The sequence below is a fragment of the Perca fluviatilis genome, chromosome 1 (genome assembly GCF_010015445.1).
Source record: "Perca fluviatilis chromosome 1, GENO_Pfluv_1.0, whole genome shotgun sequence".
In the NCBI taxonomy this organism is placed as follows: Eukaryota; Metazoa; Chordata; class Actinopteri; order Perciformes; family Percidae; genus Perca; species Perca fluviatilis.
In genome coordinates this window covers 34607320-34724053 of record NC_053112.1, presented here as the reverse complement: position 1 = coordinate 34724053, position 116734 = coordinate 34607320, and the positions used below count along the sequence as shown (strand labels likewise).

Here is a 116734-nt window from a genome sequence, read left to right as displayed (position 1 = left end):
GTGCCTCTCATGTGTTACCATTACATTTGAGTCATGGAGTTAAGAAATCAGTTCATCTTTAAAAAGTAGTTCTTTGTATGAAAATATAAAACAACACAATGTAGGCTAACAGCTATATGGACATATAAAACAGTTTTCATTTTGTTTCACATTGTACAAATCATTTTCGGCTACCATATTTCGATTAGGGGAAACATTAGCACAAATTGAGAAATTAAAGCAACACCAAAGCACTTTTCCTCTTCGGTCCCCCTACAGGTTGGAAGGGGAATTGTCCATTACGGCTGTCGTAACGTCTTATTACCGTAGGTCTCATTATGTCTCATTCGAACTATAGATCCGCTACCCCATCTGGCAAACTTGCATAGTGCGGTTATAGCCGGTAGAGGGCCGTAAAGCGAATGCAGAAGTGCCGTTCACCCTTTTACGAGTTTACGATTTTGGAAACATTATTTTAAAGGTACATTATTTTGGTGTAAGTTTGCCAGATCGGGTAGCAGATCTGTAGTTCGAATGAGACATAAGAATAATGGTAATGGTAACCGTAATGGACAATTCCGCTTCCAACCTGTAGGGGGACTGAAGAGGAAAGGTGCTTTAGTGTTGCTTTAAACACTGCATAATTGTTCAGCGGAGTATTTCTTTCTAAGAAACAAATATGGCAGCCGCAAATGACATATGTTCATGCTCATTTTGTATGACGTGAAACAAAATCTATAACCTTTGTCAGTTATTTTACGTCCATATTGATGTTACATTGTATTATTTCCATAAAATCAATTCTTGTGACATACAAATGAGCAATGACATGTCATTTCCGGCTACCTGCATTTGAAATATAGTTCCAACTTGGGACACTGGCTAATATTTCTTTCTTTCTTTCTTTCTTTCTTGTCTCTGTCTGTTTGTCAGCAGGACTTAAGAAAAACTACTGGCCTGATTTTCATGAAACTTGGTGGAAGGGTGTAGCATGGGCCAAAAAAGAAAGCATTACATGTTGGAAAGGAGGGGAAACACGAATGATATTTACTTACGTTAACATTACGAGATAAGGTGTGGCCTTGGCGGAAGCTGTGTTCTCCAAGTGCCCTTCTAGTTATACGAGTCTTTACAAATTCTGAAAGTGCCTTCAAAACAGCAGTAAGTGTTACCAGTGTTGAACAGCTGCTTAGCTCTGTAACGCAAATGTAACAGGAGGCACAAACTGGGGCTAGGCTGAAATATGACCAGTTATTGTTGCAATTTAACATTGTCAAGAGAGGTGCAGGCCTAGAGAACATAGGAGATGACTACATTCACAGTAGAAACATTAGACCAGGCTGTCAAAACAATCATGTGACTGATGATTATGTCAGTGTTGTTTCAGACGCGTTCAGTGCTTTTCTTTCAAAGCATTAGCGTTGATCGTGTATTAGCCTACAGTATACAGGAAACAATTCCTACGTGCACGTCTACTCCATGACACTATGGAGGAGTTCTAACACATTTACTTACTACAGACACACATACATACACAAAGTACAACAGGTACCACAGTTGGTATACACTGTATTATAATCTGTGACTTTATATATTGTAGTAATATGATTTATACCAGGGATTTGTAAAAAAAAAAAAAAAAAAAAAAAAGAAAGTGACATTGCAGTTTAAACCAATTTATCAGATCTACATCATGCAGAGCCAATTGAACATATTGTACTTTTTTTTCTGCCGGTACAAGGCCACTGCGATCTTTCTGAGGTATCAAGCAAAGAAATCAAAACGGTGCGATGCTCTACAGGAGGACGCACCAAAAAAATAAAAGACACCATAACAGCAGCAAGTGTAGGTACAACAAATCTTGTAACCCTGAATGAAACGGACACTGAAACTCAGTCTCAAACTGTCGGAGCTAATTAGCAGCATCATATAGTCAGTAGTGTTCGACATCAACATCATCACAGACACAAGCATATACAGTAAACAGACAGCTAAGCGGGCAAAGAGGCTCCTGTGTAAAAACACCTATTTGCCATTTGTCAGTTTAGTTAATGCCCCCCTCCCCTAAAATAAAAAGGGAATTGTTAAAACAACAGCAACAAAGAAAAAACAGCTCTTTGCGATTCATAAACCTGATACAGATCCAGCTACTAGAGGAACCTTAGGGTGAGATAGCCTAAAACATCTTTCAGATTCCTGTCTGTTGCATGATATGAGAGGATAAGACTGCGCAGTAGAAGGGAAAGAAGTGCGAATATCAATTTACATCAAAGTCTCTCTTTCTTTAAATCCTTCTGCAGTCAGTTTCCACTAGGTTTTGCTTTATTTCCAGCTTGGTTTAGCACCTCTGCTGGCCGTCACCAAATCTCTAGACAGGACGGACTTTTCAGAAAAGCTACTAGTCTTGCGAACATCTTCGCGTGTAGGAGGCGGTGGGGGAGTCTCGCTGCGGTAGGCGCTGCGGCTGGTCGCTTTCACACTTTGCACCCGTCGCAGGTTTGTCCCTTGGGGCGGCTCCTCGTTAGCGTGAACTGTGGGCGACGGCCTGTTCTGCTTCACCGGGGTTTGTCGACCTAGAAGCGAGGGGCTGCGAGACGGGGTGGAGGGGACAGACGGGGGGCCCAGATCCTTCCTGGACCTAGAAGTAAAAGCTACCGTGTTGCGGGCAAAGCTGGGGACATCGGAGGCGTTTTTGAGTGCGTTACAGCTGCTGTGCTCAGAGGAGGCTCCACCCTGAGCCTGAGCCTGAGCCTGAGCCAGGGCTCTCATGGTGGAGCGGCACATCTTCTCCTCAGGTGCAGGCTTGGGGATGTTCCTCAGGGGTTTGGCGTTCGGCTTGTTGATGGAAGCCTTTCTCGGGGCTAATTCGCGTGCCCACCTGGAAGCGCCGCCTGTGAGGCTACTCCCCCTCTGAGCTTTGGACTCATCCGGAGGCAGACTGGAGTGTCGAGGAGGTCTTGCGGTCTTCTCGCTCCTTCCTCTCGCTGGGGTGCTCTGGTCACGGCGTGGCTCTCCACCGTCGTGCTCCAAAGGTCTCTCTCCTCTCCTGCTACCGATCCTTGTAAGCTTGCTGATGGGCACAACCTTCCGCATGCCCTGGCTCTCGCTGCTGGTCAGCGTTCGCACACCGCGACCTCCGCTGCCCTTTGTCGCTTTGTTAGCTTTGCCCTTTGCATGCGCTGGCTTTCTGTTGCTCCTCTGCGCGTCTTTCTCCACGCCTTGTTTCCCCTCAGCGGTGTCACAGCTCTCCGTGTCCCACTCGTCCGTGGCAGCAGATGGGGTGATGGATGCTGCGTCCACAGATTTTGGCGCTGAAAGCTCATTGGTGGAAACGGACTGGTCCATGGGAGACAGGGACTCCAAATTAGAGGACGGGGAGCTCGAATCTAGGTGGCTCTCCTGATCGGATCGCTTGCAGTCAGTCGTTCTGAAATGAAGCCCCGAGCTTTCCACCTCTGAGTAATCCGAGGTGACCGAGCAGTCCGTTTCTGTGCAGTCTAGTATATAAAACAATGGTTTCTTATTGGATACAGAGGTATCCAGTGGGAGGGGTGTATCACAGGTTGTTGATGAAACCGTGCTGTTGTCCTCTTCTTCTTTCTCTGTCTCAGGAGAGAGCCCAGCATGTGTGAGAGGATCTATTTCCCCTCCCCAGGCTGCACTGGGATCTGCTCCTCTTTCTAAAATGTCATGATGCAGGAGGATGTCCAGATTTGTGGGAGGTGACCGTCTCTCCTTTTCCAAATCAGTCACCACAACATCCCCCTGGTTGACAAAGTGCAGAGGATTACTGTTATTGTTTGGACTAGGTAGCTCAAAAGCTTGAGGACCTCGAACTAAAGTGTGCTTCTCCACACTAACATTCAAGTGGCTGGTAATGGTTGGGTTGGGAAGATTGGCGGGCCTCGGAAAGACGCACAAGGGACGAGGCAGAGCGCTGCCTTCGGACACAGATGAGTAATGATTGTTGTTGTATGGGTCGTTATCGTTTAGCCCGGAGGACGAAAACCTGGCCAGTGGGCTGATGGGCTCCGTTTCTGCACGTGGGGACTCCACCGGTCTGTCGCCGTCCAGCTCGCGGTTGTCGTCCTGGGCTGAGATCCAGGGGGTGGACCTGCGCTGCACGGTGCGGCCCGGCCGAGGTAGGCTGTTAAACTTGGAGTAGTCGGCGGGGTTCCCAGTGCCTCCAAATAGCTCCAGGTATCCTTGGAGTTCTCGGTCTGCTACGGAGGTCATGGTGTGACGGTGGCGGCGGGCGCTGGCGGAGCGTCCCATCTGGCTTTGAGGACTCTGAGACCTCTGCTGGAAGAAGTCGAGCAGGCCTTCCTTAGTGAGCATCCCCACGTCGCTCTCGCTGCTGCTGCGGCCAAATCCGCTGCTGCTCGGATCGGCACCCGACCAAGCAAAGCGCTTTTCCTCCAGCTCTCGCAGACGACGCAGTCTGGCTGCTTCCTTCAACTCGCGGTCGGCGTTGTCCTGAGAACAAGAGGAAAAGTTAGAAGTGTTTAGAGGCAGGCAGGAAGACTAATAAATGATGGTAATATCAAATTGAACTGGGAAGAAATTAACATTTCAAGCATCTTTTTACATTGAAAATCACTCCTCTTTATGGATATGGTTATTTTAACATGGGTCATACTTTCGTAGTTTTAGCTATGATGTATCACGCACAAGTACTCTCCTATTTTAGCGGACCGTTTTTGTTGATGCAATCCACGCCCCTAGGACAACACAGCACAGTGCTTTGGTTTAGGTGGCTCGGTTAAGGGAAGTTCAGGGTCCCCCCGCAACCCGACACCGAATAAGCAGATGACGATGGATGGATGGATGGATGGATAACATGTTTTTTTTAAAACCTGTGTAATTTGTCTCCTTGTGTTTCCTACCAGTCTGACTTCCTTTTGAGCGATGTTGATGCTTTCCCAGATCTCAGCAATCAACTTCGTGGGTTATTATTACCCAAGGGAATGAGGCCCAGTTGTTAAACTACAATTATTCTTTCACGAAAAACTGACCTTCACAGCTTTCTTGAACTTGTTGCAGAAGTCTTGAAAGATGCGGAAGCACTCGTCCAGCTTAAAGGTGTCCTTGTCTTCACACAAGAAGTCGATGAGAGCGTTCCCCTCTTTGCGCAGATCCAGCCTGCGTCTCTTCAGGTCCTGAAGTGTCTGTGCTGAACTCTGAGACATCGGGCACATACATTTTTTATTATTACACTTTAAAGGGTGTCATTATCTATAGCACTTGAGTCAGCAGCGCCAGGAATGGACAGTGGCCTGGATCCAATGTTCTGTGTGTGTCTGTGTGTGTCTGTGTATATAACGTATTATACAACTGCTGCTGCTGCTGCTTCACCTGCAGAAAGGGCTCCAGCTGCTGCACTAGCTCCCGGTCTCCTTGAACTTTCTCCTCCAGGGATTTAATCCGAACATACAAGGAGGAAAACTCCACCTCGATGTTTTCCACTGAGATTCTACATGAAAACATTACGGCAGACAGATTCAGATCAGGAAAATGTGCTTAGAAACCATTTTGGCGACAGCATACACAATAATCATTTCGTCCTCATAATACTGCTGAGCACGACAAGACCTGACAGCATTTTGTTGAATGCGCTGTCAGACTGTCATCTGTTAAAGGTGGACGATAGGATCGCTGTGAGAAATGCTTTCAAATATCCTGAGAGAGGGAGGGAGGGAGGGAGGGAGGGGTAATCTTGGCTCTCTGGTGCAGGAGCTGCACTGTCTCCACACAGAGATGACCTTGTGAAGCTGACAGAGCCTGACAGCCAGCAGCATCACACTGCGCTCTGAACAGGACTCTCAAACATGACTCTCAAAGTACTGCACTTAAGTCAGATGTCAGCCTGAGTAATGAGGCTGAATGTTGTTGTCCATTCAGCAATACGGTTGTCAATTCAGCAATAAAAATGTATATAAAATATTAAAACCTCAGTTTGATGAAATGGTTCTTTACACTTTTGGTCATTTACAGAACACGGAAATTAAACATGGAAGTACTATATATTTAAAATTAATTTATGACTTGTTTTTCAGAGGCCACCCCCGTTTTCAGTGGTGGAAGCTCTGGAAACCAAATTAGTTTTGGTGAAAAAAAGATTCCTTCCAGCCTGCTTGATACCATCATTCCCAACTTCACAGTCAAGATACAAGTGCGTTGACAAATTAACGCCACGTTTTTTAGGGCAGTAAATGCTGAAACGTTTACCTGGATGCACTCTGGACATCCTGAAGTTTCTCAGGAAACTTGAGCAGCTTCTCGTCTTTTTTCTTTGCCTCCTGTGTGGAGAGACACATCATACAATTTATATCCAATTTGTTTGTTGCTGTACAGTGATGAAGTGGCATCACTGCAGTGTGAAGGACCACTATCTGTTGTTTGATTATGTAAGTGCTTGGCCAGCCTCTCTTGGCTCTTTTCTGCTTCCTGTCACCATCTGCTCTCCAACCGCCCTCCTGTAGTCCGTTTACTCAAGCACCACTGCTGTGAACGATTCATACAAAACTAATTCATTTTGGCTGACAAGAGACTGCCTCTTATTGGACTGAAACATGTGCCTGACAATATCTTTTATTATTATTATTTCACGTATTTGAAGTTTTGCATGATTTACCTGCAGTAATCAGGATAGACCACAGACTTGATGAAATCGGTGTCTAGTTATCCTAGAGATACCTGAGCAATGTCTCCAAAAGAGTTCCTATGGTACAGTACCAATTCATAGTATTTCAGATAAAATACGCATTCACTACATTAATTCTTCACATGTGGAAAGAGTTCCAAATATAAGACAAGTTTATGTTATTCGTGTATATGTATGTATGTATGTATGTATGTATGTATGTATGTATGTGTATGTATGTATGTATGTATGTATGTATATATATATATATATATATATATATATATATATATATATATATATATGTAGAGGTTTGACTTAATGCAACCCAATAAGGTACCCAGCATCAAACGGTAGCCATGTGAAGCTTTCGATTTTCAATTTTATGCTAACGTTGTGTCAGAGAAGTGTTGACATGGTCACTTTTCTGATGCCCACTTTGCTGTGTTGATTACATACGATAGTACAGCTCCTAATGGTAATGTGTGCATCATATTGTAACTGAAGCCTTCACTAACCATGGCAACAAAGTGCAGGAGGTTCATCCCGGGTTTGTTGGCCTTGGTGTCGGCCAATGAGAGGAGGGAAGACAGCTTGAAGCCCACAGCGTTGCCTGCGTAGCCGCCCTGTGAACCACAGAGGGACAGAAACCTATCAAGATGTTGAAGGATAAGGCTGGGGATATTCTATGTGTGCCTAATTAACAAATCCCATGAAAAGAACAAAACCAACAATGAATTGATCTGCAAGTATAGCCTAAGCCTGGAATTATAAAAAGGAATCGGTCGACATTTTCGGACATATCACTCTTTTTGTCTGTACACCAATTATAAAGCTAGAGCAAGCGTAGCTTAGCATGGAGACTAGAGACAGGAGGAAACGGCTAGCCTGGCTCTGTCTAAAGTTAGAAAAATCACCCTACCAGCACCTCAACAAAATAAAACAAACTAGAGCACAACATGTTTTTAAGCTAACTGTCTCCTAGATCTAGCTTTATGATTGATGTACAGATATGAAAGTTTCATCAATATTCTTATGTAACTGGGGGGTGGCAGTAGTTCAGTCTGTAGGGACTTGGGTTGGGAACCGGAGGGTCGCTGGTTCAAGTCCCAGTACGGACCAAAGTACAGAGTGTGGATTGGTAGCTGGAGAGATGCCCGTTCACCTCCTGGGCACTGTCAGGTGCTCTTAAGCAAGGCACTGGCAGCCCACTCACTCTGACATCTCTCCATTTGTGCATGAACAGGTCCTGAGCATGTGTGTGTGTATATTTCAGGCCTGACAAACAGAGTGTAAATTGTAATTTCCCCACTGGGGATCAATAAACAGTATAAATTATTATAATTAACTTCCGGCAAAGAAAGAGAAAGAGAATAAGCGTGTTCCCCAAAATGTCGAGCTATGTCTTTAAATCTGAAGCTTCAGCCAGGATAACGGTAAGCTTAGCACAAAGGTCGGTTAAGAAATATTCCAGCGAGCTTCCGTGAAGCAACAAATTGTTGATTTTAGGCTTCAGTTTTTGTGTCAAACAAACAAAATACAAGGTGTTCATTAATGAACTTTAGAGCTGCTGGCTGAACCATGCTAGCTGTTTCCCCCTGTTTCCTGTCTTCTTCATAAGCTGAGCTAAAGATGCACCATTTACTCCCGTTTCAGTAACAATTGTCAAAAACTACATTGCCCAGCTCGTTAAGGAAATTACTTAGTCTTTTGTCTTTTAAATTAACCAATATATTGGTTTAATTTAAGATGTATGTCCTCAGTAGGAATGAAAAGGCTTGGGGCGCAGTGTCACCAAAATAACATTAGTAGTTTTTGTCATTGGAAATGGAAATGTATAAAATAATGCCAGCCAGATATGAGAGTGATGTTAATGTATTAAGTGAACATAACAGATGCACTCACAGCGTTCATGATGTTTCCGGCCTGCAGCACCAGATGCAGAATAGCATGAAGCTCCTCGCAGCTCATCAGCTCTATAGGATGAGATCAATATAAACTCAGTTAAGAGAATCCAGAGCAGATCACAGGAGCCCATTACACACTACTTCACTTTCATTTACCAGCACCACCACACAGAACAACTGTCAGCAGTAAGAATGACATCCTACGTTATAGAAAGTTACCGGAAATGTATTTTTGCGTTTTAGACCAGCTGCCCTTTTAGTCTCACAGTAAGGGTCAACGTTACATACTGTTGAAAGTTTCAATTAAATGGTGTCACAAAAGTTCAACTTCATTTGTCCCATGCGGTGTTTAACTGATGGCTCTGCAATGCAGTGAAAAGGTCAGGGTACTGTATAAGAGGGTTTTTGAAAAATCCAATAAACCACAGAGTGGCAAGACGGTGTGACTCAGCTAAAATGACACAGGCTCAAATGATGGTTGCAAAAAAGGCAACTTTTCATCAAACCCTATCACCGGGTATACATTGCTTTGCCAAATGAAGCTTAGCGAAAGTTCCATCAGACTAGATGATCAAGACTCTTTTTATACACTTATTCATTCCCAAATCTCTCTCTCTCTCTCTCTCTCTCTCTCTCTCTCTCTCTCTCTCTCTCTCTCTCTCTCTCTCTCTCTCTCTCTCTCTCTCTCTCTCTCTCTCTCTCTCTCTCTCTCTCTCTCTCTCTCTCTCTCTCTCTCTCTCTCTCTCCCCTACTCTATGGGCATTCAAGTAGTCCAACAAGATTTTGCCGGGATCTCTCTTAGCCAATTGTATTGTTGCTGTCAAAATGTTCTCCTCTCCGCTGCTGTCGATTATTTATGTCATTTCAGTACGAACTGATGCGACCCTCCTCCACCCCTTCACCGCCATTCTTCATCATATAGGCACTCAGTCCCGGGCGAACATCCTGAACTAATCACAGCATCACTACCCCCCTAAATATACTAGGACAGGATGGTCTAAGCGCCAAAGACTCTTCTCAAAACTCTATTTATAATGCAAAAAATATTGTTTACTCTAAATGAAGTCTCTCCTTAATGAAATACCTGCTAAATGAATGGCACTCCTACCAATTTGTTAGCATGCTAACACAGTAAACATTATCCGCATATGTTGTCTGCCATGTTGCCATGCTAATGTTAGCAATTAGCCAAAGCACCACAGTGCCTAAGTACAGCCTCACAGAGCCGCTAGCATTACTGTAGACTGCCTTAGTCGTGTCAAGGTCATGTTTAATGTGAATTTGACAGGAAACCATTAAAAACGGCACAACTGTCTGTTGCTGTCATTCCATAGCAAGACTGATAAAGGCTGACTATCAACTTTTGCAAACTTTCATGGTAAATTTCCTAATTTAAATAAAGTATTATTTATATATTTAGAAAATCAACAGAATATGATGACACAGCCTTGTCTTTCCATTCTGTCCCCAAATCACCATATCTCAGGTGACACATTTCTACTTCTTGTGCAGCACCCCTGACTGCTCAAATATCTGGGTCACCTGTCTGAGTATGTGCAACTGTGTGTGTGTGTGTGTGTGTGTGTGTGTGTGTGTGTGTGTGTGTGTGTGTGTGTGTGTGTGTGTGTGTGTGTGTGTGTGTGTGTGTGCAGGCAGCAGAGCCCGTGTGTTATTACCTTTAGTGGCGACGCGGACGACATCGATCTCGCGGCTCATTACAGCGCAGGAAGGAAAGAACTCTTCACGGAGGACTATGGCCTCGATCCGAACCTCAAACCTGTCGGGAGACGGAGCAGAGAGCGGTTAAATCTGTGATCTGAGGGGGATCTCATTCTATGGATTGTGATGAGATAGAAAATGGGAGTTGACAGACCTCTTTTCAAGGAGGTTCTGCAGAGAAGCTTAAACATTATTTTCACTGTGAAATGTTTCAGGATGGTGGATGAGGAACAGTGTTGAGCAAGTTACTTCCAAAATGGAATACATTATAGATTACTAGTTACTGTCATTTGAGAGTAATTAGTTATATTACAATATTACTGTCTCTGAATTGTAATGCGTTACACTACTTTTGCATTACTTTTGAGTTACTTTCACCAAAATAACAGCGGAAGTTTGACTTGGCAGCTAGCTTGTGAATTTCACCACTGGATCAATAAAGTCTCATCTTTATCCACTTTAATACATCACAGATTATTCATAATATTTTGTATAATTAATATGAATATGCAAATTAACTAAAGCTATAAAAAATAGATAAGTAAAACGTACAATAGGCAAGTAGGAGAAAATGAAAATACTCAATTAAAAGTACCTTACAGTTGTATTGAAGTAGCCTACGGCATTGTTGTAAAATGTTTGTTTAAAGCACTTGAATAAGAAATTCATGTTGTTTTAGTTTAAAACAGTCTAAAGGAAATTGTCAATTATAGTGTGATTAAAACTCACTATTTACATTATTTACAGTACTTGATTTACAGCTGATATGTGAAAAGGTACACAACTTTATTTGTTTAACAGTAATTTAGTTTTACTGGGAACAGTCACAGGAAGTGCTTTTATTTTGAAGAACCCTACACGGAAGTTGTCGGTTGTGTACCTGTGTACTCTTGCTAGCTTACTGAGATGCAACTGTTATGCATTGTTGATGCAACAAATACTGTCTATGGATGCAACATGTCCGTCAAGCTAAGTTGCTCACTTTCTTGTTTGTAAAACTGCAACTGTAATAATTATTACCGTTCATGACAGAAATATATTGAACAGTAAATGGTCACAGTAAAAGACAAGCGTTTTTGGTCGTCAAGCCATTCCACTACAGGCTCTCCACGGCTGATAAACTGCAATGATTTACGTGTAAGCAAGCCTAAACATTCATTCCCGACATGTTTAAATCTGTCAGCGGCTCGGACACACTGCTGTCCGAGCTGACGTACCGTCACCTGTTGGGACACAGATGTTATGAAATAATACTCATGGCTTTTTTTCCTGTGAACAAATGCTTCGCGGTGTTGGGAAATTCTTAAAAAATGTTGCGTTACAATGCGTTGTAACTCGCGTTACTGAGATTGTAACGGGTAATAATATTACCGAAATGTAATTAGTAATTCGTTATATTACTGCGTTACAGCAAAAAGGAATACATTACGCGTTACTCCCAACACTGATGGGGAAACAGGAGGGATAAGTTGGTGGGAAATAACTTTATTTTAGGCTGAGTGGCAGTGGGAGCTGATGGATGCACCTCCAGATAGTCATGAGTCAGTAAAGTTACTTCATTTAATAGCAGCGTAAGTATTTTGTTTTATACAGTCATTGCATTACTTCTCCATCGTACCCCCAATAGTGATTGCATCATCTCCATTACACTAATCCTACTTTAATGTGTAATCACTCAGTGTTGTTGCAGAAAAGAAAGTTTGGTAAAAAGACCAAAAGAAATTTCATGAATGTGAAAACGTTTAGCTGAATTAACTATACATAATATGTGAGACTCAAATCTTTGCAGGGTGGGTAATTTGAAAACTTTGGGAAGAGAATGTAGATGTCAATTACCCAATCTTTGCCAACGCTGGTGCATTACAGTTTAAATGGTCAGTTAATGTGCATTTGTCCTAGAATAATGAATAGATACAAACACAACACTTTTATAGGAACACATGTGAATGAGGAGAGCGGCGCACTGGAAATCCCCACCAAATGCGAATCCATCCTCACAAAATGATACAGGACAAACCCTTTCTTCTTTCACGGACTTGTCAAATTAGTGACTTCACATTTCCCTTTGACTGAAACTACTCTATGTACACAGCATTGAAATGAACTTACCGAGGCACCTGGATCAAGAGGAACATAAAGGAATCAACCAGTGTCAGCTTGTCTGGGTCTCCTTTAAACGCCTGAAGTTTCTTGATCTGTTGGGGAAGAGGGAATAGAGAGAGGAAGTTCAGCAGGCTCTATTGTTTTCTATCTACATTCACTGTCTTTTATTATCAGTTTTAGTCTTTGATTCAAAAACTAAAAGCCACATAGACATTCATAAACACAGACCTCCTCTACGTCAGGCAGGAGCTTCAGCAGGTCTCTGAGCAGCTCTGCTCCATAAGGCTTTCCTTCTCCTTGTCGTATGTCTTCAACAATGGAGCGGTTGGACCTGAAACACAAACCATTCATTTCAATGTAACTTAATGATAAATAGCACAGGTGCTCTATTTTAAAGCCACCCCCCGGTGTTTTTAAAAAGGCACTGAATCCAACTGTTACCCACAGAGTCAGTCAGGAAAAACAAACCCAGAATACTGACAGTGACAATATTCAACTGTATTTCGTTGATTTCTTCACGACATTCCCAGTTTAACACGTATTCTTGATCATGTCTTCTTACACTCAAGTCTGTAGTACTGCAACACGAATTACCAATTACATCACCGCTATAAAAGAAGACTATTATAAAGCCTTCATGGACAATATCCAGTAAGCTGACACCTTACAATATGATGTAATAAATATCCCCTTATGGAGGCTTTTAATACTCCAATATAATCAAATACATGTTTATTTAACTTTTAAGGCCACAGTTAGAGTTGTAAACTGGAACAGAATGAAAACTTGTTTGTTACTATATAAGAGATTCATGTTGTGTGTGTGTGTGTTTTAGCTTAAATGTATGGATTTCTGCATAATTAAATTTGCTCTTTGAAATGGTGTTATGAAAACTGACATAACGCATTTGTAAAGAGAGGGAGGTAGAGGATAAGTTATTATGGTTCAAGCCAAATAAAACCGACAGTTTCATGCCCATCACAGCCTTAAAAGAGCTTGGATAGACATTAAACTATCTTGATTGAATGATAGAGTTCAAAGAAGCTGAGCAACAGTGCCAGAAAAATGAGAGGAGTCAACTACAAGTTGTGCTGTGTGTGTGCTGCTGGTTAACTGAAGCTAAACCTATCACTCTGCAGAAAGCTATTGTTTTTATATATTTTACATTGGTATTATTTTCTCTTTCTGTAACTGTCTTCCTTTTTTTAAGTATAGTAAGAAAACTGGGATTTTACACTCAAAATAAACTTACTTACTGAATTTATTAATTACATTTTGAAATATGGGTACATAAGACATGTATTTATTGAGTATGGTGTGGTGTTGTGATATCTTCTCCATAGCAATAGCAGCCAAGGCTCATGAGTATTGTACTGTATATTTAGAGCCATTCAACACAGCAGATGGATAGTGATGACAAGTGATTTCTCAGAAACAAGGTTAAAACAATTTAAACTGACGGCCACAACACAAACCTATAGTATCAGTAAATGATCCAGGAGACACGTGTTTGAGGATATCGTTCAAAGATTAAATGGAAATGGGAATTTAAAGTGGTAAAAATAAATCTATGAAATCAGCAGCTTCTCCCACTTTGCAAATCTATTTCAGTATAGCATATTGTTTTAACTTTTGGTTTTCTGTTACTATAGAAGAGTATCATGCTGTATTTGAGCCTAAATGTATTGAATGCTGGATGATGAAAATGATGACTTTATATTGTAAAAACTGGCTCAAAGCATTTACAAACCCAAGTAAATTTAGAAGAGCATGGAGGATCATATATAGGACGGAGGATAAATACATATTAGTTTAAAAGACACACACATAAACAAACACTATCTGTGATGAGGTCACTGCTCATACTGAGTGCAGTATGACTGACAGTCAAATGTCATTAAAATACAGTGGGGAGCCATGCAAATACACAGACATGCAAAAAGATAGGCCTACCTAGAACACTATTTATACTCTGCTCCAGACGACTTAAGTAACACAATGCTGAGTCCGGGTCAAACACATCTTGAGATTTCCTCAACCAATGAATGTTAAACAATGGAGAACTAAGAAAGCCAATTAAAATAACTGACACATATTTTGACCCTAATCTCTCTCAGTTACAAAGGATTTTCATGTATTTGTTTTCCCCCAGTCAAGCACTAAAACACAAAATGAAAGTGAGAATGTTTGTCAGTGTTGGGTCCCATATCTCCAAGACAACTGTGGAACCAGCTAAAACACACTGTAGTCAAATGTGGTACATGAAGTAGGATAACAACAGTTAAGTGTTCGGTCTAATTCCCTTTCTCCCGAGTCTCAAATTACATTGGGATCAATCGTGTTTTCCTAAGTGTTTTTCAGCCACAGAGAAAACTGAGATGTTATGGACAGAGGGTGTCGTATGTTGTACATATTGGAATTTGTGATATTGGGCTATATAAATAAAATTGACTTGACTCAAAGTTACAATCTCAAAGAAGTCTGCTTAGGTTATCTTTGGCGGCACGGATGGTGAAAAGCGGTAATTGCAGGTTTAGTTTTAAACAGTGTGACGTCAGTCAGTTGGCAGTCGAAGAGCGAGTCTGTTGCGTTAGCTCTACCTACCCTCTCTGGCGAAGCAACCATTGCTGAGTGATGTAAAACACGTCATTACTTTTTTACTTTTTCACTGGGAATGTCACCACAGACATCCAGTTCATAATCCTGCAAATGCATAGGCTCAATCACCCTTGTGTTACCTTATTCGGAGATAGAGTGATTTAACAGACATTTATTTCAATGAAAATCTTCAAGATTATTACTTTAAGTGGGAAGCAGAACAGTGGTACATACCGATAAATTGATAACGTGCACTCACTTTTACAATGACATTTCGGTGCTCAGACCGTCACCAGGTATATATTGATGAACTAGAAGGGCACTCGGAGAGTGCAGACCTCCGCCAAGGTATGCCCTATCTCACAACGTTAATGCAGTGGGAATTTTCCTAGGAACTAATTTGTCTGATGATTCAGACACCACACGAATGCAGCACAAATGCCCAATCTCGCAATGTTAACGAAAAATAATCTGTGTTTCATCCCGGTGATTCTGATCTGCTCTCAAATGTATTGGGTTCTTCCTTAGCCCATGCTACACCCTTCCACTACGTTTCATGAACATTGGGGCCAGTAGTTTTTCCTGTAATCCTGCTGACAAACAAAACACACAAACAAACAAATGCTGAAGTGAACAAATGCAAACTGAGCTGAAGTCATTACCTGCTTGGCGGAGGTAACAAAGTGAGGACAAGTGATCGACAGAGTTCACAGTCACAGTTTAACCCTAACCCAATCAGTGCTATTTCCCATTATCGCGGTGTCAACTCTCCATAAAAGCAATAGTAATTTCATACCATTTGCTCCTCAGAACAGCACAACCCAGCAACTGTATCTTGACGACTTTATCTGTCTGTATGATGCATCTATTGTTTGCTATGGTCATCAACTGACACGCAGGAAATGACACAAAGCTACACGGGCGGTCTTTAAAATGCAATCTCCACCATCATCATAACACCACCAAATGAGGGAATAACAAGTTTAGACTCCAGAGACTTAGATAATCTATAACAAGGAGCATCAAAGCTGGAGGCTTTGGAGGCTTACTAAGACATTTCCTCTTTCATGTTTTTGCATTAATTTGTCACATACTCCACTGAGCTTCATGGAAGCAGCTCTTCCCTCAGGTAGTGAAGCAGGTGGAAGACTTACTTCTTGAACTGCTTCAGGAAAATGCCCACATTCATCCCTCTCTTGGAGTCAAGGATGCTGATCTGAAAACAGATAAAAGCAGCGATACATGAATGTCCTGTAGTTTGAGTTATGTACTCACAGCCCCCTCTTCTTCTAACAACTCCTGGTTGTTGTTGCTTCTGTTACCTACAGAACAGGCCCCCACCACCACCCATAGTCGCCCTCTGGGACACTGAAATTCCACCGGGCCACACGTGGCCCACGTCTCCTTCATTAACAATGGCTTGTACTGCCTTCCTTTAACAGGGACTGTACAATATGTACATTTAAAAAAAAAAAAAAGACTCCCTCACAAGACCTAATTAGAGCTTTTAAATAGCAATTAGAAACGTCTGTGGTTTGAATGAAAGACTTTGAGTACAGGTGAGGTGGGGGAAAGCCAAGTAAAGCAATTACATTTAAATGTAATCAACTTCTACATACCCAAATATATAATGTATGTAGTATGGTGCTAAAATAATTAGTTGATTGACAGAACATTAATCGGCAAAGCCATATCGATTATCAACTGATTCCAACTTCTCCGGTGTGAAGATTTGCTGCCTTTTTGTTTGATATCATTAGAAATGGAATAACTTTGGGTTTTGGACTGTTGGTCTTTGAGGACATCATCTCGGGCGGTGAGAACTTGTGATCAGCATTTGTCACATGTTTATAGACTACACAATGAATTAATAATTGATTAATTGAAAGTGAAAGCTGTTTGCAGCCCTAATATAATTATATATTGTGCCCTTGTCACCACGATAATAACGTACGGTTTGGGACAATATATTTCATAAATATGTAATACACAAAGATTAGCAACTAGAGATACATCATGCTTCTGTGTGCACAAAATGGTGGCATTCTCTCAAACTCCCAAAGGAGTGTTAAGTAACTTTAAGGTTTGACCAGCTGCAGTCAGCTTATCGTGGGGACACAGAGGTGAGTTCATCTGGAACATGAGTCTCCCTACGCCTCACGCAGGTTTTGCTTTACAGTTCACATGTTACGTAATTTACAGGAGTCCATAATGACACAAGCGTGCTTTTGTTCGGTTTATGAACACAACTCATTTCCTAAACTCAAAGAAAAGTTGTAACTGAGCACTGTAACCTAACTCGTCCCTGCAGTGATATCCTAATACAGTGGGAGCGGGGTAGAGTTATGCACTCCAGCATTGTATGGTTATGAATCTGGGACTTTCTGATCCGGTCAGTGGTGTGTTCAGGACGTGACGTAACCAGCACGTCTTGCACAGGGTTCCAAAAACAATGGCAGTGGATGTAGGAGTTCGGTATCAGGACTCCGTATTTCTAAGCTTGTGTATTTTCTGAATCTGAGATTTGTAATGACAGCATCAGAGAATAAAACAAGAATACAGTCACAACAATCTAATTTTTTTCATTTAAAAATCTTAGGTCATTTCAGTTGGCAGAACTTTATACGGTAAGATTCGGGCCTGAATCTTGACTGTGACCGACAGTGTGCAAGATTTCTGGTTTATTCTCACTTTACCGAGCTTTTAAGAGTCATTAAGACTTAATGGTGAGCAAAACCTTTTTTGAATGTCTTATTTACTTTTCTAAATAAGATAAAAAATATAAACCCCAAATCTGTAAAACACGTTCCTCGGATTGAGCAAGTTAAAAGTTGGGGGAATCAGCACACAACACAAATTAGCGCACTTTGGAATCCCATAATACTCTCTTTGGTCTAAATTAAATCCAGGAAATTAGTTCCCACTTTAACTTTAAGAGGATTGATATATAATCACTTTGTCAGCACTCTAAACTCCACCATCACCTGTCTTCTTTGTTAAAAGAAACTTTTTTTTCCCAGTGTTGCAAGTGTCAGTCAGTATGTCAACCGCTCACCTCATCCTTGCTGCTCTCCTTGAAGGAGCGAGACCTGGTGACACGAGTTGAGGTTCCGGCGGCCGGTGGCGCCCCATGTACGCCCGTCACTGCCTCCTCCTGCTGCCCGAACAGCTCCTCCACGGAGCGGACATCGATCTGGTACTGCTGCTGCCGCACCACCAGCGTCCAGATGTTGGGCTTCCCGCGCACCTTCTCCTCCGGTATCGGCTTCCAGAAGAAGCTGCGGACGCGGCGCTTCTTCCTGGCGTTGTGGCTGGTGGACGTATTCTCCGGGGGCGGGAGGGGCGGGGGTGCCCCCGGTGGTGGGGGCGGCAGCGGGGGAGGTGGGGGAGCTTCGTGCTTAGAGGTGCCGGGGGCATCACCGAGGGAAGGCAGGGTGGCGTGAGTGTGTCCAGACATAGAGGATGGGTCAGAGGTGGTGATGGAGGAAGTGGTGCCGCTGCTGCACTCGCTGCTGCAGCTCTCTGGCTCATTGGTTGAGGAAGGACAACTCATAACAAGCATTACAGGGATAATCAGTCGGCATATGGGCTCTATGCTGAGAGAGTGCACACACTGAATATATCTGATCAGTATTTCCACTTTTTCAAAATGATTTCCAAATGAAGAACATCAAAATGCTGCAGCGTACGTCCCTTCACTGCTGGAAGAAGGTAGGCGTCCCTTCATCTGGCCACAATGAAGGGAGCACGTCCTTTGAATCCGTCCATCTCCATCACTCAGCTGGTCGCCCATCGTGCTGAGCTGGGCCTTTGAAGGTTACCTCCCAGAGGGAGAGGGCAGGCAGCGGCGATGGCCATGGACCTTCGAGAGCAACAAAAACAACATGGGACAGGATTATACAGAGGTAGTCATGCGTCGCGTGTTGTCACGGACAATCTGACATTAAGGGAAATTAAGAGGTGCGACAGATCAAAAGAGAAGGGGTTCCCAGTCAAAGGGGCTCACAATGAGGGAAATGGCAAATCCGATTTTTTTTCTGTTTTTGAAGGGCTTTGAAGTCAGCCTCTGGGGTGTGTAATGGTCAGAGACATTACACCCACAGCTTAGCTTCTGTTACGCAGTTTGGTATCATTTTCATTCTTAAGCAGTTCTCATGTAGCGGGACACTAAGGAAGATAACAAGTGGTTGCAGGTTAGAACAAATAGTCTCATTTAACACTGTCATGTGTTATATAGTGGTGGAGGTTCTCTACGGCTCTCGCATCAGGCGAACATTCATTTGGTCTCATGAGAAAAGTGAATTTGTCAAATAAATAAATAAATGGGTTATGTGTCTGATGGTCTCTTTAATTACTTCTGGCTGCCAACTCTTCATTGTTAATCCAATTAAGTCTATTCATTTAATTTTCTTGAGACAATAGGCCTATATGATGACCTCCAGTTAAAATCGACCATTACCAAAACTCAATCAGGCAGACTTCCTGATTTTAATCAGAGGAACAGACTGCAGTTTTATGGAAAACAACCAGCGGTCTCTGATGTATTCAGATCACCGTCACCTGTTGCCATAGGGGAGAGCCTGTCGCGTAACGCCATTAACAAAACAACACAATGCACCAGAAAAAAAAAAGGTTGAGATTGGGCAAAGTTTGTCAGATTGCTTTGCAAGGTCACCCTGGAAAAGAATGTAACAGCAAATCCAACAAAGTAACCGAAGAAGACACAAACGGCACATTTTGCTGGATAACAAAGCTTAAGTTAATATTTAAACTGGCTTATGCCTGGCTGGGAGGACCTTAAATTCACTCAAATACAGTACTTTTAAAAGGAAAAGTGGGGCACGAGTTGAGGAGCCAGACCTAACAGAAGCCTCATACAGTGATAATCTACAACGAGTAATACCACAATACATCATATAAAGCTGCAAGTCGAATCATTAATTACTCGATAGACAGAAAAATAAATATCAAAATAACTATTTTGATAATTCATTAAGTTAATAAGAAAGTTATTTTTCAAGCAAGAAATGCTCCCAGATTCCAGCTTCTCATTTGTGAGGATTGGCTGCTTTTCTTAGTCTTACATGAGAGTACATGAAATATCTTTGGATTTTGGAGGATTGATAGACAAAGTAAGACATGTGATGACATCATCGTAGGCTTTAGGAAATTGTGTTGGGCATTTTTCAGTTTTTTTACCGACATTTTGTAGACCAAACAATTAAATATTTATTTATTCAAGGATTATTAAATAATCATTAGTCTTTATTAATGTTTATTATTATTAAAATAATAATAAAATGAATCTAACATTGGCACCACAAATCTAACTGAAATTATACTGTATTAAATTACACATAAAAGAAAAAAACTAGTGAAAATACCCCTTAAAATGAAATTGAGTTTTGCTCTCTGGTTAATATACATAAAGCAATATAAAATAGTGGCTACTGGGAAACATAATAGTATTTGATTTACTTTAAATGTAAGAAAATTATCACATTTGAGAATCAGTTAAAAAATAATAACTGATAACTTAAACAAACTGACAAATCGGCCTATTGCATACCTGTTGAGAAACACAGCTGTGTAGATCCCAAACTACTGGGCATATCTAGTGCTTTTACTAGTCTAACACTTTTAGAAGATTAAACCTCTAAAATGCGAGTCATTGGACAATATTTTTCTTAGACTACTTTAGTTTTGAAACAACAATCTTTCAAAAAAAAACAGAGGATAGCTTATTTAACACGTAAGTCTCTCTCTCTCTCTCTCTCTCTCTCTCTCTCTCTCTCTCTCTCTCTCTCTCTCTCTCTCTCTCTCTCTCTCTCTCTCTCTCTCTCTCTCTCTCTCTCTCTCTCTCTCTCTCTCTCTCTCTCTCTCTCTCTCTCTCTCTCTCTCTCTCTCTCTCTCTCTCCCTCCCTCTCCACTGTGCCTCTCAGTTGGAGGGAAACTGGTTCTGTTTCAGACAACACATCACTCACTGCCACAGTTGACATGGCTACGGTGATCTGATACTCTTCATGGCCTAAACAAAGAAATGAATGGTGCTTCTGACAAAAAATAGGAGATAGATCAAAGCCATGCTGGTGGATGGGGGCAATAATTGCCTTCAGCACCTTAAGGAACAATTCATTTGGCCGTTTTTTTCTCCCTTTGGGATGCATTCACATAAAAATAATAATATATGCTTGGAATCAAACACTGTATCAGTGGCCACTTTCTGGTGATTTATAGAATCAACTATCTGCCTCTTATACAACTTAGTAACATTTTAGTGGTAATCCCATTAGTTAGCAGCCCTTTCCACCTGATACCCAGAGATTATGATTATTTTATAAAGAACACGTCACAAATGGCCTCATGTTGCCATCAGCCTGCGCTCTTAGCTGTCCGGTTCTCATAGCTGGACCACACCGTCACTCATGTCTAATTCATAAGATTGTGAGAACATCTGACCTCACACAGAGTCATCTCCTTTTGTGGTGCTAAAAACATGGCTACAATAGCAGATGGAGAAAACTCAGGGGCAAAAGAGTTAAACTGTCTGCCGCCTTTTGTTGCCGTTATCTCTCTTTATTCTGTTTACAGCCATCTCAGCTAACATTTTGAGAAATACATTTATTTGCTTTTTCCAGAGTTAGATGAAAAGATCTATAACACTCTAATGTCGGTAATGTTACAGCAATATGAAGCAACAGATGGACGCGGTTAGCTTCGATTAGCATACTGGAAACCCCTAAAGTTAACTAATTACACGTTAAGAAAATAAAGTCTGTTGGCAAAAGAAAGAGCAAAGCTAGCTCTGTCTTAAAGGCTTCATGATAAGCAAAGCTAACCGTCTGCTAGCTCTAGCTTCATATTTGATGTACAGAGTGGTATCAATCTTGTCATCCAACTCTCGGCAAAGAAAGCAAATAAGCTTTATATTTTATTATTTATTATTTATATTTCCAAAATGTCCAACTATTTCTTTAAATACGAAGCTACAGCCAGGAGAAGGTTAGCTAGCTTAGTATAAAGGGGGAAACAGTTAAAAAATAGTCCAGAGAGCTCCCGTAAAAAAAAAAGTTTGATTTTATGCTTCAGTTTTTGTATGAATGAAACAAACTAAATATAACTCTCACCAAGAAAGCGAATGAGTGTCTTGTCATGGAATGTCAAACTAAACACACACACTTAAAGACAGCCTGCAGTTATCCTGTCAGTTGTCACATTTGACCACTGTGCTAATGTGCTTAAGCTCCAGGTACATTAATCCTGCCTCTCTAAAGAAATTAGCTCTCTGACAGTGATTGGTTTGTGGAGTTTCACATTAATTTAATTATATTTCAACCAACCAACAACGCTGTAACTGACATCCTTTGTCTCAGATGATTTACAGAGGAAACACAGCTGTCAGTAACTATATATAGAGATCACTGAAGCAGAGAAGAGCAGTCTCCACCATCTCTCACATCCACCTGCTGCCATGAATCAACACAGACAGATTGTGGGGCTTCACCTAAAGGTACACCTGTTGTCGACCCCGAGGCATTCCCTATCAGTCTTCCCTGGTGACAAGGAATAACCCACCCACTGTCATTAGTCTTTGACAGGTAACACAGCCCAGATCAACAGGTCAAAGTTAACAGTCTATAGCCACGACGTTCCACTTCCGGGATTGCTCCGGTGCTGCCGAAAATTCCGCCAGATGTCCCTCTTTTTGGCCGGATGTCCGTTACCTTCCGCTTTCTTTGTGTTGGAATTCTAAACTCCGACTGATTTCTGAGGACTATGGTTAACTGCTCCTCAGATCTCTGCAGGGTAAATCCAGACAGCTAGCTAGACTATCTGTCCAATCTGAGTTTCCTGTTGCACGACTAAAACAACTTTTGAACGTACACACGTTCCACCAAAACAAGTTCCTTCCCGACGCTATTTTGCAGCTGCACTGTGGCTCTGCCTGGCGCTTAGCACCGCCCAGGACGATTGTGATTGGTTTAAAGAAATGCCAATAAACCAGAGCACGTTTTTCTCCCATCCCGGAATGCTGTGTGGACTAGCCAGACCCTTCTCTGCAGCACTGTGGAGGAAGGTCTGGCAATGCGAGACTAAAGTTAACATGAATGTATATGGTCTATTACAGCAGTGGTCTCCCAAGGAATCGCATGACCAATCTGAGGTAGAGGTTCTGGTGGTGGGTTCACTTGAGTCCTGGTAACTGAAACCCCACTCACCCAGGACCCGAGCTGGGCCAGATGAAAAATAATAGTCATACTAATTGTGTCTGTGTAGGGTCCCTTTCTATTGATGTGGGTCTCGTGTCTGTGTGTCAGTTAGGACTGCAACTAACCATTATTTTCATTATTGACTAATCGTTTCTTGAATAATCAATCATGTGATCTATAAAGTCTCAACAAATTACAATGGTGGCGTTTTGTGTCCCACCAACAGTCCAAAACCCAAGGATATCTAGTTTATAATAGAGTAAGAAAAACAATCACATTTAAGAAGTTGAAACCAATACATTTTTGCAATTTTTGCTTATATAACAAATTGTTCAGCCAATGGTGAGAAATTGTGTGAATTATATGCTATGGCTTTTACTGTCACCAAATCTTGATCCAATGGAACACTTATGTGACATCTTGGACTGACGAGTCCAAAAGCACCAAATGAGGGAATATCTTGAATGGTGTTCATCCCTCCAGTAGAGGTGTAGAGACTTGGATAACCAAGTCAAATACACCTAATGTGGTCTTTCACTTTAATTTGTCACCTGTCTTTTGTTTCATAATAAGCAAAACGTGACGCAGAGACCTCTGACTGCCTGCTGGACTAGTTTCCTTTCTTGTTCTATTAAAAAGTCATTCTGCAAAACTGAAAAAGAATTTCAAACCGGAGGTAACTGTCAACGAGCAACCAGGGGGCCACCGAGTCCAAAACAAATAAATCCGCTCTCAATCACAAATGTGTAATGCTGAAGGTCAAGGCGCCTCCGGCTGCTATAATAATCCCCTGTTGCTAACTTCCAGTTCAATTTCCTAACGGTCAGTGAACACCCCGCAGAGCCGAGGTCTTTCACTGACACCGTAGGGGCAAAGAGGTGCGTTCATAAGGAATTTGGCCAGTCCTGCTCCACCATCATTACCAAGGGAACGCTCGTTAGCAGAGAGACGTTTTGCGTAGGGCTCAGTGGGATGTCGCTGTCACGCCTTTTTGTTTTTGATCCCTTTTGACCACCTTGATCTCGACTTGTCCAAATAGTGGTGAGGGGGCAGCCATGACAGGATTTTATTGGCACTAATGGCGTTTTTCCATTACATGGTACCTGCTCGACTCGCCTCTACTCTACTCGCCTTTTTTGGTTTTCCATTATGAAAAAAGTCCCTGGTACCTGCTAACAGGTTCGTTTTTTTTACTATCACGTCCGCTGAGGTTCCAAGCAAACTGAGGCGATACCAAAAGGTGACGTGAAAAACCTGCAGACTACTGACTAATCACTGCGTCATCATTGCTAGCGACAGACGGGGTTGTCCTGAACAAACCCGCCATTTTTAATATAGTTTAGCCAGCTGTGTTTTTTTTTTTTTGCTGCCTCCAGCTTCTTTTGAAACTAAATTTGTCTCGCGGCCGAGTCGAGTCCAGCCGAGCCGAGTAGAGTAGAGCTGGTACTAGCAGTGGGTAAGCGCCAGGAGATTTTTTTTTAACGTATCATCACAAAGCTGCTACGGCTTAGGTTGTAGACCAGTTGATCTCAACCTTTTTTGGGCCAGCGCCCCCTATCCATTATCCAGGTCCCTTACCCCCCCCAATCAAATGAGATGTAGGCTAATTGCCCTGAATATTATGATTGATTGATGATTAGGCCCTAACTTTTGTTGAATGTTTAATGAAGACTTTAAATTTCATGACCGATTTGTAATGTTGCAGTACGGAGTTCATTTAAGATGATGCTCTGACGTCCCGTTACCTGTGAAGGCAGCACCGAGCAGAAAACTGGCAGGTTTAATGTTGCAGACCACTGTTTTTTGCAAGTAATTTAAACTGTAAACTCGTATTGTTGTGAATCGTAATCACCTTAACACAAAACGCCTCCCCAAAGGGCACCTCAACGCCCCCCTTATCAAAATATTGCTTCCAGGGCCCCCCCGTCATCCTCTGAACGCCCCGCTGTACCACCCCCGTTGAGAAACGTTGCTGTAGACTATTAGTTTTGTTTCTCGATAAATTAATTGAACAGTTATCGGAATTGTGGTTGATTAATTTTCTGTCGATTGATTAAAGACAGATGACAATCATTTTGATTTTGTCATCAAACTGGGGATTTCTTTGGCTTTCCTGTCAACCAATGATAATCTTAGCTGTCTCTCTGCGGTCATTGGAGTCCATATCACTACACCCCTTTCACCACCACGAATGTCCTGGCCCTGTTTATAGCTCCCAAAGACAATCTCTGCATGGCTGCTTTTTAAAAAGGGTTTTACATAGATATATAGCTTGAATTGAGTAGTATAACGGCACCTAACTGTAGAAGCATTATAAACAAATATGCACACACCGTTTGTGTTTTACCACTTGGATTGTGTTTCTGTATCATGCAGCAGCTCAGTATGCTTTCCGGGACTCCCTGGATGAAAAGGACTTCATGTCCACTTGGGATCGCTTTTCACAGCGCTGGCTTATCTCTCTGATTTCCATGTCCTGTTTACAATAGAGAGGACACACAATAAACGGAGTTGAGCATATTCTCTCAGCAACAAAACACACACACAGTCACACGCTGCCCCAGCTACAGCTACCCAGATACCAAAGACAACGGGATCGTGTTGCCAAAAAATGTCTTTTCACGCACGGAGGATGTGAAATGACACCTTTTAGGTGCGTCTAGCAAACAGAGCCAAACATTTACAGTACAGCGGTTCTTGGCAACAGCAGAGGGAGGGACTGCAGTCCATCATTCAGATGTAGCAGAAGGTGACGGACTGCAGCGGCATCGCTAATGTACATCAAGCCATATAAATCTGGTCTGTTGCATAAGTCACATTAAGCTTGCAGCCTCTTCCTCGGACAAAATGTGCCTTAGACAAATACAACACATCACTTCTATGTAAAATCTTTAACACCTCTATATAAATTGCTCTTCTAACAGCGTGTTGTTTGGACAAAATGTGCTTAAGTAACAAACTAAATATCAAATGTCTGGTAAACTGCAGGCCATTTATCACCTCGTGCCACTGGTTGTGTAAGGCACCACAATACCTTAACAAAACAGCAGAAAAAAAGTAGTCTAATTGGGAAACACTGTAGACAAGGAGCCTATTATTCAGTAAATCCTGGATTTATCAAAGATTTTCAAAGATTGAGCACTTGGTACCGTTATGTCTATGTATTTTCTGAGTGAACCCTGGCAGAACCTGACAAAGTAAATTATTCATGTCCCCATAAATAAAGTAACCCCTCTTCTAACCCAACTGCTGCTGTCCTGAGCAGATAGCGACTCAACGGTGCTGACCCAGAGGCAAGTCACCTGTGTACACTTATGGCTTAGTGAAATATTTATAATGCAGGAAGCAACATGTTGTTGAAGAGCAAAAGAAATATGACTTCTGGGTCTAGAAAATAGATAGGCTTTCTGCAGGGTTCAGCACATTAAATAAAGACTGTTTATCACAAAGAACACAATTTAATACCTGGTTCATGGTCATACCGGCCAAAATATGGCCTAAAATGATTTACTAAGTGCATGAATGACATTCATAGACGTTAATATAACAGCAACATAATTCATAATAACATTATTCATTAACCATTGAACAATCTGGACCTGCAACAGAAAATGGAAGGCTAAATGGATGGTTGGATGGATTAACCAAAATAATAACTGAAATTAATTTAAGGTCCACATATTTTACAGAAAGTCAAATGTTTGGAACAACAGCACGGAGGATTTTTTTGCATAAATCCCATACAAAAACGTTTTATAACCAACATTACTGCCCACAACAGGCTATAAAGAATATGTAAGACCTTTAAGAGTGAAATTTAAGACTTTTGAGTCATTGAGTAAATTCAAATCAATGCTGTTTAAGACTTGTCACAGCCTGCAGACTGACCGTGTAGGTGGATACAGTATATTTGACACATAACTAAATGAGCTCTTTCATCTTTGAGGGATAGATGAGTTAAAACACTCAAGCTTCCAGCCCTACTCCCTTGACACAAAGCGATAAAGATTTAGACTCCAGTCTCCAGATGAGAGAATACATTAATGAACATGTTCAGTCCTCTGTCTACAGGCTGTCAGGTCAGACAATCCTCATCATTTCCTCTAGTCACTCCAACCAGTCTGCTTAGCATTCAACTTTAGTTCCAAAGGTTGTCAGAGAGGCACTGCTCCTCCCAGGCTCCCCGCCCCCCCTTTCTCTTAACCATCCCTTATTTAATCCACGATAAAAGCCATTTTTTAGGGCCAAGGAGGTAATACTTCAAAATAACGTTGCAGAATGAGTTAGGTTACATCCAGAATTTAGGCTGACCAGTCCGCTGCACGTTCAGGCCAAGAACCTCCAAAAACAATGATACAGCAGGATCTGCATGGAGGATTAACGTGACTCCAACGAAACAGTTTCTCCACTCTGCAAAATTGGTGTTAAGGAGATTATTACATGGTGTTATTTGTCTGAGAAAGACATTGCTAATGAGGCCAAGGTGCAGTACTTAGCACCTCATGCCATGTGAAACTAAACCTGCAATACTGACAAACATGGAACTTTCCATCACAGGTTTATCTGCTAAATGTCAGCAGAGGATGCAGTCTGTCTTACTTGTCACTGCTTTTACAGAATCTAGTTACAGAGGCTAAATAGGAAAACGGCTCCTTAAAAAGTGAGATGTCTGGACACTGCTGACCTATTCCATATGTTCCATATGCTGCCCGAAACTGACTCCATTTTGGGAATCCATCTTTGACGCTTTGAACCACTGTGTTGCACTGCTCGCTTACACCTTCGCCTTTGATTGCTATTTTTGGGGTCGTTCCAGCTGGTGCGCACTTGAAGGCCACCCAGGCAAACCTAGTGGCCTACTCCACTCTGCTAGCCAGAAGACGAATATTGTTAAAGTGGCAAGAGGGGAAGCCTTCCTTCCTTTGCGCACTGGGTTCGGGAGGTTTTGCAGTGACTGAGAGTAGAAAAGATCCGTTACACCATGAGAGGATCTACTTCAAAATTTGACTTGACTTGGAGGCCCTTTTTAGACTTTATAGATGGGTCAGATGCTCGGTTACTAACTATCAACATACAATCCGACTTCAGTTGACCTTCCTACATCCTCCTTTGCTTGCATTTGCATTCTTGCTGCATTTTACTCTTTTTTCCCTATCCACTATCTTTATACGCAATATATATATATTTGTATTCTTTTTATTTATTCTTTTATTTACTTTTTCTATTCTTATTCTTTCTCTTTTTGTTGTTGATGTGTGTAACCCTCGGTAATGCATATTACTCTTAACTGCCTGCTACCTGGGGGTGGGACAGGTGGGAAGGTGGGAGGGTTTTTGTTCAAATCTACGTGACCGGTGATTGCTGCATCAACTGTGTTGTTCATAACTGAAAATGAAAAAAGAAACCTTGATTTAAAAAAAAGTGTCTCCTGCAAACAGCATCTTTTTTTTTTTTTTTTTTAAGTCTGCAGTGCGCTGTCCTCTTGGTTAAAAAACAACAACAATTGAGGTCCTGCTCAATCTTCAGCTTGGCAATTAAATCCACCTGAAAACTGTCCCTGATGTTCCTCTGCAAAATTAGCCCACTATTCACAAACGGTACTATAAATAGGCCGCAATCTCCCTTCCATCTCTCTCTGCATCAAATTCTGTGTGAGAGGAAAGCTGTCATTTGGAGGCATAGGCGTAATTTACAATCCCTCCACCCAGTAATCAAAACTGGCCAGTGTAACCCCCCAAAAAAAACCTAATCTAATTTCCCTCTTATAAATAAAGACATTTGCACCATAAATTGGTGCAGATAAATTCACCAAAATGCAGGAAATGAAGTGTTTGATGCCTAGAATTTCAATTGTGCTTAAGAGTGGAGATCCCGGGGTGCCCCGGGAGCTCACCTGGTTGAGCGTGCGCCCCATGTACTTAGGCTCAGTCCTTACCGCAGCGGCCCAAGTTTCGATTCTGACCTTTGCTGCATATCATCCCCCTCTCTCTCCCACTTCCCTGTCTTAAGCTGTCCTATCCAATGAAGGTAAAAAAGGGGAGAGATCTCAACCCCCTCCCCCTCCCCCCCCAATGTCGAATGCAAGGTTACGCCTTGGTTCGAGGTGACAGTACTGACTTTTTAATTCATAAAGTTTCACAAAAGGCTTGATTATTAACCTCCCAACCTCATCTTTTAAAGTTGTTTTTCTGTTATTGGGTGAGGAATACTGGAGGATTCATGTGTCACATTTTCACTCCATGAAGTGATTAAAATAAGTTACACAGTGGGTATTTTTATATTGTTAAGAATGATTGGACAAGAAGGAATATTTTCTAATGAAGCTCAGCGTAAATTCTTAAAGGAAGACTTCATATACCTTTTCCATCACTCGTAATGATCAGCTGTTCCATGGTACGTCACTTGTCAGTAGTAATCAGATCAAGCTGTGTCGTTGTTAGTTAAACCAATCAGGGTCGGCCATTTGTCACCAGCCTATCACTGCTTTAAATCTGCTCTCTCTTCCGCGGTTGGCAGTTGTCGTTTCAGGAAATAGAGTGCGTCCCGCCTCCTCCCCTTCTGCCACCGGTGGTCAAGCCCTCGGACTTGGGTTTCGTCTGCGCTTGGCTGTCGATGGTTCCTCTCCTCTTTCACCACCACCAGTGTCTGGACTCCATTGGGGCATATGTTTGGGTTTCCTTAACCCTTTAGGACGTTTGGTTTCGATGGAGTCCAATCTCCAGAGACTTGTACATTTACATGTTTGTCTGTACAATAAATATGTTCATAATTGCAAGGAAGTCTCTCCTGATTGAAATTGAGTAGGTAGAAACTGTAACAACTTCTCTCTTAACGCCATCAGCGTGACTGAACCTGAGATTTTGTCACGAGTTCTCATGACAGCAAAGTGGGTTTCTGGGTTATGTAGTGCAGTCGGGAAAAGTACAAAACACATGGTAGGCTATTTGGGGCTTAAAGATCTGATTAACGATCACGTCAAATAATTATGGCATTGTGTTCTGCTGCGACTATCATGAAAATGAGTTGCATTTAACTGTATCATCTACTGACAGCTGCTTTTCCTAGGAGTGATGGTGTTCTCAATAAAAAAAAAAAGAAGTATATTACCAATAATATGTATGGTGTTTCACAATTTTTCAAGTCTGTCTTAAAACCAACGTCAGGTGCTCATATGAAGATTGGAACTGCTTTGTCTTGCTGTGATCATTTCTCCTGTTCATAATGGCCATCAAAAGATCCCTTATAATGTGATTTCAATGTAAGTGATGAGGGACAAAATCCACAGTCCTTGTGTGCAAAAATGTATTCCAAAGTTTATCTGACCTTGATTTTGAGACTTTGGCCATCAGAGTTAGACAAATCAAGTTGATATCCTTCAAAGTAACTGTCTTTTTAGTACAAAGATCACTCTTTATTTACTCTATAATTGACACATTGATCTCAAACAGATCTATCATGGAAATCTATATGAAAAAGAAAAAAAAAAAAAAAAAAAAAAAAAAAAATCGCAGCACATTAAACCCCTCATTTTCCATGATTTTTATTGCAGTGTGCAATAGCCGGGAGGCTGCTGAGGCAGATGTTATGTCTAACTAGGAATTTGTTATCAGAAGCCTGTACAAGTGCAGCATTACTTCCTGCTGATACTATGAAGACAGTATTAATGACATGGGATGTATTGGAATTAGAAGCTGAATATCACCCAAACAAGTATTGCCAACACTGTCACAAATCATATTACAGCTTACATCAGCTCTGTATAGCGCCGTATAATAAATACTAAGTTGCATATGTACACAAAAATCTAACCTTTACTGCCACGCCCCCCGCCCCCCCCCAAACGGTCTTGTAACTGCAGTCCCTTCACTGTGCCTCCTACTGCAAAACAAACACCTGCAGAGTCAGAGAAGGAAGGATTTTCTAAAGACCCCCAACACAACATATCCCCCAAGCTTAGCATAAATCTGCTAATAACAGCCTGTGTCTGTAACACGGTTTTCAGATTTGAAAGATTAAAGCTGCCAGTTTGCAGCGCATGCGTTGCTGCTCTGTCAATGACTGTTTAAACAGGCTTCAGACGGGTTCAGCTAAGACTAATATGAATGACTATCTCACCTGTAACACCGGTTATATCGCGCCTGTCAGCTAACCCGTAACTGAGGAGGGAATTCATCTAATTATATAACTAACAGCAAAACCTTTCTAAATCTCAGTCAAACAAACCAGGAGTATGTGTTTATCCTCTTAACAACTCACTCATTAAGGTTTTGTTGGTAAGCAGCTGATCATTCAGAACCATAGATGTGTATGTGAGATAGGAATAGATAGATAGATGCATCAACCTCACCAACACTGCTGAAATGATATGTATATCATTTATTTCATTGATATATATCCTCAAATGTGAGGATTTTCATTGTTTTACATTGTTGGAAATTCGAAGACGTCACCTTCAGCTCTGTTACCTTGTAAGATCACTTTCGACTATTTTTTTTTACATTTTATAGACTGACAACTTTAAAGAAAAGTTAAGAAAAAACTTTTTGAAAAAAATTTGCTTCCTGGTAAATTTATGTATGATTTTTCAGTCTAAACGACCTTCATCAGACTGAAAAAGAGATTTTTAACTTATTTGATAGACTAAACAATCAATCCATTAATCAAAACAATAATATGCAGGTTAAAGGACAATTCTGGCGCAAAATGAACTTAGGGGTTAATAACACATGTACTGAGTCGACCGTTGTCTGGGATATGTTTTCATGCTAATCGAATGCGACCAGTTTTAGCGCAAACCGCTAATTACCTTATAACGCTAGTTGTCGGGGCACGGGTAAAGTAAAAAGAAATCGCTATTTCTATACCACTAACAAGGCTCAAAATAGCACCACACTCAAACGACGAACGCCGTGCAACCAGTAACATAGCTCAAGCACGGCGTTCGTCGTTCGACTGGACTGGTACTGTCTTTCTAAACTATATTTTTAATAAACTGTCTGTACAAGTTCTCAATGCTTCGGTTTACATGTAGGGGCCCTCGTTATGCTACCGTGGAAGTGTGGTGCTATTTTGAGCCTTGTTAGTGGTATAGAAATAGCGATTTCTTTTTACTTTACCCGTGTCCTGACAACTAGCGTTATAAGGTAATTAGCGGTTTGAGCTAACACTGGTCACATCCCAGAGAACGGTCGACTCTGTAATCATGTGTTATTAACCCCTAGGTTCATTTTGCGCCGGAATTGTCCTTTAACTCAACTGATGATGAAATAATCATTAGGACTGGGCATGATGATATATATCCTGAGATGGCATAAATGTGTCAACGGTCAGATATTTCACTCCACCATGGTGTCTAAACTCCGCCACCAGTGTAATACTGAGAGGTGTTTCGAATATACAGTATTCTCCACCCTATTTATATCAATGAGGGTAGACTACATATGAAACACCTGTCAGTATAATGCAATACAAACTAACAGTGCTGATCATAACGTTAAAACAACACCTCCCAACAAAACAACAGTTTTGACAAAGAGTTAACATTACAACCTTCACGAGGCCAGGATCTATCGCAGGACTGTTCTATGAGACTGCATTTTATTTTGGCTAGGTGTGCCTCATAAACTGGCAACACAATGCTTATCTCTAAAATGTGTTCTGAGGGCGCCTGGGTAGCTCACCTGCTAGAGTACACACCCACATACAGAGGCTCAGTACTCGACGCAGCGGCCGCGGGTTCGGTTCCGACCTGCGACCCTTTGCTGCATGTCATTCCCCCTTTTCTCTCCCCTTTAACGTCTAAGCTGTCTTGTCAATAATAAAAGGCCTAAAAATGCCACACAAACATATTCTTCTTAAAAAGTTCCCATGACATGGTGCTCTGTAGATGCTTTTATATAGACCTGGTGCAGTCCCACAATGAGCTTTCCTTAGTATGTGCCATTTCTGTGTCTGTAGCTATTGAGGAGGAGAGAGGGGGGGGGGGGCAAGGTGAATGGTGGGGGTGTGGTCTTGACCAACTGCCACTTTGCTCGTTTGAAAGCCATGATGTCTCTCTCTCATGGGTGGGCCAAATTCTCTGGGCGGGCAAAGCAGAGAAAGGGGAGGTAACCTTGCTCCTTATGACCTCATAAGGAGCAAGATTCCAGATCGGCCCATCTGAGCTTTCATTTTCTCAAAAGGCAGAGCAGGATACCCAGGGCTCGGTTTACACCTATCGCCATTTCTAGCCACTGTGGGACCATAGGCAGGCTGAGAGAACGCATGTTAATGTTAATGTGAAATTTTCATGCCATGGGACCTTTAAAATATGTTCTGACAAACCACACTATCTGCCCGGCACCAAACGACGGACAGGCAAAATTTGCAACTACATGTAGCTGGTGACCACAGTGAAGCATTTAGCTTCGATTTATAGATTCTATATAGATAAAAGGACATATACCATCGTATCATATGGCCCTCTTCTAATAGCAACAATACTATCCCACACAATGACACGGCAGCTTCAAACGAGCATTTTCCAGACAGGCAGTATATGACCCTTAAGATCACAAAACAAAACCACCTAATAAAAGATACAAAAGGCATTGCTCACCCAGAGAAAAAAACGTAAGCCAGGTGAAACTAAACCCACTAAGGGGAAGTAATGACAGGAAGGAGGGATGAGATGGGACAGAGTACACTATCTGTGAGGTTATGCATTAAAAACAGAGCTTTGACTTTGCTTCTGTTTGTTCCTTTGTTCACCGGGTGATCAGTGTCTGGCCTGCAGCAGACCACTGCGTCTGCATCACCTCTGCCTCTGCACTCCAATTGTTGCTTCAGCAACCTGAGCCTGGTGCCAAGATCAGCGTTGGGCAAATCTCGCTGTACCTCTGGGCTTTCACGGTCTTGTACAGCGGAAGCTTACAGATTAATCACAGCATTTTGAGAAAGAAGAACACACGCGCTCTTCGATTAAAAAAAACAAACAAAAACGACTCGACGTGGCTTAAACCAACAGACCCCGAGTAAGGTTATTATGATATGCTGTACAAAAGGTGACGAATAAAGCAGGTGTTCCGGTCACCATAGAGATAACAGCAGGGAAACATGGCGGGGATGCAAACATGTTTACATAGTGGTGGGGAAAAGGGTTTGCCCAAGAGCCCAGAGAGTCAGCAGGCTTCATTAGAATACACTTTAATACCACGAAACACTACTTACATGCAGCGCATGTACACGGATCATATTACAGACTCTTACAATACACAACACAGGAGCCACTGAGCAATGTTCATTAATCCCCTAAACAATATTTATTGAGACAAGTATTGTAACATTTGTGTTTTTATTTTAGCCCTGAATCCTTCTTTTTCTTTTTTTGGCAGAAAAGATGTGTCAGTTGCTGTCCCTGTCGCTGTATTTTCTTTATTAAATCGCTTTTAGCTGAGAGATTCGGGTGGTAACAGGGGAGGGAGTTTGTGGCTTGACATAAGAGAAAGGAATGCAACCAAACCAAGGATGCTTTAATGGTCTTCCTTTTTTCTTTTTCTTCTTTTGTTATGGTTTTTCGTTTTTGACCGTTTTTTTTCATTGAAAACTAAAACTGAATTTATAAGACAAGGACAGATTATCAGGCAATAAAGACCACTTGAGTTGACCCAAGTTGGCAACAACTATTCAGCCCCTCTCCTGCTCCCACAGAAATAAATCAAGCCCCCCCCCCACCAACATCTTCCTCCTCTGAGATGACGTCAGAGAATTGAGTTTTCCATGTTACTCTCGGCTTCCACAGCAACCAGGAGTGACACCGCCCTCTCCCTTGACTTGACCTGGGGAGAAACCCTTCTTTTCCACGGGGGTATTGTTCCCAACGCTTGAATGGATTGCCCTCTAATTCATCTCAGCATGTATAGTATTGTACAAAAGCCAAGGAAGCTGGGGTCTGAGGTGCAGAACAAAACCAACAGGGGCAGAGTTATAAAGCCATGAACTGGTGAACTAAAAGGGTAGCCTAAGTTCTGTATGTGAATCCACAACAACCACCGTAACACCAAAACACTGCTTCTTCCCTCCAGGAATCACATCAACATCAAATAAAAAGCTCCATCAAATACATGGGGCTGCGTTCTAACAGTTTGTGGTAGCAACCAAGTCCATTTAAAAACCGTACCGAGTACTGAGAATTAGCATCAAATGTCTCATCAGAGCCGTGGTTTTGTTTACTTATTATTTGGACAGAGAGTTCCTGAATTAAATCAAAGTCATTGCCAATTTTAAAACTGCATTATTTAGGAAAAGTCTTATAAGACTGGCTGTGAAAATACATGTTTTAATATGAGGACTTTGGCTACTTTTGTTAAATAAAACAAGGATTTTGTAGGAAAACATGTTTATATTTAAGTATTAGGAAAATGATTACATTGTTATCAAATACTAAAACATATAGCACTACTACTGGAACATTACAAACTAGATCCAGCCCAAATACTATATTTATGGATCATGCAAGTAGGTAAACTACCAATTAAGCAAAACCTATAAGCTTCAGTCCTCTGCAAATAGACTCTTAACTGAAAGTGACAACTAGTAATTGTTACTACAACATAAAAAAACTATAACTCTCTCTACTACTAGGCTATAGAACTACAGCGCCTATGAAAAGTATTCTGATATTGACATATTGTCTTTCTGTTAATCAGTGTCAAAAAAGCCCCATTAAATGTTTGATTCAGTAACACAATAACACCTCCAAATGGGATTGACACTGTTTTTGTCTATTACTCTTTTTACATTACAATGTATATGCTTGACAGAGATTTACACCTTTAGGTACACAATTCTTAATTTATTGTGTAATAATTTACATTTTAGGGTCTCAGGTAGCAGTATTAACTTGATATAATCAAGTTGTTGAATCAAAACTTTTAAAATACCGAAAACAAGCTAATGTTTCCTTGGTGTTTACATTGCCAGCATACAGTGGAGCAACAGATTCAGGCCTCAGACTTCACACAATCATCATTGGGATGTCATTTTGGACTTTAGCTGCATTGCAAGACACCTTCCATTGTTTAAAGAAAACAGTAGCAGGAAGGTTAAATGCAATCTGCTTTGCTAACATGCACACTCACTCTTACAATCACTTTTCGCAGCAGTTGCAGCGCGCGCGCGCACGCACACACACACACACACACACACACACACACACACACACACACACACACACACACACACACACACACACACACACACACACACACACACACACACACACACACACACAATGATGCGACGGTACCGTCCTGCTTGACTTACCGAGGGGGATGAGAGGGTTCGCCGGGACACGTAGCGCGCTCCGACACCGTTAGAGTTAGTGGTCGATACTTTTCAGAGGAGAAAATCTGTGTTTTATCTCAGGTTATCAGTGGACCGGTGGAGGTGTCCTGGTCCTGGCCGAGCTGCAGCACTCACACTCAGACACTCACACTCACCAGCAGCAGCAGCAGCAGAAGACGGCGGTGTAGTGAGCTTCCTCGTACGTGATTGGGCCAGGTGGAACAGGCGCGTTCACGCGGCCCCTGCGCGCGGCACACCCAGCTGGTGCAATTACAAGACTGCCACCAGTGGTATACTCAGGTGGGTTCATGCAACCAGGTACTTTTAATAAGGTTTAAGAAGTGGTGGAAAGTAACTGAGTACATTTACTCAAGTACAAAATTTATATAGATATATTTTTGCTTGGGTATTTCCATTGTATACAACTTTACACATCTACTCCACTATATTTCAGAGGGAAATATTGTACTTTTTACTCAACTAGCCTACTACTCCATTAATCTGACAGTAGTTGAAATTTGCTCCACCATGACCAACTACAGCAGTAAAATGCCATGTGTACATTAATGCTAATCTGTAATAATCTGTAATTAATCTGTAATATTAATTAAATAATATAATATACACTACCGGTCTCCGGTTTGAGGTCACTTAGAAATTTCCATTCCACTCCATTACAGACAATACCAGCTGAGATCAGTTGCATTGTTTTTTTTTAACCAAGGCAGCAGTTTTCAGATTACATTATGTGCTTACATAATTGCAAAATGGTTCTCCAATGTTTTCTCAGTTAGCCTTTTAAAATGATATCAGATTATTAAACAGAATGTGCCTTTGGAACATAGGATGAATGGTTGCTGATAATGGGTAATGTAGATATTGCATTAAAGATCAGCAACTTCTTTCTACAACAGTCGAGAACCCTTTTGCAATTATGTAAGCACATAATGTAATCTGAGAACTGCTGCCCTGATTAAAAAAACAATGCTACTGATCTCAGATGGTATTCTGTCTATAATGGAGTGGAATGGAAATTTCTAAGTGACCCCAAACTTTTGACCGGTAGTGTATATTAGTAATACACTCTGGATGGGGCCATTTTGCATAACGAATGTTTTCGACACAATACTTTCGATAATACTTCTGTATTTTTTGCTCAAGTACAAAATTGAAAACAGAACTTGTAAATGTTAGGTCTTGCAGTTTTCCTTAAGTAAAGGGTCTGAATACTTCTTGCACCAGTTTTGATATAGGCTTCTAGTATAACTTGCATTTTAAGCAAATTTAAACTTTTACGCCACCACATTTCTGAGGGAAGTACAGCACTTTTATCACAACATTTATATGGCCAACTATATTCAGATTTTACTGCCATCCCCAAACTGTCAACTTTTCAGGAATAAACAAGCCTGGTTTTAGCTTGATGTTATATTGCAAGAGCTTTAGACAATTTAGCAAAAATGTTTCTTTTAATTTTTTTTACATTATTATGTACATCATTTCTACTCTCCTGTTTTTTTAAAGATTTTTTTTTGGGCTTTTCTGCCTTTAATGGACAGGACAGGTAGAAAGGGGGGAGACATGCAGGAAATCGTCACAGGTTGGACTCGAACCCTGGGCCTCTGAGATGAGGCATAAACCTCTAAATATCTGTGTGCCTGCTCTACCCACTGAGCCAACCCGGCCACACTAATCTCCTGTTTTGATAGGAAAATCCCAATAAAACAGCAAAAAGTGACTAAATGTTAATACTTGAGTACATTTTGCTGCTAAAACTTGTTTAGTTTTGTGAATGTGGGACTTTTACATATAATTCAGTATTTTTATTACACTATTATTACAACACGGCTGCTACCTGCTACATAATAAGTGTGGAAAAATATTAAAGTTGAGTCAGGGATGTACTGAAGGGTGACATTAGTGAAAAGGAGGTACACTGTCTCGGGATAAAGTGCACATATGAGATATACAGTGTTCAGAAGAATTCAAAGACAAACTTTAATTGGATGAGATATATTTTCCTCCAGTCATATTGCCTCATTGGTTTGAAAATGTTTGTACGTCCCTGCAGTTTTTGCACAGATCACTGAGCTATAAAACAATTAGTTTTGAATTGTTACTGAATGAAATGCATTTAACAAAGCATTTGCATTTTTAAATTGCAGGTATTTTTTTGTTTGTTTTTAATTCTTATATTCATGTTTGATTGGACATCTTAGAACTGCTGTGTCCCGTGATCCCTTTCCACTGAGAAACATTCGACTGTTGCTGCAAGTCTGGTTAAAGGAAATCTATAACACATCACTGAGTCTGTGACCAACATCCTCAAGGCTTTTCTGAGGATTAACCAGATCCTGTCAAATGTCTACCCGTGGGTGTGGTGGGTCTGTGGTGAAAACCTAAAGGGGAACCTAAAAGCACCTGGACTTAAGTAAACACGAGTCGATTTGAACTGATATGTCAACAACAGCCTATAAACCGCTGATGTATTTCTGGAAAGGAACACAAAAAACAGGATGAATGCAGAAAAGATTTACTTGAATTATAATTGTAAATTCTTATAGGGCATGCCATAAGCTTTTCTTGCCCCCTCAGTGACGATGTCTGTTATCTGTCTTGCTGTAGCCCTCTGTTAGCCAAATGTACTACTGTATAAGGCTTTGCCTCGCTTCCTATTTCTTTGTTGGCCCCTGGTGGTGACTTCTCATACAAGCTGCTACTACAAACACATCTGGAGATAAAGAAAAGAAACTTTTATTTTCCCAAACATTCAGAATCCTTTTATTAACTCAACATTTGTTAATGTTTCATTATTACAAAAAGGTAGAGCTCCACTAGCACATCATTCTGTAGGTCTTCAGGAAAACTAAACTAAATCAAAGCCAAATGGCAGCATTGATCATAAACTACATATTCAAAGGCAAAATAGAGAAAATTACAAATATATATATCCATCTATTTCAGGGAAACATTAGATTGTTGTACAAGATTCACACTCTTAAACTGCTATGGCGAGCCATAGGGAAAGTACAAATTGAGGACAGCTGGTTATCAATACCGGGGTACAATATGTCCTCTTTAAAAAATATACTTTTATGCAGCCCAATGATAGAAACCGTTAGCAGCTCAGACAAAGGATGCTGGTCTTTCAAATTTACAAAAGGTTTCTCAAGTTAATCGTATTTTGGTTGTCACCTTACATATCGTACAGCACTTACAAGTTCTTATGTAATTAGTCCCAAATGCGTAAATGTGAACATGTGCAATATGGATAAATATCTTTGAGAACAGCAAGTTTTAAAATATATTTACTTTCTGAATGTTACTGGAGTATTCTGTAACATAGCCATCATGTTTGTGTTGCGTGGAGTGTGTTAACATTTACAGTTGTACAGGTTTTAACTGTACTCCAAGAGTGTGTGCATGGGTGTGTGGTCCATTCTCTTCCTTCAAGAGTTGGTCCCGAAAAAAAGAAAAAAAAAAAACTGGTAGTGAGAGCGTCGGTTTTCAACAGCAAGACCAGATATCAAAGCACGGAGGGGAAGAGAAGAACTAATTCAAGAATTCAAGGCACATTTAGTCACATAAGGCTGGTCCAACATTTTCTCTGGAATCTAAGAGAATCAACATTTTTACCCATTCAGTCAAATGCCATGAATGTAAAGAAAACAGGAATGCTAAAAAAAATCCAAAGGGTGATATTGATTACAAGTAGCATTGTGTCAACATAACAACATACCAACATACAGGATTTGTTGTGAACGGCGATCAGTATGATTTTAACGGATCAATTTAAGGGAATAGTTTGACATTTTGGGAAATACTCTAATTTGTTTTCTTGCTGAGAGTTAGATGAGAAGATTAAATGTTAAGCTACAGCCTGCAGCTGGTTAGCTTAGCATAAAGACTGGCATCAGAGTGAAATACTGAGCCTGGCTCTGTCCGAAGATTAGATTAAACCACAATTTGATTTTTTACTTTGGTTTTTGTATTAGTGAGGTTTAGAGGTGCTGGTAGGCAGAACGTTTTTTACCTTTGGACAGAGCCCGGCTAGCTGTCCCCCCCGTCCCGTTTCTAGTCATTATGCTAAGCTAAACTAACCGGCTGCTGGCTGTAGCCTTAAATTAAAGAAACTCTCAGTAAAAAAGCAAATAAGCGCATTTCCTAAAATGCCAAAACTACCACTTTAATCAGAGTTTGCTGGTTAAAATGACCAGTTTGCATTTGCATGATTCATGAATCTGAATGATGCTTTGCCCCGTTTATCACAACCGGTTTAAGATCAAATCATGAGAGAATTCGTATTCAGTCTCCTGAAGCTTCCCGATTGGTCTTTCAAAAAGCATTCATCCACATCTCAGTCAGCTGATAAGAGTAATGTCAATAATGGGTAAGACGGCAGTGTTTTGGATCCCGTAGCTGCCCTTACAGAGCCAACATGTCCGCCGTGCTGGGATACAACATTCATACGCTGGAATACAAAAAGCCATTTACAGTTTTCCAAATGTGTTTACTGCAGCAACTCCCGTTCAACAGATTTGTCAAACAGTATAAAAGTGCGTCTCCCATGATTTCAAATAACTGCAAGATGAAAAGTATGATTTAACAAGTGTCAAACAGATTATGGGAGGATTTTTTGTCCTCCTTTTTGTATTGAGTTGAAAGATTTACAGTTCTGAAAGTTTGAAAAGGCTGTGACAGTAGAGTTGAAGGGAGGGGGGGGGTCCTGTAGTTTCTGTAGAATTTGACATTTCCTGTCAAACTCAGCCGCTGTGGCTTTCGAAAGTAGTGATTAGTGCTCTTCCAGCCAAGATGGACTGTCCCCACCTGGCATTTTCAACTTGATGTGGAACTGCTTGAGTGTCTGTTCCAGCTGCTGTTGGTTTCCAGCGTAGTACGCAGCTATGGCGTTGTGGAACAGGATGAGCTGGTTATGCAATACCTTCACCTGGGTTTGGGGAGCAGGAAAAGTAAACAAAGAGATGGTGAGCACAATGAAAGCCATTAGGTTGGTGCCATCTCGAGCAGAGCGAGCCTCTAGCTGACCTTGTTCTCTTCCAGGAACTTCAGCTTGACGGAGACGTCGTTCCGCATCCTCTCGTACTTCTCGCGGTGGATCTGGAACTGCTGCTGGCAGTGCTCAATCTTGGGCATGGCGGCGGCGTCACGGGGCCCCAGATTCAACTCCTCCAAATCTGTACGGTACGCGTCATACTCAACCCTAGATGTGTGGTGTTATTTATCAGTATCACAAATATGCAATATGAGCGTATACCAGGGCTGTAGTCAAGTCCACCTTTGTAGAGTCCAAGACCAGGACTAGTCGAGACCGGGTCAAGTTCAAGTCCAATCAAGACCGAGTCCAAAAAAGTTTGAGTCCAAGTCAAGTCCGAGTCCAAATGAGGGACAGTCAAGATCGCAGAAAGGATCAAATTCGGCCATATTATTTACTTTAAGTATAAAGTATGAAATGTTCCCATTCTTGAACTTATTACTCGTCCTGAAGAATTCATGGTACAAAGTGCTCTCTGATATTGTGTCTGTGGCCAAAATGAAAATGATCGATACCCGATGATTGAGGTATATGCTGCAGCCAGGCGTATACCAGGCGACCAATCTCAATGCCTGTTCTAGATGGAGTTTGAACAAAAGCATATAGTGCTGGACTCGGTCGAGACCAACTAGAATATTTGGCGAGTCCAATGGCCGAGTCCAAATACTAACGAGTCCAAGACGAGTCCGAGACAACAGAAAAGCGTCTAGAGTCCGGGCTCAAGTACTACAGCCCTGGTGTATACGTTAGGATGTGCAACTGTTAAAAAATCAACACAAGACTGTGTGTCAAGTAATCCCTGAAATGTTTTATGAATGAGAACATTTGTTCAATGCCTTTATTAGACCTCAAGAATACGCTTAAATGCATTTTGGTGAATAACACTGAATGTTTGTTTATAGGTAAAATCCACAAGAGTCCTTTAATATGCATTCATTTATATGTATGCTTATAATATTTTTTATACAGGTTGCATTATTCAATTAACTGCCTGAATGAGAGTGTACATGTTAGCTTGTGTTAGGAGTAAGTAGACGCTCTTTTTGTGGAGAAAAAGTTCGGTAATGTGACACTGTCATGACACATGAACCCTAACCGTAACTTGTCATGACAAAAACCGAAGGACAATTAATGACAGAAGCGTTATGTCATAAACGTTTATGACTTGTTTATAATGTTTATGACACGTTCATGACTAGGTGTTGAAATTAATCAAATAATCGATGCATCGAATCGGGGACATGGACAATGCTGCATCGATAATCGGCCGGGCCATAATCGATTATTTCTGTTTACAATTTAATGTAGGCCTAACAACCTTTCTTTTTACATATTCTGGTATGTTTTGCACATTCAGGAAGTGCCATGTGCTCAGTGCTGTAGTTTTATGTATCCAATTTATTTAGTATTAGAGCTCTGCAGAATGTTTTGTTTTTGAAGCTATGAAAAGCTATTAATTAAATATCCTACATGGCTTTAATAGAAAAATGTATTTGACACATCGTGATGCATTGAGATATTGAATCGCTGACATGCTAATCGTAATCGAATCGGGAGATCAGTGAAGATTCACACCTCTATTCATGACACGCGTCATGTCTCTAATGTAGATACCTTCAAGTAAAGTGTAACCCAAAGTTCTAGTTGTGTTTTTGCATGAAGTGTGTAGTAAATGTGGCTACTAACGCTGTCTGATAACTAACAAAAGATCCAGCCAGGACTGTAACATTTTATCCAAATGGCTAAATAATCTTTTGTGGTTGCGCGGGAACAATAAACACACATGATCATGCATTACCTACCTGGCAAATTCATACTGTTTGATATTAACCATGGTGTCTTCGATTGTTTTGTCCACGAGTGTGTTCACACTGCAGATGAAAAAGTTGATGGCACCCAGCAGTGTCTCTCCATTTTTGGACAAAAGCTTTTGGGTGTCAGCGTTGTAACCAAACTCCTCCTAAAGAAAAGAGTCAAACTAATTGAAGTCATCTCACTGAATTTTGCACCGTTGTTCACAGTGACTAAAGCAACTGCAGGTGCCAGCATCATACAGTTTATTTTGGAAGTATATATACAGGGGTTATAACGATATTAAAACTATATGAGTAATACAATTAAGTCGGTTGGCACCTTGTCAATTAAACAAACATTTAACCTACGGAGAAACCCACTCATAATAGTTTCCAAAAAATAAAAATAAATGTGCAGAATAGTACAATGTTCCCAAAAGAACATCTGACACAACAACTGAGATATAACATACTGTACATACATATATTTCTATGATGTGCAGTAATTGTACAGTATATACTCACTCAAATATAAAACAGAATGCACTTGGTATTTGAAACATGGAACAATATAGATAAACTATATTGTATAATTGTAACCCAATTAGAGGACTCAGAGGAAGAGGACCTAAACTTAAATTATGCATGACTCTTTACTGCCTTTTAAGCCATTAACTTGTGATGCTAAGTAGTAATCTAAAGGCTCTGACACACCAACCCGACGGCCGACTGTCGGCAGAAAAGGCAGTCGGACTGATCATTCAGCTCCCGTGGGTCCAAAAAGTGCCTCGGAACACACCGACTTGAGCGTACGTTCTGTGCTTATGCGAGACGTAATACGTCTCCATAACAGCAGGCGCCGCTAATCTGTATTGTCGCCCAAAAAATGAAAACCGAAAATGACGAACGCGTCACAAGGGTCTGGCTGCTTCCGAATTTCAAAGCAGACCATAATGGCGGCTCGTTCGGAATACGATATACAATACTCGTATTTTACGAATATAGTTCACCGAAACGTGTTTCTGAAAACATTTTAAGCGAGAAATAGGCCATGCAGTTGCTGAATCTGTTTTTTTGATCGACAAAGGTCAGTTTGAAAGATTTTCGTCCGATTTTGAGAGGCGTTCATCACGCTCATCCCGCTCGTAAGTGTTTTAACATAAGTGCACTGATTCGCTAGTCAAGGGCTAGCAATCAACCAATCAGATTGGCCACCGAGTCCGACTGCCCACTGGCTGATTCAACAAGTCAAATTGGCCCAAATTAAAGCAGACAGCTCCTCCGACTGACGACGGCACGGAACACACCCAACAGACTTGAGTCACCGACCTCGCCAGACTGTCCCAGACCTGCCAACCTTGAAGAAATTTTATGAGTTGTTATACAATTACTGCTATCACTCCTAACATTGAATTGAAAACAAATTGTTGTACAGGAGGCGTAGCACATGGAAACTTCTTCCACCTGAAAATACATTGTTTGGCTCATCACTACCTTCTAGATTACAATAAATTATAATTACTGTGTGGAGGAGTGGATGAATGGCTGCACGCATAGTGAAACTACTATACCAATGTTTTCTTATATCCTGTCCAATATTTTGTGCCCATATATTTGTTAGTCTAACCAACAGGAGGCAGAGAGAGCTAATAAATATGCCTAAGTACTTCTGTGTTAAAGATGAGAGTCAGACCAGGTTAACACATAGCCTTTTTCTGATTACTGAAGGGAAATGAAGTAGCCTAAGTAAGGATTTACTCATAAAGCAACTTTAAATAGGCCTAAAGCAAATACTAAAAAAAGCACAAGATTGAAGCCTGACAGACACAATTATAGGCTAATAAATAACATGGGTCAGATATTTTCAGATACGCTTTTAAAAATTTGACATGGGTGACATTGCATTATGTCAGTTGCCATCACATCACATAAATAGCCTAACTGTTACCTTTATCTTACGTTAATCAGCACCTGGCCTTTCTAAAAACCTTTTAGTTTTCTAGCCATTCCACCACTTTTCTAACTGGCCCCAACTAATGGGAAGGATAGCAGGTGTGATAGGCTAGCCTATTGACACCAGTGTTGGGCAAGTTAATTCCAAAATGTAATACATTATTGATTACTAGTTACTGTCATTTGAGAGTAATTAGTTATATTACAATATTACTGTCTCTGAATTGTAATGCTCATGTTACTTTTGAGTTACTTTCACCCAAATAAAAGTATTCTTGGCAGGTAGCTTGTGAATTTCACCACGGGGTCAACAAAGTCTCATCTTTATCCACTTTAATACATCATAATTTATTCATATTATTTTGTATTATTAATCTGACGCTGCAAAGTAACTAAAGCTATAAAATAAATAGTTAAGTAAAACGTTCAATAGCCTACTTGACTCTGAATTGTGGTGGACTAGAAGTAGCCTAATAAGTAGGATTAAATAAAAAATTAATTAAAATTGAATCAAAGTAGCCGACGGTAGGCTATAGTTACTTTCCACCACTGACAAAATGTAATATTACGTGTAGCAAGACTAAATATTAATTCTCGACATGTTATCTGTCAGTTGCTCGGTCACATTGCTGTCGTCACTGACAGGACACAGATGTTGTCAGTTACAGTCTCTGGTTCTGACCAACGCAGCGTAAAAAACTCAGGAAAATAATGTCCGTGTAGCAAATGTATCCGTCTCTGCAGTCATTTCAACCACTGAATTGTAACGCATTACTCCCATCACTGAAAGTTGTTTTCTTATCATCCATTTATTTTTAATATCATTATGTTTTGGGGGGTGGGGAGTATTTGTTTATGGGACTGTGTTCCCCTTGGTGACTGATGTTGTTGTCTGTCTTGCACACGGTGCAGAACGCGTGAGGAGGTTCTATATACTGTCTATGTGAGGTAGCCTGGACATGTGGAGGAAAGGCTATCTCTCCCGTTAAGAAATTGTTCCGAACCTTTTTTTGAGGCGGTTCAGCCATGGCATGCAAGCCTACAGTTATCCGGACAGCCTGGCTTGCTGAGGCACTGAATTGAATTAAACGCGCGAAGAAATTCACTAGGAGGGGCAGGTGGGCAGAGGGTTAAAATGCAGCGCTTTGATTGGCCGAAAGCTTTTCACTTCACTGCTCAGCGGCAGAATCAAAGTCATAGATGTAGATTGCATAGAAACTGAAACCGGAGAAATGCGAGATGCAACAAAATGCGTACCTAGAGAGCAGCGAATCATACAAGCGTACTTAAGGGTCAAAATGCGTGCGGAGTATGAAAAAGGTGTACATGTTGGCAGGTCTACTGTCCGACAGCCAATAATCGGGTTGGTATGTCAGGGCCTTAAGGGATCAGAGTAGAGTCAGTAAACATTTGCCCAGCACATAAAACACACGTCAATACATATTCTGCATTATTTTATGACTCAGACTAAGTAAGGATGATAACACGCCCCTTCCCGTTTATCCTACCAAATTAAAATACCAGATTGTTTACAGTGCATCTATGTACTCACATGCAGTTCTGGTGACTTGAGGCTGAGGTCGGCGAATGCGTCGCCCAGCTGCCTCTGTGTCTGCATTATCTGGGACAGCTGACTGGCCAGCGTCTGAGCCAGCTTGATTACATTCTGGTATTTTCTCTTGTTGTCGCGGAGGACATCGATCTGAGCCTCCAGCTCCAGGTCCACGGTCCTCGAGCCTCGACCCAGCTTCTCTGACAGGATCTGCCTGGTACACTGCAGAGGACAGAGCAGCATTTTAAAATATCAGCAATGACAGCTGGGAGCTGCTACTGTGCTTAAGAGAAAAAGCAGAGAGTCTGTGAAGGAGACAATCAGAGGAACAGAGTGGAGCCAAAATACGTCTAAAACAAGAAGATATCAATCACTTGTGTCTGTCAGTTTGGGGTATAGTTCACTTTTCTGCCAACATCCTAATAAACAGAGAAGAAAAAGACTGAGCCTAAGGCTGGGAGAAGAAGCAGAGTGAGGAGGGACATAAAAAGAAGTCAAGGACAGAGAGGATTACTTTATATGTGTTGATGCTCCACTTTCTCACTAGGTCCAGTTTTTCCATGGCTGGGCTCTTCAAGTCATCTGAAAGGACCACCGCTCCACTCATTGGCTGTGCATTCATCTCGCCTGGACAATTAAAAGTCATTCACTTAGTGGGTTATTAAGTTTTTAGATTTGCAGGCTAGAGAGCTGTGGTGAAAATTAGGGAGGTGCGATTCAAGTGTTATAATCATCAACAGTGTAATGAGATTGTCATGTTAACACTAGAACTTCAACACAGACCAAATTCTAAATTTAAGGCATTAGAGGATGCTGACGACATCTAGGATTATTTAAAAAGGTGCAGTAGGTAAGACCTATAGAACTAACTTTCTGTCATATTTGCTGAAACTGTCCCTATGTTTCATTAGAACTACATGAAGCAGGTCATTAAAAAAAATAAACAAATCCAGCTCCTCTGGCACCACCTACAGCCTGTAGTGCAATTTGCAAAAATCCACAGCTCCCTGTTCAGATGCACCAATCAGGGCCAGGGGCAGGCCATTCATTCTCCCTTGTGGTGGGGGCTTAGGAGACCGTTTTGGGCTTTAGCAGAAACGGGGGAGGGACTGAGAAGTTGATGTTCAAATTTTTTGGCTACGTCCTGGATCTTCACAATCCTACCTACAGCACCTTTATTTAAATCAAAATTAACATTAAAATACAATTAGTCATGACTTACCTTTCTTTTTTTTTTAAAAACAGTCACAATAAAAGTGAGGAAAAGTGCTTTATTGTGGTTTGGGCATAGAGGGGAAATGCTGAAAGGTACTAAGCCCCAGAAACAGACAAAATATAGATATGAGACAAGTCAAAAAATATAGCAAAATACATCAATAAATACTACTCTTAGTTAAATAAATGAAGTATAAAAGAAACATTTGCTTCCCAGTTAAAATAGTTTAGATATTACAAGAGTTTACACCACATGTGTCAAACTCAAGGCCCGTGGGCCAAATCCGGCCCCTCGCAGATTTTGATCCGGCCCGCATATCAATTTAGGTTCACAATAAATTTCGGCCCACCTAGTTTTTGGCACTTTTTTCCCCCGTTTTTTAAGTTGTTTTTCTTGCTTTGTTCTGCCTTTTTTCTATGATGACTAAGGAACTTTTTTGCTGACATTTTTAGGGCTTTATGTCAGCCAAACTGTAAGGGAGAAGATTTTAAGAGACATGCAATAATACAGTCAAAGATATTTGACTTTTTCAAAATGAAAGCATGTCAATAAACTAAATGTCTGGCCCTTAACGGGATTCTTATTTTCCAATGTGGCCCATAGTGAAACGGAGTTTGACACTACTAGTTTACACAGTGACGCTACTCTGCAACATATAGATGATTAAAACTGTGCGCTCTACGGCTGTAGTTTTACGAAGAAAGTTATCTTCAGCAAGGTAGCTAACATTAGCTGAAAAATATTTATTTTTAAACTCCAGTTTAATTATTTCACACACAAAAAAAAAAAATGATGTATGCAGTTATATTTTTGACTTGTCTGACAACCTTTTATTACATTTTGTCAGTTTCGGGACTCCGTAGAGAGAAAACAGGGGATACTATGGATGCCAACTTTTGCAAGGACAAAGGTTACAAGCAGGAAAACCCACTCAGATGAATTGTGAAAGCAGTTTTTTTTCCAAGCCATAAATGACTTTAAGGGGTGTGTAAACACGTATCATTAGCCACTGCAAAGCAGAAAACTACTTCCGTTAGCCCAGACTTATGTGAAGACTAAGTTTGGAGAGTCAACAAACAAGAAAGGAGAAGAAGAAAGGTTTGATTTTGAATGGAGCACAGCCTGTGGGAACAAGCAGCAGGTAAGAAACTGATGAAAACCAAGAAGAGGTACAATAGCACTGCGGTTAATTTAGTGTGCAAACGGTGACCATTCAGTATCATCTGATTCGTACTCCATCGCTGCTGGTACCTTTCTCAGCCTGACTATCGCTGGAAGAGCGCGCCAGGCGGCTAGCAACAGCCGAGCTGGGAGCTACAGGTGTCACAGGTGACGTGGGCATGCTTGCCGACCCTGGGAGATATTCAGAGTTAGGATTCATTAGTATGTCACCATCCAGCCTGCACAAGTGTAAGGGGGGGATTTCTCACGGATGTAGATTTCCTTTGCATGTTTTTTGTTGGTTTTTGTTTTATCATGGTGGCTCACTATGTTGCAGGATCAATGTGTTAATGAACAAAAGCCTACTTCAACCAGTGTAAATAACATGGGAAATAACCATGGCAACATCATGGCAAATGGGCTACAACAGCTCACCACTCTATGCAGAGATTTTTATTTGCATTTGTAACAAGGGCATGATGATGAAAAGGAAAGGAGGGTTACAACCTGGAGATCAGAGGAAACTCATTAAATTCAATTGGATGTCCACCTTTACACATTCAAATTTCAAAACAAAAAGTGGAGCGCTGCGAATACATGGAGAGGAAGACTGTTGTGTAAACACAGAATGCTGCAAAGCAATACAAAAAAAATGTAACAAGGCATGATACATTTATGATGAGCTTCTCCGTCACATAGACTGTATATAAAAACGGACACAAGTCTCTACTTCCTACCACTGTACAAAAGTGAAGCCAAAATATCCCGGATACAGGTGCTGCCCTCCTGTAAATTTTGGTTCTAAGTCTGTGCAGTAGTAGTCTATATTGATTGACGGGATTGCTCTGGTGCCGCCGGAGGTTCCGCCGGATGTCCCACCGGATGTCCCACCGGATGTCCCTCATTTTCGGCCGGATGTCCGTCACCTTCCGCTTCCTTTGTGTTGCCATTCTAAACTCCGGTGAATTTCTGAGGACTATGGTTAACTGCTCCTCAGATCTCTGCAGGGTAAATCCAGACAGCTAGCTCGACTATCTGTCCAATCTGAGTTTTCTGTTGCACGACTAAAACAATTTTTGAACGTACACATGTTCCACCGAAACAAGTTCCTTCCAGAGGCTATTCTGCAGAGGCTCCTTTAGTGCGTTCGACGCTTAGCGCCGCCCAAGACGATTGTGATTGGTTTAAAGAAATGCCAATAAACAAGAGCACGTTTGTAGTGATAGGGCGGTGGAGCCACAGTATCAAAGTCCCGCCCATACACCCGCCCGACCAATCGCGAGTCAATCATGAAGTTTCACCCAGTTTTTATAACATCAAATAACTAATACAAAATAAACTCATCAGAAAAATAAAACACTTGAACAAACATCAGTGCGATAACAACTACCTAAAATGACAGAAACCATCTTTGGGAAAAACTTTTTGACGTGTACTTACATTTTTTTTTTGTTTGGCCCATGTCCCATCCACTAACAAGGCAGGGGTGGAATTTATGACCTATACTGCAGCCAGCCACAAGGGGGCGACAAGGGGGCAATCAAGAAGTTTTGGCTTCACTTCTACAGTCTATGCATCAACCGGCATCAACCCCTGCTCCATCACATTTAGCTTGATGAGCTGGGAATTGGTACATACACAAAACAAGGAGAGCAACGAAAAAAATCGGGGAGTGAAAATGTTTTACCTTTGTATGGTCCTGATTCAATGATGCCCTCTGTTGTTGAAGCGAAGTTGCTGGAGGTGACACAGGACTCTGAAAGATTTAGAGCCCTGGGGACACTGGGGTAGGAGTCCTGTGAAAAATATTCATTTAAACAGGTCAAATGGTTCGTAGAAGACAGGCAGCAAAGACAGGGAACTTTCTGCACTTTCTGTATGTGTGTTTAACATTTGGGGTTCACCAACAATTAAAAAAGGAAAATATATTAAAAGCACATTAAAAGATTCAGATCAACTTCACAATAAAAGCTATTATAATTGGAGTTGGGTTTTTTTGTAAATCAGGTGACAGATATGTTCACTCCTGTTAAAATTTACAAACATACTCCCCACACACCTGCTCTCACCTGTCTGGTAACTTTTTGTCATTAGTCAACAGCACTTAATTAAGTACTTCAGCTTTTTATTTTTAGATTTTTTGGGGGCATTTTAGGCCTTCATTACATACGACAGCTGAAGACAGGAAAGGGGGAGAAGGGGGAATGACATGCAGTAAAGGGCCGCAGGTCTGAAATGAACCTGCGGCCGCTGCGACAAGGACTGAGCCTCTGTACATGGGGCGCATGCTCAACCAGGTGAGCTACCCAGGCACCCCTTATTTAATCTTTAATATAATTTAAAAACTGAAGGTTGAGAGGGGCACAAAACAGAAGAGAACCATAAGTTTGGTGTGGGTGCTGCTACTGTATTGTTATGAATGGCCGATTGGGGGGAATGGTTGACTGTACAGAAGCAAACATTTCATAACATTTATGTCACACTAATGATTGAAGTCAACTCATTGCGACCCTAAAGTAGCAAACAGCAGCTATGTGGTGCACTGTATAAACCTGTGTATGCATTTACATTCAATGCCTGAGCCAACTGCTTAAAGATTTAACATTTTGAGGCTGCATATATTCTTGTGGCTGTGGCATCCACCCTGCCAGACTGTCAGTGTGACTGTGGGCTATTAGAGGAAAATACAGCAGGCCATCTGGAAGCACTGCTGGCTCACAGGCACATGAATGAGAAAGAGAGGGCACCCTGAGGTCCCCATCAAAATTACTTCACTGCAGAAGAATCTCACCTTGACTGTCTTGAGGACGTCATCGCTACATGGAATTACATTGAATTTTCATTTAAAAATCGGTCGACAAAAATTAATCTGCAACTATATTGATACATTCGTTAATTGTTTTATTGTTTATTTTCAAGCAAAAAAAGAAAAGCCAAACATTTGCTGGTTCCAGCTCCTGAAATGTAAAGATTCTATGCTTTTCTTTGTGACTGTTGGATGAAATAAAAGAAGCAATTTGACTAGGCATTTTGCACTGTTTTCTGATATTTCATAGACATAATTTAAATTAAGACGGTTAATTTATAATGACAATAATTGCTGGTTACAGCCCTATGTTTGCATACATTGCTAAAGACATAAATTTTGCACGTTTGTTTGCACCGTTACATTTCATCCAGGAGTAGAGTTATTAGTGTTTTATGTCGAGCCAACTACATCATAACAAGGGGTAATAGTGTTGTTGGAGACACAATCTTTCAACCAACGACTTTGAGGACATAGTCGTTTGGGAAGCCAGGGGGCTTCCATTGTCTGAGACAACTATACAGTTTTGAGAGATTCACTTACCCTCTGGAATACGCTCTCAGGGCTCTGATCCAGGTCTCCATTGCTGGTGACTGGGATCTCAGCGGCTGAGCCTCTATGGGACTCCTCAGTCATTATGCTTTGCTGTAATGAGGGGGGGTGACATGAAGCAAGTTATTCTATAAAGCTATTCCAAATAACTTCAAAGAGAGAGACCTCTATACAAGGGCGTGACTTTGGGTTCAACATTTTGGGGTTTTGTTTGTTATATCATCGGGGGAACAAATTCTAACCGGGGGTTCTTCCCATCAAGGAAATTTTGAGCATCAAACACTTCACTTCCGGCATTCTGGTGAATTCTGCAATAATGTGTGCCTTTTCTGCATTAAAGGAGAATTCCGGCCAATTTTTACGTTAATCTTGATCGCTGTAAATATGCGTGTACTTTCGTTTGAAAAAAACCCGACCTGAATCGGTGCAGGCAACACGGAGTAGCTGCAGCTACCTCTACGAGCTTCCACTGAGCTAAAACAGCAGTGGTCGGGGCAGGTTTTAGCACACCTTTGTGCCTGTTAACAGACACAAAATGCAACTCAAATATCTGTGCAACATGAACAGGGCCCTTACATGACAACAAGATGCATTTTCAACTCAGACATTTTTTTAATTCACCTACCCTGTCTTGATTCTGCTGGTAGCTAGCTCGCCCTGTTAGCTGCTATCTGTTAGCTGCTAGCTGCCGTCCGTGATAATGCTGCGTTCCAGACAAAGTTTTTGGCCCGTAAGTTATGACTTCAAGTCACGACTCACAGTAGTGTTCCAGGCAAAGTCACCACAAACCCTTCTAGCTACCGGCTACCTAATGTTAGCTAGTTGACGTTAGCTATCTCGGTTACTTTACGTTGCCGATTTATGTCTATTTATTTCTACTTATCACTGTTAATAAACGGCGTCTGTACAGCATCAATGGGGGTCGCCATTGTTGTTTATGTGTGTGTGACGTCAAAAACTGTAACTGGGAGTACAATGATCTGGTACGAGTTCACGAGTAGTAAGTTACGGGTTTGACTGCCTTCTAGGGCGCTTCCACGGGTAGAAGGTTGTGAAAACACGAGTTACGGGTTGCCTGGAACGCAGCATTAGTGTGTTCAGCCAACATATCAGCAGCAGTTCTGTGTGTATTTGTACCTCATCCATTTTGTGTGTAAATGATCTGGTGTTGGTGAATAGGCTTGGCTGTGTCGATTTGTGTGGTAGTTTTAGCCGCGCTAGCAGGCAACACGGAGTAGCCTACTCCGTGTTGCCTGCACCGATTGAGGTTGGTTTTTTTCCCAAACGAAAGTACTCGCATATTTATAGCGATCAAGATTAACATAAAAATTGGACGGAATTCTCCTTTAAGTTATGGTGAAAATGTCTTCATTTATGTATAAATATTATTATTGTTATTTATTAATTCACCTCCTGTATTGTTCAAAACTTTGTGCATATTCAAACGTTCATTCAATGTGTTTTGGGAAGTTTTTTAAACCATTATAATATTTTTCATTCATCATTATGATTAGATATTTGGTGTGTGTGTGTGTGTGTGTGTGGGGGGGGGTTGGCACATCACATGGCGGGCTGCCATCTTGTGGACACCGCCATGGAGGAAATGACTGGCCTGGGCCGGGATTTAATACTGATAATAATATTTGTTCTGTGGATATTACATAGAGATGGCATGGCAGTGTGATTTCAGAGTGAGTATATACATTGGTGATAAAACAAATTTGATAGTTTAAACATCAGAATATCTGCAACATATTGCAACATACACTGCTACACTGATTTCACCCAAACTGCCTCACCCCAGAAAGTGTTTACAAAACACAAGCTTGTATTCTGGTGAATCTGCCCTCTTTCAATGATTTCTTCTCTCCCTCTTCCAGGACAGGGTGGAGCGCTTAATGAACTATAAGTCATGTTGCAGTATTACAGCATTTACCAGGACAGTTCTGGTGCAACAACCGACAGCAATTTGATTTCAACACTCCCCTATTTTACAATACCTGTTCTGTTTAATTACTAAACACAGCAGGATGGAATCTGTTACAAAGAGCATTTCACCATCTCCCCCCTTTCCTTGATTTAGCGGCGTATTGAACACATCTCATATTATGTGCTGCCACCCATTAGGCTATGCAAAAAAGGGAATCAACTAGTTATCTCTAACATCACCTGTTCGCCATAGCAATGCTTTGTATACGTTATCTGGTTTCTAGTTGCCATGTTCATGTCAGAGTTTCCTAGCAAATACAAGGCTTTGTGTGTTACAGTGACATCATTTATTCCAGACTGCATTAAACCCTGTCTGTCATGTTTTCTAACTGGTCATTTTGTGGTTAAACTAAAAAAAAAATTTTAAAAAAATGCAGAAACATGCATGGAACTAAATTCTCCTTGACCTTGAATATAATTAACAAATCACGAGGAGAGACCTGTTATAATCTTTATAAAAACGACAAACCGTGGTCCCTCATGATTGTTCCTGTGGATTGTAATGACATGGCGACACGTTGGCTTGCTTTGCTGCACATTTGCATGCTGGCTTGTAGCAAGCCACAGGGTGGAGACAACAGTTTGTGCCAACATCAGTTTTGTTTAGCCTATGATAGACTGGCTGCCTGTAGTTGCAGGGTGAAGATACTGCTGTGATAGCTTTAGGAGCTACGACACTGACCTAACCGCTATAAAGCTTTACATGTAAGCTCTGTGAGTAACAGTGTAAAGGTGGATAATGTGGATTAGTGACACGCCTGGCAAAGGGGTTAACACTGAAAACATGTATTTTAAACCAATAAATCAGATTTGAATCTTTGAACAAGATCCTTCAACTATAGGTGGACCTTGACCAATGTCTAAATAATGCAAATGGCTACCGGATCACCAAGTAATGAGATCTGGGTCTCGTCTAAACTGACTAAGCGGGATACTCTGTGAGCTAAAAAGTGAGTTTAAATCAATGAAGACATTTCATGTGTGAAGCTAGCATGTTTGGTTTCAGTTTATTTTGTAAATGATGTGCTTACTCACTAACAACCAGGTTTATACTGGGTTAATATAGCGGACTCTAGTTCAGACTATGACTTTGACACAGTCCCATTGATAGAATACTAAAAAAACAATTAATCAGACGATACATATATATATAACCAGATAGCTTCTTCAAACCCTGTTTAACTAAAGTCTTAAGTCACTAAAAAGGTGGGTCATCTATTCCAAATACATGAAGACAGCATTTTGCTTTGATCAAAGTGTGTCATCTGATACTGTAAGGTGTGTTTATAAAGGGTTAAAACTGGTCTTGGAGAAGAACGCTTTATACGTGTTAGGATGTTTGGCTCTCTGGAAGTCAAACCATCTCTTTGTAAAGCCAGAACCAAATATTTCTGATTTGCTGAACCAGAATATAACAATATAACAAGACCAAAGTGAAGATTTCGTGTGGGTACGTGTGATAAAAGACTTTACTTTGAGTGTTGTGTCATGTGACACACACATAAATACTTAAAAGGCAATATGACGCCTGCATGCAGGCAGATCAGCACAGACATGCACTGACATCAAGTTTAAACAGGCTGTCTGGTAGAAGCACGTCTCGGATTACATGCGTTTCAAAAACAGATCGTAAATTAACACCGATTGTAACAACATTTGCTGACCAGCAATGTTTGTTTTCTTTTAAATTAGCTGTGGCTGTTGCAGAACTATCCACGTATCTCAATTTAAGATTCTTTTTATGTTGCGAAACCTAATGGGACTCAATCAACCATGTAATCCAAGATGATCAGGGGGTCAGAGCAAATAATGATCCAATCTAACATCTGCAAACAATCTGCAAGGAAGCTTGGTAATATCAGTCTACAGGAGCAAAGAGAGTATAAAGTGGCTGCAAATGAATGCAGCATATGAAAAGGCAAGGTATGACAAGTCATCTTGTGCCGTTGCCTACAGTTCAGTATCCTGGATACAAGCTAACATGACGTGGGAGGAAGGGATAACAACAATAAACGAATTGTCCAATTAGCTGCGTCAGCTGAAGAGGAAGGAATCATGGCTTGCCTCTCAAACTACAGAAGAACGTGACACATAACCACGTTGCACAATGCCGGAATTAAGCTGCAAAAAGGACGGGAAATGTATCTTTAAGTAAAATATAGAGATTATGGATTACAACTTTGCTGCATTTAGGGTTTACAAAAAAAAGAGAACATTTTTTATTTTAAGCAGCGAATGTGAATCGACATCCTGAGGAGTCACACATTCCAACGACACAAGAAATGTGGGACTGCCTGAGAATGTGCTGCCAGGAGTCCAAATCCGTTTCACTTAGCCAACCATGTGACTGTCTGACAGCATATAGAACTCAAAAGCTCTATGTACACCCAACTTACAAACAGGGAAACATTTAAAAGGAAGTGGCATCATAAAAACATCATGTACAATACATGTCACTTGCACACAAAGAGTCAGTGTCCAACAAAAGAAGGCAAAAACTTTATAATAATATACATATAGATTGCATAGCAATAAACAGAAAATAAATCCTTCTCAACAATCACTTTGAGATAGGCCAGCATTTATATACAAAGCAGAGAAAGTGTATGAAGCCTTGATCGTCCCCAAACACACAAGGCACATCACAGAGCAACACACAAGTAAAAGAAAGGAGGCCACCGACTGCACCATCAGCACAGCTACACCAGCTATATATTCCTAAAACCCTCCAGCAAAGCATAACGAAATCTGAAACACATCTACCAGGGAGAAACAAACAAACAAACAATCTCTTTACAGCTATAACTCAGGTTCATGTAGTTGATTATATCACGTAAAGCTTTACAACTAAATTCAATCTAATACTCAATGATCATATTGGAAAGAGACCACCACCACGACAGCAAGTGAAGATCAGAACAGCAACACGAACAAGAGCACAATGAGGAAGTGCTAGAAGAGCGTCCAAAGTGAAGGTAAATATCACCTTTGTTTCAGTGTGAGAATCTCCACTTTCCTCTGGTGTTTCAGCCGTTTCAACATGACGATTTGTCTCGTGTGCCCCATTTTCTACACTGTCAGACATGTCTGCAGCATCGCTGCCACTGCATGTCTTCGCCACACTCTCTCTCTGAATGCCCTCATCCTCCTTCTGAATAGCCGTGTTTTCTGCATTTTCTTCAGCGCTGTCAATATCAATGTCGTACAGCACATCATCTCGGTCATTTCTTCCCCTACTGTTGTCTACACTCGCCTGTTTTACATCCTCCCTCAAACTCTCTTCTGCTTTATCTGCCTCATCAAAATCCATTTGAGAGTCCTCGGCTGAGGTCTTCCCCGATTCAGCCTCAAGACTAACTTCAGACATACCTGAAAACAGACAGATAAAAGAGTATAAATAGGTCCTACCAAGCTAGTAGACTGCTTATAGTGCACTAATACAGTACAATTAAGGAGTGCAATACAAGTATACCCCCATTTTGTGCCTGTATGTGAATATACTATTATTACATTCAAGGCTGGGCTAAGGATTAATTTTTCCTTAAAGATAAATCTGACAATATTTGAAGGTTGTTCATAACACTTGCTGCTGTTTAGATGGCCTTACCAGAAATCTCACAGACTTTCTGGATAAAAGCGCTTGATAAAAATATATTTTTTACTTTTTTCTCCAATGTTGTGACAATTTTTAAGAATGTAGCTGGAATGACAAATCTCCTTGCTCATTTTGTACAACACAAGAACAATATGAATGCATTATTATTGTGAATGAATTAAAGTATGTATGCTTTGTTCCCAAATTGGACATTTGTTTGCACACTGTGTACACTATCCATGTATATTAAACCTGGATGCATCCATACAGCACATACACCCAGTCAGACACTCCCACATAAAACATCCATACACACAAATAGGAAAACTCAATTGTTTTAATTTTGGCTCATTTCCTACAAATCCGGCAAAGAGAAAGGCCACTTCCAGCTACCTTCATTGATGGGTTTTCACTTTGTAAAGCCTTTAACTGGATTTTGTGCTCTACAGATACACTTGAATTGTATACGGTTCTGTTAGCTGGTAAGGCAAGGTGCTCATTTCCAGGTTTTCAGCTCCCTGCAGGAAAATACGACCCATTTCTATCGTGATTACGGAGTTAGGTTTGGTACTTGGAAATGACGTGGATGCTACTACTTGTACAGTTGACAAGTCAAACAACACTGCTGTTGTCACAACGTTTGCTCTGTTTCTCTGTAACATTGCACACCGGAACTAGCTAGCTCTCACGTTTAGCAGAACAATTACCTGTTGCAGCCTTGCAGCACAGTCACCTGACTCGCGAGGGTGTCCAAATGATAAAATACTTATACATGCTAGTAACGACACATAACATTAATATAACTTAATGAAGGGTTATTGTTATATTGCATGGTTAATGCTATTTGGAAAGCAAGCATTCAACAAACATTTCTGTAGTTTCACCTCCCAGTCAGTTAGCTAGCTCAAAGCTGTCCACTACTTTTAATGTATCAAAACCGTTGACGTGTTTGCTGACGTTAACCACGTTAACCTAGCTAAACAGAAGATAACGAACCTATGAAAAACGTAAATAACAGCACTTTAAATGGTTAACGGTATTTTACTATTCCGCCATACATGTAACTCAATGCCACAAGGGAATGGCGATGCTCACAACTTTAGTTAACATTAACGTTACCTGTGTGCGGTCGTGGCTAACTATTTAGCTAGCTGCGAACTGTTAGCCGTTGTCGTAACGTTAGTTCACTGAACTCCTTTTTGTCGTGCCCCACTGTGCTTCTTCCTGAAAGGCAGTGGGCCTGCTGTTAATGCAAACGTTTCATATAAATATTCTACTAATTTGTCATCGATGGTCCTCGACTCTCCTGAAGCACACTAGACTTGTTGTTTGAACCCCGGAAAGACTGATCCACTGTGCGGACCGGGCCCTCGGCTGTCATCAGAGGCAGACCACATAATTTGCTGCGTGCGCTCGCCCCCTGCTGTTAAAACATGCTCTTTGCAGTTTGTGTCCAAGGTCTTTAAAAGGTGAATTTAGAGGAAAATATATTCAGACACGTTAGGTAAAAAAACAAGACAATGAGCAGACTAATATTCTGGTCAAACCTTCCTCGTTAATGTTTATCTCAGCTACAACTACAGCTTTCTCCCTGTGACGTTGGCTTACTCATATATTTAAGGGCTTACTACAACGTAGCATTACACAACAAACTCAATTTCCCATATGCCCCGGGATGTGGGACGCACAGTTGCGTTGCAACGCAAGCTGATCGAAGCTTGGTTGAGGCAGTCCAGCTAGAGGCCATATTGGAATCTATGAAGTCGGCTTGCACTTTGATGGAATAGAGTGTCTGTATTTTTGAGAGTCTCTAAATCGCTATCCCGGATTTATACCCGAGTGATTGCGCCAGGCATTCCACTTGAGACCCTGCCAAGTCTGGACGGCAAGTTGTCTCGCTTCGTTTGTGGAAAAAATGAGTCCAACCGATGCTAAACGAGGGGCTAAACGCAGGAAGAACAAGCGGGGCGGTGGCAGTAGTTGCAGTGCTGTCTGCAATACCAGCGGTGGCAAGGCCGGGGTTGCCTCGGCCCTTGGCTGTACGGGAACATCAACATCTGCTTCTGTCGTCAGCTTTTTAACACCTGGCAGCACAGGCAACGGGAATATAGGGTCCATCGCGGGCATAAACGGAGAGGTAAGAGTGTCAGGCAATGTTAACCGGTGGATGTCAAAACTGGGCGACTAGCTAGCAGCGTTATCAACGACACACATCTGATTTGGGCCCGACAGTGATGCGAGTAGGACAGCTAGCTAACTAACTTAACCTATGCGTAGCTAGAAATTAACTGGCTTAATTGCCACTAATGCTGGTTGCTGTGCTTTGTGGAATACCGTGCCAGCTAGCAAGTTGTAAGGTTATAGCTGTGTAGTAAAACTGGTCTCGTTATATGGTAATAAACTGCCGTAAACATTAGGCTAATTGTACCCTGGCCAAACGCTGTGACTACCATCGTTAGCTCAACAACTGAGACACCACGAAGCATTACTTTGAGCTAACGTTAATACAGTCCAGGTAGGTGAAGATTACAGTAGCCAAACCAAGATTTTTTTCGGGAGCATCATTAGGTTCAACAAAGTTGGACCACAGGCTGCTATTACACAGATAAACATTAATGCTAGCTAATGCTAACAGTGAAGAGTACTAAAAACTTAAGCCCCGTCGGGCCTTGATGTGTTTTTACAAGCTGACCTTCTACTTTTCTTGCTTCTAAAGAGTTTAACTTGGTTATATTTGCCTGATAAGCTAAACCAACTAACTAACTTCAGTTATCCAATGTAGCTTAGTTATACACCATTAGCGCAAACATTAGCACTAAAACAATAACTCACATTGATACCATACGATGTTAGCTAGTTTTTGTATCAACTGACCCATGTTTAATAGTTCTACTCATATATGTCTGTTCACAAGTTAGTTGGTTAGCTTTTGGGGTCACAAATACCACACTATACAACACAACAACTGTACATTTGTCATTCAAAGGTAAACATAGGCTTTCATTTTGCAAAGACAGCTAGCCTCCTAACTAGTAAATAACCTCCTTCTGTGGATGTTGTGAAATCTTGCACATCATGAGAATTGCATACTCTGTTCATCATAAAATAAAATACACTCAGAAGTGCTGCATGATATGTTTACAAATTGGATTAATTGTAGTCAGTTGATTTTCTACTTATATTGATATACAGAAGTGTGTCTAATAATAGTGGATGGTCAGCTGTTAAGTTGTATGTAAATCTTGGAGCCAAATTATCTGTTATAAATGTTAATCAGTCAAACAGGTTTATGCAAATTACAGAAAGAGCAAACATAACCTAAACTAGATTCTACTGGGTGCAAGTGGGCTAAATGTGTAAACATCAGTTATGGACACATTATGTTAATATGGTAGTCTACCTGCCTATCCTGGGCATGCCTGACTGTATGGCCTAACAATTTTCTGGCTTGAGTGTGTACCACACACGCATGGCTTGGAAACTCAAGAAAATACAGATTTTTACTTCGCCATGTATCGATTTGAAATGTGATGTTGTAATTGACCTACTCACCAAGCCAATCAGCCATAGTTCCTAAACAAAATGATCAATCTCAGCGACAGGCAATTCACTCTTACAGACATATTATATGTTCCCGGCGTGTAAGTGTGGTCAGTTCTATGTAAACACTGAGTTGTTTGTGTCCCTCAGGTCAAAGTAAACAACAGTGTTACACCACAGTTTACGGAAGGACCAGTGAATGCTGACTTCTCCGGGGTCCTTCAGGTAAATTTACATCCGGTGTTTCAGAAGTTCATTTGAGGCCGCTTCGAGATTTTCTTCCAAAGCCTTGTCCTATTTGCCAAGCACAGTTTACATCTTAATGCCAGAAGATGAAGCACACTACAAGATGGCTTCATTTTGGTTTTATTTTATTGCCTTTACTCAGAAAATGTAAAACATTCAGTGCAGCACTTTTTATTTTTTAACAACAGTTTTCTAGTGCTGATAACTCAAATTTAGCTTTATGTTAGCATTTAGCCATATTTAAAGTGACTGTCAACAAAAATGTGGCCTTAAACAAACTTTATATTGTCCTGTTGCAAAGATCTTGGGCAGCAACGTTAATATCTATAAACATAGAAAACCAGCTTAACTGGATATCAAAACATCAGGACAATTAATGATGAAGTTATATCCAAAATGAGTGTTATTTGAATGTATGCCTTCCTTCATATAATGCATAAAACATAACTGTGCCCATATCCAAGTACAATCTCTGTAGATCTTGTCAAAATGTTCTTTCCAAATGAAATCAGTCTGATTGACAGTTCTTACAAAAGTATTAACATGTGCATTACTGAACATGTTCAAATATGTTGTCCTGTTTACATGCGCCAAAGTAAGTAATCAATTGGCTGTAACATTGTGTTTTGTGTGTTTTGTTCAGAACAAGAAATGTTTTAGCACACACGGTCAAATAATTTACCCAGCGCTTGTCCAAAATATGTTAAGTGGCTGTTGACCTGCGCTACCTTGTGTTTTTGTCACCACACCTGGTTGTTGTTTTTTTATGTTGTAAATATTGTTTATGTTATAATGGCAACACATGACTCTAAATTGGTCAGGGGGAACAAGTCTCAATTTAATTCCTTTACAAAATTGACTTTTGTAACAGATTTAAAGTAGAAATGTGAGGAACATGGTTAGATGCTGCTTATTTTGACTGACTTTTGCAGTATACCAAAAATATACATGCAAACATCCGGGGAGAAATGATGGCTTTCTTTGCTCTCCTTTTTCAGTTTAGTCAGAAAATAATACTGCTGGAGAAGTGAATCAAGTTGAGTAAACCACAGCACCCTCAGATTCAGAATCTCCTGGGAACTACTAGTACACCTATAAAAATGTTGCTGAAATGGATGCAAAATGGCTTTTGGGATTTTAAAAAGGTTGCTTCTCTCTGACAAACACCGCCAATGTGGAGCTCATTAATTGAAACTCCTGGCTGCTAATTATGTGTTTGTGCCACTCTGTGGTTCAGTCACTGACAAGGCTGCACATTAAGGAAAGGTTCCAGTGTTTTAATGGAGTGCAGAGGGGGCGGTTTAGACAGCTGGTGTATTCAGAGTGCAGAGGCTTACAAAGGAATAGAGTGTGACCTGCCTTGGTATATAGCAGATATACAGTATAGCAGACTGGTCAATCTCGGAGCCAATTGTTTTCATCTTAAACCTTATTTTTAGACAAAGGCTTTTGTTTGACTGTCTATAACAGATATTCAGTTTTCCGTCAAAATAGCCTGCGTTTTCTTTAAAAAAATGCTAAAGTGGCTGTGTACCTTCTACTTCCTTCTACTATCATGCTCATCACAGACCCCATTCACATTTGGCTTAAACCAGCGGGCTCCCTACACCGCGGGCGATCGCTGCCTCTTATGCCGATGTGAGCGCAAGGACAGTGCTGTGCCTTCAGAGGCAGGGATCTTGGGCCAAAATGGTACGGCACAGCCCAACAAGACACCCAGTGCCCTCCAGCTGCCTCTGTGGGTGTGCTCTGACTGCAGGCGCACAGTGGAGAAGGAGGACCGACACACTGCTCTGGAGCAGTCGTTGGGGGTAAGTCACCTGGGTATGGAGAGTTTTAAAAGCTGCGGGGAAGGTGTTGAAGTTAAAAGGTGACGGTCAAACGTTTGTGGCTGAGAGAACTGTGGTTCCTCTGGTTCTTTTAAATGATTCCACAGTTTCCATAACATTATCTGTCTCAGCACTGAGATAATCTGCAGTTTAAGTCACACAGCTGCAGTCAGTCTTTCAGTGGATGGTGCAGCAGCTCTTGTGTTCACATCCATTTCTCTGCCAGAAAAGCTCAAACAGATGGAGCAACCAGAAGCAACATCTGTTGTAGTTAGAAAATGTTATAAAGGACATACTATCATTTATATTTTTCACTTGGCTTCACTGTAGCTAAAATAACAGTATGTAGGTCAAACGTGCAAATTGTGTGAAGTTCTTAAAACAAAATGACAATGCAGTGGATCAGCTACTTGCAATACTATATTCAATATTTGTTCATACATGATTTACATTGGTTGTTTTCAATATCTGTATTTCTAACTTTCAGATGTTCTTTATACTTTGTAGATGTTGGATTTGATTTACATATCAGAGCATGACTATACACTCTCAGGACTATGTTATATAAATGCCATGATGTCTAAGACTAATGACTCTTCATATACAGAGCTTCTTTATGTTAGACGACCTGGCTATGTGCTCAGCCCTGCGACTTTGTAACGACAACACTAATTGTTGCGGCTGTAAGCAGTCCAACAAAGTGCTGCCGCAAGGGACTAAACACCGAGACCTGCATAAACACACTGTGAAACTGTATTCCTCCACACGTAAATTACAACTAGTACTGCAGTTAATAAATGTAAAGTTACTTTTTGAGTCAAAGTAAGTGCGGCGGTCAACAGAAAGTGTTCGCTCCCAGGCTCAGCCCTGCTCTGTCAAAGCCCAAAAAACCCAGGTGCACAGGTGAAGCAGACAAATAGGTTATCACTGCGATGAAAACGCCCACCACCTACAATAGAAGTGCACAATATAATAATCAATACATAATATAAATGAGACCAATCAAAAAAATAATAATCGTTTGGGACAGCCCTAGCTCCTACACCAATGTTGAAGTGGAAACATCTTGTGATTCAACATAGCTTTTTTTTTTTTAAACTGGGAAGTCACCTTTTGTTCCTCCGAGGGTGTGATTATTCACTGTAATTAATAAGGCTCTTGGCTATTAAAGGAACACGCCGTCTTATTGGGACTTTAGCTTATTCACAGTAACCCTCAGAGTTAGATAAGCCCATACATACCCTTCTCATCTCCGTGCGTGTCTGTCTGACGCCCCCACTGCTAGCCTAGCTTAGCACAGATCCTGGAGGTAACCGGCTCCATCTAGCCTACTTCTACCAATAAGTGACAAAATAACGCCAACATGTTCCTGTTTACATGTTGTGATTTGTATAGTCCCAGCGTGTACAAATAACAAGGTCACATGAGACACAACCATCTTCTAACCATATACAAACTGGGAACTATATTCTCAGAAGCCGAAGCACTGCTACTTCTGCTACTTGGGCGGAGTGATTTGCTCGCAGCACCTGAAGCCCTGTGGTGAGGACTGGAGAGTTCGCCTGGAGTTCACGCAGAGTTGGAGTAATAATCACTCCGCCCAAGTAGCAGTGCTTCGCCTTCTGAGAATATAGTTCCCAGTATGTATATGGTTAGAAGATGGCTGTTTCTCGTGTGACCTTGTTATTTGTACACGCTGTGACTATACAAATCACAACATGTAAATAGGAAAATGTTGGCGTTATTTTATCACTTATTGGGAGCAGTAGGCTAGATGGAGCCGGCTTTTTTCTTATTGAAAAGTTTTTGTTTTCATCTGTGGTTTGATTTAGAGCAATATAATAAGCAGAACAATCAGTCATTTGTTGTATAGACTCTAAGCAATAGATTCATATTCCACCATTTTTAAGCAAATCTGATTGTAATTACGGTTTTGTATTTCCGCTGCCACTACTGTGTTTAAGCTACATTTTGGTTGTGCGACTTGAGCCTCAAGTAAACTCTTGTCAGTCAGAAGTAATGTGTAACTATAATTATTGTTTTAACGCAGAGGTAAATTCTTGATAATTTCACTGTTTGCACATTAATAACATGTCTCTGAATTATTGGAAATTCCTGAATCATTCATCATTACGCAACCATTTGATTAGGAAACTAAAGCACCAAATAGGCTATTGCATATTGTAGCAGAATTCTAAATTAACATTATCTTATCGTGCTGGGTGCAAGATTTCTGTACTACAACGAAACATGGGCTCTAAAGACACCTTACTGTCTTACTGGTTCTAACGGTTACGTTGTTGTTATGCTATTGATCAGGCTTTATATCAAGGTATGTCCAGGGGATTGGTTTTCCTTGGTGTGGGTGTGGGTGCCTTAGACATGGCTGTTTGGCTTGGGTTTGGTTTCCTCCATGAATGTATTGTTCCACTGCATCCTCACAGCAGTGGGGTACCATGCTGACTCACAATGTCATGGCCCTGTTGTAAACCGAGCCAAATAACTGGAAAGCTTTTACTGTGAAGCGGCTGAAGAAAGTTAGCCTGGATAAAAATGTAACAATGAAATACAGTATAGCTCCAATAGCTTGGCAATGATGAGATCAGAAGCCGGGGAGGCTCCTATCTTAGTGACTGACTGCTAACCTCAAAACTCCCAACATGTGATTCACTTACCCCATGCCATTCCTGTTGTATGGATTGGTTGGCATCGTATCCGTATTACAGGTTCTTAAATCGGCCTTCAGACTGGGTTGGCAGATCCCAGCTACTGTACCTGGACTTCTTCTGTGGTCGGCTCATAGCACGTCTTCTTTCTTGGCCTTGTAGCTGCCACAGTGAACAAGGAGAAAGTTATTGGTGTTAATGTCCAGACCTTTGCAACCCACAGTTCCAGCTTTATAAATATATTATTCTTTCTTGGAGAAATAAAGTAAAATGCTCCTAAATAGTAGTATAGTAGTAGTAGTAGTAGAGTAGAGCCACATTGACATTATATGCTTTATTTTACGCTGACTGTTGTTACCCTGTGTCATTGCAGCATCTTATGAACTTTAAACATCAAAACATAATAAGCATCAAAAGACAAATGTGATTCAAAAAACACATTCATTGCTAAGTTTCTTTGCTCTCTTGCATCTTGAGCAAAGTATAAAAAATTGTTCTGTATCTTAGTCTCTGTGTGTTATATTTCCCACAGAGCCAGGACTTCCTTTTGCACATGCCTGTGGGTAACGGAAACCTGGGCCAGGAGGCAGCCACGGGGGACAGACTGACCGCTGCTGTGCCTACACTACCCATGCTCCCTGCCCCGGACCTCACCGCACCAATGCCTGCTGATACAGTGTGCAGCTGTGAAGCCTGCAATGAGAGACGGTCAGTTCAGAGTGATGACCATTCAAAGTGTATTTAATTTTGATGTATTATTTAATCTTTTATGTTTTTAAAGTCAATGTGATCTTAATGAAATTGTGTCCTGAATAACAGGGAGATCTCGGCTGAATCCGAGAGGGAGTCACAGCAGCTACAGAACCACTGGTCGGAGGTTCGCTACCTGGTGCGCTGCATCTACCGTCAGACAGGAACACCGTTAGCAGATGACCATGACCAGCCCCTAGAGAGAGACAAGGAGGGCATGAAGGAGCTGGTCGATAGGTACAACTGCTTTGTCTTATTTCTCTCTTTCAGGGTGTTTGTCCACTAGGGGTCTCTATTGAACTGTGGATGCAGGGGGAAAGCCTCTAATAAAACAACCAGGCATGACAGATTTGGAAAGGAATGATGTCAACAAGTTGAAACTAGTGCCATCCCTACTGTAAGCGGTCTGGTTAAAAGACTCATAAAATTGCATCTTTACTTCCTTGATATGATGCATTTCCTGTTGAAACAGGACCTTTGGCTGTCCCATGACTCACTGAGGGAACAATGTAAACTGTAGCGCAAGGGGAGATTAAAGGTCCAATATGCAATATATTTACTGTATTAAATCAAAAAATGACCACAATACTGTATGTCATCAGATATGAAGGAAAGTTGAAATACTATCTTGTCTGACAACAATGCTAAAGCCAGTATTTTCTCCTTTTAGAAATTTCTATTCCTGGACGGAATGTCTGTGATGGTTTTGGCCTGTGTGTTGTTGTCAACTGCCCATTTTGACACCTGGGTTGCCAGACGTTAAATGCAAAATCAATGTGCGACAGCAACCAAACAAACTGGATTACCAGAGGTAGATTCATTCTACCCGACCTAAAGAAACTCGGCATCTTTCTAAACCGTTGCATGACCTGAGACCTGGTAAAAACACGGGTAAATATTTGACGTGCATTTAAAAGATGGAGACAGGTTAGAGCCCAAAAGGACGCAGAGTTGTCTAATTTCCCCCTGAACAGGTAACTAAGCATTGAGCTTTTCACAGCTACTAGTAGGGATGGGCATTTTCAGTCATTTCAACATCTGTGTGCTTAACAACGGTCTTTTTAGCGGTTGTTAAAGTAACGTTTAGCCAATTAAAAAGGTGACTGTCAGCCGGGTACAGAGCTCTGCGAGAGCAGGGGCTTATGACTGTCAACATAGCCAGCAGCTACTCCACTGTACTGTGGAGTAATGTCTGGCAATATGACACTAGCATCAAGCCAACATTGCCATTGTGGGACATTGGGTTCAGCGTTCTCAACCTGGCAACTCCATAAACTTCAAGTCTGGGGCGGAGGGGCTGGCTCTCACCATCATCAGTACCATATTGCACCTTTTAAGTAAAGAAAAAACTGTTTTATTTGGTCGTAACGTCAACAGGACGTATTTGCCAGTTGTTGTTTTTTGGTTTGCGTTTTCATTTATAGTAACCTGTCCTGTCTTAATGTATTACCCTTTTTTTATTATTATTTTTTTTTTAAGATTAATCACTTTATTTGCTTCCTGTAGACTCTGTAAAAAGGACCCCTACCAGCTGTATCAACGGTTGGAGCAGCAGGCGCGTGAATATGTCTTGGAAATGAAGGTGCGGCTACTGAAGCATCTATCTACTGGACCCAAGGCTACAGGACCAGCGGGGACCGTGGCTGCAGCCTTGGGTCCTCCTCAGGCCTACCAGTTCATCTCCCTGCTGCTGGAGGAGTACAACGCCCTCTGTCAAGCTGCACGCACCATCAGCAGCTTCCTGCTCACCCTGGTCAGTTTACCTTTTGTGTAGCCAGAGCCACAGAGATACTATTTGCTGTCCTGCAAGTGGCATCAAAGGCATTTTTTTTATAGCCTGTTTTACTGTATTTGCTTAATTTATAGTCCCTTTCACACAGCCTGTTCAAGGCGGGACTGTTGCGCTGTTAAACCGCCTCGCCGTTCTGTATAAATAAAGAATGAATGGGGGGCGGGCAGAGTTGTTCAGCCAGCAGCGGATGTAGTAACGGAGCTGAATCGACTTCTGAGTTCAAGGGTCAAGCAGAAATCAACTTCTAGAGGAGAGTTTACCTGCGAGACTGTGTATGCCCTCCAGCGCTCGCAAAGCGAGGTGGCTGCTCTGTTCGCGTGCTGTTTAGTTTAATACACGCAGGTGCCATTCTTTCCCTCTTCCTATGTGTTGCTTAACGCTCGCAGCTGCCTGTACAACTCTCGATTGTTGAATTGGTGCGCATAGGGCAATATCTGCGCATGTGAAATGATATAATTTGCTCGTGAGCATGGTTTATCGCGCTCGCGAGATATGACATAATCCTGACGCCCCACCTATGGTCTAACCCCCTTTTTTTTTTTCAGGAAAATGAGCACCTCCAGAAATTCCATGTGACGTGGGAGCTGCACAACAAGCACCTTTTTGAGAATCTGGTGTTCTCTGAACCGATCTTGCACAGCAGTTTACCTGCACTGGTTGCACAGCTGAAGTAAGATATAGTTTTAGTAGTTTAAAGAAAGATATGACTCATCCATCATTATCACGTTTCAAAATAAAATAAAAGTTGCATTTTTTTTTTATTAAATTAACTGTTGATCTTACTGTAGTCAACAAAACAAAGTCTACAAATCTCTTGTCTTAAACGATAAAACAAGTGTCTTTAATTACTTGTCTTATTCTGCATCTTTTTTAGACATGGCACAGCCTCCCATGATTCATACAATGAAGATATGTACAGGACCTTGTTCGAGAGCTACCATCAGCTGCAGCAGGAAATGGCTACGGTGGCTACTGAATGGCAGGAGTGTGAGAAGAGGATTGATGACTATGTAGATGAACAGGTATACACATCCAAGACAAAACAAATGCATTTGATACCGGAACTAACAGTACTTTTATTTAAAAAAAAAAAAAAAAAAAAGGTGGTACTTGATAAAGATACCGTAATTAAAGCTGTAAGGATGTGACTTTTTTACAGTTGCTTTTTAAGGTGGAGGGTCAGAGTCTCACCAACCAAAGAACAGAGCCACACAAGTCCTTGATTAGCAAAAATGTAAGAGACTAAAAAAAATAATAATAATCTTATCTTCAATATTTTTTATGTATTCCATTTATGGAAGTTTATGTTCTTCTCATTATCTGCCAATTTCCAGACTTTGAAGACTAAGCAGCGAATGCTGAAGGAGGACTGGGAGTTCTTTAAGCAAAGAAGATTAATAGAAGAACAGGTACACAACAAGAATATGGAGCAATCATGGCAGATTTTAGTGTGCAATTCTGTGCGTCAGAGCAGTTTTTTTTTTTTTTTTACATGTTGTTCTCTTTATAGTTACCTAACAGTAAGAAGTCTCCCCCTGAAGAAAACAACTTTACAGACACTATGAGAATGCTATCATCTCGTCTGAGTATTCCCGACTGCCCAAACTGCAATTATCGAAGGAGGTGAGTTTCCAGGATTCACTGGGATTTAATTTTCTGCCCTGAGATGTCACTTTCAGTGTAGCGAATTCAAAGCCTACTTGAAACTACCTTTACTGACAAATCAAAGAAAATATATTTTGTATTGTTTGTCATGATCTTCTCACGTCAAACGTTTTTCAGTTTTTGAAAGATTTCATTCCCTAACTTTGAGTTGTCAAGTAATTGATCCCACCTTAAATATTATGCCCCTTTCTCACCTAATCAGTGAGCTAAGTGTGAGAAAACTTTAAATTTGGCGTTTGTGTTCTACGCGGATGGTGACATCTGTAATTCTTATTGAAATGGTTATCCAAAGTAAGGCCACTATGAACTCAACTTTTAACTCTGCCCCCTTTATCCCCAATAGGTGGAGTTTGGCAATAATAATAATTATTTTCTCTCCATATAATTGTATTGTGACAAACGTTACTATAACAAAACATTGAGATTTGACTTTACGCGAATGAACATGAGTTTTAACACCTTTCTTTTTACCTTGCCATTTTGAATACTTAACAATAATGAGATAATGCTGTGATAAATATTGCAATTTAAATATTGACCATATCACCCACCCTTACCAACAGGTGCACGTGTGATGACTGTAGTCTATCCCACATCCTGACATGTGGCATCATGGACTCTCCCATCGCTGAGGACCTCCACATCAAGCTGCCCTTGCAAGGGGAACCTCCCCGCGACTACCTGGCAGAGGTGCACCCTCCCAGCCTCTCCTCTGGCAGTTCAGCATCTGGCTCCAACTCCAGCTCTCCCATCACCATTCAGCAGCATCCAAGGCTCATTCTGCCTGAAGGGGACACCAACACTTTGTAAGTCAGTCACTGTCCTATCAAGTGGTTGTCAATGCTTGGTAACAGATCATTTAGGCACAGTTTAGTATTTGGTATATCCATAGATAGTTAAAAAAATGGACCATCAGATCCTGTTGCTCTGGACGGAGACCAGTGAAGGATATTGGAAGCACTTTTCCGGTGAGCGCTGAGGGTTACTGCACAGCCTCCAACTGAGCTTGAAGACGTAGATGTGACGTGAGCAACCTGTCTGAAATTTGGAAGTCTTCTGGTAGCTGTGCCAAGAGAAATCTCAGTAATTTCCAATCTTGCAGAGACGGAGAGTGTAGGTATATGTAAGGAGATAACATAGGCACAGGCTAATTATTGCTAACTAAAATGCTAGTTAACATTAGTAATTCAACTTAAACAGCTAGTGTAAGTCGAAACTGCCTGTGAGCTTCTCCTGTACTATACGGTAATTCCTCTCCTATGCGACAGTAAGGCGCCTAGTTATGATCGTTAGCCTATTTTTACTAAATCGTCTGCTAAGGAGCCTTAACGTGAGGTACAAGGTAATGGAGCCTTTTATACATTGTCGTGTTTCTTCAGAAATAAACAATGAACAAATAAAAGTCTTTAAACGCTTCAGATGTAAAGTTATTCGCTGTCAAAGTGACGTCAAAATGAATGGCAGTCAAAGGTGCCATAGGAGGTAGGCGTTGTGGAGAGAGGCTTACTCCCTTGGGTATATCTGATCATAATCGCACACCTCTTCCTATAAACAATAATTCTCTTTCCCCTCACTACTCCTGCCACTTAACATGAATACTCATTTCTCTCTTCTTTTAGTATTAGTGATGATGACGAAGTGCCTCCGTTGTCCAGTAAGTTCGGGGACATCTACCCTATGAGTGGTTATGAGGATAACAGTGTTGTGACCGCTGCTGTGAACGGCCTCCATGATGACATCAATGGGGAATGTGAAAACATGGAACTAAAGGCGCGGGTGAGTTTTGTACTGATGTATATGTACTTCAAAAAAATGCCCAAGATTAGTTGTGAATTTCCCTGCCGAGTTTCTGGATGATGAAACTGACGTTCGTTATGAGTGGGCTACCGGTAGTTTGGCAAATGTTTTGTGTACTGTTTCCTTAACCATTTGCTAATTGAGTCTTCTTTGTCCAACACGTTTCTGTATCAGTCTGCTCGTATGACCAGCAGCAGCAGTTCATCAGAGGGTGACGAGGAGGAAGTTGATGGTGAGATTGGCGGGGAGCCCCGAGGGCGGCAGGAGGAGCTTTCCTCAGGAAAGACCAACAGTCCTCCACCTTCTTACAACCACCAACAGGTGTTGTAACACTTTTAATAAGCTTTTTTTGTTGTTATATTTGCTTGGAAATGAAGTGAATGAGCCTGTTCCACATACACAGCTATTACTCCAAAGTATGTTCCCATAATTCATAAAAAGGAATGACAACTGGCCCTCGTCCCCATGTCACATCCTTGAATGTAGGGCTGCAACTAATGATGATTTTACATTATTGATTAATACTTTGTCAATAAAATGTTAGAAAGTAGCTAATAAAAATGAGGATCAGTTGTCTTGTTCTGTCCAACTGTCGACAATTGTGGAAAATGCAGAAAAGCAGCAAATCCTAACATTAAAGTAGCTGGAACCAGGTCATTTTTGCTTGAAAAAAAAAGACTGAAATGATTTATTGATTGACAAAATTGATGCTGATACATTTTCTGTCAATTAACTAATTGTGTCCGCATACACATAATAAAATAATAATCATTTATTACATTTAAGGAGAGGGCAAAGGGACCCACGCTCCAGAATAAAAGCAGACAACATATTTTGAATTTGTGTTACCACCCTCAGGTAGAACAGGTCCCGCATGCCTGCGAGTGCCACGTGTGCAACCAGGACCCCAGCTCCTCCACCCTGGGCCCCGCCACATGTCTGCCCCCTAGTCGGCTCCACGCTGCACCTCCTCCCACTGTTGGACACCAGTTCTTCACAGACTGCAAGACGCCCCCGGCCCACCCTGCCCTCCACCTCTACCCCCACATCCACGGACACCTGCCCCTACACAACTTCTCCCGGCCCTTACTGCACCCTACACTCTACCCTCCCAGTCCTCCTCTCACTCACAACAAGGTGAGGATCATTCTTGAGCCCATACATCCATAAGGCTAGACATATAATTTTTCTCCTGATTACTTTTTTTTGTGTATAGAATTATAGATATGAGAGTCCCTTTTATGGGAAAATGTATTCATTTCTGTATCACTGGGGATTTTTAAAGTTTCCAGGAACAATACTGAGTTTAGTTGTATTCTAGTTTCACTTAGTTTCACTGTCATTTTAATTGTCTGCCACAAGGGGTCAGACTGAACCAAATCTAGGAAAAGTAAAAAGAAATCCCAAACTATATTGTACAAATCAGTTCCTCATAATCGTAAACCTAGTGATAGGATTTGCCTTGTAACTTTTTTCCTTTTTCCTTTAGCCTCTGCCCCCAAACCCTACATCAAACCACTCAGCGGCCAAGCAGCCGGCCTTCAGCCCGTCGTTACCAGAGCACGTTTACCAGAACTGCTTTGGCGGTGCAGGTGGAGCAGGTGACTGGAACAGCTCACTGCAGTGCCTCTCGCTCAAGTTTGAGAACCTGTGGGACGCTGCTGTGATGAAGAGCTGGAATCCATCTGTGCTGTTGCCCGAGTCCCTGCCAGGTGAGCCCCTCTGGCACAGCAGAAATAATCAATTAAAACAAAACAAAAATCTCAGCAAGTCAAAGACTGTTAAAGTCGTGACTTGTCTCGCATTATCTATCAACAGGCGACATGCTCGGACCACCCCTCGCTGACCTGCCCCTCCCCCCAACATCATCTATCGGCCCCCAAGGGGAACACCCCTCACTGCCCACCCCTCTACCCACCTCTTGCTCCGCTTCCTCATCTTTGTCATCGTCTTCATCATCGTCATCGTCATCATCATGCTCCTCTTCAGAAGCCAAACAGCAGAAGAAGAGTGGCGCCAAGAAGAAGTGTCTCTACAATTTCCAGGATGCCTTCATGGAGACTAACCGAGTAGTGATGGCCACGTCGGCCTCCACGTCCTCTGTGTCCTGCACTGCCACCACTGTCCAGTCAAGTAATAACCCACCCATCCACCTAGCATCTAAAAGACCCAACTCTTTAGGTAATCTAGGTGGGAGGAGCAATGGTTAGGTTTGCACTGATGATGATCAGATTATGGGCCACATATGGCGTTATTACAGTCAATCCATTGTTAAAACCCACCAAGTAAAATGTTTTGCCTTTTTAACTTTGCAATCAAAATAGAGACAACAGACAATAGCGAGCAAAAAAAATAAGTGTAGTCTGCCAAAGTCCTGCTTTAAAGTCGAACTGAAATTTATTTTCTCCTCCCTTTTTTGTGTAAGGAAACTAACTATAATTGTACTGCAGCTATTTTACGTAATGTTGCATTTTGCAAAAGAGGATAAAACTGTTTTTGCAAATGTTTGCGCCTGGCAAGCTACGCTAACTAGCTTACCAGCTTGCTGCTGTTAGCACTGATCACTAATGCACTGTAACACTAATGTAGAAGGCAGTATCAATGCAAGAAAAAAACAACTTTTGGTTTCTTCTATTTGGGAATTACAGTTTTGACCAAATAAGTACACAAGTAAAAACAAACAAACAAGGATATATCTATCTATCTATCTATCTATCTATCTATCTATCTATCTACAGTGCCTTGCGAAAGTATTCGGCCCCCTTGAACATTTCGACCTTTTGCCACATTTCAGGCCTCAAACATAAAGATATAAAACTGTAATTTTTTGTGAAGAATCAACAAGTGGGTCCCAATTATGAAGTGGAACGAAATTCATTGGCTATTTCAAACTTTTTTAACAAATAAAAAACTGAAAAAGTGGGCGTGCAAAATTATTCAGCCCCTTTACTTTCAGTGCAGCAAACTCTCTCCAGAAGTTCAGTGAGGATCTCTGAATGATCCAATGTTGACCTAAATGACTAATGATGATAAATAGAATCCAGCTGTGTGTAATCAAGTCTCCGTATAAATGCACCTGCTCTGTGATAGTCTCAGAGGTCCGTGTAAAGCGCAGAGAGCATCATGAAGAACAAGGAACACACCAGGCAGGTCCGAGATACTGTTGTGGAGAAGTTTAAAGCCGGATTTGGATACAAAAAGATTTCCCAAAGCTTTAAACATCCCAAGGAGCACTGTGCAAGCGATAATATTGAAATGGAAGGAGTATCAGACCACTACAAATCTACGAAGACCCGGCCGTGCCTCTAAACTTTCAGCTCATACAATGAGAAGACTGATCAGAGATGCAGCCAAGAGGCCCATGATCACTCTGGATGAACTGCAGAGACCTACAGCTGAGGTGGGAGACTCTGTCCATAGGACAACAATCAGTCGTATACTGCACAAATCTGGCCTTTATGGAAGAGTGGCAAGAAGAAAGCCATTTCTTAAAGATATCCATAAAAAGTGTCGTTTAAAGTTTGCCAAAAGCCACCTGGGAGACACACCAAACATGTGGAAGAAGGTGCTGTGGTCAGATGAAACCAAAATCGAACTTTTTGGCAACAATGCAAAACGTTATGTTTGGCGTAAAAGCAACACAGCTCATCACCCTGAACACACCATCCCCACTGTCAAACATGGTGGTGGCAGCATCATGGTTTGGGCCTGCTTTTCTTCAGCAGGGACAGGGAAGATGGTTAAAATAATGGGAAGATGGATGGAGCCAAATACAGGACCATTCTGGAAGAAAACCTGATGGAGTCTGCAAAAGACCTGAGACTGGGACTGAGATTTTGTCTTCCAAAACAACACTAATACCAGAACATAAAGCAAAATCTACAATGGAATGGTTCACAAATAAACATATCCAGGTGTTAGAATGGCCAAGTCAAAGTCCAGACCTGAATCCAATCGAGAATCTGTGGAAAGAACTGAAAACTGCTGTTCACAAACGCTCTCCATCCAACCTCACTGAGCTCGAGGCTGTTTTGCAAGGAGGAATGGGCAAAAATGTCAGTCTCCGATGTGCAAAACTGATAGAGACATACCCCACAGCTTACAGCTGTAATCTCGCAGCAAAAGGTGGCGCTACAAAGTATTAACTTAAGGGGGCTGAATAATTTTGCACGCCCAATATTTCAGTTTTTTATTTGTTTAAAAGGTTTGAAATATCCAATCAATTTCGTTCCACTTCATGATTGTGTCCCACTTGTTGTTGATTCTTCACAAAAAATTACAGTTTTATATCTTTATGTTTGAGGCCTGAAATGTGGCAAAAGGTCGAAAAGTTCAAGGGGGCCGAATACTTTCGCAAGGCACTGTATCTATCTATCTATCTATCTATCTATCTATCTATCTATCTATCGATATAGATTTTAAACAAAAAAAATGTAATCTCAGTTCGACTTTAAGTCAATCTCTTTTTATTAAAAAATTAGTGATTCTGTATTCTTTGCTCCATTGTGTGAAAGCTTTGTGAATAACTGCATGTTTTGTGGCAAAGATCTAAACAATGCTCTCAACCCACATACCTTTTGTCTCCTCTAGATGATGTATTTCACAATCTAGGTAAAGAGGACCATAGGCAACCCGCTCCAGCCCCCCCTAGGAACTGCCCTACAGGACTGACCTCCCTCCCTCCACTCTCGGGCCCCACCCTGCCCCCAGCACCCACCACGCACCTTCCAACAATGGGATCCCAGCCCTTTCCAAAGATGGCCGCTCCAGCCCCAGACTTCATGGAGGCCCACCAGGGTTTGTGCCTCCCGCCCACCGAGCCTCCAGCCTCCTCAGCAGATGGTCCGGTCAGTGCCCCACCCAGTGTCTGCAGGTAAGGCCACCACCACATCCTACAGGCTCGTAAAGATGGACACCCATTATATCAATGACTGACTGATGTGGAAAAGGGGATTTTGTTGTCTGTGATGAAAAGAAAACTGTCGGCCCGGGACCAATTTGAAGTCAAATTATTTTCAGTGATCCTGACTGCGAAGGACATCGCTGTGAGGCCAATGGGGCATACGAGCACCAGCCGTACAACGGGGAGGAGAGTCAGGACGAAGACAGCTGCTCCGAGCATAGCTCCTCCACCTCCACGTCCACAAACCAGAAAGAAGGAAAGTACTGTGACTGCTGCTACTGCGAGTTCTTTGGGCACGGAGGGGTAAGACGCACATTTATTACTCAATGAAATTGGCATGTTCACCTCAAATTAACCTGATTTTTTTTTTTTTTTTTTGGGGTTGGGGGGATGCCAATTTAATTAGCTTTTGAATTTCCATGAAGAATCTTGAATTCCAATTCTGCATTCAGTTTGTTTAAGTAAAATTTTCGGATTTAATAAATTGATTTTAAATAGACATTTAAGTTTTGGTCTCTGTAAAACAAAAACAATGGAAATTTGGCATTTACACCGCAGTGATTCACCGTTTGATAGCTTAATGTAAGAATGTATTTATAGTGTCCTTAATGATCGTTCGGTTTCATTTCCAGCCCCCAGCTGCTCCTACCAGTCGAAACTATGCAGAGATGCGGGAGAAGCTGCGCTTGCGTCTGACAAAACGTAAGGAAGAGCAGCCGAAACGTGAGGAGCAGCAACCGGTGATAGAACGAGATGGAGGGGTCGAGGACCACAGGCGGGTGGAGGACCTGTTGCAGTTCATCAATAGTGCCGACAATAAACCTGCCTCCAGTTCTAAGGCAGCCAAACGGGCCAGGCATAAACAAAAGAAGGTAACTGTTCCTCCCAATCGCCTCAGAAGTCTTTTTAAAAAATAGTCACAATCACTTCCAGCGCGTGTCCATCCAGTCTAAACCACTACAGTAACGCTGGTAATACTTAAGTTAAGCTATCAAAGCTCTTGGGTAATACACGGGTCTTTTTGTCAACAACTAGGTTTTTTTTTGGGGGGGTCAAGGTTGTTATAATGCTGAAAGTATGCATGTCTCTGTGTGCTTCAGATGGAGGAGAAGGCCCGTCTGGAGGCAGAGGCCCGTGAAAGGGAGGAGCTGCAGCTGTTGGAAGAGCAGCAACGGCGACAGCGGCAGGAAGAGGAAGAGGCAGCGCTTCAAAAGGAACTGCTCCGGCTGCATGAGATGCAGCACCATCGTGCTGCTAAGAAGAAAAAGAAAGAGAAAGCAAAGGAAAACACCGCTCCCCCACAAAACAACCCACAGCCCCTCAAACAGACAGCTCAGAACGTCCTAGATAACTTACAGAACGGAAAGTCACAGTCACTGCTTCAAACCCTCATCTGCCTCCCCGACCAGAAGGAACCCCGATTTGACCCTGTACCCCGGGTTAGGCCCAGCACACAGCACAGCCCAAAACACACTAGTGAGAGGGGGTTTTCTACCGAGACCCACATCCCCAACTGTCAAGCCATCCTCCACAATGGCACTCCTGCATCTCAGCTTGACATCAACAGTAAAGCGAAGGCCAAGCAGTCTGCTAAAGTGGCCACTTTTGAGGCTGCTGTAAAGAAAGCTCCAGAGCTGCCCAAGAGCTCAGACGTGACAGCAAAGCTAGCTAATGGCACCTCCCCCACCACCACAACAGACACCAAAGCAACGCGAATCAGGCCCGCCGAGGCCCTGGCTCCTCTCCCAACCACCGAACCAAGGAGGGAGGATAGGTGTAATATCAGAAGCGCCAGTGGGAAAAGGCAACAGCATCTACAACATCCGCTGACCCAAATAAAGGAAGACAGGAGGAGTCCACCTGTGACCAACCCTTCCCCGTCTCCCCCTCCAGCGTTGCAGTCGGAGCAGAACGGCAAACCTCCCAGTGCAGAATCCCCACAGCCCAAAGGCAAGACCAAGAAGAACAAGAAGAAGAAGGGGGACAAGATGAACACATCGATAGGTTGGTATTATCATTCGCTATTCGATTTTTAGGATTCAGGTGTGTGTTTATGTCCAGTAGTTTTTTGTTTTGTTTTTTTTGTTGTTTTTTTTTAGGCCTTTTATTTGTATAGGACAGTTTAGACTTGAAAGGGGAGAGAGAAGGGGAAAGACATGCAGCAAAGGGCCCCAGGTCGGAGTCGAACCCACTGCGTCGGGGCGTAAACCTCTATATATGGGCGCCTACTCTACCAGGTGAGCTAACCAGGCGCCCATGTCCGGTAGTTTTTGTCTTAAAGTCCTCATATTGGGCTTTTTTCCTTTCCTTTGTTGTGTTGTATATCTTTTTTGTGCATGTTATAGGTTTACAAAGTGAAAAAGCCCAAAGTCCACCCCAAAGGGACTTACCATCTCCAACAGAAAACACTGTTCACAAATTGCTCCAAACAGCTCTATTGTAGTCCAGCCTTTACTTCAGAGACGAAAGCTCGTCACTTTGTAACACACGTTATAATGCTCGCCTAGCTGCTAGCGTGGCACTCCCTCATACTCAACCGCAACTTACTGGCTAGTAGTCCTTACCTAGCTACTGCGCATGTGCGACTCCCAACAAAGATGGAACAGAAGTGAGATGCCTCACTCTGTAGCTAAAACAGAGAGCTCAACACACAGGGTGAAAAGAGGAGCTGCACCAATGTGCAGTACAACAAATATATGGTGTTTTTTGAAACTGAAATCGCATAAACCTATTCTGGTACAACCTCTAAATACAATCATGAACCTGAAAATGAGCATAATATGAGCACTTTAATGTCACTCCTGCCCAGCTTTACTACTGCAGTAGCGGACGTCGTTCTACTGTAGGTGAGGGAAATACGAACTGTGTCCTTCACAGGACACGCTGACCAGGGACAGCTAGATCTATTTCCTCACTTGTCTCTTGGGTATTCTGTGTACGGCATCACAGCGTGGTTGGTAAATGTGTGCACTGTGCAGATTGCTGCTGCCGTTTACGTCTCACTGCCGCGAGCGGGTAGTATGGCGAGTTGCTTAAAGTAGCTTTACTTTATGTCACAAATATTTGTGTTGCACTTACACACGCTGCGTGTGCTCTTATGGCTCGGGTAGGGGATAGATAACATTCTCAACAATCTGGTTTAGAATCTCCTTATCAAATCTGAATCCTTTCAAAACCCTTTCCACATCTTTTTAGCTTAACCTCCAAAAATGTTTTAAACCCACTCTTTTTAAACAACTGAAGACATTTTCTCCACACATCTGTATGTAGGCAGGTTTCTCGGCAGAAAAACAGCGGAGCAACTGTCTCGCTTACTGTGCGAGTTTTTCTGCTTGAATTCCACCGACAAACCAATCTACATTTAGATGTAGCAGGGATACTTTTTCCCACTTTTATTCAAGCCACTATTTGTAGAATTTCCAACTTTGGTGCCACCCAGTGGTAGTATCAAAGATGCGTATTAGGCCGATATGCGTATTTAAGTTCCTCCCAGAGACTACTTTTTTTTTATAATACACCTACAACATTAATTATACATTTTAAAATGGCAATTAACATGCATTTATGTTATTTTGTTTTAGATGATGTATTCTTGCCCAAAGACATCGACCTGGATAGCACTGAAATGGATGAAACGGAGAGGGAGGTGGAATATTTCAAGAGGTAGGTGTATTAAAAGTAACTGACTGCCAAATACTGATGAGATATTTCTGAAAACTTTTCTCTTGGTGTCAACCTTAAAAAAAAAGGTACCCTGTGGAGTTTTGGAGCTCTGGAGTAATGTTTTTATACAGGAAATGCGTAAGCACAGTTTCCGCTGTTGACTGCTTATTGACAGAATGTGTCAGCAAAGGCAATGCAGAAAAACGACTGCTAGCTGCAATGTAGGTTTTAAAATATTCAAAATTGCCTATTTTCCAAAAAAAACAACTTTTAAAGCTATAGTGCGTAGTTTCTGTCTCCCCCATGAGGAATTCTAAGTAATGACAACAACACTGTCGGCGCGTCCACATGATACAAGCATTTCGTGACTGTGCTCCTCCACGCGGTTGCTGGTAGCCAAGGAGGACACGGAGGATTAAAAAAACATGAGGGACTCTTCAGAAGAGGTCATTATCTTCACTCGAGTTTCTGCGCGGGAAAGTCACCGGACGCCACAATCTTCTGAACATAGCCATACTGAGAAATCCAGAGAGAGTGGAGCTGATAGTCTTAATTAGCTTTGTAGCAACTCATTTGGCGATGGCTTGAATGTAACGGACGTTCGTTAATATCAAAAAGCTACGCACTGAAGCTTTAATCGGGGAAGGAAATGCATTCAACATGTTCATTAGGCCTCAAAGATTTAGAGAATGTGTTCTGGCGAGAAACCCCACATGAAAACTCGTCAGGGTACCTTTTTTAACATTTCAAATTGAGGGAGTATGGCTCTTCAGAGGGTTAATGTTTTTATTTTTATTTTTCCCAGGTTTTGCTTGGATTCGGCCCGGCAGACCCGCCAACGACTTTCCATCAACTGGTCAAACTTTAGTTTGAAGAAAGCTACGTTTGCTGCACATTGAGGCTGTTAGTGAGTGACTGTCAGGACACAATCAGTACCTTAACAGCTATACCAACCCACACGTCCCCCGGTCCCCCCGCCCGCCCATCCCTTTACCTCCAGCCAGCTGTTGTCCTCCCAGAACTTCTCTCCCGCTGTGCCCGAATCACACCCACGCTGCCTTGCTTTGTTCTTGTCGCTGTGTGGTTTCAACACAGACTCCTCTGGACTGATCCACCTGCAGAGCTAAAACTAAAATTGAATTAAATGACACAAAAAGAATCAAAAAATGCTACTTTACATCCGATTAATTTTCATTGCGTGCTTGTGTGCTTTTAGTCCGAGTTGGGCATTTCTCTTGACTGAAAAAGCCATGGTCTGAAATTATTTTTCTTATATTGGCTTACCTGTAGTCAAAAGATGCTTACTATGTCTGGATAGTTTCCTTCCAAAAAAAAATAATAAGAGACAATGGAAACTACAAAAAAAAGAAGAGAAATGTTATGAATTAAAAAGCTGTATTTCAGATATTGTGGCTTACTATCCCATTGTTTCCCGTTCCTAGCACGGCATCTCATCAACATGATTGACAAGGGAATGGGCTTGGTCAGCTGGTCTCCACTCCCTGCTCCCCCACTTCAACCATCCCCCTACACCCTATTTCACAGAAAGGAGAAAAGCGTAATACTTGACAAATGTTCTTTTTTGGTTTTTAAGTTCTGTTTAACAAACTGTTGAGTAAAAGTGTACCAGTTACAGTTTTGTTTTCTTTATTTTTGACCTGTAGCCAGCTTGTATCAGAATCCTTTCAGAATGAAATTGAAAAAGAACAATACTCACACTATCAATCTGTTATAGAGTGTATATTGTATTAACACTGAAGCCAAACTGGCTACTTTTAACATATTGTTAAGTAATATTAAATCTTGTCTTTCTTTTTTGAAAGATGGAATACAGTAGTATGGCAGGATTATGCGTCTTGTGTCAAATCTTATTTCCTACATGCAGAAGAAATTTCCATTAAAGGACATGGACACCTAAACCACACATACATGTGAAGAAATAGTTCAACATTTTTGGGGAAATAAGCGCATTCACTTTCTGGCCTATTTTCATTTTAAATATAAGCCAACCGCCGGTTAGCTTAGCACAAAGATGAAACTGTAAGCAAAATTACGAATCCCACTATGGCCACGCCAAGACCCACTTTGCCTCGCCATAGTGGTCGATTTGTTTGGGTTAGGCGTTTGACCTCGAGTGGTTAAGGTTAGGATAGCCGATTGGTTAGGGGATATGACCTGAACGAATCAGGTTACGTTACCTTGCGCAAGCACGGAAGGCTAGCCAATAGAGGCTATTGAAGGGCGGGTCTTGGCGTGGCCATAGTGGGGAGAACAAATATCGCAAACGGCTAGCCTGGCTCTGTCCAAGGGTGATTTAAAAAAAAAAAAGGTGGTTCTAAAGCACACTAATTAACACATTACGTCTCATTTTTTTTTTATCTGTTAAAAAAAAAGACAGAACTCTAGACTAGTAGAGTCTCTGCTGGTTGCCTGGCAACTGTTTTAGAGCCAAGAAATAGTCCGGGACATTACCCCCTGTAGAACACCATGTTGACGTTTTAACACATCCATCTTTTTGTACTGGTTAAACAAACGAGATGTAGCGTTTTGAAAAGTGAGTTTTAGAGGCGCTGGTTGTCAGATATTTGTTATTGTTTGACACAGAAAGTTTCGGACGGTTTCTCCCCCTTTCCGTTGTTTGTGCTAAGCTAAGCTAAGCTAACTGACTGCAACTTCATATTCAACAAATGAACATGAGTCGAAGATGTATCGAAGTTCAGGCAAGGCAGCAAACACCTATTCCCCAAAATGTCGATTTTTGTGCTGGATTTGAAGTTCTTTAAACAAAAGCGAGAAAAATCCCCTTCGCGTTCAAAGCGATCATGCCCATATGGGACCGGTGAATCGCATGTACTGCTTGCGACAAAGCAGGAATTTTACCCATTGTTGCTGCTCTGCATGTCTGCGGCTACACAAGGTTGCAGGGTGAGTCACACCCTCAAATAAATACGTGTTCCTTTTGGGAAATCCACTAATTGACAGTCATAATCAATGTAGAAGGCCACTGTAAATGAGTCATGCAGATCCTGGAGTTCAGTTTCAATAGTTGAACCAAAAAAAAAAATAAAAGGTATCCGACAATGGGCTACTTCAGGTATTTACATATGTAGCCCCATTTCATGAAACTCTAGGGAAAATTGATTTGAGGCAGTTTTGAAATGAAGTGCATTCCCTCAGGGTAAAGTGAGCATGAAATGAGTTCATGCTTTGGCTTATCACGAGGTAGATGAGTTAATACATACCTTTCACTTAGCGGCACTGACAGGACATTAGTAGCAGTAAAAGCTTTTGCTTGGTGTTTTTCCACCAGTTTTATTTGAGTTGAATAGAGGCATAATGACATGCATTGTCAACTTTTTATAAGCTCGAAAAGCTGCTGATTTTTCCCTTTTCGCCATGAAGTGCTCAAATATGCTCAATTTAAATGTGGAACTGTCTGGGTAGAGCTTGGGATCTTGAGTTTTTAGTTTTTGTTTGGTTTTTTGCTATAGCCTAACCTCATTTCTCATTTATTTCCACAAATATTCATATATTTAATTCTTACTTACAAAAGAAAACTATAATGTTGAGTTTTAAGCAGCTCTTAAGATTTTTTTTATGCTCAACTCTTATGCTGTAAAAGTATCGTATGTTGATATCTTGTGTTCAGAGCCAAGTGGATCATGAGTAGAGGAAGTGAGTTACAGTTATTTTCCTCACAGTGGCCGTTTCCTCACTTTTTGAAGAGTGACTCACAAAACCAAAAGGTTTTCACAATGAAAAATGACCACTCCTACAATACAATTTGATGATTAATTAAACTTCATACAAAAAAGGTCTGGGTTTGAGAGAGCCACCAAAGCACATTTGACTCAGAATTTATTTCAGGTATGAATGACTGTCTGGCTGTTTGTAGAGTGTGCTCGCTCTCAGTCACCGGTGATGCAAGATGGGATCTACCACATTTGAGCAAATGCCCCACAAAACTACGCTAACGTAGACGAGTCAAAAAAACACCGAGCAAAATGTCTGAGGAGACCGACGTGGGCCGTGATCTAAATAAAACATGAAATTGGCACAGATTTGTGTTTTTGATATCTGCAGAGATAAGAGCCACCACTTAAGTCAGCCATTTCCCTAATTTAACAATAGATGTATAAGGGTGTAGAAGGTCACTTATAAAGAAGTTTCCATCATGTGTTCATTCAAAAATGTTCCATTGTTTTGACCTTTGGCTGTAAATATGGTCTTGGTTCATGGAAGAAAAAAAACAATGGGTGCACTCAGAGCAGTCTGACAATGACAGGGGCGAGCACCAATAGGATTATTAGAAGGGATCACCGCTGTCTTGTAGCTTGTAATCAGAATGTTGATCTTTTCATTGTCAACTGCCTGGAGCGCTTCAGGATCACAAAACACTCCCAAATAGGGAATCCCCCCCCCCCCAACTCCCTTTGTTCTAGGCTCGAATCTGCCACAATGCCGTTTGTGATGTCCGAAACTCACCGCAACTGGACTTTTTCACCAAATAAATACCTGTAATAAACAGTCAGCAATAATTACCAACTACCTCAACCAACATACGTTACATCAAAAAGAATCCGCTCAAGTCGACAGCACTCCATTTTCAAATAAACGTGTCTGCTTTTTTTTTTTTTTGGGAATTCCCTCGTGATGGCGGGAAATTCCCGTTCTTTTAGGATACACATAAGATTAAAGGCCATATCTATCCATTCTGTATTTGTCCGGATAAGTGTAAGTGTCGAGAAGTTTTCCCTCTTTGTTAGAAGTATACAACAGCTACATCAGTACATCCTGATGCTTTGAAACTAGTTTCCAACAGGAACTGATCTACAGCTGTCACCTGACTCTTCTTATTAATTCTTTTGTTTCTTAGAAAAGTTTCCAGACACTCAGGTGGGGACTTGTGACCTAGTTTTTTCCACACTCAGATCGGTGGGTAGCGTGTTTTTCTGCGTTGAAGTTCAGTCACTTATAGACCCTGTTGTAAATGCGTGGGTGTGTGGGGCGGGGGGAGAATCCCCAGCAGACAGCTCATGGCCTTTTTGGGGCCTGTGTGTATTTTCTACCAGGCTGCGTGTGGTTGGCTTATATAGTACGAGAGACTGAAGTTGCCCTTTAAAGCCAAAATTGGAACAAATTGTTTTGCGGGCACATGAATGGGAGCCAAGCTGTGTGTTATGTAAATGAAATAAATGTGTTCAGCCACAAATATCTTCCCCAGTTAGCTGATGAGTAAGTTAGCATGTGATGCTGCCTGGTGTCATTTGTGTGCTTGGGCAGTTGGGTGATGTATGTGCCAGCTGTCAAATCAAACCTCTTCATTTTGATTTCAGAAGTTAGTCCTTATTTTAAGCATTTAAAAAAAAAAAAAAAAAAAAGGTCAAAATCTGTTTTTTAAAATCTGGTTGAATCTGGTTTTTGGAAATCTTTGAGATAGACGACCAAGACAGATTTTTTTCTCGATAAATCCATACATGTGAGATTAACATTAAAATTATACATTTTACAGTTCTACATTTTTGGAAATGAATTTATTCACTTCCTGACAGAAAGTCAGATAAGGTTAATACCACTCATGTTTGTACGGTAAATGTGAAGCTACCACTGGCGGCTAAGCTAGCTAGACGGCTAGCCTAGCCTCTGTCAAATGTTACAAAAATCCACCTATCAGCACCTCTAAAGCTAACTAATACGTTTTATCTTGTGCGTTTAAGCTGAACAAAAATGTTGCAGACTATTTCTCAGCGAATTCTTGTTTACCGTGTAACCGTTATTGCCAGGTTATCCTGTCAATGTGCTAAACTGAGCTAACCAACTGCTTGCTGTAGCTTAAGCTTCTCACCTGACTTGGTAAGAACGCAAACAAAGCAAATATGTAGAAATAATATTTTATGATTATGTAACTAGCAACCACATTTACCATTATCCCATAAATGACACACAAGTAGATAAGAGTCCTACAGTTGGTCGCACAGCAATATCTAGCAACAATTTGCCAACGTTAGCTAACATAATCTATTGCTAAAGTGGTAATGACAAAACCCCTAAGGGAGTATTGAATTGAGCAAGACTTACATTTATCGCTCAGTGATTCAACTTTTCCTTTGCAGGAAGACAAGAATGTGTGCGTTATGTATGAGTCTTCTTTAAAAACTCATTTCTGCTTTAAATTAGCCATTATCTGATCAAAAAAAATAAATGCAGCAAAAGGGGTATATGTTCACTCACACACACAGAGAACACAGTTGTTTGGGTATGTCTTTTCTGTGCACTGCAACTGCCTACTTCCTTTTTAAACAGGGGATGTCCAGCTTCCTGTGCTTACTACACTAAACCCATGACAACTGATTAACCAAACAGCACTATAGGCCCGTTTGTGTCAAAATGATACTTCACAGCGACTGACTGCAGTTGTTGAGGGTTCCTGGATGTAATTCTAGCTACCATCTTTCTCTGGTCTTCTCATACCCCTGTAGTGTTTGCCATAGTCACAACAGCTGGGAATATGTCTGTGACAGTACAGCGTGCCCATTCAGGCAACACCGGGAAGGGGTTTTCCACCGTGCGCAAGCACATACACGTGACACAGATGGACACACACACAAACACACACACACACAGACACTAAAAAGACATGCACACAGACTTCGATTAAGTAGTGCCAACATTTTCGTGGTTAGGCTATGATCTGTGGTTACAGCTCGAGGCTGTAGACTGTCTCTAGAATTAAAATACACCACGCGATAATGAAACATACTTAAAGCTCTATAAAATCACCAGAAGCTAAAGTGTGGGTAAACAGTCTTTTATTACAAAAATAATGTGCCAGCTCAAGAAAGACAGCACTAGATCTCCAAAAAAAATGAGCATATTATTGTCAGTTGGGATGCAATCTTTACATACACTGTTACAAAAAGTAGATCAAAAAAATGTTTTCCCAGTTGTAATGTGTTTTAAGATTTTGGATCCCAAACGTTTACCAGAAGAAAAAAAAATATATATATATATATATATGTCATGGCTTTGGTGAAAAAAAAAAAAGGCAATAAAACATTGCACGAGAATGCTTTGCCTTTTCCCATTTATGCAAAGAGAATAAATATTAATATAATAGTTATATAGTTTAAATCTGTTAATATATAATTTACAGGACAGAAATATGTAAAGTTCAAAAATCAAACAACTAATAGCACCAAAATAAGAAGCTTATGCGTCATGAATCTCTTGCTCGTACGATTCAGTTGTTAGCTAAATGTCAAGAAAGTGCAACAGTTTTTTTTTTTTAAATTTGACACATTGAGGTATATGATATTCTATATATTGCATAGGCATCCACTTTCCCACCACAATAATCTCCTGCATTGCCACAGGAGAACTCTAAGAACCTGACGCTGGATATTTAACCATGCAGACTTGAGAAAAGCCTGATGAACTCATTGTCTTGTAACAGGGGAACTTTAGGTTGTACAGTTTTGCTTCACTATGTACAAACATCTTAAGTCAGTCGTTTCATTTGTAGTCAAGTCTTTCCGAATTGGAAACTCCACTCAGGTTATTTTCTGTCGTGTAGTGCTGCTCTTCAGTGTTCGGTTACTGTCAGCAAGTGATAACTTTGTCTTATCCAAAAATGAGTGTTGTTCCGCTTATAGTTTGGCACACTCTTCACAATGGTTCAGGTACTCTGCGGCGTCCGAGTCGCTGAACGTGGCGAGGCACCGCGGGCACTGTAACTCCGACAGGCCTGGACATTGGTTCCACGCGGGGTTCGGGGTTGCCGCCGCCGCCGTCGCTCCAGTGGCGGCAGGCTGTTGCTGTATCTCAGCAGCGGCCCTCAATAGAGGCTCTGAAGAGTCCTTATGTCGCCTCGAGGAGATCCTGTGTCCTATGTGCACACGGCACATGGGAACCACTTCTCTGCTCTCTCTGCTTGCTCCCTGCTGGAGATATACACAGTTAGGATTGCACAAGCCAACACAAATGCAAGTTAATATGCCTAAAGATGCACTCACTAGGGCTGCCCAGTATGAAGAAAATATCTAATGGAGATTATTTTTGACTGGTATTGTGATAGGATTCACGATATTGGAGGAAATGATAATTTTGTAGCATTTTCCTTGTGTTTTTATTTATTATCACTATATTGATTATAGTGCGATTCCTGCGATGATCTGTACCAAACAAACTTTTCTTTTTTTTTTGTCTGTAGGATACGATTTGTAGGCTGGGACGTCTCTGCAGCACCACAAGACTTGATTCATTCAGAATGGTTTGACATATTTTGCCTTTTACAAATATCGCGCCCCCCCCTGCAATTTGGATATTGCACTAGTCTATATAGCGATTTCGATAAAATTGCGATTAATTGTGCAGCCCTAGCACTCACTCGCTTTCGTGTCAAGGCTGTAGTCTCACCTGTTTGTGTAGCTGCTGTTTTAACTGATGAACCTGCTCTTTCAGGTCTTGGATCTGGCCTTGTGCCCGCTCTCTGTCAGCACGCTCCGACTTAAAGTCGTCCGCGTAGATGAGGACCTGATTTAAGGAAAAAGAAAGAAAAATCAGTTTAAAAAAAAAACTAAAAAAAACAAACATCAGGTGCCTCAAGAGCTGCATGCAGTCAAATTCTACAACTGTAATCTCAGATTCAGTGTAGCAGAATACAGAGATGTACTGAGGCCACGATGTAGCACCGACCTGCTGTTCCAGAGTCTGGATGCGCTCTTGATCTTGCCTCCTCATCTCCTCCACTTCTCTCCTCGTTTGTGCACACTCGCTCATCTTCTCCTCGAGTAAGCCGTTGAGCCTGGAAATCTCCTGATGAAGCACGCTGGTGCTTATGGAGCCAAGCCCAGGCATCAAGCCCGGCCCAGAGGTCTCCTTCAGCCTCTGGCATAAACCTCGGATGTAGTCCTCCCTGCTGGAGTCATACTTCTGCCACTGGGAATTCAGACTTTGTACCTAAAAGCAGGGATTACGACAAAAAGGTTAGATCGTGCACTGTCTGATGTGGAATGTAAGCACATTATTGTTGAATTTTAGGAGTCATTTTAATATCTTAGAAAATACACCACCTTAATATCTTGCATAAATGTTTGACTTCAGAGAGAAATATTAGTGTTGTCATTGACCACAACGTGTAAACTTGTTTTCAGTGTAGACTTACGTATGCCACACGCTGCTTTAGCTGTTGATTCTCCTCCTGAAGTTGACAGATTTGGGCGGTAACACCACTCATGTCCAAGGACTCGGTCATCTGTAGAAAATGGTGGATGAGAGGTTACAACAGGGACCTCCAAAAGAAAAGAAACCAAAAGTGCTCTTTTAAAAAGGTCTAATATACACAAGTACATAAAGGGCAACAGTCACTCCCCAAAAAGTATTAAAAAAAAACATATCCAACACAGTCGAAAGAGTCACGCGCGCGCGCACACACACACACACACACCTCATTGGACTTTTGCTGCTGAGCCACATCCTCCACTTCTCCTCCCCCCTTCTTATCCTTCTCCATCCTGGCCAGCAGCTCCTGGCACACCTTCACCGTGGCGCCCAGCTGGCTGCGCAGCTGGTCAGCCTCCTCCGCCAGGGATGTGCAAAGGACGGCTCGGGTGGCCTCGGACCGATCCCTCTCCTCCAGGGCCGAGCGCAGCCGGTGGATCTCCTGGTCCTTCTCGTGGTCCGGCTGACACCTGACGCTCTCCAACTCCAGCTCCTTTTCTCGGAGCTGCACCGTCAGCCTCTGGATCTCCTGGGAGCAAAGACAGGGAGATTACATTGCATGACCATATCAGTTTGTAACGTGCAATCAATTGGCATATTTTAGGTTTTAAAGTTTAGGCTACATACAAATAAATGCAAAAATAAAAAAATTGTATTATTCTAATTATTGCTACCAGGGTTCAAAATTAGCACTATTGGCCAAATGCTGGTAAAATATGCAAACGCACTGGTAGATTTGCTTCACTCATCAGCCCCAAAAAAACAATGGTCATCTATTGAGTGGGCAGGTCAAATTTGAACATTCACTAGCCATTAAGCATGTGGACAAAAAAAAAAAAACCTGATTGCTACCAATATTAGTTCTGTGTTTGATATTCCTTTCAATCATAGGTCAATCATGAGGTATATATACACACACCTCATAATGTTTTTTTAAAAGTGTATTAGTTCTTGCCAAGACGTGTACCTACTTGGAACAGACCTGTGCCACTGTACTAACTTTTCTCCATCAGCTAATTTCAGACTCCATTGTCTACGAACACTCAATCTGCATGGAACAACACATAAGTTAGCTAAGCATTTTCAAAACTATTTTTATTTTTTTTTACCTCAGTTTGTCGAGATGCCTTGAACTCCACATCGTTCCTTTTCTGTTTCAGTTTGCATATTTCTTTACACAAGCTCTCCAGCAACGACTTGGACGGCCCGAGGACCACAGACTCGTTATCTCCCACGTTCATGTAGATCCTCTCATATCTCCCGAGCCTGGCTTTTAAATCTGCGATGATGTTGTCCTTCACACAAATCTGTTTGTTCAGGAGGTCGATTTCCTGCCGCGTCTCATGATACAGGGTGTTGAGCGTGCTGCAACTCCGCAGTTTGTCTTTCAGCATGTCGTTATCGGAGTTTGTACTGACGTTATCCATAGTAGCTGGCTTCGGAGATTTTGACAGACACGTATTTTAATAATCCAGCATTTGACGTCTCCGCTTCTAGCCCCGTGTCTTTCGAAATGGACCTCGAAGGTGTTGAGAATAATATCTCCGTACAGTCTTAGGGGATTTCCTAGGGAACTTCCCCGCGGAGTTTTTTGAGCTTCGTCAAACTGAGCCGCCCTGCCTGCTCTAAGAGATTCACCGTCGACCGTCATTTGGGAGGCAAAAAGGGGTTTTATAGCCTGCTGGGGCAAATGGCAAAGAAAACAAAAAGACAAGCTAGCTACAGAAGTTTTAAGCTAGCTAGCTAGGTAAGGTTACCACCGGAGGCTGATAAAAGAAATAGCCGTGCTGCCTTCATCGCGGTCGTAAACTCGGACTCTCGAAGCGAGAGGTGCAATTTTTCAACGCACTTGCTTTTGATTCGCAATAGCAACAAAGCTGCTAAATCGTTAACGGCAAAAAGTGTTCATATGAAGTTGTTTATGTATATGTTTGCAAGCTGGGCCACAGAGCCTGGGAGTGAAAGGGGGGGAAACCTTATCATGCATCTCATAAACACTATTGTTTAATCCTACCCAAAAGGTCTTTGTAGTAGGCTACAACAGAAAGTGGCTTCAAATATCATATACGTTTTAGCTGATATTTTGCATGAAATAACAATAGGCCTATTAATTCATACATTTTCCCAACGGTAGTTTACAGGGTTTCCACGCAACACGCCCCCTAAACGTCACATCAGTGCATTTGTAGTGTCACAACAAATTCCCCATAAACTTAAGTTGTTGAGTTTTCCAACAGCTATGAAGGCACCCTTATTGCAGTAGTTTCTCTTCTTTTCATTGTGATGTCATTTAATATGTCTGAGTTGCGCAGTTATGGCCACACCAGTGACTGTGTGTAGCTATCCAGACCAGACTGGCTGGGACTTGACCCTTGTCTCTTAAATATCCTGTGGGGCATTTCTGCATTCTGAAATTTTAGAAAATGCACTATATCCGTTACCGTAACTACTTATCTACAATATAAATTTTAGGAATTCGCCTATGTGTCATTGTGACATCATGGTACTATAAGAATATTCTGTATAGCGAGCATTCCAGAAGATGATGCTGGTAAAAAACAGGAAATAATCCAAGCAGATGTGCGAGATGTTCAATTGACAGAATAGGACACAATTCAAATGCATTCAAAATTGTAAAATTAAATAGAATTTAATAATGATAAATGTCGAACTATAGAGGATAATTAAAATGACTTGCTCAAAAAGACCAACAATTCATTGTTTTTGATGACCGATGTAAAACAAAATACACACACACACAAAAAAAAAAAAAAAAAAAAAAAAAAAAAAAAAAAAAAAAAAAAAAAAAAAAAAAAAAAAAAAAAAAAAAAAAAAAAAAAAAAAAAAAAAAAAAAAAACACACGTATGAAGAAGTATTCAGATGATGTAGGCCTACTTAAAAGTATTTAACACATACTCTATTACAAATAAAAAGGATGGCATTCACAATATGACTTAAGTTTAAAAGAAAAGTAGAAGTACTCATTTTGAATAATGTTCCATCAGTGTTGAAATTGTCACATCTTTTTTTCCTTTAGCAAAATGTTTATGTTTTATATGGTCAAGGTGGAGCTAATTTCATCCATTTATAGGGTTTGGTAATCAAAAATGCAACATTTGGTAGTGATTGCATAGGTTTAGTATGTTAAATCCTTATTTGCTAAGTAACTAGTCAATATAGCTCTCGAAGTGCAAAGAACAGAATTGACCTCTGAAAGTTTGTGTAGAAGTATGAAGTGGCAGAAATGGAAACACTCAAGGCAAAGCTTGAAATTGTACTCATGTAGGCTACAGCACTTGAGTAAATGTACATCCACTGTAAGGGATCGGGGCTGAAGCTGGGCTAGGCTTTGAATTCAGGATATATTTATTTGATATGTACAGACCTTTGCAGTGGTATCCCACACAATGCTTATAATAATTCATACACATATTATTACATGATCAAAACTCCCATTCCCTTCATGGTTGGACCCTGATTAAATGAACAAACACTGTACTTCTAATCATCATCAGGTCAAAATGAAACAACGGTCTAGACTGTAGGTGTAGCGTTAAAAGCCCTTTAGACATTTATTTAAGAGGCCAGTCAGTTGGCCGGTGGGGAGTCCCAGGTATTTCTGAGTCAGTCACACATAAGGTCACATGTGTCAGTCATGTGACAGCTGTCAGACTCACATGAATCAAGGTGTGAAGTGTGTAAAAACGTGGGAAGGTGTCGGGGTGAGATTTTAACCCTTGTGTTGTTCTCTAAATGTCTATATCAGAAATATGGGTCTCCTTTTAACGACCTCATTTTGATTACCCAAAAAATAACACAGAGGGATGATTCCACACAACGCACTTCACAAGTAGGCCACAACAGAAGATCGGATCTCTACTTCCATTGAATTTTGAATGTTTCGAAACAGAATCCTGACTGAACGTCGACCTTTCTGCGATTGTCCTTCCTTTAATATTAGTCTAAATAATACATAATTTCAGCTTCTTTTTTTTAAACTCAAGGATTATGTATCATTTCCTTAATAAATGAGGTTTATTGACCATGAAATCAAAAAAAAAAAAAATTGTAAAAATAGTAATGAGTTGGTGTTAGTGGTGTTCGTACACTACCGGTCAAAAGTTTGGGGTCACTTAGAAATTTCCATTGCACTCCATTACAGACAGAATACCAGCTGAGATCAGTTGCATTGTTTGTTTTTTTAATCAGGGCAGCAGTTCTCAGATTACATTATGTTCTTACATAATTGCAAAAGGGTTCTCGACTGTTGTAGAAAGAAGTTGCTGATCTTTAATGCAATATTTACATTACCCATTATCAGCAGCCATTCATATGTTCCAAAGGCACATTCTGTTTAATAATCTGATATCATTTTAAAAGGCACTATGAAACAAGAAAACATTGGAACATGTTTCCATTATTATGTAAATGTATAATTAATACTGAACTGCGTGGTTAAAAGAAACAATGCAACTGATCTCAGCTGGTATTCTGTCTGTAATGGAGTGCAATGGACATTTCTAAATGACCCCAAACTTTTGACTGGTGTACATGGTGGTGAAAAGAAGTGTAAAATGGAGAAATTTTTTTTTTTTTAAAGTGCCTAGAAAAAAACCGTTGACAAGTGCACGGTCCAATGGAAAACAACACAATGTTAAGAAAGTTTTGGGTTTTTTTGGCTTCCAGTTACCATTCACTTTCAGTGCAATTCAGAAGCCAGTGATGTGCCTCAGTGTGAAGTCCCCTCAGTAGATACTCTGAATATAGGTAGCCTGAATATTTGAGATGCCATCCTGACACTCCCGTTTTCGGTTTCACATAAAGTCACACCTTGATCATGCTGCTCCAATAAACTCAGCTAATGTGATACAGCAGTGTGATGACCCAGAGAGGTGGAAATGCCTGGGACTCCCCACCACTCATTAAGCCTTTTGGATGAGTGGCAAAAGACTCGACCCTCTGCGGTCAGCGGGTAATATATTTTCGACCTGTTGGTATAATGTTAGTCATCCAATCCAAATGTGTTCATAAAGCACATTTAAAACAACAGTTGAAAGTGCTGATCCAGGTATTACAATACCTGGATGACTCCAACTGAAACTAGTGGGACACATTTTACTGCATCACCTCTTAACACAGGTTGACGGGTAGACCTGTAAAATAGTTATAATATATAATAGTTATAGTCCTGACACAATTAGTTGATTAACTCGTTGATGCAGAATATTAATCATCCCTTATGATAATCAAATCCTAAGTCAAACGTAAAAAAAATGTTCGTTCCAGCTTCTCAAATGTGAAAATTTGCTGCATCTCTCATAATTTATATATCAATTTATTGTATTATTTATGTTTGAGCTTTGGAATGTTTGGTTACACAAAATCATCAGTTTTACTTTAATTTGGGGAAACTGATGGGACATTTTACAATTTTCTTACATTTTATGGACCAAGAAATTAAACGTTTTCAAAAAAAGTCTTGAGTTTAATGTTTTCAAATTTGTCATTATGGGAAGCTATAGGGCGCCTTTTTGGGATTAGGTCAAGGCAAATAACAATATTATATGGCACTTGCTCACAAAGTTCCCAAAAGAAAGAAGACGCATAAAATGCAGGCAGCAATAGCAGCATAAAAACCCCCACAAAGAACAGAATCAAACCAATAGCATAAAATAGCAAATACATAAATTGGATGATCTTGAAGAAAGGAGTAAACGTTTCCAAAGTTTATGGGCAAAACCAATAAGCGTGCCATTTGGTATCTTTTCTCTTAAAAAAATTACATGTAGGACTATTTTAAAAGCCTTGGGCCTTATTCAGACCCACACTTTGTGAACGGTAGCCTACAATAACTTCTCACGGTTATCAAAGTAGTGAAAACCAAATGGGCATCAGGAACATGACATCATAAGTGCCACGTGTTTCTCAACAACATATGTACAACAGGCAAGCAGGAAAAGCATTCAACATGTGAATGTCATTTAACTGGCACTATGCTTACAGACCAAGCTTTATTTAGCATTATAAGCCTATATGTTATGGTATTTTTTATTTTTTTTATTTTTTTTATTTTTTTTTTAAAAGGTATACATCATTAGGAAAAAAAATTGTAAATACAGTGTTGTAAAAACATCCCCACCAAATGCATCTAATGATCATGACCAGATTATACCATTCAATTCCACTAGATGGCGATGTTACATTAATAATGCATACTGTAGGTTTATTTTCATCTTAAAACGTTGGCCTTAAAAATATATATATTTTTTTATTCCTCTTTTATTCGTGACTACATTATTTCCTACCAAACACAACAATAAAATGAATCATTTCAAAACATGTCGTTGGCAGCTTTTAATCGCTGAAAACTTTATAAAAGAATAAAAAGGCAGTATTTGATATTTACACAGTAATACTTTCAAAAATACTTTACATTGCACACACACACACACACACACACTTGATTATTTGCGCCTAACAAGTTACTGCTCATCAAATCAACACTACCAACCAAAACTCAGATATTCATCCTTTAATAATAATAATAATAATAATATTTTTTTTGAATTTTTAACCTAAAAACCAACTTGTGTCACTCAAACAGAATGAAGATGCAAACCAAAGTTAAAAGTTTAAATGAAATATGAAAGTCTGGAGTAGAAAAATATTTGTTTTATCATATTGTGGTAAAAAAAAAAAAAAAGGTATGCGGTGGCTCAAGTACAAACATATTACTTAAGAGTATTAAAATGTTGAACAGGAAGAGAATATAGCCAGCTATTTCTCATTTTTGCTTGAGAAAACAGTAGGAATAAAAAAACACTAACTGTCTTTGAACATCACACTAAGCACACAGGGATCACAGCTTCACTCAACATGCAACACACCATATGAATCAGTTAATTGTTGTCTGTAGAACTATGAGAGCAAAGATGCAAATACCTTATTTTGGAAGCTCTTTTTTTTTAAATTTAACTTGAGTTACTTTAGTCAGTTCAGCAGCTAAGGCCTTTGACCCTTGTGATGTAATTTGTTCCTTCTAGGAGTTTGGAATAATAAACAAACAACTGATGATGACTTAATCTTGCTTGAGGAATGCCCCACAACATTTCTTTCAGTTTAATTTGTAGGTTATAACGCAGATCCCAGGGAATACCAGAAGAGAAAAGAAAAAAAAGGTCTTAAACTCACCCCCCCATCAAAAGATTTAACAGTAAGCCACATCTGCCAAGGATTGTTTTAGATTGTTTTTTTTCAGAGTCAATTATTTTTAAGCCTGTAGTCAAAGCTGTGCTAGTTTTCACTCTAACCATGTCATTAGTGATTCCTTTACACCTTGGACACCAGCTGAGTGCAATTAATGAGCTGACAACAAAGACAGCTGCCCAGGAAGAGACGCATCCCTTTAATACTGGCCTTTAGGGGGCACCCACTACTCACTAAGTGCAAAATGAATTGGAGTCAATGAACTTCACAAAATCTCACATTACTACAATTTAAAGGACTTGTCCCCCATACTTACTTACTACTGTCTGTACTAGATATACGTGTGCTCTGCTCAGAAGACATGGCTAACCTGTGTGATTTAGCCACTGAAAGCCAAGTTTTTTTGTAAGAATAGTCTGGCCTTACTGACGAATTTGAGTGTATTTGGGGCCTATGTGTCACCCTTCACAACATGAAAATGTATGAGAATTATAATTGTAGAGTTTTTTCTTTTAAAGGAATACGCCACTGTTTGTTGAAATAGGGATTATCACGGTTTACCCTGGCTGTAGATAGGTGGGCCAATGCATTTTTTGTCTCAGTGTAAGTAATTAGGTTGTTTTGTTGTCTTTTGTTGGCTCACTTTTACTCACAACATGCTAACCGGCAACATAGGATTCCATTCACTACGCTAAGCTAACTAGCGGCGGCGCTGCCGGTGTTGCACCGGACTAAAACGATGCGTGCACATAAAATGCGTTGGCCCACCTATCTACAGCTAGGGGAGACCGTGATAAGCCCTATTTCAACAAACGGTGGCGTATCCCTTTAAGATATTGGGCATTTATAACTACAAACCAATGTAAAACACAGGAAGTGGTGTGTTGTCTGAGGCCAAGGAGAAACATCTTAGCTGGAATCTAGAGGGGAATCTAGGAACTATAATAGCAAACCTGTGTGACAACTGCAAGGGGATCATTGGAAAGAGCTCAACTAAACTTTTTCTTCAACAGTGACACATGCAGTTTTTTTTTGTTTCGCGTCCCCCCTTCCTAGCACTGCAGCTTGCGAATGCTGCGGGAAATCCTCTTGAACTCTCGCTGTCCCTTCTGCCAGCGCTTCAGCGAGGTGATGACCAGATGGCCGTCCATCTTCTGGCCCATGACCAGGTAGGCAGCGTGGATGTCGTTCATCTCCTCACAGATGCACTGCAGGCCGTCCTTCAGCCACAGCTCCGTCTTCCTCAGCTCACGCTCAGTCACGCCGTTCAGCTTGTAAATGGTCTTGCTCTTGTTCTCCGGCACGATCTTGGTGTCACCGTTGATGTAGGAGATCTCCTTAACTTTGATCTTTAGAGCTTGGTACAGACGGGAGAGAAAATAAGGGATTTGTTTTCACAAAAACTATATAGAGAGCATCCCTTTGAGCCTCATGAGAATGCTTATATATTTCTATAGAAGTGTAGTGCTAAAATGCATGCAATAGGGGATAAAAAAAAGTGAGGAGGGAAATGGTCACAATACACATTCTTTCTCTGCATCTTCGAGTGAAAGAAACACATTCAACAGTGAATTCAACTTGGGGCCCCTGATCTCCACTTTGGGAACTACTGCTCTAATAATAATAATAATAATCATAATAATAATAATAATAGGTGACTGGACTATACTTACCAAAGTCATTCTTACACAGGTTGTCAACTATTTCGTTGTCATTTTCATCCGTTTCCCTGCAAGCATCGCACACTCTGGGCACTGAAAGACCAATTAGATTAGGTAAAAATGACACAATATGCTATAATTCTACAGAAAATGAGTAGTAGCAGAGGGGACTCACACATCCAGATGTGAGCACAGTGGATTCTGGCGCAATAAATGGACAGATGATCTATTAATATGTATGCGCCACTAAGTAGATCTGGCATCTATATTTGGCATTTTTCAATATTTTGGGAATGGCAAATTTGCTTCTGAAATACACTTCTACAAAACCTTACCTTCTTTGGTGACTGGCACGAAGCTGTCGATGCCTGCAGGCGGTATGCACAGGTCGTTGTCGAGTGGGAAACGGTCGCAGTCCAACATCTTTGGCCAAGGGAAGCCAAACGCGGACATCACGGGCGCGCAGCCGTTCCTGACGTTCTCGCACAGAGACCTGCACGGCTGTATGGGCTCGTCCAAATCGTCCAGACAGACGGGAGCGAAAAGGGAGCACAGGAACTTTCTTGTGTCGGGGTGACATTGCTTCTGAACCAGCGGGATCCAAGACGAGGCTTGCTGCAGAACTTCATTCATGGTTTCGTGTCCGAGCAGGTTCGGGAGGCGCATCTCTGTGTACTCTATGTCGTGGCACAGGAGGAGGTTTGCAGGAATCGGCTTGCAGTTGTTCTTTTTGTAGAGTAATTCATGCTGGCCGAAGTTGTACAATCCGTGGATAGCTTCCATGCAGGGTATTGTTATCAGCCACAACACTGTCACTGTGGAAATAAAAGCCTTCATTTTGCATGCGCGTAAAACAAAATACCTGCAAGATATAAATGCGCAATCAGGGGTTGTTGAGCATCAGTCAGCGCGGATGGAGTCTGTGTCAGTGGCCAGCTCCTACTCTAACAAGAGGTTTTCTTCCAGGCTAGTCTGGGAGGAGTCTGTGTATGCTGCGCGTAAAGAACCTTCTCTCCATTCAGCACTTGGTTTCCTCATATCAGGTGAACTTTGTGGACAAATGTGTCCCTTCACTCCAAAGGAAATCAAATACTCACTTGTTCCTCCTCTGGGTCTTACAGGTATTTTTGATTTCTAATTATAGCTCATAGTATTTTATCACCAGTCGTTTGCTTAACACTTCCCCCCTCTATTTCATCTCCTGCCATTCATGGAAATCATAAAAAACGTGTCTGACAGGTTTTCCCTCATTACGCCCAAATCAACAGCAATATATCCCGAGTGATCCCTTAACTTGCTTTTTAAAAAAAAAATTTATACCCATGCTGTAAAAAGTTTGGGAATGCTGGCAGTGGGTGCATTTAGCTCAGCTCAGTGGAGCGTTAATTTTCCATCATTAGGAGTTTAGTGGTGAAATCCTCCGGGCAGGTCTGCAGGTTCATACCACATGGTGATATATTGTTTGCCCATGGTGTGAGAAGCAGACCTCCACTCGGCTCAGCACACCCAGGGGTGAAACCAAATCTGCCTGCTCCTTGCACTGCAGCCCTGGCTCCTATGCGCTCTCAGACCCCCTTGAGCTACAGTCTGGTCTGCAGACAGCCGTGTGGTTCTTCTCAGGCTTGACCCTCCTCTTGCTCAGCAGTGAGTGAACGCTTAAAATCTCGCGTGTGATCTTGTGGAATTTCGAGCTAAAAGGGTCAGTTCACCCAAATTACAGAGACATATTTTCCCACTTACCGCTTTGTGGTTTCTAGATATTCAGATATTTAAAGATTTGTGCCATTGAGATGTCTGTAGCTACCCCAATACACCCAAATGCAATGGAGGTCAATTAAATAGGCCTACCATGTGTGAAGCTGAAGCCTCAGAAGCATATTGCATCAATGAGCATCAAACTACTCTAAAACTCATCTAGTGTGCAAAGTACCACATGTTGATCCCTAGTGGTGTCACAATCCAGTCTCTCAGAAGCTCCTCAGCAGCTCATTCAATCATTCAAAAAGCTCATGAGTCACTTGTTTTTAGTAGTGGGAAAAAGTATTTGAATAGAAAACACACTGTTGTAGTATATTTTCTCTGAATTTAACCTGTCATTAAAGTTTATAGCTCTAGTTGTGCCAATTTCTTTTTTAGCAGAACTGAACAAAGACAATATTTTGGAAAGAGGTGCCGCTTCTTTTTCTTTCCGTACGAAAACAAGCCCGAGCGAATAAAAAAAAACAAAAAAACACCCAGATTTTTTGAATGTGGCATGTGTAAATATGTTTTATGAATAAAGTGCTCCACCCTTAAATGAGGTGTTTGATTGTTTTGCTACTGTAGACAGTAAGTGTTTCCCGACTCCTTAACAAAGGAGTCTGAATTAAATTAAATGCATCACCCTGACTCATGAATCCACCTTATTGTCTCGTGACATTTATCGTAAATATATATATTGCTCACTTCCAGAAACTGGTTACTGTACATGAGAGCAAAGCGATGTAACTGCTACAGCTGCAGGCTACAGCGATACCTCTTTACAGTAAGACTTTGAATACTCTTTCTAAGAAAACATGTTTTGTCACTTACCTGAAGTTGCGGACAGTTTGGGCTTTATTTGTAAGATGTTATATGTCCCTGAAATTTCTGCTACTACCACGGTACAGGATTAAGTTGGAGGTGAATAGAATTTAATACGAGATGCTCAAAGCTTTGAGAAATGACATTGAAAAAGTTCTCAACATCTCTGTCTAGAAACAGTGTTGTTGTTACAGTCGGGTGATCCACAGAGCATGCTATGAACACTTTCCACTGGGACTGTTTCTTTAAGAAAAAGGGGTTTCAATTAAAAACGGTTTGCTCCGTTTTTGGTCTCCACCAACTCCTGACAAAAATATCTGCTCTACTATCTTCACTGGCTCGTCACTAACTGTGTCTGTCTGTTTGGTGCCGAGCAGTATAGTGCACAGTGGGGTTTTTGGGGGGCTTTTTCGCTGAAAACAGCTGAGAACGAGTGAACCATAACAGTAGAGCTGCGGGAACTGAAGAGTTGGCTGATCATTTGTGTGGACTCATCACTATGTGTGACACCTTTCACATTACACACAGGGATTAGGTCCTGTGTTATTATATCATTACAAAAAATACAGGTTATTGTTCCTTTTAAAGAGAAAAAAAAATGTCTCCCAAGCCTATCAGGATTGAGCTGGCATTCAGAGAGAAAACAAGGGGCTGCATTGGTGGGGTGGGGGTAGGGGGTTGCATGTTGCTCCAGGTACCAGCGAGACATGAAATACGATCCAGGAAGTTTGAGTAACAGATCCATGCATTCGATTAGCCACCACATCGCCTTGCTGGATGATGTCATGTTGCCAGATGACCCTGCAATTTTTTTATTTTTTTTTGCCGTAGCCTTCTGCGTTGGCACCCCCGCTTGCAGCACCAGACTCATTCAAATGAATGAGAGGGTTGTGTTTTTTAATGTAGAGCCAAAGTTGGTCTGAAGAGCAGGGACCTAACTTGTCTGTGTCAAAGGTTTAACCTGTTTTTATAGGGCAACTCTCCCCCTCCTATCCCCTCTCCTTCAAAGTGTGTTATTTCTATTCAGGTCTCTGTAGGAACACTTATATGGCCATTTAAGGGCGAGCATCCCCCATTAACCTGCAACTGGACTCCCTTTAGCTGAGCAGCAGGTCAGCTGGCTAAACTGTACCTGTGGTGTGGCAGGTCACACGCTAACCTTTCTCGGGCGACTAAATGTTATCAGCTGGAAACACTCCGGATGCACTCTTGGGCTGTGTATGCAAACTCTTTTACGGGACATGTGTTGATATGTCTATAATTGCAGCATGTGTGACAAGTGAAACGGGATAATTGGAAAAAAGCTCAACTAAACCTTTTCTTCAACAGTGACACATGCAGTTTTTGTTTTTCCCTTCCTAGCACTGCAGCTTGCGAATGCTGCGCGAAATCCTCTTGAACTCTCGCTGTCCCAACATCAGATATATATACACAAAACATGTGGTAAAGTAGTCAAAGTAATACATCCCGGATACTTGAACTCGCCTTTTAAAATGACAAAAAGCAAAAGGCTCCAAAAGGGGATAAATGGACTTCAACTAAGATCAAATCTTACCAAGCACAAGGCTTTATTCCTCCAACACAGATAACAATACTGTTTCACAGACTGTTAAGGTCAGAGGCTCGGGATAGAGGTAAGCTGATCCTAGGCCTGCGCTTAAAGTCACCCCAGCGGGTTTTCATTACAACTCTGTGTGAATATGAGACGCAGCTTGTCGGACCTAGTGGTCCATCTGTAGCCCAGTAACCCTTCGTTCTTTCTCTTTCCCCTCCACCTCCATCCACCCTTTAGAGAATAGAAAAAGAATAGAGGGCTTGATACTGTCAAAAACAATCACAGAATGTATGGTGCAGGTTCAAAAGAAAGCCCCGGTGGAAATGTTTGAGGAATCAATTTATTGAATGTTCGTGAAGACTCGTCTCTCAGTGTGAGGAGCATCAAAGGCATCAGGACCGCCATAGTGTAAACCAAAGCAACCCCGTTTTGGAAAAGTCCTGTTTGTTAGCAGATTCCTCATAGGTCCCATTATTATACAGCCAGGCTACCCAGCTCCTGATTTGGACAAAATTACATCTGATCGGAACATATTATAAGATAGGTCTGGTGATATTCTATATTTTTCTTATTGTCCCAAAAAAATCCCATGAAAAGACCAAAACCAACAATGAAGTGATCCTTCTAACAAGTATTGTCTGTGTAAGCCTATTCCGAGGTGTCATAATGTAGACCTCTATCGTGGGCCAAAAACTATTATAACCACAATGTTGCTGGGAAAAATTTTCCTTTATTGCCATGAATATGGACACTGTAGTTTATTTTTTAATCAATCACACATACACCATCCTGCTGCTGAAAATACACGCTAGTGCCCCAAATGTGCATTAATCTGCAGATTTAAATTGTCCCCAAGAAATGCACTATTTACTCCTGTTTGAGTAATGTTGACTAAACATGTCAGCTGCTTCAGGAAATGACTGAGGCTCTTTTAAAAAATGAAACTACCTTTTTAAAGATTTATGTCTTCAGTAGGAACAAATGGGCTTCGGGCCATAGATGGGCTGGGGAAGCTGGAGATTATTGAGAGACCGACTAATATAATGTTGGTTTCTGACGGGATTTGTTGCATATGGAAAATGTGGAATAATGCCAGCCTTGTATCCTTTAAAAGGAAAAAAATATACTTTACAGTATAACTTTATTGGTCTGAAATCTCTCGAGTGTACGGCAGACGCTTGGTATTTTACTACTTTGTTTGGACTTCGTAACGACGATATACACATTTACAAAAATTGTGTTATCTGATAACTTGCCTGATAAGATAAGGGGTTATTTAGTAGCACAGAATAAAAAAGATCCACACTCTTTCCTTTTCAACGGCCCCTTGACTGCCAACTGAGAATCAACCATTCAGCTCTGAACATTGTCTTGAAGTGCACTAATGAGCTTGTTAACTTCAATCACTCCTTCTACATTGACATTTGGGAAAGAATGTATCCCATCCAAGGAGAATTAATCTCATTAGAGCTCCAGAGTCATATAGATTGTGCCTGCTTGGCGTAATTGATGTTCCTATTGTACAGGTCTAATTGACTCAGGATGGGGTTTCCGAGCAGCTGTGGGACACGTAGACCACTCTACCAGTCTTTGGGATAACCACATGCATATTAAGAGTTGTGTGCACTGTACAAATATGTGGAGAGGGCACAAGATTATTTGTATTTTCTGTTATTAAAGTATTGAAATGTAATGTTAGAAATATTTCATGTTAATTAAACAGACATTTACGAGTCATGGAAAGCAATAATTTGACATACAGTACCAGTCAAAAGTTTTTTATTCACTTGAATGGGAAATTGTGTCCAAACTTTTTACTGGTACTGTATGCTTACTTGCTTACTGCATTTTTGCAAAGAGTTAGATGAAAAGATTCAGATTCCCACTCTCATGTCTGTAGGAGTATAAGTATTAACCAACAGCCATTAGCTTAGCTTAGTATAAAGACTAAAAATGGGGAAACAGCTAGCCTGGCTCTGTCCAAAGATAACAACATCCGCCTGTCAGCACGTCTAAAGCTCACTCATTCATGAATTAGTCTCGCATTGCCAGACCTACAGCATCACAGCGCTGGGGAGAGGAGTAAAAAAAAACTCTGGGTTGTTTGCATTTCTTTAAACCAATCACAGTCGGCAGCGGCGCTAAGGTCCGGACGCAGCGACGGTGGCTCCGCAAAACAGTCTCGGGAAAGGAGCCTTTGGTCGTTTTGGTGGAACATTTGCACCCCGTAAAAGAAAACGCCACATAAAATATTAACTGAAGTTAACTGTTCACACAATACAGTACCGTGAGCTATTTCAATTAGCTGGATAAATGATTAAACGTTATTTTCTCTTACTAGTGTATCGTCCACAGCAATCCTCTCTCCAAAACATCCCAGTTAGATAGTAAATGCTGTAAACATATTCCTTGTAAATCTTAACAATCAACAAAGTGTAGCTTGCTAGCTCGAAGTTTGTTATCGTTTCCCGAAGCGAAGGGGTTTTAAGAAGGGCAACGCACAGAGAGCGGAAGGTGAGGGACGTCCTGCGTTGGATGTCAGGCTTTATCCTGACAATGTACTTCCGTTGATCCAGACTATAAATTAATCAATATGTTATATCTCGTTTGTTTAAAGGTGCTCTAAGCAATGTCACGCGTTTTTTTAAAATTTTTTTGTCACATTCCTCACTCTCCGCGAGCTGCCTGTCCCCTGAACACTGTAAAAAAACGCGGTCTCGGTAGACAGCCCAGGCTCCACAAACGGCAACGAAAACAAAGTGGCCAACCTGCACCATGAAACATAACAAACCGTGTTCCAGCGTTCCAGCCAATAACTGTCAAGAAGGATTTGGGGTGGGGGTTGGGGGGGAGGGTTAGTTCGCTGAAGCACGGAAGAGAGGGGGAGGGGACGGGATGAGGAGGGAGGGAGGGGCGAGCTAGTCTCGTTTTGTTTGAAAATACTTTGAACGTCAACAAGAATAACGTCTCCCGCCATCGCTTAGAGCACCTTTAATTTATACAAAGAAAGACTTCCTAACTGTGACAAGAATTTAGGAAGATTCTAAACAAACAGATTAAACAAACGAAACATAACTTTACGAGAGTGGTATCAATGTTCTCATTTAACTCTCGGCAAGAAAGTCTCCCAAAATGCAGAGCTAACTGCTCTAATGGCTTGTGATGATCACCGTACGGACGGATGTAATTAGTATTGGGAACAATCGGAGTGCTTCAAGGCTCGTCAAAAGTCCAGCCAGATTTGTGTTACAGGATCCAAAAACTGTGTCATGGTATCATAAAAGACAGCAGAGAGCCGGGCAGGTTTATGCTCGCAGGATGTCCATGGATCAGGGTGACAAGCAGATCCTTCTGTAGGGCCCTGCTCTTTGACCCCTGACCAATACTGAAGCTGGAAGACTCACACTGTGAAGGGCTCTCGGGGGACATTTTACAACTTAGACCAAAGTGCCAGAATCTCTGCCGTCAGAGAAGTGTTTTCTGAATGACCCGTACCTGATCTCCACCCCATACGGAGAAGGGCACTAACTAGTCCTTCCGCTCGCCACCTTCACACGGTCCTCACAAAAGGGATGTTCCCGTTCTCTGCTTAATGAGCGCATGAGCTTTTACTGAATCTTTTATGAATGAAAATCTGAAGACGGTTTAAGCAATTTAAAAGATATATTTATCTTCAGTCAGGGGAGTTTCCTGCTCTTTCAAGGAGGTTTATAGTCAAGTTCTGTCCTGCAGTCTCGCATTCATTTATAACTGCTAAAAGCGAAGTTTTATAGAGAAAGATACAAGTCATTTCTTTTCACTTTTACCCCTACTCACCTAAAGAATAAAACCTAATTACATTCAGTTAAGAGTAACTCCTAAATAACTGCAGCACAGAAATAGAGGCGATCACCTTCTGAGACATGTTTTAGACTGATTTTAAAATAGATTATTGATTGTGATGATTAATAGGCCTATGTTAGCTGAAGCAATGTGTGTAATTCAGAATTGGCTGTTTTTTTTTGTTTTTTTTTGCCTTTGATTTGAACATTTGAGATGACGTTTTTGTTCTCTTTGTTTGCATTAAACTGGGGCGGAAACAACATGACTGCTGGCGTTGATTGGGTTTGTCAATGTGATACTAAGTTCTCCAGTGTGCTTTCCTTTTAGTTTCCATTTCAGGCAATTTCCTAGAATTTCATCTCTATTCATAGTTTATAAATAGACTGGATTGTTGTTTATTTAACATACTGTATTACTTGCTAATGGAGATATTGAGGATTTAGCACAAATAAAATTCACATTTTAAAATGAAAATTACAATCAATTACAATGTGCGGCAGATGTAGGTTAAGTCGTTGTCTTTGATGGATTGTTCCTGCTCCGAGCATGCCCCTGATTCAACTTTATGGTCACGTAAATTACTTAAATTACTTAAGACTTTGCTGTAAGTAGGAGTAAGTTGCTGTTTGTTATTCTTTACACTTAAATTACTTTTTTATTTCTAACATGACTTTTTAGAGCATTCTTAGGGGTCATCCACACGGAAACACTTTTTGGTGTAAACGCACGTTTTGCATCGTTTTGGCCGATCGTCAAAACGAATCCTGTAAACGCGCTGCCTGAAGACCAAGGGGGTAAGCGAGCGTCTGGCAAGCGTACCTCCTATGGCGCCATTTTGATGCTAACAAGCACTCACCCGCCGTTAGCATTCCATTGACTGCCACGTCACTTTGACAGCGAATAACTTTACATCTGAAGTGTTTAAAGTCTCTATTTGTCCATTGTTTATTTCTAAAGAAACACGACAATGTATAAAAGGCTCCATTACCTTGTACCTCACGTTATGGCTCCGTAGCAGACGTTTTAGTAAAAATAGGCTAAAGATTGTGTCATAACCACGCGACTTACTGTCGCATAGTAGAGGAATTACCGCATAGTACAGGAGAAGCTCGCAGGCAGTTTCGACTTACATTAGCTGTTTAAGTTGAATTACTAATGTTAACTAGCATTTTAGTTAGCAATAATTAGCCTGTGCCCATGTTATCTCCTTATATATAGCCTACCTACGCTCTCTGTCTCTGTAAGATTGGGAATGATTGAGATTTCTCTTGGCACAGCTACCAGAAGACTTCCAACATTCAGACAGGTTGCTGACGTCACATCTTCACACGTCTTCAAGCTCAGTTGGAGGCTGAGCAGAAACACTCAGCGCTCACCGGAAAACTGTTTCTAATATCCTCCACTGGTCTCCGTCCAGAGCAACGGGGTCTGTTGGTCCATTTATTTCACTGTCTATGCTGAAGACGCACTTTTTGGGAAACCTGGTCCCAAGGTGAACAAATTCGTTAGCCGCCCTTGCGTCTTTTGTTTGGACTTGCGAATCTATGATGTCATCGCCACACCCCTCGACCTCTAGCCTTCGACCTCTTATCCCGCGACGACGTCTCATAACAACAACGACAATGGCTGACTACATGCTTGTGTCCGCACAAACGATTCTGGTTTCCTTGCACTAGCCATTTTCGTCGTCTTCTTCTTGTGTTTGCTTTCTTCTTCTTCTACTGTCTGTTTGTATACAGCGCGCAAGCTTTATGCGCATGCTCCGCCTCTTCTTTTCCGTTTTTTTGGTGAATTTCTGTAGCAGAAACAGCGCCACCTATAGGCCTGGAATATGAAGTAGCGTGTTGAGTCATTTACAAATGGATCCGTTTGGACGCAAATATTATTGAAACGATACCAGGGAAGACGGGGAAAAAAAGATCATTTTGGTACGTGTGGACGTGGCTTTAGAAGTTTGATAAATGTGGGTCCTGGATTTCAATCTGAAACACTGCTTTTTTTTTTTTTAGTATTGTGCTGTTGTTGGATCTTGAGTTTGACTTGGTTTACTTACTTACTTGTACTTCAAATGTGATGATTTATTGTTTGTTTGATTTTCTTCTATTTGTCATGTTGGCTGTTTATTGGTATGTAAATGCAAATTGAAATAGACAAATTATTTGATCTTGAAACATGCATTTTTTTTCATTAAGTCAAGTTTTCACAAGAATTTACTTCCTACAAAGACATGTTCTCAGTGACAGGAACAAATTACCACTCGGGCAGAAGTCATGGATCATTTGCCTTTTGACAGTTTACGTATGTTGTGAAATATAATCTCACATACCTTCATCACAGGAATTTTGGGGTTAGAAAAAAAACTAAAAAGAAAAATCACCCCTCATAATTTTAGCGACGGTGGCAGCGGGTTAGCAAGTGACCCACAGTGACCCCTGGAATACCAGACACGGGCTCAAGTGTAAATAAAGGTTTGGTATTCATTCACAGTTGTGACACCACAACAAGGACACATTTTGTTTGGAGCCATAACTGAAATGTGTGTGTGTCAACCTGAACAGAAACAGACTTTATACCAAGTTCAGCCCAAACTCTGAACAACCTCTGCTCACTAAACTTCAAAACAGCCACTCTGAACCATGAAACAAGATGTGACTTGTAGTTGCTATCTATAATAATAATAATCTTTTCATTTCCCAGATGTACGTGATATGATTTCTTTCCCCTGACACTGAATGTTTTAGCGTCTCCCAGTGTACTTCAAGTGAGATTGATAACTCCATTCAACTTGCAATGCATAAATGTAATTAAGAGTCATTTTATTCTGATACCCTTGACTTGCCAAAATCTACACACATGCACGAGTACACAGAATATACACTTCATAGTTTTCTAGGAATTTTGCTCTGGAATGCCAGTGATCTAGATAAGAGCCGAGGGACAAAATAGCACATTGTTCGTCTTGTTTTACTGGGTGATCATGAAAAGTAAATATGAACAGAAAATGTTCTACACACTCAGGTCTTTTTTTTTTTTTACTTTCTGTTGCAAGACAATAAATCAATACAAAATTGAGATATCAACAACATTTATACATGTCAGAAAAGCAGGGTTTAGAAGGGAAGGAGTTACTGCATGGACATGAGGAAAACCATAATTAAATTCAACACTCAAACACATTAAAATACTATCTATAGTGTACTCATATAGACATCCTGCCAGAACCCAAAGTGCAAGTATCAGAGTACAGAGTGCTTTTTATATGTATCCTCATTTTGATAAATGTAGGCTCAATAATACCCTAAAACAGAGCTACTGAGCTACAGATAATACTGTGAAATGAAACAGGATATTGTTTGAGAATATTTTTATAACATGTATCATCTTACATGTAATGATGACCCTCACAGGATAACATGTATCTGATCCCAGATGCAATCCAGGCAGTGCCAAGAGAATCTGGATAGCATAGATAATCTTAAAGGAATACTCCGATTTTTAACCTTTATTTATCCAGGTAAGTCGATTGAGAACAACTTCTCATTATCAACGACGACGTGTCACATTCACACAGTTACACATTCATACCTGGAAGCTGTCCAGTACAACCACGGTCTGATCTGCTGGCCACTGAGCAGCTCCACTGGAGCGGTTGGGGTTAAGGGCCTTGCTCAAGTGCACCTCAGTTTTGCGTATCCAATACTCTGAAAGGTTTGCAGCTGGCTCCTTCACAGAGGACACCAGCTGCTTGGATTCAAGGCCGTTGCAAGGGATTCCAATGGCAGCCCAGTGTCCCGATGAAAAAATGTCCTGAACTTCTCAAATCATTTCTCCGGCATAATCCATTTCTCTGTTAATATGTTCTAAACGCTTCGACCCCTCAGGCATAAATATCCCTAAATACGCTGCTTCCATTTGTCACCAGCACAGGCAGCTGTTTATTATTCACGATGACAAATGTGGATGTGTGCAACAAAAGTAAAAAAGCTTACCACATAAGTGACAAACATTTCCAGTGAGTTTTCCTATAAAAAGCCAAAAGCTGAACAAGAATACGTTATGATTTTGTACTCTCAGCCCGGTCATTTGTTAATAAGACCGATGCTTGACTCAAAAAGAAAATCTGGGCTATAGAGTAACCTAATCAGCCTCAACCAAGCTTAACTTCTTGATCTATGCATTCATCAATACTATTTCAAACTGTGCTCTGTACTTCAAATTTATACACTACATGTTTTCCATCATACAATGGCTGGAAATCTTATTTTACTACACTGCAAAGTTTACTTCATAGCTTATTTCCAAAAGTAGACATTTGCTCCTCCGCAGAGATGAATGCTTTTGTAACAGTGCCAACTGTGAACGTTCAGTCTAGTCTAATGGACCCACAAACATGTCATCACCACTTCCCCGTTGTTTTCATATGAAGAAGGCAACATTAAAACCCCACGTGCTAAATTCTCCTACTGTGGTAACAGAGGAAAACGCCCTTAATGCAGTCAGAGGGAATCACCAAGCCCTTTATTATTCCTCAGTACACTCCCAGAAGAGACTAACATTGACTTACAATAGCGTCACTACCTTGTGTGTGTGTGTGTGTGTGTGTGTGTGTGTGTGTGTGTTTCTGTCTAACGGAAGATGGAACAATCCCCGGGGCAGTGCACATTAAACCTGCAGAGTCCTGCTGAGAGAAGGAAAAGACCCTGACTTACCCTAAACTCTTTGGGGAGACACATCACAGCACACACACACTTAAAACCCGGCCTCACATTAACTAAATGACGGCTCCCCTTTAACGAGGGCTTTTCCAACCTCAAACATCCAACAAAACGACCTCCAACAAAAGTGCTTCTGCTGTAATCTTTTGACATTCTGCTCGTATTTGTCACAGAAGGATGAAACAGAAGCTCTGTGAAAGTGGTTTAGAGCATCATCGCTGCACCACAAGGCACATGACCAGAAAGTAAACATGGCCATGCTTATCTTTCACAGTAGTGCTTAATTAAATATTCTGCTAACCTTTGCTTCACAGTTCTGGTTAAATGATGGTGATGGCACAATATCGAGCTATAGCGTTCCAACCAAAACATCCAACCATGCCTCGTGCTGCCAGAAGTTACGTATGCCCTATCGGATGACACATCCAGTGTATACAAGCTTAAATATAACATTTATTCTAAGCCATTCCATGCATGATGTCTGGGCTTTAAGGCTGCTATTACAACTGTAATGGTAAGCAAGAAGTGACAAACTCGCTCAGTGTCAAGATGATGAAACTGCTTTGTTTGCCTCATTTTTTTTTGTTGAAGAAAAACTTACTGTTGCTCTGCCAAAGGAGCATAAAATATCCCATTGTTTATAAGAAATATTAAAACTAAAAGCTTCATTATATTCTGATAAAATCAAGCTGGTATTCAATGTTACTCCAGATGGCCTAATATTCAAAATGATTTTAGGGTTGGTGAAGTGCATGTACAGTATAATGCATAATGAATAATAAAGTCATTGTTCTACTACTTAGTTTGCTCCAAATTTCTGACCTTACAACAGAACTAATATAGTGTTTTTAGTCTTGCACTGCCAGACCTTTGTCCACAGCGCTGTGGAGTAAGGTCTGGCTACACCACACATACATTCTGGGTTAGGAGAAAAAAACGCTCTGGATTGTTTGCAGTTCTTTAAACCAATCACAATCGTCTTGGGCGATGCTAAGGTCTGGACGCAGCGATGGTGGCTCTGCAAAACGGTCTCGGGAAGGAACTTGTTTTGGTGGAAATTTTGCACCCCGCAAAAGAAAACGCCACATAAGCTATTAACTAAAGGTAACTGTTCACACAATACAGTAACATGAGCTATTTCAATCAGCTGGATACATGGTTAAACGTAATTTGCTCTTACCAGCGTATCGCTGTGTTTACTTCCTCCACAACAATCCCACCAATCGGTCCCAAAACGTCCCAGTTAGATAGCAAATGCCGTGACCATATTCCTTGTGAATCTTTACAGTCATTCCCTGAAACAACCAAGCAGGCCTGCCTTGTTGCACGATCCAAATTTTCTTCAAAACTTTCCATTTTCAGCGTGTAGCTTGCTAGCTCAAAGTTTCCCAAAAGTGAAGAGAGTTTAAGAAGGGCAACACACAGACCACTGTGTGGGACATCGGGCAATTATCCTGGAAATGTACTTCCGTTGATCCAGACTACAGTGCTTTAGGAACCTCAATTGTGACCTTCATGAACTACGTATTGTGCAGTCATGTTTTTAAAGCCTGCACAGTCCTTGCATGCGTATTGCGTGTATTATTTATCTGGAGCTGTAAAGCTGGAATAACTATTTCTTGATGGAAAGCCCAGCACTTCTTGATGCCTGGCAACCTCACCGTGACGACAAGCCTCAGGGAAATCTCTGTTCCCGCCAATAAAAAGTTACAGCATGTTAAATGTACAAATTAAACAAATAAGACACAATGTGTTAATTAGTGAGCTTTAGAGGTGATGGTAGGCATGTTTTGAAATTTTTGAAAGAGAGCCAATGTAGCCGTTTTCTCCTGCTTCCTGTCTACAGTATATGCTAAGCTGGGCTAATTGCCTTCTGACATTTTAAGTTAATCCTCCAACATCTTTTTTGCACTATACTTGTATATAACATGTTTCTATACTTTATCTACAGTATATCTGTAGTTTTTATGTGTTTTTTGCACTGTATATAAGTACATTCACAAACACAGTTTACACAGTAAACTAAATAGTTTAAATACGCATATGCTTTGTGCTTCTGTACTCTGTATCATCAAAGTGAAGGGATGAAATGAGCTCAACATGGGATACTGTGCAAAAGTCCTGCATGACCAATTTCATAGGCTGGGGAACCCTCAACACACATGCACACATTGAGCTTTTTCTTCTGTATCCCACATCCGTGTCTATGGTCCTAATTGATAATACCTCTCCCCTTCCAACCTCCCTGAGCAGCAGAGACACTAATAGGCCCCAAAAAACCTCACCCCTTAAAAACTGCCTGGGCCTCTGATTCTTGTTAGCCTGAGCTAACCGATGGAGATTTCACTGGTCAGTGAATGAACTCATGCTACTCACCACCTGTGTTTATTCCACACGGTCGTCGCGGCTGGATTGTGTATATGAGGATGGTAGATTGGTTTGGAGAAAAAAATGTTTTTGCTTCTTTAGGGGGCTAAGGAAAACTAGGAGGAAAAATGTCTGCTGTGTTTGTTTCAGTCTGTCTGTAATGTATGCATGCTGTTGAAGTTGGACATAAAAAGAAATTCTATTTATTTTAATGTCTGCATGTTTTGCATTGTACTAGAGCTGGGCAATATATCGATATTATATCGATATCGTGATATGAGAGTAGATATCGTCTTAGATTTTGGATATCGTAATATGGCATAAGTGTTGTCTTTTCCTTGGTTTTAAAGGCTGCATTACAGTAAGGTGATGTCATTTTCTGAACTTACCAGACTGTTGTAACTGTTCTATTATTTGCCTTTACCCATTAGCCATTATATCCACATTACTGATGACTATTTATCAAAAATCTCATTGTGTAAATATTCTGTGAAAGCACCAATAGTCAACACTACAATATCGTTGCGGTTTCGATATCGAGGTATTTGGTTAAAAATATCGAGATATTTGATTTTCTCCATATCGCCCAGCCCTACATTGTACATAACATCAGCTCTCCTTTGTTGAGCAGGGCAAACACACGGACTCAAAGCTGGCACCACCAGAGAGATTGACACTTGTGTCTGTGCCATTTGCTACCTGTACTGTTTAAAGTTGATCTCCATGACACACACCGAGGGACACCCAGTGAAAAAGGAGGAAGATGGTTAGGTTGGAAAAACTTGACCCTAAAGTTGTTTGATCCCCTCCATCTTCTTAATGTCCCCACAGACTGGACTCCTTTTGGACTAGGGAGGAAAGCTGTCATTGGCACCTTGTCTACGCTGTGTCAGACAGCCGTTTGAACCTGAGGTTGCCAGGGCATAAATCTCCACCCTCGGGCCAGCCTTGACATTCTGTTACCAGATGGTGCCTCCCCTGCTGCGGATTCTGCCCCAAAGGGGCCTGGCATTTCAGCCAGACCCATCCATCACGGGAGAACCGGGCCCCTTATACTGGGAACGGAGGCCCCAGTAGGGAGCACCTGCCCTGTTTTCACCCTTGTGGCTAAAACAAGCCCCACCCTCCTGTGCACACTTCATCCCCCGCTGCTTTCCTGAGGGGTTAGTAGAGGTCACTTGAGACAACTTTGCATGTCCAAAAACACTCTTTTAAGGTGACATTCACACTCTAAAATATATTAGGCTTCATATTACAAGCAGGTCAAAGGTTGAGATATGTTAACAGAAGGCCACACAAGCTACAGGCATGACATGAAAATGCTCAGTACTTACACTAAGCTAAAAAACAACACTTGCAATTAACGCCAAAGTATGAAACATTAACAAAAAGAAGGGGAACTGCAAAGCTAAGATCAATCGCCTTAAAAAAAGAATGTTACTTCTTCACTCCGAACTGCTTTTACACAAAAGAATTGTACTCCTCCCATTTTTGGTCCATCTGTTTTATATATTGTGGCCAAAAAACATCACTGATTTGATTGGACCCAAATGTGATGCTTGAGGCTCCTTCATACATTCAAAGCCTGTATGACCCTCCCTTCTCCTGCCCTCCACCAACAAAGCTCCTTTTCCCTCTCCCCACTGGTCTCGTTCAAGAGTCTCCAGGCCTGACTGTGTGTGTGTGTGTGTGTGTGTGTGTGTGTGTGTGTGTGTGTGTGTGTGTGTGTGTGTGTGTGTGTGTGTGTGTACGCTTTCATTTCTTTTAAGGTTATTTCTTGGGGGCATTTCCGTTATCTTGTGATATCGCGAGAATCCAGCTGCCGTGCAAGCTAAAAAAAAACGAATCAATGTAAGCTGTGTATAGCCATATTTTTCCATATTTTATTTATGCAGGGATTTGGTCATTAACCATAGCAGTGGACAAAATACAACTTTCAATAGTTGTTTAAACATTTCAAAACCACAAATGCCAACCTCATGGTGGCTCGAGAGGAAAAGGATGACCAAAGTCATTAGGATTCATCCTCTGGGCACCAGACATATCTGTACCAGATTTCATGGCAATCCATCCAGTATCTATTAGATATAGATATTTCATTTTTGATCAAAGTGGTGGACCAACTGACAGACTGATATTGCCATCCATAGAGTGATGCCACACTAGAATGGCTAAACATTTTTTTTTTAATCTGGAGTGGGTTTTATACAATTCTGGACATCTTTTACACTTTTATAGCAGTGAAACTGGATCATTGTTGAAACCACTGTTTGGCAAATCACATTAAAACTATTAAAGTATATAATTTATTTAGGATTTAGAAGGATTTTTTTTTTAAAGACTATTTTTTGGGGCATTTTAGGCCTTTAATTCCACAGGACAGATGAAGACATGAAAGGGGAGAGAGAAGGGGAATGACATGCAGCAAAGGGCCGCAGGTCGGAGTCGAACCCGCGGCCGTTGTATCGAGTAGTAAACCTCTACATATGTGCGCCCGCTCTACCAACTGAGGATTTAGCAGTTTAACAGTTCATCTGAAATTCTGAAATGTCGTGCTGTATTATTACAAACGGCATAAAACGGAAATACTCAAACGTACAAGTATGATAAACGTTTCCCTGTA

General features: G+C 41.2%; 5 protein-coding genes across 11 annotated transcripts; 1 reads left to right on the top strand and 4 right to left on the bottom strand.

Annotated features, from left to right (window-relative positions):
• Nucleotides 1-548: 548 nt before the first annotated feature.
• Nucleotides 549-36625, bottom strand: fhdc1 (FH2 domain containing 1). Of its 2 annotated transcripts, XM_039816089.1 has the most exons (13): nt 36462-36625; nt 25493-25635; nt 18005-18811; nt 16104-16165; nt 12580-12682; nt 12358-12443; nt 10206-10306; nt 8528-8598; nt 7141-7248; nt 6208-6278; nt 5335-5452; nt 4995-5159; nt 549-4455 (listed from the first exon to the last, which is right to left on the bottom strand). In XM_039816089.1, the coding sequence occupies exons 3-13, from the start codon at nt 18509-18511 to the stop codon at nt 2302-2304; spliced, it is 3546 nt and encodes a 1181-aa protein (XP_039672023.1). In that variant the 5' UTR covers nt 18512-18811; nt 25493-25635; nt 36462-36625; the 3' UTR covers nt 549-2301. The 2 variants fall into 2 exon arrangements, with proteins under 2 accessions (XP_039672023.1, XP_039672017.1); XM_039816083.1 differs by lacking the exon at nt 25493-25635.
• A 2595-nt stretch (nt 36626-39220) lies between these two features.
• Nucleotides 39221-59556, bottom strand: arfip1 (ADP-ribosylation factor interacting protein 1 (arfaptin 1)). Of its 3 annotated transcripts, XM_039824870.1 has the most exons (10): nt 59272-59556; nt 57544-57926; nt 52560-52661; nt 50898-51006; nt 49301-49402; nt 47348-47460; nt 46834-47055; nt 43338-43495; nt 41529-41703; nt 39221-41430 (listed from the first exon to the last, which is right to left on the bottom strand). In XM_039824870.1, exons 2-10 carry the CDS (start codon nt 57922-57924, stop codon nt 41275-41277), a joined length of 1518 nt encoding a protein of 505 aa, XP_039680804.1. In that variant the 5' UTR covers nt 57925-57926; nt 59272-59556; the 3' UTR covers nt 39221-41274. The 3 variants fall into 3 exon arrangements, with proteins under 3 accessions (XP_039680804.1, XP_039680940.1, XP_039680887.1); XM_039825006.1 differs by lacking the exon at nt 57544-57926 and having other exon boundaries at nt 59272-59550; XM_039824953.1 differs by lacking the exon at nt 49301-49402 and having other exon boundaries at nt 59272-59547.
• A 277-nt stretch (nt 59557-59833) lies between these two features.
• Nucleotides 59834-82850, top strand: fam193a (family with sequence similarity 193 member A). Of its 3 annotated transcripts, none has more exons than XM_039824665.1 (23): nt 59834-60289; nt 61843-61917; nt 63507-63749; nt 66966-67141; nt 67253-67420; nt 68690-68936; nt 69521-69645; nt 69850-69997; nt 70147-70209; nt 70310-70384; nt 70486-70598; nt 71204-71446; nt 72260-72416; nt 72612-72758; nt 73296-73574; nt 73927-74149; nt 74256-74618; nt 77028-77310; nt 77457-77643; nt 77973-78212; nt 78441-79344; nt 80922-81003; nt 81809-82850. In XM_039824665.1, the coding sequence occupies exons 1-23, from the start codon at nt 60068-60070 to the stop codon at nt 81900-81902; spliced, it is 4857 nt and encodes a 1618-aa protein (XP_039680599.1). In that variant the 5' UTR covers nt 59834-60067; the 3' UTR covers nt 81903-82850. The 3 variants fall into 3 exon arrangements, with proteins under 3 accessions (XP_039680599.1, XP_039680667.1, XP_039680569.1); XM_039824733.1 differs by having other exon boundaries at nt 70135-70209; nt 74256-74570; XM_039824635.1 differs by having other exon boundaries at nt 70135-70209.
• Nucleotides 82851-87795: 4945 nt separating this feature from the next.
• tnip2 (TNFAIP3 interacting protein 2) lies at nt 87796-92023 on the bottom strand. 2 transcript variants are annotated; one of them, XM_039816515.1, is made up of 6 exons: nt 91332-92023; nt 90449-90751; nt 90167-90256; nt 89698-89961; nt 89419-89535; nt 87796-88943 (listed from the first exon to the last, which is right to left on the bottom strand). In XM_039816515.1, exons 1-6 carry the CDS (start codon nt 91647-91649, stop codon nt 88650-88652), a joined length of 1386 nt encoding a protein of 461 aa, XP_039672449.1. In that variant the 5' UTR covers nt 91650-92023; the 3' UTR covers nt 87796-88649. The 2 variants fall into 2 exon arrangements, with proteins under 2 accessions (XP_039672449.1, XP_039672456.1); XM_039816522.1 differs by having other exon boundaries at nt 87796-88940.
• Nucleotides 92024-98191: 6168 nt separating this feature from the next.
• sfrp2 (secreted frizzled-related protein 2) lies at nt 98192-100347 on the bottom strand. Its single transcript, XM_039821858.1, has 3 exons — nt 99426-100347; nt 99103-99183; nt 98192-98786 (listed from the first exon to the last, which is right to left on the bottom strand). The coding sequence occupies exons 1-3, from the start codon at nt 99925-99927 to the stop codon at nt 98482-98484; spliced, it is 888 nt and encodes a 295-aa protein (XP_039677792.1). The 5' UTR covers nt 99928-100347; the 3' UTR covers nt 98192-98481.
• Nucleotides 100348-116734: the final 16387 nt, after the last annotated feature.

Bases quoted from the DNA above. Each gene is read 5' to 3' on its own strand.
- fhdc1 (XM_039816089.1), bottom strand. From the start codon at position 18,511: ATGCTTGTTATGAGTTGTCCTTCCTCAACCAATGAGCCAGAGAGCTGC. The intron at 12,683-16,103 runs GTAAGTCTTCCA...TTTGTGTTTCAG, and splicing joins TTCCTGAAGCAGTTCAAGAA to GTCCAACCGCTCCATTGTTG. The intron at 10,307-12,357 runs GTAAGTTCATTT...GTCTCCCGACAG, and splicing joins CTCTTGATCCAGGTGCCTCG to GTTTGAGGTTCGGATCGAGG.
- arfip1 (XM_039824870.1), bottom strand. From the start codon at position 57,924: ATGTCTGAAGTTAGTCTTGAGGCTGAATCGGGGAAGACCTCAGCCGAG. The intron at 49,403-50,897 runs GTAAAACATTTT...AATATCTCCCAG, and splicing joins TGAATCAGGACCATACAAAG to GGTCGGCAAGCATGCCCACG. The intron at 47,461-49,300 runs GTACCAGCAGCG...TTAATTGTCCAG, and splicing joins CGATAGTCAGGCTGAGAAAG to GCGAGATGAATGCACAGCCA.
- fam193a (XM_039824635.1), top strand. From the start codon at position 60,068: ATGAGTCCAACCGATGCTAAACGAGGGGCTAAACGCAGGAAGAACAAG. The intron at 67,142-67,252 runs GTCAGTTCAGAG...CCTGAATAACAG, and splicing joins GAAGCCTGCAATGAGAGACG to GGAGATCTCGGCTGAATCCG. The intron at 72,417-72,611 runs GTGAGTTTTGTA...TTTCTGTATCAG, and splicing joins ACATGGAACTAAAGGCGCGG to TCTGCTCGTATGACCAGCAG.
- tnip2 (XM_039816515.1), bottom strand. From the start codon at position 91,649: ATGGATAACGTCAGTACAAACTCCGATAACGACATGCTGAAAGACAAA. The intron at 90,257-90,448 runs GTGTGTGTGTGT...CATTTTCTACAG, and splicing joins AGCAGCAAAAGTCCAATGAG to ATGACCGAGTCCTTGGACAT. The intron at 89,536-89,697 runs GTCGGTGCTACA...TCCTTAAATCAG, and splicing joins TCCAGACTCTGGAACAGCAG to GTCCTCATCTACGCGGACGA.
- sfrp2 (XM_039821858.1), bottom strand. From the start codon at position 99,927: ATGAAGGCTTTTATTTCCACAGTGACAGTGTTGTGGCTGATAACAATA. The intron at 99,184-99,425 runs GTAAGGTTTTGT...TTGGTCTTTCAG, and splicing joins CGTGCCAGTCACCAAAGAAG to TGCCCAGAGTGTGCGATGCT. The intron at 98,787-99,102 runs GTAAGTATAGTC...GTCTGTACCAAG, and splicing joins CCTGTGTAAGAATGACTTTG to CTCTAAAGATCAAAGTTAAG.